This window comes from Anolis sagrei, chromosome 2 (genome assembly GCF_037176765.1).
Source record: "Anolis sagrei isolate rAnoSag1 chromosome 2, rAnoSag1.mat, whole genome shotgun sequence".
In the NCBI taxonomy this organism is placed as follows: Eukaryota; Metazoa; Chordata; class Lepidosauria; order Squamata; family Dactyloidae; genus Anolis; species Anolis sagrei.
In genome coordinates, this window is record NC_090022.1 from 20,253,136 (window position 1) to 20,394,508 (window position 141,373).

The window sequence follows — 141,373 nt, forward strand, 5'->3', positions numbered from 1 at the left end:
CTGCAAACCTCAGATAAAGAAGGAACATGAACTGCATCCCCTTTAACAAGAGTAGGGGTGCATCTACATTGTAGTACTAATGCAGTTTAACATCACTTTAACTGCTATGGCTTAATGTTATGGAATCATAGGGGCTGTAGTTTTTCTTCGGTCTTTTGTCTTTGTCCCAAGAGTACTGATGCCCCATTACACTGCAAATCCCAGAATTCCATAGCAGATAAAGTGGTGTCAAACTGCATGTATTTGATTTTGTAGATGTACCCAAATTCAGACACCTGGATGAGGTTTACTGTAGCTTCTTCTCACCTGGTTCCTTTCCAAGTGTTAACCCTACACCTGGAGTAAATCACCCTTTGCCCATTGAGTTACTCTATCTCCCACCAGTCCTGAACCAGGGCATTGGGCTACCTAACCTGCAAAGGTAGGTAGGTCTATAAAGTCAGCTTCCTCCCTTCTTCTGGGAAGGTAAGTTTTGACGGGGCTTCATTGGGTGTGGGTTGGAGGGAGGGGGCTCCAACAGAAAGAAGAAGAAGGGGCACCTTGGTTTTGACAGAGCTTAACTATTTTGCTATCTAAGTTTGGTACTTCTGGGGTGAGGTGGCACCCAAAGGAGCCCAGCAGTGTGCCAGTAGTTGGGGATATTTTGCCATTTCTTCTGCCCTTGTGTCAGAAGAAGACAGAAGTTCATCAGGTAGGTCATTTATTTATCATATCAGAAGCAAACCAAGGGTACAGTTGCAATGGATTTAAAAGCACAAAAATTTCAAAACTTGGCATTATATTAAAAGTCCTTTGACCAGTAGCTGGTCACTTGGAGTGCCTTGGTGTTGCTATAAGGAGGTTGTCCACTGTGCATGTGGCAGGGCTCAAAATGCATTGTAATAGATGGTCTTTGGTTTGCTCTTCTCCACACTTGCGTGTCGTGGACTCCACTTTGTGGCCCCATTTCTTACAGTTGGCTCTGTATCTCGTGGTGCCAGAGCGCAGTCTGTTCAGTGTCTTCCAAGTTGCCCAGTCTTATTTGTGTGCCCAGGGGGTAGTTTCTCATTTGGTATCAGCCATGGCTTGAGATTCTGGGTTTTTGCCTGCTACTTTTGGACTCTTGTTTGCTGAGGTGTTCCTGCACGCAAAAGTATGATAACTGAGACTCAGTGCTGGTTGCACGGTGCAGGTCAGAATTAGAGAAGCAATGACATAACATATTTGAATGTGTTTGCATACGATATCTGGATAGCCTTAAGCACTATGCTTGGCTGCTTCCCCGCCTTTTGCCCCCCCCCCTCCTTTTCTGGCAATGACTCTGCCTAACATGCGTCTCTCACACATTGTGCTGTCTCAGCCATCGGTCCCAGATATCATACTTTCGCCTTCCTGCAAGTATCTGTAGATCTTAGAAAACTATTTCTTGATTTAAGGTGTTGGCATGTAGGTAGATTCAAAAGGTTGCAAGTTCAAATCCCAGGAGCGGCATGAACTTCTGCTGTCAGCCCCAGCTTCTGCCAACCTAGCAGTTCAAAAACATGCATATGTGAGTAGATCAGGTCTGGTGGGAAGATAACGGTGCTCCATGCAGTCATGCCGGCCACATGATGCCAGCTCTTTGGCTTAGAAATGGAGATGAGCACCACACCCCAGAGTCGGACACGACTGGACTTACTTTCAGGGGAAAACCTTTACTTTTACCTAATATTAATACTAATAATATGTTTGGTTGATTTGCCTGAGCTAAAAAACAGTTAATTAAACAAAGCTAAGTAAAAGATGAAAAGGGTCAACTTCATTTTAAAAAAGGAGAGAATTGGGTTAAGACTTTTTAACTACTGAAAAAGAATTATTATTATCACTATTCTTATTCTATTTATTTATATCCTGATTTTTCTCTTTATACAGAGACTCAAAGCAGCTCACAACTAAAAGCATTTAAGTACAACTTAAAAAATATAATTATTAAAACAGTATTAAACAACATTCATATTAAAACAACCCAGGTTCAAACCAGAAAAGCATATAAAACCACATCACAAAAGCATAGCAGCCCTTGATGGTCTTAGCAGCAACCTAATTCTGGAATTGTTACAGTCCCAAGCTAGTTGTGTGCCTTAAAGCAGTTATCTTGAGAGCCAATAAGATATCATTGGAGACTAAGGTGTATCTCCACTTCAGAATGAATGCAGCTTGATACCTCTTGAAATTGCCATGGCACAATGCTAAGTAATCATTGGAGTTGTAGTTTTACAAGGTCATGAACCTCTCCAAACTGCAACTGCCAGGGTTCCACAGCACTGAGCCAGAGATGCATCTACTGAAGAATGGAGTTTGACATCACTTTCACTGTCATGGCTCAATGCTATGAATCCTGGGACTTATACTTGATGAGGCACCAATCCTCTTTGGCTTAGAAGGCTGAAGACCTGTCAGACTATGATGCTCAGGGTTCCATAGCATTGAGCCATGGCAGTGAAAGTGATGCTAAACTGTATTCTACAGTGTAGATGCACCCTACAGCTCTCTGGAAGCTTGGGAGCAATTTGTACCTTTTTCTGGAGGGAATGCCAACCCTTGTGTTGCAGAGCCAAGACCCAAGTAGCTTAGTAAGTGTTCAAAATCTTATCATTACAGGACTTGTCTTGTATTTTTCTTTTGCTTGTGACTTTGGGAGCATCATGCCCAAGAAAAAGAGTGCCACCTCACTGAGGAGGATGTGCTTGGAGAAAATGGCTCGAAACATGAGGTACATCTGGGCTGGAGATTACAGGATCAACCGCTTGGGTAAGTACTGCTGTTGTTGCTGGTCTTTGGTGTAGAAGCTGACAGCTGCAGAATGAATGAACAATTTCTCTTATCTGTCTCCTTAAGTGTAGATGGGAGAATTTATAATGACTTTGGGTTTTACTGATGGGTCTATGGACCATAATAAAATTATTGTTGTTGTTATTGTCACTGTAAAATTAATGCAGTTTGATATCATTTTACCTGTTATGAGTGCCGGTGCCCCACCAAACTATATTATTATTATTTCAGTTACTTTTACCCCGCCCTTCTCACCCCCAAGGGGGGACTCAGGGCGGCTTACAAAGGAAGGCACAATTCGATGCCTATATCAAATATACATACATACATAACAGCACTTAAACAGTTAACAAATTAAAATCATCAGTACATAACAATACACTAACACAATAGTAAACTAATCCTATGCTCAGCACTCAGAGTTCCGTAAATCCATTCCGTTTCGTCAATTCCTGCTCATCATCAAGGTCTTTCTTTAGCTGCCAGAATGTCCTAATGCCCAGTCCCACATTCAGGTCTTCATTTTTTTTCTAAAAGAAAAAAGGGAATTCGCCTATCTAATCTCCTCGGGAAGTGAGTTCCACAGATGAGGGGCCACCACCGAGAAGGCCCTGCTCCTCGTCCCCGCCAACCTCACTTGTGATAGAGGCGGGGTCGAGAGCAGGGCCTCCTCAGAAGATCTTAAACTCCGAGGTGGGACGTAGAGGGGGATCCGTTCGGACAGATACACTGGGCCGGAACCGTATAGGGTCAAAACCAGCACTTTGAATTGTGCTCGTGTAGGTCAAAACCAGCACTTTGAATTGTGCTCGGAATTGGATCGGCAGCCAGTGGAGCTGATACAGCAGGGGGGTGGTATGTTCCCTGTATGCCGCTCCAGTGAGCATGGAACCATGGCAGTCAAAGTGGTGTCAAACTGCATTCATTCTGCAGTACAAACGTACCGTTTGATAGGTGGATAGTTCTTTACTTTCAGCTTGTTTCCAATATTATAGGACCCCAAGGAGAACCTAACATATATTGACTTGCCTAAAGTCACCCAGTGGGTTTCCATGCCTAAGCGATGATTCGAATCCTAGTCTCCAAAGTCGTAGTTCAATGCTCAATGATCTAATTAGTACAACAGGGTGGCTTTCTGGACAGTTTGGTACAAACTATGGATTTTCAGCCTTCACATCTGTGAACATGAGCAGAAGGCCTTCCTTAAAGGAAACGTTCTGTTTAGGTAGATCTATTAACTCCTTACCTTCTATATCAAGGTATTTCAGATAGAAACCATAAAAATCTGTCTCTGCCAAAGAATGATCTATTCTAGATCAAGAATAAGCAGTGACTTGTTTTGTCAAGATCCTTGCGGGACAGATGAGGTACGAAATTATTAGACAATATTCTGTAACAAATTGGGCTCTTTCCAATTGGCTCTGATTTCCTATTGTTATTGTTGTTGTTGTTATTATTAATATGTTTATGTAGCACCATCAAATGTATATGATGCTTTAGTGCAGAACCAAAATAACTGAGTGCTGCCAGAGGTGTGCAGTGTACAGAATATGTGTATCCACATTCACCAGAGACTGAAGGAGGAATAATTGCCAACTACATGCAATCCCCAAGTTACAAACATCTGAATTACAAATGACTCATAGTTACAATAACAGGAAGTGAGATAAATCTACTCCTTGGAAGGGATATTCACTCCTGAAAGAGTTATAATGGGGAAAAGGGGTCTCCACTGAAGCTTTATCATCAATCCTTGTTTCCACAAGTAACCAAGTTTTTAAAAATCTATGATCACAGAGATGGAAAGTAAGATGAAGTCATCTCAACAGGTGCACAGATGGCAAAACAAACACCATGGGGTGTTAACTCTTCATGATGCTATCCAAAGTTTTTGTGTTTGTGTGTATATATTTTTGGCTGGAATTACAATTTAAAATGTACCTGTTTTGACTTGCATACAGAGCCAATTTAAGAACAAACCTACATAACCTATATTGTGCATAACATAGCGACTACCTATGTATACAGTCAGTCCTTCACATGATCCCCCATAAAATTTAAAAACTGATTTATTTATTTTTTACCCGAGATAACAATTTAAGAATCTAGGTTCTTGTGGGTTTTTTCGGGCTATAGAGCCATGTTCTAGAGGCATTTCTCCTGACGTTTCGCCTGCATCTATGGCAAGCATCCTCAGAGGTAGTGAGGTCAGAGGCAAGCATCCTCAGAGGTAGTGACCTCACTACCTCTGAGGATGCTTGCCATAGATGCAGGCGAAACGTCAGGAGAAATGCCTCTAGAACATGGCTCTATAGCCCGAAAAAACCCACAAGAACCTAGTGATTCCAGCCATGAAAGCCTTCGACAATAAATTTAAGAATCTCTAGATCAGTACTCAACCTGTGAGTCCACAGGTGTTTTGGCCTACAACTCCTAGAAATCCCAGCCAGTTTACCAGCTGTTAGGATTTCTGGGAGTTGAAGGCCAAAACATCTAGGGACCCTCGGGCTGAGAACCTCTGCTCTAGATCCTCAGACATGACTCTATGATCAACTTCTTCAAGGAATCTTCTAGAGCAGGCATGGGCAAACTTTGGTCCTCCAAGTGTTTTGGACTTCAATTTCCACAATTGAAGTCCAAAACTTACCCATACTTGGTCCACAAGATTACTTCTAAAGTTGCACTTTCTCAGCAAAGAGAAATAAAGGCTTGAAGGACCGGGGAATTCAGATGTGTAGGACTTTGAAATACCGGAGCACAACATTTAAGGCCATGCCGAGTGGCCAATCTGGGTATTTTCTGTCCACCCTGAATTTTCTTGCCCAAATTAACACCTGGACATGTTCTCTCTACTAGCTGGCTCCTTTGTCAAAGAATTACTTCAGATAATGTGTGAGGAAGATCTCCTGACCTCAGCTGTGCTGCACTCCCTCTTCTTGCCCCAGCTGTCTGAACTGGACTTAAGCCTTTGCCCAGAGTTGATCACTGAGTCCAGTATCCAGATTATCACAGTGTGTTGCAAGGTAAGTTGGGTATGGGAATTGCAGAAGTTGAACTGAAGAGGGATTTCTCAAGAGTTTATTATACTACAATAAAGATGCCTGCTGTAGGTTCTCCAGTGTGATTCTGTGGTCAACTTCCATCATAAGGTTTATTTCCACCTAAAGAAACTGGCCACCTACTGACATTTAGTATAATGCCAAGTTTTTAACTTTGTGTTTTAATAAATACATTTAAACTGTACCCTCAGTTTGCTTCTGACACAATAAATAAATACCTAAAGAAACACGTTTTTTGTGCAAATTGAGAGACTGTCAGAGGTTGAACATGAAATTGTACCAAAGGATCTAGAGAGATGTGTTCTCAGATTCCCCCCCCCCCCCCCTGTTTTCATGGGGGTCCTGCACTCCTATCATGGATGAATGACTATACTTCAAATTAGCTTTTCAAAGAGTGTTAATCCTTTTGGGAAAAGTATGGAAACAAAATGGTTAGTAATTCACTTTCATTTCACGGAAGTAGTAGACAAAGTGTTCCTCGATCTCATTTTTGTTGATTTCCTGTGTTCCCTTGTGATGCCAAAAACAAACCAGGCAAGTAGTTGTAGGTTATAGACTTCCTAACTATTGAAAAAGCACAGCTGGGGCAAAGTAATGGAGCAGAAAAGAAGAGAGACTGAGAAAAGGGGATACTTTATATAACAAAAGGCCCCAAGGAAGTGACCAGGGTCACATGGCCTACCTGAAAGGTATTTATAACCATGCATTTTAAGGGATAGGAAGAGCAAATAAGTGGGTTTGTGAGATAAACAGAAAGATTTGACAATCAAGAAATCCTGTTCTATCTAGAACACCTGTTGCTCTAACACAGTGGTCCATAGACCACCAGTGGTCCCCAAGAACTAAAATATGGTTCACAGACTCACTGTTACTACACCATTGCAATGGGAGCAACTGGACTCATGAAACCCTCTTGTGGTGCTGAAGATGTCTGGATGGAAGAGGATGACTACCCATGAAAGGCATGACAACAAGCCTCCTGGCTTCTGCTTCTCCTCCTCTCTCCCCCTGAAGTGGGGGGGTGGGGGGGAGACAGACCTTGGTGTCTTTGTTTATAGGCCTGTTCCTGGGATTGTTTGGGGTGCTGATTGTTTGGGGTGCAGAAAATTGCATTAGATAGACCACATCAGCTCTAGATTATTAAATATGGCTTCCTGTGGCAAGATGGTGACTACTGGTTGGCATATGTTCTGTATCAGAAACTAGAGCTGATGTGGTCTATCCAATGCAGTTTTCTGAATCAGTGCCCCAAATATACAAACTGAATCAAGTTGACCAAAAATGATTCATAATCCTTTTGTTATTGATGTTGGAGAGTGATTCCTGGTCAAAGTGGTCCCTCATCAAGTGGTTCCCTGGTCAAATGGCCCCTGGTTTAAAAAAAAAAAGGAGGAGGAGGAGGATGGGAACCGCTGCTGTAACACCAAGAGAAGGGGAGGGGGAGGGAATGCTAGATTTTTTTTTTTAACAGAAGGTACATAGATGTTATTTTCCCAGGCTGGAGGGGTTGTGATGTTGGATGACATCTTTTTGATCATACATCATCAGCCTATAAATCCAAAAAAGGTGGCTTGCATTAATTCACTGATGCTCTTTCTGTTCCTTGTCCTAGAATTTGTCTTCGCTGAATCTCAGTGGCTGTACTGAGATCTCTGCTGTTGCTTTACTTGACCTGGTGAAAAGTTTGCCACATCTCACAAAACTAGACCTCTCAAAGACTCAGTGCAATACAGAAGTATTATCAGCTGTGGGCTCCTGCTGTTTGGGGCTTCATGAGCTTGACATCTCTCTGTGTGAGGAGGTGACCCCGGAGTCACTGCTTCATCTTGTCTGTGATCCTGTCACTGGTGCTCTCTATTGTCAAGAACTGCAGACCCTTCAGCTTTGTATCCTAAAGCCCACCACTAATGAACATGATTTGGTTTGGGTCTTGGTCTTTGTGCTGCTTGCATTGCCCAGCCTGAAGTACCTGATTCACGATTCAGTTGTAGATGCTGTGTGTCTGATCTACTACCAGCACCTGAGCAGTGCCCGCATATTCCCTGGGTTTCCTTCTCTGGCAGAGCTGGCAAGATTCAGGGTACCTGACTGTATGAATGAGGGTGGTCCTAGCCTCTCACTAACACTCAAGGAAATCTTTGCACTGGATGAGTATTCCTGGCCTATGGCTTGTGCTGTGTGCCCCCACTTGGAAGAAGTGTCATTGTTCCTAAGAGACAGTCCTGATTTGGGTCAAAGTTTCATGTCATGGGGCTCTCTTGTTCATCTCACTATCAACTGCAAGGAAAGGAGGGACTTGAAGGAGCTTTGGCCTGTGACAAGAAATCTTGGGGGGCAGCTTCGTATTCTTGCTGTTGAAGGATTCTCCTTGGATGATGAACTGTCTTTTTACACTCTACTGAAGGATTGCCAGAAACTTAAACATCTGAGAGTTACTTTTTTTCCCCCAGCGCAAGGTAGTGATATCCGGCTGAAAATTACTGATGCCATCAACTTCAGCCTCCCTCCCCTAAAATTTCCTCGGCTTTCCAGCTTTTACCTGATGCAGGCCAATGTGGAGGATCCTTTGCCTGCACAACATGACTTGATTTTGAAAACTAGCCTTACACATCTTCTTAAATATTCCCCATACCTTCAAAGTTTGGATCTAGTCTGCTTAACCATCTCTTTGGATGAGGTATTTCAAATGGTATTGACAACCCCTGATGGTTCCCTCCTACAACTCCAAGAGCTTTCCTTGATACAAGATGACATATCCATGGACACTATTGACCTCCTGCTGTCCTCCAAGAATCAGCTGAATTGTCTCAAGATAGATTCCTGCTCAAAAATCTGTGAGACAGATTTTGAGAAGATCCTCCAGAAAGTAGTCAAGGAAAACCTTGATCTGAATGTTGTGTGGGAATGAAAATCCCTCTTTCACCCTGTGGTGGCAGGTCCACCTCTGAGAATCCCCTGCTTTCCTGGCATGTCCAGGTCTTCTCTTATATTCCTATCCCAGCATTCCTAATGTCTTGAAAACTTAAGTCTGATTTTTTAAATGGTCTTCCTAGAAGAAGCTTTTCAGAAGGGTCTGGCATCTCCTGGAATTGCCCTAATGCAGTTTGAGAACCTCTTCTTTGTTTGAAACTGCAGTTGTTTCCTGTTGTCCACAAAGAACCATTTAAAATATTTCAAGTTGGACATTTACCTAGATATCTCAGAGACGGATTACATGGAGATCCTCCAAAGAGTAAGCAAGGAAGCCTTTTGTTTTTATGTCCTTTGAGCAAAAACTCTCCCCTCCAGCTGGCAGTGGCAGGTCCACTTCTGCTGTGACCAAAATAATGTTTCTTGTTTTATTTTTTAAATAAAGTTGAGTTTACATAATACATGTGTTGTCTGAAGTGTATTGAGATAAGAGTGCAGAAAGGTTGGTTTCTTAATGGGGTCCATACTGTTGTTGTTCATTTGTTCAGTCGTCTCCGACTCTTCGTGACCTCATGGACCAGCCCACGGCAGAGTTCCCTGTCGACTGTCACCACCCCCAGCTCCTTCAAGGTCAGTCCAGTCACTTCAAAGATGCCATCCATCCATCTTGCCCTTGGTTGGCCCCTCTTCCTTTTACCTTTCACTTTCCCCAGCATAATTGTCTTCTCTAGGCTTTCCTGTCTCCTCATGATGTGGCCAAAGTACTTCAACTTCGTCTCTACTATCCTTCCCTCCAATGAGCAGTCAGGCTTTATTTTCTGGAGGATGGACTGGTTGGTCCAGCTCTCACATCCGTAGGTTACTACAGGGGATACCATGGCTTTGACTATGCGGATCTTTGTTGCCAGTGTGATGTCTCTACTCTTTACTATTTTATCAAGATTGGACATTGCTCTCCTCCCAAGAAGTAAGCATCTTCTGATTTCCTGGCCACAGTCTGCATCTGCAGTAATCTTTGCACCTAGAAATACAAAGGGGTCCATATTCACTGAAGATTATTATGGTTAAGTCACACACTCTCAGCCTCAGGGTATTGTCACAAACCCAGACCTGGAAAACAACTACTGGAGCTCCTATACATCATTACTGTTGTGGATATTATTTGTCTTGTGCTATATATGCAGCTAGTTTACATTTTCCCCATCTGTTACTCTAAGGATACCAAATGTTGCCAAATACTTTCAGGATCTCTTATGTTTGTCATAAATCAGGCAAGTAAGACAAAGCATGTACCAACAAATGAGAAGGAAGGCCCCTCCTACACAGCTGTATAAAATACACATTATCTGCTGGCAGTGTAGACTTAGGATCTCTTCACACAGGATGAAAAAGCCCCATGTTGCTGCTTTTATGCATGGCTTGGACAGGACCTGCCATGCGCCATCATATGATGCATGGCAGACCCTACTCACATTCCTCCCAAAGTGGAATGCAATTGAGTAGTTGTAGGTTTTTCGGGCTATATGGCCATGTTCTAGAAGCATTCTCTCCTGATGTTTCACCTGTATCTATGGCAAGCATCCTCAGAGGTTGTGAGGTGGAATTGCTGAAAGGTGCTTCCTGCACCACTATGAGAAGGAAAGTGTTGTTTTCTCTCCCGTTTTGTTTGATGGCAGAAAGTGCGGCGGGGAGAAAAAATGGGTGTCAAACACCTCTGCCCCACCATGCAGGATGCCATGAGCCACCCCATGCTCTTTTCCTTTTGCCAGTGACTGTCAGCACAACTGCATGGCACAAAAGGGCCATACAAAAGGTAAAGGTTTGCCCTCGACATTATGTCTAGTCATGTCCAACTCTTGTCCGGGGGGGGGGGGGGGGTGTTCATTTTTAAGCCGAAGAGCCAGCATTGTGCATAGACGACTCCAAGGTCATGTGAGTAGCATGATTGCATGGAGCGCTGTTACCCTCCCGCTGGAGCAATACCTATTGATTTACTCACCTGAGACTCCAGAAGGGAGAGGAGGGTTAAACACAGCCTTAGGATAAGACTGAAAGGGGGAGGGATCATCTCCCTCCCTGGTTAGAGCATCTCTTCCCAGCTGTCTCCAAGAGTCAGGCACTCCCTATAAATAGAGGAGGTGAGGGAGGGCAGGAAGGCTGCTTCATCCCAGGTTGGAGGCTCCAGGCGATACTGTGCAGGTGTGTGAAAGGCCAGCCGGAGCCTATAAAAAGAGCTGAGAGAAGATACCCTCAAGTGAGTGCTCTGGAAAGTTTGCATGCTCTTCTCACCTTGGAGCAAGGCAGACTCCCCAAAGGGATGACAAAAAGGGACAGGCTTGGGTTGGTTTATTTGTAGGGCAGCTGCATTGGGTGCGTATGTTTGGGGTTGCACAAACATTGATTTTTGGAGTTCCCAGATTTCCTAAATGGCAGCATGGCTTCCCAGATTCACCTTCCTACCTCTCTTGAGACCTCATTGGGAGGTGTTTAAACAGAGGCCATCTGTCAGAAGGATAATAATAATAATAATAATAATAATAATAATAATCCATGAGACCAGGCCCAAACAGCAAATTACAATGGAATAAAAACCAAAACATTAGCAACAATACAGTAAAATACATAAAATGTTAGCAGTGTCTTCTGAATTGGAGAACCAAGTTGGTCTTTGAGGTCTGTTTTAACTCTCCTATGAGACTAGAAGGTAAGCAGGTAGCTGACCCTCGAGGAAGATTAGGGTTGCTAGATTAAAGAATACAGATAAATGGGGCATTTTTAGACAAGGATAGCACACATGGTCTGGAAGCCAAACCCTATGAGAAGTGGCTTGGGGAGCTTGATATTTTTAGCCTGGAGAAGGCTAAGAGATGACATGATAGCCATGTTTAAATGTTTGAAAAGAAGCCATATTAAGGAGAGGGCAAGCTTGTTTTCTGCAGCTCCAAAGACTAGGATGTCTTCAAACCACAGAGAAAGAGATCCCACCTTGATATTAGGAAAGGCTTCCTGGATGTAAAAGCTTTTTGATAGTTGAATATGCTGAGTCTGGTGGAATCACCTGCTCTGGAGGTCTGAGAAAGGAGTCTGGATGTCCATCTCTTGGGAGTGCTTTGAATGTGTATTCCTGCATGGCAATGGGAAGTTGGACTGGATGTCCCTTGGAGTTCCTTCCAACTCTTGTTCTATGAAAAGTGGAGAGAGCTCCTGTCCCTAGCTACATTGAAGAGATAATGTCAACAGGTGTGGCTTGCCTTGCAAACACCCCTGATGATATTCCCTCTTCTACACAACCTTTAAAGATACAGGATCAAGATAGTGTTTTGCCTCTTCCCTTCTCCAGATACAGGAAAGCACCTGACACATGTCTTGGGGCAAACTCTTTGTTGTCCCCTAACACAGTGGTCATGCAGATATGTCTGAATCATGGGCAGGGAGTTTGTAGGATTCTTCAGATGTTGTCCTGCAGCTTTGCCATTCGTCACTATAATAAATGAAGTTGCTAGAAGTTACCAACATCTGGCTTAGATAGAAACTTACAGAATTAGCTGGGATGGAAATATGGACTTTGCTGATAAAGGAGAAACTTTAAGAAAGTTTGTGACCTGTTCATTACCTTCCCACAACGGTGTCAGGGGCATTTGTCAATCATAAGATTCATGAGTGTTGCCAAAAGTAGAAGTGTGAATGGATGATATCACTAAATGGAATAGCAGCAAGAAATGCGTAGATCTATGTATTGTCAAAGGCTTTCATGGCTGGAATCACTGGGTTGTTGTAGGTTTTTCGGGCCATGTTCTAGAAGCATTCTCTTCTGATGTTTCACCTGCATCTATGGCAAGCATCCTCAGAGGTTGTGAGGTCTCTCTAGAACAGGGGTCCACAAACTTTTTAAACAGAGGGCCAGGTCACAGTCCCTCAAACTGTTGGAGGGCTGGATTATAATTTGAAAAAAAAAATGAATGAATTCCTCTGCACACTGCACATATCTTATTTGTAGTGCAAAAATACTTAAAAACAATACAATAATTAAAATCAAGATCAAATTTAATAAATATAATCTTAGTAATAAATATAATCTTGGGAAGTGTGGGCCTGCTTTTGGCTGATGAGATAGGATTGTTGTTGTTGTTGCTGCTGTGTGCTTTCAAGTTGTTTCAGACTTAGGTTGACCCTGAGCGAGGGCTGGGTAAATGACCTTGGAGGGCCGTATTTGGCCCCCGGGCCATAGTTTGAGGAACCCTGCTTTAGAACATGGTCATATAGCCCGAAAAACCTACAACAACCCAATATGTAGATCTGTTGTTTTTTTAAAAAGTGTACGGGTTTGTTGTTGTTGTTGTTGTTGTTGTTTTTAATAGTCATTTTCATTATAGTATTGTAGTAATGCATAGAGTACAGTATTATATATAAAAATTTGCTTGTGTGTTTATTTTGTTTTTGGAAGAAACCTATAGTATACCCAACACTTCTATGGGAGGATGAGAGCTTGTTCTGTGGAATGCAGGTTTCAAGAGGATTTGCACCAAGCAGGGAACAGCTGGGAATCAGGACCAAACTTTCCTCTAAAGCACAAATTTATGGTTCTCCAGATATTTTGGGGTGCATTTACTGGTGAACAATGCAGTATGACACTATTTTAACTGCCATGGCTCAATGCTATGGAACCTTGGGAATTGGAGTTTGGCGAAACACCATTACTCTTTGGCAGAGAAGGCTAAAAACCTTGTAATACCCAATTCTATGATGCCATAGCACTGAGCCATGGCATTTAAAGTTGTATCAAAGTACATTAATTAGGCAGTGTAGATGCACCCTTGGATTTCAACTCCTAGCAATCTTGCTGGGACATCTGGGAGTTGTGCTCCAAAACCACTGTTCTTGATTTTCCTACATTTCTTGAGAAGGCTTACAATCTCAACCTCTCCATCAGCTTGGCTTCTGTCCACTTTCCTACTTTTCTCCAAACCCTAATTCATTTGGCAGACGCTGCTAGCAAATCAGTCTGCCCTTAACCTTCTTCACTGCCATATAATCCAGATTATCAAATCAGATAATCTACATTATCTGCTTTGAATTAGATTGTATGAGTCTACACTGCCATGAATTCCGGTTCAAAGCAGATGATCTGGCAATGTAGAAGGGGCTCAAAGGGAGGGCCAAACAGATCCTTGAGGTGGGACTAAAGCTACCTGGGCCATCTTCTCAGCCCTTCTTCCTTGGCTTTCCAACTGAGAGCCAAACCATGTCTTCTTGCTTGGCCTTTGCCTGATGCTATATGGACAAACTCCTGACACATTCCCCTGGAAGAAGGCACAGGTTTCAAGGGCCTCAGTCAAACTCTTCTCTCCCGTCAGTGGCAAATGTAGGGACAAGTCCTTTGTGTTTCCAGCAACTCTCTCTAAATGTTTGGTTTGTGATTCCAGAAAATACCATGCCCCATAGGAGAATCATTCCCTTGTTGGAGGAACTATGCTTGGAGAATGTGGTTGCGAACATGGACAGCCTATGGGTTAAGGATTACGTGATGAGTACCAACCTGGCCATGAACCTTGACTATAACACCATCAGAGGACCCTTCAGCACGCTGGGTGAGAAGTCATACCATACTCATATCCTCTACTTTCCCCCCTTGCTTTACTCCCAACCACAGTTTTGTGCTTGGCTTTTCTTGGAACAACATCTTTGTACATAGGGGAAAAAAGACAGCAGAGAGGTCATAAACTGTATTTCCCTTGGGAGGGTGTTGCAAAGCCTATGAGCAGCTACTGCAAATATTCTCTCCCTTGTCTTGACCTGTCAAAAATTGCTCACCTTAACTAAATTATCATCCATTCCATAGATCCTTGGGCCCTATTTTTAGCATTCTGGTTTACCAAGCACAGAAGTTGAAGTACAACTATACTGTAAAATTAATGTAACTTGACAACACTTTAACTCCCATGGCTCAATGCTGTGGAGGCCCCACCTACACAGCCATATAAAATCCAGATTATCTGCTTTGAACCGGATTATATGACAGTATATACTTATATAAAGCAGTTCAAAGAAGATACTGTGGATTATCTGATTTGATAATATGGATTATATGACAGTGTAGAAGGGGCCAGAATCATGAGAGTCTTTATGTAAGCCATTTTGAATCTCTTTTGTAGAGAGAAAAAGCAGGTTATAAATAAACATCATAATGTTACAGAGAATTTTTGAATAAAATACACACTTCCAAATATGAGAATTCATAATGGAGAAAAAGCCCTCTGTCAATAATTATAAACATAGCAGCAACAACCACAATTGAAAAAAGTTTCTAAAGTACAGCGACGTGAACAAGAATTTATAACCTTATATATTTACATAAAAACTCTGTTGATTGACGATGATGATGATGTTGTATCCCAGAGCAAGAACTCCTCTGACCTTAGACACCACACCAGATGTGTATAATCAGCAAGCTGTTTATGGAAGAATATATGAAATCAAAGCAATAAAAATGATGCAAACAGTATAGTCCAAGACAGTATCTTCAAAAGGTAACAAGTAGTCCATGAACTTCGAGGTACAAAGATAAAAACACAAGAACCAAGATTGCAAAATCCAAAAGGACAAGACAGCATAGAGAACCAATACCCAGAACAGGAACTTGGCAATACTGGAAACATGAAACTAGAAATCCACTTGGAAAGAAGATTGTCATGAAAATTCAACGTTGACCATCCTTTCCTCAGACCTCACAACCTCTAAGGATACCTGTTACAGGTGTAGGTAAAACATCAGGAGAGAATGCTTCTAGAACATGGCCATATAGCCAGAAAAACCTACAACAACGCAGTTATTCCAGCCATGAAAGCCTTCCACAATACTGTCCTCATCTCTTATAAGCCTTCCCTGTCTAATGCAATGAAAATAATGCATTCCGCATGCCTTTACAACCAGATAAGGATTTCTTCTCCCCTTTTTTCCTTGTAGATAGACTAACCTTCGGCCAACCTGGGAACTTTCCCTTGGTTTCCAAAAGTCTTGTTTTCTATCTTCAAACTCATTAAATTCTGCACCTGACAAATCATCCTCAGAGAAAGACTGCTGTGGGCCTCTCTCAGGACCTTGAGCATCTACAGGAAAAACACTCTGTTCAAGAGAAATCTTGGGCTTCTCAGAACCAGGCCTTTCAGCCAGGACAGAAAAACCATCATTCCCATTGCCATCAAACACAGGCCCAGAAAACTAATCATCCCAATTGATATCAGACACAATCACAGGTTGAACTACAACAGATAAACAGCATTACATCGTTGATTAATCAAGAAATGGAACATAGAAGTAAGTGTGAATATTTGTATGTAATGACAACTTTTTTTCCCTTTAGCTGGTTTGTACCAAGCAGAAGTCTTATTTTCCAAACTGTTGTTGGTCAATAAGAAAGGAATGTCTTATCGGAAAATGGTTCTACACTGCCAGACTCATTTAATCCAGTCCAAAGCAGATAATTTGGATTCAGAAACTGGATCATGTGGCAGTGTAAATGGGGCCAGTGTCTTCCAGGCTTCATGGCACCAGTAACTGCCTTTGGCAGATTGAGAAAACTGCTTTTCCTTCTGTGTTTGTTTTTCAAAATGGTAACTTCACCCTCCTTTTATCAAATTGATGTATAAAATCACAGGTCTGTCAATAATTACAAAACATAACAACAACAGCCATGTATTGTCAAAGGCTTTCATGGCCAGAATCACTGGGTTGTTGTAGGTTTTTTCAGGCTATATGGCCATGTTCTAGAGGCATTCTCTCCTGATGTTTCACCTGCATCTATGGCAAGCATCCTCAGAGGTAGTGAGGTCTGTTGGAACTTGGAAAATTGGGTTGATACGTATATCTGTAGAATGCCCAAGGTGGGACAAAGAACTCTTTTCTAGATGTCCTAGTCATCCACAAACCAGACCAACAATTGGGCCACACGGTTTACAGAAAACCCCCCCACACAGATAGATATCTACATAAAAACTCCAACCATCACCCAAGTCAAAAAAGAAGCACCATTAAAGCCTTGGTAGACCGTGCAAAAAGAATCTGTGAACCCCACCTCCTCCAAGATGAACTGAACCACCTAAACTGGGCTCTACAGGCCAATGGAGACTCCACCTCAGACATCAGAAGAGCTGCAAGACCAAGAACAAGCCACGAGAGTCAAGATGAAGATCCACCCAGAGAAAAAGTGTTCTTGCCATACATCAAGGGAACCACTGACCGCACAGGGTAGCTGATGAGAAAACACAACATACAAACTATCTACAGACCCACCAAGAAAATCCAACAAATGCTACGTTCAGCAAAGGACAAGAGGGATCCTCTCACTACTGCAGGAGTTTATCATATACCATGCAGTTGTGGACAAGTCTACATAGGGACCACCAAACGCAGCACCCAAACACAAACCAAGGAACATGAAAGGCACTGCAGACTACTTCAACCAGAGAAGTTAACTAGAGCAGAGCACCTGATGAACCAACCTGGACACAGCATATTATTTGAGAACACAGAAATGCTGGACCACACCAACAACCACCATGTCAGACTACACAGAGAAGCCATTGAAATCCATAAGCATGTGGACAGTTTCAACAGAAAGGAGAAAACTATGAAAATGAACAATATCTGGCTCCCAGTATTAAAAAAAAACCTCTAAAATTCCAACAGCAAAACAACAGAAAGGAAACAATCAGGGACAACAAAAGATTCCCCCAGGCACTAACAAGCCACACCAAAAACTGCCAGACCATCAAATGCTAATCAAGGTGGTCAGTTGAAACATTCATACCTAGCTCTAGCAGACAAAAGTTCTTTGTCCCACCCTGGTCATTCCACAGATCTATAAACCCAATTTTCTTAGTTCCAACAGACCTCACTACCTCTGAGGATGCTTGCCATAGATGCAGCACAAAATGTCAGGAGAGAATGCCTCTAGAACATGGCCACATAGCCCAAAAAACCTACAACAACCCATCAACAACCACAATAGAAATGAGAGATACCCTGAAGGATCTTGAAAATCTTTAAAGAGGTATACCCTCAAGAAATTTTCAAAGTCCTGTGGGACAACTCCATTATAATGCCTGGTGGGAGGATAGCATAAAATGGAGATAGAGGACCTAGAGAATTCCTCACGATAATTAAACTGCAGGTAAAGTTCCTTTTGATATGGGAGGGTGTAGTGTAACCTCTTTGTGGCACTCCTAATCTCTGTGTTGTTTGTTGACTCCCACCTTATGGGCCACTTAACATCTGAGTGAGGTCTCTCCCTTCCTCACCCCAGCTGGTTCCCTTCTCCAGGAACTGCTTGAAATCATGCGAGAGAGAAATCTTCTGACCCCAATCATGCTTCACATTCTCCTTTTGCCACAACTACAGTCACTCAATTTGAATTCCTGCTCATTTGACATTGACATCGCTCTTGTCCGCACCATCACAGGACGCTGCAAGGTAAGTGGGATGGGATGAATTGGAGAGAGAAATCTCTTGTAGACATACTGTCTCTAGGATTGGAGTTGGGAGGTTTCTGAGAGTTCTCTAAAATAGCATCTCTGAAAATCTGGGAGAAGGATTGCCTAGTTCACCCATGGTCACCCTTCTCCTGTAACAGCCTCCTGCTTGTGGCAAGCAGGAGGATGTTACGCTACACCTGTGATTTCTTATTTCTAGGCCTTCAGGTGCTTTGGACTTTAACACCCAGTAGTCTAGGATGCATTGGCCAATGACCAGGGATTCTGTGAGCCGAAGTCCAAAATACCTGGAAGACCAGACTTTGGAAAACCCTTCAAGAGAGGAACTCTTTCCTATGGCCAAATGGAGGTGTTATTAATTCCTTATGATACCTTTTAAAAGTGGCCATTATTTAGAATGGGTCAGCAATGAACAGAGAAGATGACTACAGTTAGCATTCCACATTTGTGGGTTTGACTTTTGCAAATTTGATTGTTCATGGATTTGATTAAAATGTTCTGTGTTATAGGTCAGCCACTGTATCTCTATGAGCAACTTCCTTCAGGGCTGTCCATACAGTCATGCTAGAAGTCCTAGAGCAGTGGTTCTCAACCTGTGGGTCCCCAGATGGTTTGGCCTTCAACTCCCAGAAATCCTAACAGCTGGAAACTGGCTGGGATTTCTGGGAGTTGTAGGCCAAAGCATCTGGGAATCCACAGGTTGAGAACCACTGGCCTAGAGATTTCTAGAGAGAAGTCCTCACAGAGTTCTCCAGTATGATTCCATGGCCAATATCTGGTGGCAATTGACCAGAGTCTTGCTGAAGGACCTAGAAATTCATGTATAGGACATCTCTATAGGAATCTCTAGGTTCCCCATTAAGATTCTGTGGACAATGTCCAGCGGAAGTAGACTGTACAGTTGTGCTGGAGGGCCTAAAGATTTCTAGAGAGGTGTTCTTTCAGATAAAAAAAATGTTAGTTTTGTACTTGCATTTCACCCACTTTCTGAGGGATCTGCAAAAGTGGAGGATATGCAAATACTGTACTGTGTCTGGATTCTACTTTGTCATCTTCCCAGTCTGATATTTTAGGAAATGACATCTTGCACACAATCTTCAGATTTTACCAAAAGAGAGGAAAACATATGCCTATGACATAAGTATCTTCATGGCACCTGTGTGTTTCAGAATATAAAAACTGGGCCAAGATCCATAGATGTTCCTTCTCTTGGCCTGGGAGGTTGTGTTGGGAGAGAATACATTCAGGGATGACTAGTGTTGAAACCCAAATGATTCTGTTTTTGCTCACTTCGTGCTCTTTCTGTTTTTGGTAACAGAATCTTTCCTCGCTGACTCTTTGTCACTGCTACCAGATTCCTGCAGGTACTTTGATTGAGCTTGTGAAAGCTTTGCCGCGCCTCACCAAACTACATCTTTCATTCACTCAGTGCAACAAACAAGTACTTTCCGCCATTCGCTCTTTCTGTCCTAAAATTAATGACCTGGACATCATCGACTGTAAGAAACTGTCTCCTGATTCCCTCCTTCACTTGGTCTATGACCCTGTTGCAGGATCGTACTGTTGCCAGTCATTGCAGAGGCTCAGAACTAAAGGAATGATGCCCGCCACTGACTTGCAGAGCTTGCTTTCATTTCTGGTCTTTGTGCTTCTAGCATTGCCCAACCTGAAATATTTTTATCATAGTTTAGTTCCACAAGCTATATGTCTCATCCATGACCAGGAATTTCACAGAGTACAGATGCCTGCTGGGTTTCCATCCCTGGAGGAAGTGGCACGGCACAGGACATCTACTCACCCAAATGAGGGAAGTGGCAGATTCACGCTTGCCCTCAAGCAAATTGATTTTGTTCCACTTTCCTTGTTGCCTAAGGTTGGTGCTGTGTGCCCACACCTCTTGGAAGTCTACATGAGTCTTAGAGATAGCTGGGACTTGGATCAGCACGTCTTGCCATGGCGCAATCTTACCCATCTCATTCTTGGTACCGATGAAAAGATGGACTTGAAGGAGCTTTTACCTGTGACAGCTGACATTGGGACCCAACTTAAATATCTTTCACTTAAGGGATTTATCTTTGAAGATAAGTTGACCCTACACACCTTGCTGAGCCACTGCCCAAATCTCCTGAAATTTGTATTCCTCTTCCCATCTCCAGAGAGAAATGGGAAGCAGAGTCAGCCACAGCATGAAGCCAGAGCCTGGAACTTGTGCATGCCTACTCTCCAGTTCCCCCAGCTTGTTAGCTTTTTCCTGGTGTACACTAATTTAGGCGATCCATTCCCTCCCCTGTATAAAGTGGTATTGGGAAATATCCTGGAAACTGTGTTCAAATATTCCCCATGCCTGGAGATCTTGCATCTGTTCTGCCTGCCATTCTCTCTGGATGAGGCCTTTCAGAATGCACTAAAACCACCTAGGACTGCTCTGCAAAGGCTTCGGGAACTCGAACTAATTTCTGCTCAGATATCAATTCACACCATTGACTTGCTGATTTTCTCTGAGAATCAGCTGAGCGACCTCTCCTTGGAGAAATGTACCCACATAAGCCTGGCAGACTACAATGATCTCCTCCAAAGAGTCAGGACAGAGAACTTGGAAGTAATTATTACATGGGAATGAAAAAAACCAGCCCTCTCCACTTGCTTGGAGTGGTAGCTCCATTGCTCATAGGGCCAGGACAGTATGTATATTTTTAATAAAGCTTGTTTTATACTACTCAAACCTTTGTCTCTGAACTATGTTGTGATAAAAACACAGGGAGAATTGGGTGTTCCAGAGGGACTGGAACAACATCTGGAGGACCAAAATGGTTAGTTAGCTACTCTCACCTACATCCTTACCATCTGCTCCCCTTGGCATTGAAACAGGAAGGAAATCAGGGTGACGTTGCTTTGGGCGACCACCTTTTTCTTTTCTCGAATCCTACTACCCCCATTCCTAACAAAAAGATTTATGGTTGTATAGTTTATAGTTTTCCAAGGGCAACAAGTCAGAATAAGATACAGTGGCAGGCATGTAGCCGGGGGGGGGGGGGGGGGCGCTCGGGGGGCTTCAGCCCCCCCCCCCTGAAATTTTCATGGTGGTTCGCGAAAAGGCCTTATTGGTGCATTATTTAAACTGTTATGTTTATTCATATCATGATCTGATCACCATACTCAATATATCCCATATGCATGGGGGTATTGGGGTAATGATACAAAAGGTTTGCTAGGGTAGACCCTCTTTCACTCAGACTCAGCCCTCCCCCCCGAAACTCAGCCCCCCTGAAAGCCCCCCTGAAAAAAAATTCACCCCCCCCCCCCGAAACGAAATCCTGGCTACGGGCCTGAGTGTCACCCTCTCTATTGCATAAAGCTCCTAGGTCTCCCCATCACCCCTGCCAGACCTCTCTTCTACAAACTATATTTTATTCCACTTTTATTCCAATAAATCTATTTTTAAAGTTTTGTTTTACTTCTGGGGCCCCAAAATGTGGCTTCAGACAAAAGAGCCTTTGGGTCATTGTAACATCCTTTATCTGGCTGGTCTGGAAATAAGACATAATCATGCTTAAACAGTCAAAGCCAGAACAGAAAGTACATAGAAGTAATTTTCCCATGCTGGAGGAGAGGTGTTGGGATGACATCTTGATCATCAACCTATAAATCCAAAGACGGTGGCTTGAATTCATTCACTGATGCTCTTTATGTTCCATGTCATAGAATTTGTATTTGCTGAATCTCAGTGGTTCTACTCAGATTCCTACAGATGTCTAGTTGATCTGGTGAAAAGCTTGCCACATCTCACAAAACTAGACCTCTTGAAGTGCAATACAGAAGTATTATCAGCTGTGGGCTCCTGCTGTTTCATACTTCATGAGCTTGACATCTCTCTGTGTGAGGAGGTGACCTTAGAGTCACTGCTTAATTTTGGCGAGTGAACATATATTCCATATCTTGTTCGTTCCAACTTCCGTTCTGTCCTCAAGATGTACTTTCCCCCGTCCTTAATGAAGGTCTAACCCCCTCATTTGAGCTCCTCCCCGAGAAACACATTCTCCCACTACTATCTCACCAGGCCCGTAGCCAGGATTTTGTTTTGGGGGGTGCTGAGTTTGATTTGGGGGGGGGGAGGGTGCTGAGTTTGATTCGGGGGGTGCTGAGTTTGATTCGGGGGGGGGGGTGCTGAGTTTGATTCAGGGGGAGTGCTGAGTTTGATTCGGGGGGGAGGTGCTGAGTTTGATTCGGGGGGCTGAGTTTGATTCGGGGGGCTGAGTTTGATTTGGGGGGCTGAGTTTGATTCGGGGGGGCTGAGTTTGATTCGGGGGGGCTGAGTTTGATTCAGGGGGGGCTGAGTTTGATTCGGGGGGGCTGAGTTTGATTCAGGGGGAGAGGGGCTTTAAATAGTTTAAACAGTTTAAATAATGTACCCATAAGGCCTTCTCGCGGACCACCTTGGGAATTTCGGGGGGGGGGGTTTGAATCCCCTCAATATCCCCCCCCCCCCCCCCGCCAACATGCCTGTATCTCATTTAAGGTTTTATCAGTTTTAATTTTGTGCATTTAGCTCACCCATTGTGTTCTATTTCTTTATCCTATTATTTTGTAACTGCTAATTTTATTTTTATTTTGCTATTTTATGCATCTTATTTTGATGTTATTTTTGCTTTGTTGTATTTTATTTTGCTGTATTGTAATTCTGGGCTTGGCCTCATGTTAGCCACTCTGAGTCCTCTTTAGGGAGATGGTGGTGGAGTATAAATAAAATTGTTGTTGTTGTTGTTGTTGCTGTTGTTGTCGTCGTCGTCGTCATCATCATCATCATCATCTATGATTCTGCCACTGGTCCTCTCTGTTGTCAAGAATTGCAGACCCTTCAGTTTTTTACCCTAAAATCCATCACTAATGAACATGAGTTTGTTTGGGTCTTGGCTTTTGTACTGCTGATGTTGCCTAGATCAAAGGACCTGATTCACGATTCATCAGCTCTAGATTATTAAATACAGATTTCTGTGGGCAAGCACAGAATGTTCTGTACTATGTTCTGTAGCAGAAATTAGAGCTGATGTGGTCTAGCCAATGTATTTTTCTGAATCAGTACCTCAAATAGCCAAATTGAATCAAGTTGACCAAAAAATGATTCATAACCCTTTTATTACTGATGTTGGAGAGTGATTCCTGGTCAAAGTGGTCCCTTGTCAAGTGGTTCCCTGGTCAGTTGGTCCCTGGTCAAAAAAGGTTGGGAACCACTGCTCTAACACCAAGAGAAGGGGAGGGGTGTGGGAATGCTAGGGTTTTTTTTTCAACAGGTACATAGATGTTATTTTCCCAGGCTGGAGGGGAGGGGTTGGGATGACATCTTGTTCATGTGTCGTCAACCTATAAATCCAAATAAGGTGACCGATTCCTTCAACTTCGTCCTCCCTCTCCTCAAATTCCCTCAGCTTTCTAGTTTTTACCTGATGCAGGTGTACATGGAAGATCCTTTGCCTGCACAGCATGGCTTGATTTTGAAAACTAGCCTTGCATATCTTCTTAAATATTCCTTATACCTGCAAAGTGTAGATCTGGACTGCTTAACCATCTCCCTGGATGAGGTCTTCCAAATGGTATTGAGAACCCCTGGAGGTTCTCTCCTATAACTCCAAAAGCTTTCTGTGGTACACGATGACATATCCATGGCCTTCTGCTGTCCTCTAAGAATCAGTTGAACTACCTTAAGATGCACCCCTGGTCAAAAATCTGTGAGACAGATTCAGAGAAAATCCTCCAGAAAGTATTAAAGAAAAACCTTGATCTGAATGTTGTGTGGTAATGAAAATCCCTCTTTCAGCCTATAGTGGCAGGCCCACTTTTGAGAGTGTGAAGAATCCCCTGCCTTCCTGGCATGTCTCTTATATTCCTATCCCAGCATTTTTCAATGCCTAGAAACCCTAAGTCTGTTTTTTTTAATGGTCTTCCTAGAAGAAGCTTTTCAGAAGGGTCTGGCATCTCCTGGAACTGCCCTAATGCAGTTTTGGAACCTCTTCATTATTTGAAATTGAAGTAGTTTCCTGTTGTCCTCAAAGAAGCATTTGATATCTTTCAAGTTGGACATGTGCCTAGATACCTAAGAGATGGATTTCATGGAGATTCTCCAAAGAGTAAGCAAGGAAGCTTTTTGTTTTTATGTGCTCACAACAAAAAAACCCTCCCCTCCAGCCTACAGTGGGAGGTCCACTTCTGCTGGGACCAAAATAGTGTTTCTTGGTTGTTGTTGCTTTTTTTAAAAATAAAGACGAGTTTACATAATGCATGTGTTGTCTCTGAAGTGTATAGAGATAAGAGTGCAGAAAGGTTGGGTGCTTAATGGGGTGCATATTAACCACAAGTCAAGAAAGTGTGTCCGTGTCCAGAGATCAACAAAGCTACACTTGTAGGCTAGGCTTGCTAACTTCTTTCTTCTTCCCTTTCCCCATGGCAGCCTAAAATATTTGGATCAAACAAATATTTCATCTAGTCCAGTATCATATGTCATAGAGTGCCAAATCATCTATCGCAGTGTTTCTCAAATACTGCTCCTCTAGATGTTTTGGACGTCAGCTCCCACAATTCCTAAACTGATAATCTGGCTGGGATTTCTGGCAGCAGAAGTCCAAAACACCTGGAAGAGCTGAGTTTGAGAAACACTGAGCTAGTGGCTTGCTCTGCTGAGAGGATGTTGTCCACTTCTACTGAACTTAAGATGAATGGTACTGAGAAGATGGCATCTATTATTATGTTAGCATCATGGCTTGTAGATAACGCTATATTATTGTTTAATTAAATAGCTCTGCTCCTGTCTCCATTCAAGCCTGTTAAAGCATTGATCACAACCACATATTTATTTATTTATTTATTTATTTGATGCACTTATTAACCGCCATTCTCAGCCCATAAGGGCGACTCATGGCGGTGTACAGTACACATAAAAGACAATTACAAAAAAGCCAGTTTCAACAACATATAAACTATACAACAATTACAGACTACACTAAAAATCCGCTTCGTCTCTTAGTGGAATCATAGCCAGTCTCATATTCCTTGTTCCATTCCAGTTGTCATTACCGTATTGTTTAGCACTTAATTAAATGCCCTCTCGAACAGCCATGTCTTAAGGCTTTTTCGAAAGGACATGAGGGAAGGCGCCTGTCTGATGTGTGCAGGGAGAGTGTTCCACAGCCGGGGGGCCACCACCGAGAAGGCCCTCTCCCTCGTCCCCGCCAGCCGTGCCTGTGAGGCAGGCGGGATCGAGAGAAGGGCCTCCCCAGACGATCTCAAGGTCCTCGTGGGCTCGTAGGCCAAGATGCGGTCGGAAAGGTATTTTGGGCCGGAACCGTTTAGGGCTTTGTAGGCCAAAACCAGCACCTTGAATTGGGTCCGGTAGCAAATCGGCAGCCAGTGGAGCTGGGACAACAAGGGCGTTGTGTGCTCCCTGCCACCCGCTCCAGTTAGTAACATGGCTGCCGCGCGCTGAACCAGCTGAAGCTTCCGGGCCGTCTTCAAGGGCAGCCCCACGTAGAGAGCGTTGCAGTAGTCCAGGCAGGATGTGACAAGAGCGTGTACCACCGTGGCCAAGTCAGACTTCCCGAGATACGGGCGCAGCTGGCGCACGAGCCTGAGCTGTGCAAATGCTCCCCTGGTCACCGCTGAAACCTGGGGGTCCAGGCTCAACGATGAGTCCAGAGTCACACCCAAGCTGCGAACCTGCGCCTTCAAGGGGAGTGCGACCCCGTCCAGCACAGGCTGTAACCCTATACCCCGTTCGGCCTTGCGACTGACCAGGAGTACCTCTGTCTTGTCTGGATTTAGTTTCAGTTTGTTCGCCCTCATCCAGACCGTTACAGCGGCCAGGCACCGGTTCAGGACCTCGACAGCCTCCTTAGTAGCAGGTGGGAAGGAGTGAGTTGTATAAAATTCATTTACAGTCAGCCCTCCACATCTGCAAATTTCACTTTTTTGCGGATTTGATTAAAAAGTTCTCTCTAGGGATCTTTAGGTCATGAATTGTGACTATTGTGAACTTCTACCATAGACTTGGACTGGAGGACCTAGAGAAGTGTTCCCTCAGATGAAATAATAATGGATTTTAAATTATTAAATTATTTATTTCTGATTTATTTTTAATTGGTTTCCAGATACCCAGTTCCATACTCCAACCACTATGTCACTCTTAAGTATTCAAGAGCTATTTCCCTTCAATTTGTTGCTAACTACCATCAAGTTGACTGAGAGCAATGATGGCCTTCCAATGAGAGGACTCCAGGGCCCCTTCTACACTACTATGCAATCTAGATTATCAAATCAGTTAATCCACATTATCTGCTCTGAACTGGATTATAAGAGTCTACACTGCCATATGATCCAATTCAAACAGATAATCTGGATTTTATATGACAGTGTAGAAGACGCCTAAATCATCCTGTTCTTAACAACCCTACTCGTGTCTTGCAGACCCAGGACCATGGCTTCCTTGATGTAGCCCATCTAGCTGTAATGCACTCCAGTACTATCTTCTAATCTATCAAGCATTAATTACAATACTGCATGTTAATGAAGACTGAATGGCAGGCTTAAATCTGAGAATTAGGCGAGAATTGAGGAGTTTTCTCCATAGTATGTATTTTGCTCCATTGAGCGAATCCAGAAGTATTTTCTTCTTTGTAGTTAAGACTGTCAAAATGTGAGAGGAATATTATACTGCTTAGCTATTTTGGAAATAAATTTACATAGGACCTTCCCAAAAATATCAGTTTCCATCACCTCCCAATTTCAATTCTTGTCTTAGAGAACAAGCACGGTGTAATGATTTAACTCTGACTCTGGAGGCCAGGGTTCAAATCCCCATTTGGGTGACCTTCAGCGAGTCATACTTCCTCAACCTGAGGAAAGCAATTGCAGTTCTCTTTGAAAAAATCTTGACAGGAAACCCCATGATAGATATGAGCCAGTGGAGTTTAGAGATTTGAGTGTTGGACTGAGACACTAGAAGCTCATTCCACTGAACCATGATCTTGATTACGGCACACTCTCTGAGCCTCAGGGTTTTGTCATAAGCCCAGACTCAGAAAGGTAGACCTACTGGAGCTCCTACACATCATTACAGTTTCAGATGTTATTTGTCTTGTCCTATATATGCAGCTGATATTACATTTTCTCCATCTATTACTCCGAGGATACCAAATGTTGCCAAATACTTTCAGGACCTCTTCTATTTGGCATAAATCAGGCAAGTGAGACAAGCATGTACCACCAAATGAGAAGAAAGACCCTGCTGCATACCTGGATGTGACTCTTTTCCCCTCTTTTTCATTGTTTTGGCCTCTACACAAACATTGTCTAACAACACAACACAGAACAAAGCAAAAGTAAACCCCCTTAAAACATATCTTGCCAGGAAAATCCATAAAGATGCCAGGTACAGAATGAAGGTACAGAAGAAGGAGGAGGAAAAGGAGGTATTAATTAAAAAGCCAATACTCCAGAAGACAGGAACAGGCTGGGTAGATGCGGGGAATGCCGTGGATGTAGCGTATCTGGACTTCAGTAAGGCTTTCGACAAGGTCCCCCATAACCTTCTGGCAAACTAGTCCAATGTGGGCTAGGCAAAACTACGGTTAGGTGGATCTGTAATTAGTTAAGCGAATGAACGCAGAGGATGTTTACCAATTCCTCCTCTTCATCCTGGAAAGAAGTGACGAGTGGAGTACCGCAGGGTTTTGTCCTGGGCCCGGTCCTGTTCAGGATCTTGATTAATGACTTAGATGAAGGGTTAGAAAGCATAATCATCAAGTTTGCAGATGACACCAAATTGGGAGGGAGAGCAAATACTCCAGAAGACCAGAGAGGAATTCAAAATGATCTTCACAGATTAGACAGATGGGCCAAAACTAACAAAATAAAGTTGAACAGTGTCAAATGCAAGATACTCCACTTAGGAAGAAAAAATGAAATGTAAGGATACAGAATGGGTGACGCCTGGCTCGAGAGCAGTACGAGTGAAAAAGATCTTGGAGTCCTCGTGGACAACAAGCTAAACATGAGCCATAATGTGATGTGGCAGCAAAAAAAGCCAATGGGATTTTGGCCTGCATCAATAGGAGTCTAGTGTCTAGATCCAGGGAAGTCATGCTAACCCTCTATTCTGCCTTGGTTAGACCACATCTGGAATACTGTGTCCAGGTCTGGGGCACCTCAGTTGAAGGGAGATGTTGACAAACTGGAATGTGTCCAGAGGAGGGTGACTCAAATGATCAAGGGTCTGGAGAACAAGCCCTACGAGGAGTGGCTTAAAGACCTGGGCATGTTTAGGCTGAAGAAGAGAAGGCTGAGAGGAGACACAATAGTCATGTATACATATGTGACAGGAAGTCAAAGGGAGGAGGGAGCAAGCTTGTTTTCTGCTTCCCTGGAGACTAGGACGTGGAACAATGGCTTCAAACTACAAGAAAGGAGATTCCGTCTGAACATTAGGAAAACTTCCTGACTGTGAGAGCTGTTCAGCAGTGGAACTCTCTGCCCCTGAGTATGGTGGAGACTGCTTCTTTGGAGGCTTTTAAACAGAGGCCGAATGGCCATCTGTTGGGGGTGCTTTGAATGCAATTTTCCTGTTTCTTGGCAGGGGGTTGGACTGGATGGCCCACGAGGTCTCTTCCAACTCTATGAGTCTATGATTATATGATTCTCATTAAAAAAAAGAACACCTGCTTGCACCTGAGACCCCAGAAGAAGTTCCCTCCCAGCAACTTCCTCCCTGGCTAGAGCATCTCTTCCCAGCTGTCTCCAAGAGTCAGGCACTCCCTATAAATAGAGGAGGTGAGGGAGGACAGGAAAGCTGCTTCATCCCAGGTTGGAGGCTCCAGGCAATACTCTGCAGGTGTGTGAAAGGCCAGCTGGAGCCCTCATCCTATAGAAAGAGGTGAGAGAAGATATCCTCAAGTGGGTGCCCTGGAGAGTCTGCCTGCTCTTCTCACCTTGGAGCAGTGTTTCTCAACTTTCTTAATGCCACGACCCCTTAATACAATTCCTCATGTTGTGGTGACCCCCAGCCATCAAATTATTTTCATTGCTACTTCTTAACTGTAATTTTGCGACTGTTGTGAATCATAATGTACATATCTGGTATGCAGGATGCATTTTCATTCACTGGACCAAATTTGGCACAAGTACCAGATTCTCCCAAATTGGAAGAATGGTGGGGTTGTGGGCGGTGGGGGAGGGGAGATTGATTATGTCATTTGGGAGTTGCAGTTGCTGAGATTTATAGTTCACCTACCATCAAAGAGCATTCTGAACTCCACCAACAATGGAATTGTACCAATCCCGGCACACAGAACTCCCATGGCCAACAGCAAATACTGGAAGGGTCTGGTGGGCATTGACCTTGAGTTTGGGAGTTGTAGTTCACCTACATCCAGAGAGCACTGTGGACTCATACAGTGATGGATTTTGGACCAAACTTGGCATGAATACTCAATATGAACAAATGTGAACACTGGTGGAGTTTGGGGAAAATAGATCTCGATATTTGGGAGTTGTAGTTGCTGGGATTTATAGTTCACCTACAATCTAACAGCATTCTGAACCCTACCAATAAGAGAATTGGGCCAAATTTCCTACACAGAACCCCCATGACCAAAATCAAATACTGTGTTTTTGATGGTCTTTTCTGACCATTCTGACACCCCCAGGTTGAGAAGCACTGCCTTGGAGCAACACAGACTCCCACAGAGGAATGACAAAAGGGGACAGGCTTGGGTTGGTTTATGTCTAAGGCAGCTGTATTGTGTGGTTATGTTTTGGGCTGCACAAACATTGATTATTGAAGTTCCCAGATTTCTTAAATGGCAGCATTGATTCTCAAATTCACATTCCTACCTCTCCTGAGACCTCCTTGGAAGGTGTTTAAACAGAGGTCATCTGTCAGGAAGACGTTGGTTGTGTCTTCTGAATGGCAGAACCAAGTTGGCTTTTGAGGTCTGTTTTAACTCTACTACAAGACCAGAAGGTAAGCAGGTAGCTGTCACTTGGGGAAGATTAGGGGTGCTAGATTAAAGAATATGGATAAACGGGGCTTGTTTAAACAAGGGCAACCCACATGGTCTGGAAGCCAAACCTTAAGAGGAATGGTTTGGGGAGCTGGATATTTTTATCCCAAAGAAGATAACCTTGTTTAAATGTTTGAAAGGCTGCCATATTGAGGAGGGAGCAAGCTTATTTTCTGCAGCTCCAAATGATGGCTTGAAACTACAAGGAAAGATATTCCAGCTTGACATTAGGAAAAACCTGCTGAATGTAAGAGCTTTTTAATAGTGGAATATGCTAAACATGGTGGAATCACCTGCTCTGGAGGTTTGAGAAAAGAGTTGGATGTCCATCTGTTCAGAGTGTTTTGAATTTGTATTCCTGCTTGGCGGTGGGCGGTGGGGGGTGGGTTGGTCTGGATGTACCTTGGAGTCTCTTCCAACCCTGAGTGTATGGAAAGTGGAGAGAGCTCTAGTCCCTTTAATGGTTACATTGAAGAGGAAATGTCAACAGATGTGGCCTGCCTTGCAAACACCCTTGCTGATATTCCCTCTTCTATACAACCTTTAAAGACATAGGATGCCTTTCTGGTTTTCACTCTGATAGGCCTATGACAGATAATAAAATTATGTTAAAGAGGAATCTTGGCAGCCACCATGAATGAGATGATTCAATATGCTGTATGAGCAAACTCCTGATAAGTTCCCCTGGAAGAAGGTACATATTCAGGTTTCAAGGGCCTCTGTCAAACTTTGTCTCCTATCAGTGGCAAATGCAAGGAAAATCTCTAAGTTTCCAGCAACTCTATCTGAATTCTTGTTTGTGATTCCAGAAAACCCATGCCCAAAAGGAAAATCATTCCCTTGTTGGAGAAACTATGCCTGGAGAATGTGGTTATGAATATGAAAAGGCTATGGGTGAAGGTTTACATGAAGCGTACCACCCTGGCCAGGAACCGTGACCATGACACCACCACAGGACCTTTCAGCATGCTGGGTGAGAAGTCACACCATAATCGTACCCTCTGTTTTCCCCCCTTGCTTTACCCCCACCCACAGTTTTGTGCTTGGCTTTTCTTGGAGCAACATCTTTGTACGTAGGAAAAAAAGACAACAGAGAGGTCATAGATTGTGTTTCCCTTGGGAGAGTGTAGCAAAGCCTATGAGCAGCAACTGCAAAGGTTCTCTCCCTTGTCTTGACCCGTCAAAATGATAGTCTTAACCAAAATATCATCCATTCCATAGATCCTTGGGCCCTAATTTTAGCATCCTGGTGTACATCTACACTGTAAATTAATGCAGTTTGATACTACTTTCAAGGCTCAATCTATGGTGGCGCCTTCTACACTGCCATATGAAATCCAGATTATATACTTTGAACTGGATTATATAGCAATGTAGACTCCTATAATCAAGTTCAAAGCAGATAATGTGAACAATCCAGTTCAAAGCAGATAAATGGATTTTAACTTAATGGTTTTATTTAATGTGTAATGTTTTGATATATTGTGTATGTATTCTGTATGTGTTGGCATTTAATTGTTGCCATTGTAAGCCGCCCTGATTCCCCCTTCAGGAATTGAGAAGGATGGGGTACAAATGTTGGAAATAATAATAATAATAATAATAATAATAATAATAATGTGGATTATCTGCTTTGATAATCTGGATTATATGGCAGTGTAGAAGGGGCCAGAATAATGAGAGTTTACAAGATCTTTAGTTTTCCCTGTTGCTTTTTGACTCCCACCCTCTGGGCCACTTAACATCTGAGTAAGGTCTCTCCCTTCCTCACCCCAGCCGGCTCCCTTCTCCAGGAACTGATTGAGATCATGCGAGAGAGAAGACTTTTGACCCCATCCATTCTTCACATTCTCCTTTTGCCACAACTAAAGTCACTCAATTTGAATTCCTGCCCATCTTATGTTGACAACACTCTTGCTCACACCATCACAGTACGCTGCAAGGTAAGATGAATGGGATGAACTGGAGAGAGAAATCTCTTGTAGACATACTGTCTCCAGGAATAGGGTTGGAAGGGTTCTGAGAGTTGTAGTTCTTTAAAGTTACAACTTTGAAAATCTGGGAGAAAAATGGTCTAGTTCATCCTAGGCCACTCTTCTTCCATAACAGCCTCCAACTTGTGGTAAGCAGGAGGATGTTATGCCAGACTTGTGATTTCCTATCTCTAGTCCTTCGGGTGCTTTGGACTTTACACCTTGTAGTCTGGGATGCATTGGCCAATGGCCAGGGATTCTGTGAGCTGAAGTCCAAAACACATGGAAGACCAGACTTTGGAAAACCTTGCAAAAAAGGGACTCTTCCCTATGGCCAAATGGAGGCATTATTAGTTCCTTAAGATACAATTTTACACTACCATATTTATTTGAATCTAGTGCACCATCGAATCTAATGCACACCTCAATTTTCAAGACCCTGAAACAAATAAAAAAAGGATTTGCTGGTAAATGTGCAACGGAAAGAGAATGGAAGGAAGGTACAAAGAAGAAAAATGAGAAAGAAAAGGCAGAGAGTGGGAAAGAGAATGGGAAGAAGGTACAAGGAAAGGAAGAAAGAAAAGGCAAACAGAGGGAAATAGAAGGGGAGGAAGGTAAAAAAAAACAACACTTTTTTTTATATCCCGCCACCATCTCCCCAAAGGGGACTCGGGGCAGCTAACATGAGGCCAAGCCTGAAAATAACAATACAAAAAAACAAAATTCAAAGAAACAAAATAGCATCAAAATAAACACAAGAAATGAAAAAATAAAATAAACAGGAAGGTATAAGAAAGAAAGAAAGAAAGAAAGAAAGAAAGAAAGAAAGAAAAGGCAGGGAGAGGGAAGGGGAATGGAAGGTACAAGAAGGAAAAGGAGAAAGAAAAGGCAGAGAAAGGGAAAGAGAATGGGAGGAAGGTACAAGGAAAGGAAGATAGAAAAGGCAGGCAGTGGGAAATAGAATGGGAGGAAGGTACAAGAAGGAAAGAAAAGGCAGAGAGAGGGAAAGAGAATGGAAGCAAGGTACAAGGAAAGGGAGAAAGAAAAGGCATACCGGGAAAGGGAATGGAGGGAAGGTACAAGAAGGAAACGGAGAAAGAAAAGACAGAGGGAAAGGGAATGGAAGGAAGGTACAAGAAGGAAAGAGAGAAAGGAAAGGCAGAGAAAGGGAAAGAGAATAACAGGAAATGCAAGAAAAAAAGGCAGGAAGAAGGAAGGGTGGAAGGGAGAGGGAGAGAGAAAAAAAAGGAAATGATGTTCCTTCTCTTGGCCTGAGATGCTGTGTTGGGGAGAGCATACCTTCAGGGACGACCAACACTGAAACCGAAATGAATCTGTTTTTCCTCACATCATGTTCTTTTTCTTTCTGGAAACAGAATCTTTCCTCGCTGACTCTTTGTCACTGCGACCAGATCCCTGCGGATGCTTTGGTAGAGCTTGTGAAAGCTTTGCCGTGCCTCACCAAACTACACCTCTCATCCACCCAGTGCAACACACAAGTACTTTCCACCATTCGCTCTTTCTGTCCTAAAATTAATGAACTGGACATCATCTGCTGTAAGAAACTATCCCCAGATTCCCTCCTTCACTTGGTCTATGACCCTGTTGCAGGATCATACTGTTGCCAGTCATTGCAAAGGCTCAGAAGTGAAGGACTGATGCCCGCCACAGACTTGCAGAGCTTGCTTTCAGTTCTGGTCTTTGTGCTTCTAGCATTGCCCAACCTGAAATATTTTTATCATAATTTTATTCCACAAGCTGTGTGTCTGATCTATGACCAGGAATTTTACAATGCCCAGATGCCTGCTGGGTTTCCATCCCTGGAGGAAGTGGCACGGTACAGGACATCTACTCACCCAAATGAGAGAAGTGGCAGATTCACACTTGCCCTCAAGAAAATTGATTGGATGCTGCTTTCCTTGTTGCCTAAGGCTGGTGCTGTGTGCCCACACCTCTTGGAAATCTCTATAATTCTCACAGATGTCTGGGACTTGGATCAGCACATCTTGCCATGGCGCAATCTTACCCATCTCACTTTTTGTACCGATGAAAAGATGGACTTGAAGGAGCTTTTACCTGTGACAGCTGACATTGGGCCTCAACTCAAATATCTTACACTTGATGGATTTATTTTTAAAGATGGGTTGACCCTCCACACCTTGCTGAGCCACTGCTCAAATCTCCTGAAATTTATGTTGTTCCTTCCCTCTCCAGAGAGAAATGGTCATCAGAGTCAGCCACAGAATGAAGCCAGAGCCCGGAACTTGTGCTTGCCTCCTCTCCAGTTCCCTCAACTTCTTAGCTTTTGCCTGGTGTACACTGATTTAGGGATACCCCTGCCTCCCCTGTATAAAATAGTATTGGGAAATATCCTGGAATCTGTGTTCAAATATTCCCCATGCCTGGAGATCTTGCATCTGTTCTGCCTGCCATTCTCTCTGGATGAGGCATTTCAGGAAGCACTAAAACCACCTAGTATCGCCCTGCAAAGTCTTCGGGAGCTCGAACTGGTTCGGGCTCGGATATCAATTCGTACCATTGACATGCTGATTTTCTCTGAGAATCAGCTGAGTGTCCTCTCCTTGGAGAAATGTTTCCACATAAGCCGGTTTGACTACTATGAGCTCCTCCAAAGAGTCAGGAAAGAGAACCTGGAAGTAATTATTACACGGGAATGAAAAACATATCCCAACCTTCTTCATTTGCTTGGAATGGCAGCTCCATTGCTCATAGAGAGAGGACAGAATCTTTATTTTTAATAAAGCTGGTTTTATACTACTAATTTTTTTGTCTCTGAATTATGTTGTGATAAAAACGCAGGAAGAATTGGGTGTTTCAGAGGGACTGGAACAACATTTGGAGGGCCTAAGTGGGTCTGGTTACTACTCTCACCTACATCCTTACCATCTTCTCCCTCAGGCATTAAAAGAAGGAATGAAATCAGGGCAATGTTGCTTTGCTCTACTACCTTATTTCATGAAGTGCTAAATTAGTTCAGCTCGTGCTGTGAGCTTCCCATAGATAATTCCCCTGTTCACAACTTGCACTCAAGTGACTGATATTCAAGAATGGTGCAGCTTGAGTATCCTTTATCCAAAATGCTTGGAACTAGAAGAGGTTTTTTATTATTATTATTAAACTTTATTTGTACCCTGCTAGCATCTCCCAAGGGACTCGATGCGGCTTACAAAGGCCAAGGCCTCAACACAGCAACAGCAAAACAATAACAATACAATTCAAAGCAAATAAAAACATAAGCAATGACAAAACATTACACCATTACGCAATAAAACCAGGGCCGGGCCAGTGATGGTTACAGGTTAAAAAAGTGCTGGGTGTGACAGGTGGTATGTTGGGTTTCTGGAATACAGGCAGTCCCCAAGTTACAGACACCCAACTTACATATGATTTATAGTTAGGAACTGGGGTGAGACAACAGGAGGGGAGAGTAAATTTACCTGTTGGAAGGGAAATTTACTTCTGACAGAGTTATCATGGGGAAAATGTGTCTCCACTGAAACTTTCTCATCAATTCCACAACAACCCAAAATTTTCAAAATCCTAATTGTCATAGAGATAGAAAGTGAGTTGAAATCTTCTGAACAGGAGCATAGACATCAAAAGAACATGACAGGGGTATAAACCCTCCCTGTGCTATCTAAAAGTTTAAAAAACTGACAGGAGTTGCACTTGAATATGTACCTACCTCTGGAGAACACTGTTTCTAAGACCATCATAAATATTGGTTTTCTGATAGTCTTTGGCGACCCCTTTGACACCCCCCGGGATCCCCATGTTCGGAAACGCTGCTCTAGAGTTAATATAATATGAAACGACTTTATCTGTCATGCTATGGAATCCCAATAGCTGTAATTTTACAAGGTTGTAACCTTCTCTGCTGGTTGTACTGGTCCATTTAGTTTTCTTGGCAAGGATACTGGGGTGGTTTGCCATTGCCTTCCCCAGGGATCACCTTTGGTCTGACCTCTCTGCCACGACCGTCCCGTCTTGGGTGGCCCTTCATGGTTTCGCTCATGACATCATTGAGGTCTTAACCTTCTCTGCAGACAAAGTTGAAGTACTTTGGCCACATCATGAGGAGACAGCAAAGCTTAGAGAAGACAATTATGCTGGGGAAAGTGGAAGGCAAAAGGAAGAGGGGCCGACCAAGGGCAAGATGGATGGATGGCATCCTTGAAGTGACTGGACTGACCTTGAAGGAGCTGGGGGTGGTGACGGCCGACAGGGAACTCTGGCGTGGGCTGGTCCATGAGGTCACGAAGAGTCGGAGACGACTGAACGAATGAACAACAACAACAAACCTTCTCTGCCAAAGAGTGCTGAGGCCCCAACAAACTACGAATCCCAGGATTCCATGACAGTGAGCCATGCCAGTTAAAAGTGCCATCAAGGTGCATTGATTCTACAACGTGGATGCACTCAAAGAAAACAAAACAAGATGTGGCTCCAGGATATTTACAAACCCAATATAGGGAAGAGAGACAAATATTCTGTGAAAAGGCAATATACAGCTAGGAGGGGCTGAGCTGGAAAAAAAATATTTTTAAAAGAAATGTCTTCCCTTTTCCCAAGAAAATTAAACTATGTTTCTGATTCATTCTTCCATGAGTATTCTGTTCACAATAACTGGCATTCAAAAGCATATTGGCCATTTTCTACCTTAAAGACTTGGGGCTAAATACTTTCTTTCTCTCCACTGAGAGCAAGAACTGCTTTTTGTAAACTGTGATGAGATTGTAATTACAAAAGATGGGTGTAGTGATTAAATGTAAATGCTCTCAAGAACAATGCAGGGGTGGAGGCAGCTGTGTTGATCCTTATCAGACAAACCATTCAAGCAGGGTTCATTCTTCGCAGGAGCAGATCTTTTTGTACAGCTAAAGGATCTTACATGACCATTTGAGATCAGACCAGTATACTCTGCATGAGAACTGGAAGATTTGCAACAATATGTCCCTGTGGTTGTTGTGGTATATCCCGCAAGCTTAAGGAAAATACTAGGTAAGATCCCATTCAGCAATACTCGGGGTGCATTTACACTTCAGAAGTAATGCAGTTTGACATTACTTTTAACTGCCATGACGCAATGCTATGAAATTTTGGGAGTTGTAATTTCACAAGGTCCTCTCTGCCAAAAGAGTGCTGAAACGCAACAAACTACCCAGGATTTCATACCATTGATCTGTGGCAGTTTGGTGCCAAATTGCAATCATTCAAAAGTGTAGATGCACCTGAAGTTTCAAACTTTGCATCTTGGCTGGATCTATACTGCCATATGTATTGTCAAAGGCTTTCATGGCCAGAATCACTGGGTTGTTGTAGGTTTTTTCGGGCCATATGACCATGTTCTAGAGGCATTCTCTAGATAATGCCTCTAGAACATGGCCATATAGCCCGAAAAAACCCACAACAACCTATACTGCCATATTTCCCAGTTCTGATCCCAGATTATTTGCTTTGAACTGGATTATATGAATCTACACTGCCAGATAACCCGAGATCAGATCCTGGGATATACAGCAGTTTAGATCCAGCTCTTTAATTTTTGTTGCTTTTCACAATTTCCACACCATCAAACCTTCCTTCCATTTAACTCCACGGGGCTAGTCTTATTTTATGGGTCCTGACCAGGAGGGCATTGATCTCAAGGGATTTCCAAAAGCAGGTGCTGCTGGCAATAAAGTCAAGTAGATCCAGCAAAGGAAAAACCTAGAAGACCTTGCACAGGGTAGATTATTTCAGGTGTGAAGACCAGGGAAAACTAGAGTTCAGATCAAATAGAAGGGAAGCAAGCAAGACCCACAAAAGGGGAACAACCAGGAGCGCATAACCAAAACTGGGAAGAATTTCTCACCTTCTCAAAGGGCAAGGCAACACTTTCCTTTTCTCTCTTGACAGGTGAGTTTTCTTAGCAATAGGCTTTTTTTTCTTGTGTGCCTTCAAGTAATTTCCGACCTATGATGACTGTATCATGGGGTTTTCTTGGCAGAGTTTGTTCAGAAGAGCTTTACCATTGTATTGTCGAAGGCTTTCATGGCCGGAATCACTGGGTTGTTGTAGGTTTTTCCGGGCTATATGGCCATGTTCTAGAGGCATTTTTCTCCTGACGTTTCGCCTGCATCTATGGCAAGCATCCTCAGAGGTAGTGAGCTTTACCAATGCATTGCCCTAAGGCTGAGAGAGTGTGATTTGCCCAAGGTCATCCAATAGGCTTTCATAGCCAAGCAGGGATTTGGACCTTGGTCTCTAGGGTCATAGTACAAGGTTCAAACCACTATATCATTCTATATCCCCACATACTATTGAGGGGTGATTTTTTTTGTCAAGAAGGATCCCCAAAAGTCTTGCAAGTTAGGAGGCATCTCATTTCTATCTCCATCACAGTTGATGATGAAAGACAGGTGTCCTCTTTAATTGCTGTGATGCCATTTTTAACTGCCAAGGCTTCCTATAGAAACTTGGGACTGGTCATTTGGAAAGGTACTAGAACAGTGGTTCCCAAATGCTGGTCCTCCAGGTGTTTTCAGACTTCCACTCCCTGAAGCCCCAGCCAGCTTGGCCAACAGTCAGGAGCTCTGGGAGCTGGAGTCCAAAGCATCTGAAGGATCAAAGATTAGAAACCAATACACTAGAGGTCTTTGGCAGCTAATTCTAAATGCCTATCCTTAAACTGTAGATCCCAGAATTGCATAGGATGTTGTCATAGTAGTTAAAGTGGAATCATTACAATATAATAGTGCGGTGTGAAACTGACCTCAGTTTGGTGGTTTCTTGTTGCATTTTTCAACCCAGATGAATATTGCTTGCAGTTTTGTGTCCCCCCTAACCTCCTGACATGGCGTCCACCTTGACATTTAGTGGATAGCTGAAGAAATACAAGGGAGTGAAACCACTTTACTGAGCTGTACATCTACACCACTTATGCACTACTTAAATACCACTTTAACAGCTAAGATATCATGAGTTTTATAGTTTTACAAAGTCTTTAGCCTTCTCTGCCAAAGTAGGAAGAAGTTCATTATAGAGTTACACCGACACTTGAGATTATTAGAGATCATATTTTAATGTATTCTGTGAATAATAAAATTCGCAAAAGTCATACCCATAGATGTGGATGGTGAAATTGGACCAGAATCTAACTTCTTTATGATAATTTTGTAAAATTTCTTGCATTGTCCCCATTTTATCATATACACATGGTGAATGTTTCTTTTGTGGCTTGCTCAGATGTAGGCATTTTGCAACACTGATTTATGATCCAGAATATATCTTGCATTTGTGTGGTTAATGACTATCCAATATTGGAAAGTGGCAGTTCTAAAATATGGGCCTCCAACATATTTGATACATTTTGATGTTCTGGGCATTGGCGCGTTCTATTCCTCTATAGTGTTGTCCTGTTTTGTTATATTTTTGACATGCATCTAGATCCAAGACCTTCATGCCTAAGAAAAAGACTGTGGCTTCATTACAAAGTTTGTGCTTGGAGTATGTAGCTGATAACATGGAGGACATCTGGGCCAAGGTTTATAGCACAGACGACAATCTGGATGGCAACCATTTTGATGACACTGTGGGACCCTTCAGCATATTGGGTGAGAGGCAACTGAAGTAGAAGAAGGAAAGAGTCAAGAGGGATTTCTAGTACTGCAACTGAATTGGTGGTGGTGGGCATTAAAGCCTGGAGTGGACACTATATTTTTGTGTATATTTTGCAAACAGTAAGGCCCTAAAGTCTGTACATCTGATGAATGAATGGCAAGAAATATATGTTGTGGATACATTGCATGCACAGCAGAATTACTGCAATTAAGTTCCACTTTAACTGGCTTGATTATATGGAATCCCGGGAGTTGTAGTTTTACAGCATCTTCAGCCTTCTTGGCCAAAGAGTCCTTCACTAAACTACAAATCCCAGGATTCTATAGGATGCAGTCTGGCCAAGATCTGAAGACATCAAGTAGACAGTTGGCTATATGACCATTGACAGTCTGCATCCTTGCATCTCTTATCAGTCAGTAGAGGCTACAGGCATGGACAAACTTCAACCCTCCAGGTGTTTTGGACTTCAACTCCAACAATTCCCAACTGCCTGTAGACTGTTAGAAATTGTGGGAGCTGAAGTCCAAAACACCTGGAGGGATGAAGTTTGCCCATGACTGAGTTACACCCTGAGGACCGATGCCTGATAGGTACCTGAGACAGGTTTAAAAACAAAGTAGACAAAAATATAGTCAGCCCTCCACATTTGCAGATTTGACTTTTGTGGATTTCATTACTCATTAATTTTATAAAAACATTAACTGTGAATTTCTGAGTTCTCCAGTGTGGTTCTATGGCAAGCATCCTCTAGATATTGACCACAAAATTATGCTAGAAGATCTAGAAAGGACCTAGAGATTCTTGGAGACCTATACAAAAAAAAAATCTCTAGATCTTCTAGTCCAATTCTACTTTATTATCAATATCTGGGTGAAGTTGATAACAGCTCTATGCTGGAGTAACTAGCAGGGTTATTTCAGGGTTGGTTTTTTTAATGTTTTTAATTTGCATTTTTTTCAGATTCATGGGGATCTTGTGCCCCTAACCCCAGTGAATGTGAAGGGCTAATGTACTGTGGTGTATGTAGAAAGTATGAGAATGGTTAAGGTCATATCTGTCACCTAGAGCCAGTTGGAAGAAGGGTGCGGTCCTGATGTATTATGCAGTGGTTCTCAACCTGTGGGTCCCCAGGTTTTTTGGCCTACAACTCCCAGAAATCCCAGCCAGTTTACCAGTTGTTAGGATTTCTGGGAGTTGAAGGCCGAAACATCTGGGGACTCATAGGTTGAGAACCATTGTATTATAGGAATGAAGGGAATGGAATGGTTTGGTGACTCTCTCACTCACTGTGGTTGGGAGCTTGGCTCCCATCCTCTGAGACTACTCCTGATTCCAGAACATGCAGAACCTCTAGCTAACACTTGGGATATCTTCTTTCCATAAGTTGGCCCACTGATCCAGGAGCTCTTCCGTTTAATGAGAAGGAGGGGCCGCTTGACGGCAGCCGTGCTGCACTTGCTCTTAGTGCCACAGCTGATGGAGCTGGATGTGAGCTCCTGCCCACAGCAGGTCAGAAGGCCACTCCTCCAGTTGATCACGCTGCACTGCAAGGTAATTTGTGTGTGTGACCTCGACAGACACTTTTGGGGAGATTCTGTCTCCAAATGAAGCTCCTGTTCTGCTTCAATTGGCTTCTTGTTTTGTACTAAATGACTTCCTTTTATCAAAATGGCATAGAATATTGGGACGGGGGGATGTAAGCATTATAGAACCAGCATGGTGAAATGATTTGAGCTCTGGAACTCTGGAAACCAGGATTTGAATCCCTGCTTGGCCATGGAAACCCACTCAGGGCCACCAAGTTGGTTTCCATGGTCAAGCAAGAATGTGAGCAAGTCACCCTCTCTCCACCTCAGAAAACCCCTTTTTACCATCAGTCAGTAATGAAAGCCCACAATAACATCATAGAAGATACCTCTTTTCCTTCTCCCTCACCAGCTCTTTCTGCTTTCAAATTGTCTGTTGAGGTATGGCAACCCCTCCCTCCTGGCGTTTAGGAAACAACTTAAAACATGGCTTTTCAAGTAAGCATTCAAGGAGTGAGATGAAGTTGTCAAGATAACTTCAGGATTGGAGCAATGTTGAATGTTGTCTGTTTTGTGTTTGTTTATGTCCGATGATTTATAGTTTATTGGGTTTTAATCTATCAATATATGCTATTTTAGTTATGTGATGCATTTTTAAAATATTTTATGTGAGGCATTGAATTTTTGACATTTACTTTGCTGTGAACAGCTTTGAGTCCCCGCCCCCCCCCTTCCTGGGGTGAGAAAAGTGGTATATATAAAATAAATAAATAAATAAATAAATAAATAAACCCCGTTCATTTTATGGGAGCTTACCATTGCCTTTTTCTGAAATATAGTCTTCCAAATTTGGTATTTCTTGGCTGTTTCCAAGGTGTTTTGTTCAATGATTCTGAAGCAAACGATAGCCCCATGAAATCTTAACAACCACTGGCTTAATTGTAACATGAACACATGATATTAGATACACCCAGTGCTTTCAGTCACATTTGAAGTGACCTTCAATCCAGAAGAGTCTGTGGCTCTCCATACTTCAAGTTAACTTTGACTTATAGTGACCTTATTCTAGTATTTTCTTGGCAAGATCTTTTCAGAGAAGCTTGCCATTGCCTTCTTCTAAGGCCTTTTTTGGTGTCAGGAGTGACTTGAGAAACTGCAAGTCACTTCTGGTGTGAGAGAATTGGCTGTCTGCAAGGACATTGCCCAGGGGACGCCCAGATGTTTTGATGCTTTATCGTCCTTGTGCTGGAGCTGACAGAGGGAGCTCATCCATGTTCTTCCTGGATTCGAACCTCCAGCCTGTTGGTCTTCAGTCCTGCTAGCACAAGGGTTTAACCCACTGCACCACTGGGGCTCCTCTAAGGCTGAGAGAATGTGACCTCACTCAGTAGGTTTCCATGGCTGAGCATGAATTTGAACTTGTCTCCCAAAGTACTAGTCCAACATTCAAACAATTACACTAGAATGGCTCTGTGACACAAATGTCTGTTTAGGAAGACAATTTAAAAACTCAGTTGTCATAGAGGAATTGGACTTCCTTTGATGCATGATCACTGAAACATTTTTTCTCCCTCCCACCCTTGGTTTCTTGAAACAGAATCTGTCCTCATTAGATCTCCATGGCTGTGATCAGATCCCTGCAGATGCTCTTATCAACTTGGTGACAGCCCTGCCATGTCTCAAAAAACTATGCCTCTCCCAGACCCAGTGTGACACTCAAGTCTTGTCGGCTGTGGGCTCCTGCTGCCCAAAGCTTTGCAAGCTGGACATCAAGGAATGTGTGAAGCTGTCTGCAGATTCCCTCTTCCACCTGACCTACAATCCTCTTTCACAATCCTTCTGTAGCCAGGGCTTACAGGTCCTTGAGACTGGTCCACAGTGTCCGGGCACGAACAGGCATGATGTGATCTGGGCCCTGGTCTTTGTGCTACTGGCACTGCCCAGATTGGAAGCATTGTTTCACAATGACATTGCTGAGGCCTTGTGTCTCATATACACACAGCGGTTTAACGACGCCCAGATTCCTGCCGGATTTCCTGCTTTGGAGAATATGACATGGGACAAGATGACCAACTTCCCAAATCAAGAGAACTCCAGAGTCATGCTTGGCCTTAAGGAAGTATCCCGTATGGATGACTATTCCTGGCCCATGGCCCAAGCTGTATGCCCACTCTTGGAAAAAGTATCTGTGAACTTCACAAGCAGGGCTGTTTTGGATCTAAATCTCTGGTCATGTCGCCACCTTTCCCACTTGACTATCAGCTGCAGAGAAAGGAGAGACATGAGGGAACTTTTGCCTGTGGTGACATACCTAGGATCCCAGCTCCAATCCCTTTCTGTCAATGGCTTCTCCTTCCGAGAAAAGTTCTCTTTCCATGCCTTACTAAGCCATTGCCTGAATCTTCAGAAACTGAGAATTCATTTCCGCTCACCAGTGATGCATGGCCCAGGAATTGACCCAAAGCTTGAGGCTTTGGAGTTGGACTTCACCCTTCCTCCCCATGAATTCCTTTGGTTGCATGAGTTTTCTTTGAAGCACTTGGATACCATGATCCCTTTAGCTTCCCAGAATATTGTGCTTTTGAAGGAAAGCCTGCAATACCTCCTGAAACATTCCCCATCCCTGGTGAAATTGCAATTGGCTGGTCTGCCTTTCTCTTTGGATGAAGTCTTTGAGAAGGTGCTGGAACCACCAGGTGCTGCCTTAGCGAGTCTCCACCAGCTCACATTGGCAAAAATTAATGTCTCCCTCAGCACCATCTATAAGCTGCTATCTTTAGACAATGAGCTGTGCTTTCTCGAATTGTTTTTATGCTCGGGGATCCATTGGAAGGAGTATGCCGGGCTTCTCCATATGGTCAGCACTGAGGGCCTGAAACTGGATATTAAGTGGATATGAAAGGAGTGAGAAAGCAACTTGAGTTGTGCCGAGTGTGTGAGTTTTAATAAAGTTTTATTTAGAGAGTGCGTATTTTGTCACAGAGATAAGAGTGTAGGAAACGAAATCTTTTTAGGGGCCTTGAACACTTCCCAATGTTCCCAATATCTGTCTTTTCCATTCTGGATTACTTTTATCACATTTTCATACTATTTGAGTTGGAGAATGCAACCATTTTTACTGATATCTGAGTATACTTTTTGGAAGGTGAGCCAGGAGGGGAGAGGCAGTGTTGGGCTACTTTGCCAGTGTCGAAAAGGAGAACGAAAGGATGTGTTTGGTACTCCAAACATCCTAGAAAACAAAGCTTTTTGGTCTTGGAGGGACAAAAGGTAACAACAACACCTTTGCCCAGTCCTTACTCATATATCTAATCTGGCTGGCATCGTGGCATTTAGAGACAAGAGGATGGAAAAGCAACCAATGGAGAGAGAAGAAATTCCTCTTATTTTAATGTTTTCAGTTGATAATATGAATACTATATTAAAAGATCATTTATATTAAGTTGTCTGTTGGAATAAATAAAAACACTTCAGGCTATGGGGATGTTCCCAAATATTACTTTAATGGAAAAGTGATTGGAAAGTGATTCAAGCAGATGATTCTCAAAAGTGTTTGTAATAGAAGGAAAAAGGAAGAGGGGCCGACCAAGGGCAAGATGGGTGGATGGAAGTGACTGGCTTGTCTCTGAAGGAGCTGGGGGTGGTGATGTCTGACAGGGAGCTCTGGCATGGGATGGTCCATGAGGTTTTGTTTTGTTTTGTTTTTTGTTGTGTCAGGAGCAAGTCGCTTCTGGTGTGAGAGAATTGGCCGTCTGCAAGGACGTTGCCCAGGGACGCCTGGATGATTTGATGCTTTTATCATCCTTGTGGGAGGCTTCTCTCATGTCCCCGCATGGGGAGCTGGAGCTGATAGAGGGAGCTCATCCGCCTCTCCCCGGATTCGAACCTGCGACCTGTCGGTCTTCAGTCTTGCCGGCACAGGAGTTTAACCCATTGCGCCACCAGGGGCTCCTGGTCCATGAGGTCATGAAGAGTTGGAAGTGACTGAACGAATAAACAACAATTATGTACAATGGAAAATGTGGTTACAGAGGCTGAAACATATTACCATATATACACATGTATAAATCAGGAACAGGTTTATTTATTTATTTACCATATTTGTACCCCAACTTTCTCATCCCGAAGGGGACTCAGAGTGGTCTTACAACAGGCAACAATTTGATGTCATACATTTATGGTTTTGGGGTGAAAATAATGGATTTTGATACAACCTATAGATATGTTGACATTATTCCACAGAGAAGGCACCAATGCTGCCAAAGGGAGCCAACTAAATCTGGTTGCTGCTGCCACCATTTTCTTGTTTGGTCATTCAGAAAGACTAGAAATGGTACCATAATGGAGAAAGTGGGTTAATGATTCTTTCAGGTTCTCCCAGAATAGATAAAGCTCTTGCCTTTCAACATTATATTCAGAGAAGATAGTTCTTTTTTAAAAAGAACTATGGTACAGTATTCAAATTGACTGTGGATAAATTGATCCAGGATTTTTAGGTTGAGTTTTTGACTATTTCTAGAGTTCAGTACATATGGTAAGTAAATCACTAGGTTATATAAAATGGCACCATTTGGAGATCATACCTTTTAAAGAAAAGCATGACCTTTCAGAGAAGAGCCAAAAGCTCTTTAGAGTATAATCTTCTCTCGTGGTATACAACCAGATATAATTATGCAAGACAACGGTTTCAGTTGTTAGACTGAATAACCACTTAACTCTGATCTGTTAGGAAAATAGAGATTTTGCCAGTGTATAAAAAACAACAGTGCTTCAGAAATGTTTTTCAGTGTCCTATACACACACACATACATATAAGTAAAAATGCAATGTTCTTTTGTGGGATTAACATAACTCAAAAACCACTGGATGAATTGACACCAAATTTGGACACAATACACCTATCAGACCAACAAGTGACCATCACTCATAAAAACACTGAAAAGCACAGCAGAAGGGACTTTAAAAGCCAAAACCCCCCCAAAAAATGCATTACAACTCATGTGCAAAACCACATATATACACAAACACACATATATACACATGCACACATATATACACACACACAACACAAATACAAGACTGGGCCACAGCAACGCGTAGCAAGGAACGGCTGGTATAACATAAAGGTAAAGGTTTCCCCTTGACATTAAGTCTTGTTGTGTCTGACTCTGGGGGTGGTGCTCATCTACATTTCTAAGCTGAAGAGGCGGACATGACTGTATGGAGCACCGTTACCTTCCCACCAGAGCGGTACCTATTGATCTAATTGCATCTGCATGTTTTCGAACTGCTAGGTTGGCAGAAGCTGGGGCTAATAGCAGGAGCTCACCCTGTTCCCTGGATTCAAACCACCAACCTTTCAGTCAGCAAGTTCAGCAGCTCAGCGGTTTAAGTGGCGCATAAATAAACAAATATAAACATAATAATAAAGCACACAACATCTAAGATACTCATGTTGCTGCCTCACTAAACTACAACTGCCTTTGCATCCATTGTCTTCCAACAAATGGCTGCTATTATATGTAGATGAACAAGTCAGCCAAGCCTTTGCATTCCTCCCCCCTCCCCATCTTTGAGCCCCTAAGGCTTTTGCGCATGCGCAAATCCAAATCCGAAGAGGGCCAAGGTGAACCCTGGACCTTCCCAAACTCTCCCTCTACCTGCGTTCTGTGGGCGGGGACAATGGGACCCAAACAGCCAATCAGAAGAGCCCGGGAGATTTGCTTTTTTTTCTGAGCAGGAACCCTCTTCCATTTTCCACGTGGAAAGCAGAGAGTGAAGAGCTTTGGAGGAACCAGGTTGACTTGAACTTCTTTGTCCAAGGAGAGATTGGGCTTGTGTGTATTATTCAACGTGGGTATGTGTGACAGATTCTTCCGTGCTTCTTGTGTACTGCAGCTACACTGTAGGAATACTACAGTTTGATACCACTTTTAATTGATACCACTTTCAATGATCTACAGAATCCTTTTTTTTAGCCTTCTCTACCCAAAACTACAACTCCCAGGTTTCTATTGCATTGAGCCATGGCAATTAAAAGTAGTATCAAACTGCATTATTTCTACTGTCTAGATGCACTCTTTCCCTCTTACTCTTGAGTAAAGGCTGTGGAGGAGGAGTTATGGGGAGGCCAAAAGGCAGGCATGTTTTGGGATGCTTTAGTATTTATTTCCCATGCTTGCCCAGGCTGGAGTAAACTTGTATCTTGGAGAACCTGGAAAACCCAAGTCTACCAAAGTGTACATTCTTAACTTCTTTCTTTTAGGATGAATCTACACTGTAGAATTCATGCAGTTTGGCCTTACTTTAACTTCCATGGCTCAAGGCTATGGGAGAGAAGGGTAGAGATATTCCATTGCATTGAACCAAGTGGTTTTGCTACTTCCTCTCGAATGCATTGTTGGAAGTCTCCCATCTAAGTATTAACTCTGCTTAACATCCAAGATCAGACAATCTCCAATGACTTTAAGCCAAACATGGACAAACTCTGGCCTTCCTCCAGGTGTTTTGGACTTCAATTCCCACAATTCCTAACAACCTACCGCAGTGTTTCTCAACCGTCCTAATGCCATGACCCCTTAATACAGGTCCTCATGTTGTGGTGACCCCGAACGTTATTTTCGTTGCTACTTTATAACTGTAATTTTGCTACTGTTATGAATGGTCATGTAAATATCTGATATACAGGATGTATTTTCAGTCCCTGGGCCAAATTTGGCACAAATATCCAATACACCCAAAATTTAAATACTGGTGATTGATTTTGTCATTTGGTAATGCTGGAGTTGCTGGGATTTATAGTTCACCTTAAATCAAAGAGCCTTCTGAACTCCATCAATGATGGAATTGAATCAAACATGGCACACAGAATTCCCATAACGAAGAGAAAATAGTGGGAAGGTCTGGTGGACATTGACCTTGAATTTTTGGAGTTGTAGTTCACCTACATCCAGAGAACACTGTGGACTCAAGCAATGATGGATCTGGATCAAACCTGGCACAAATACTCGATATGTCCAAATGTGAACACTGGTAGAGTTTGGAGAAAATAGACCTTGCCATTTGAGAGTTGTAGTTGTTGGGATTTATAGTTCACCCACAATGAAATAGTATTCTCAAACCCACCGATGATAGAATTAGACCAAACTTCCCACACAGAACACCCATGACCAACAGAAAATACTATGTTTTCTGATGGTCTTTGACGACCCCTCTGACACCCCCTCGCGACCGCCACAGGGGTCCCGACCCCCAGGTTGAGAAACACTGACCTACCGGCTGTTAGGAATTGTGGGAGTTGAAGTCCGAAACACCTAGAGGGACAAAGTTTGCCCATCCTGCTTTAAGGTATTTAGGCCCATCATTTTTATACCAGGTTTTCTCAACCTGGGGGTCGGGACCCTGGGGGGGGGGGTCATGGAGGGGATGTTAGAGAGGTCACCAAAGACCCATCAGGAAACACTATTTTCTGTTGGTGATGGGGGTTCTGCATGGGACGTTTGGCACAATTCTATAGTAGGTGGAGTTCAGAATGCTCTTTGATTGTAGGTGAACTATAAGTCCCAGCAACTAAAACTCCCAAATGTCAAGATCTATTTTCCTCAAACTCCACCATTGTTCCCATTTGGGCATATTGAGTATTTGTGCCAAGTGAGGTCCTGATCCATCATTGTCTGAGTCCACAGTGCTCTCTGGATGTAAGTGAACTACAACTCCAAAACTCAAGGTCACTGCCCACCCAACCCAGTATTTTCTGTTGGTGATGGGGGTTCTGCGTGGGAAGATTGGTTCAATTCTATCATTGGTGGAGTTCAGAATGCTCTTTGATTGTAGGTGAACTATAAGTCCCAGCAATTAAAACTCCCAAATGTCAAGATCTATTTCCCCAAACTCCACCATTGTTCCCATTTGGGCATATTGAGTATTTGTGCCAAGTGAGGTCCTGATCCATCATTGTTTGAGTCCACAGTGCTCTCTGGATGTAGGTGAACTACAACTCCAAAACTCAAGGTCACTGCCCACCCAACCCTTCCAGTATTTTCTGTTGGTGATGGGGGTTCTGCATGGGAAATTTGGCACAATTCTATTGTTGGTGGAATTCAGAATGCTCTTTGATTGTAGGTGAACTATAAGTCCCAGCAACTAAAACTCCCAAATGTCCAGATCTATTTTCCCCAAACTCCACCATTGTTCCCATTTGGGCATATTGAGTATTTGTGCCAAGTGAGGTCCTGATCCATCATTGTTTGAGTCCACAGTGCTCTCTGTATGTAGGTGAACTACAACTCCAAAACTCAAGGTTAAGGCCCACCAAACCCTTCCAGTATTTTCTGTTGGTCATGGGAGTTCTATGTGCCAAGTTTGGTTCAATTCCATCATTGGTGGAGTTCAGAATGCTCTTTGATTGTAGGTGAACTATAAATCCCAGCAACTACAACTCCCAAATGACAAAAGGGTCCAAATTGCCACTCAGCCATGAAACTCACTGGGCTTAAACCAGCACACCACCTTGATTGCTAGACTTGTTGGGAAATGATTCCAGCAAGACCAGCTATAAATGAAAGGTGTTTCGTTTAGGAGCCTAAGAAGGAGCAAGCCAAAGTTTGATCTAGCACAACATTGTTTGCATATCATGGCCAGTGAGTTGTCTGTTGGAAACCCAGGAGCATGACATGAAGTTACCTACAGCAAAATGGTATTTCCAACAGTTTCCCTCTTCTATTTCTCTTCCTTGGGGTCTAGGAACTCCATGCCAAAGAGATGGAAAGTCCTCTCACTGGAGAAGCTGTGCCTGAAGGAGCTGGCTTGGAAGGCAAGCCCTTACTGGATCACAGACTACAAACAGGATGACCTGGGCAAGTACAGTAAGATCTCCATAACCACTAGGGTGCGGTTTCCAACATAATTATGGCAAAATTTAATGCCTCACATGCAGAAACCTAACATAACGATAATAACATACAAGTATCAATTAAATCATAAAAGACAACATCATTTAACATTAAAACAGGGAATTAAAATAATCTGTGGATCCAGAAGATCCATTATATAGAATGGTATAATACAGTAAAATGGTGCCTTTGACGTACAATGGCAAAATAAAAGATCGTTTTGTGGATTTATAATTTTTTTAAAGCTGTGGATGGTTGACTGCATAGACATGGAGGTTCAACTGTATGTATGTATGCATTTTCCTCAGGGCTCCAGGTAACATATAAAACTACAAATAGATTATGATAGAAAAATGACATTAATTTCTAAACTTAAGCTGTCAGTTAAATTAATAACAAGGAATCTGAAATAAAAGTGACTGAGAGCAATCCAGTGCATTGGAAAGGCATGTTTTTGATTAAGACTGGATTGCTGTCAGATTAGTCTTCAAAAACAGTGGATGCAAGTTCAGATGTGATCCAGAAGCTTGCTGGGTCTTTTTGGTTCTTGACATGCTTTGCGGGCTATCCTAATATGTTATGACTAGGCATCCCCTGCCACATGTTGCTGTGGTCTAGTCTATGTATATGTGTTTTTTGTGTATATGTGTTTTTGCATATGTGTGTGTGTGTGTGTGATTTTGTGCATGCATTGTAATGGGTGTTTTTTTGCTTTTTCAGTCTTTTCTGCTGTGTTTTTCTGTTTTTTTATGAGTGGTGATCACTCATTGGCATGATAGGTGTATTGTGTCCAAATTTGATGTAAATTCATCCAGTAGTTTTTGAGTTATGTTAATCCCACAAACTAGCATTACATTTTTATTTATATAGATCATTGTCAGGCTAAAGGGATGACATGGAGTGAGGATTTAAGAGAACCATGTGTGCCAGTTTGTTTTTTTTTTCCGAGGAAATGCAAGTTATAAAGATACTGGAAGAAAATGTCCTAATGAGTCCTCAGATCCCCAGCCACCCATACGTCCTAAATTGCCTGTTCTCAGCAAAGTGCCAACTTCTATTTACCCTCCTGCCTTCCCATTAATATATCATTGAATACCTATTTCAGGTTTCTCTATGTCATCCCTATTTTTATGTATGTTTGTGAAAGCTGAACAGTGAAACAAAACTGATAGGAAGAAAATAAACTCATTTGAAATGTTGTACTGGAGGATAGTTCTGTGGATCCCATGAACTGTTAAAATTAAATGACTTAGAGCAAATCAAACCTGAATTGGGTTGTTGTAGATTTTTTTGGGCTATATGGCCATGTTCTAGAGGCATTCTCTCCTGACGTTTTGCCTGCATCTATGGCAAGCATCCTCAGAGGTTGTGAGGTCTTCCAGTGAGAGGGACTGCCTCTAGAAAATGGCCATATAGCCCGAAAAAACCTACAACAACCCAGTGATTCCGGCCATGAAAGCCTTCAACAATATATTCAAACCTGAATTATCATTAGTAAAGCCAACATGACTAAGCTGAGACCGTTGTACCTTAGAATGTCATTAAATAATATTTCTCAGTAGAGAAAACAATGCTTGGGAAAGTGCAAGGTAGTAGGAGAAGGAAGACCACATTACAGATGCTTAAATACAACCAAGAATTCCATGGTCTTGAGCCTGCAAGACCTGAACAGGTTGATAGCAGAGTAACTTGGAGATCTCTCATTCATTGGGTTGGGTTAAATCGAAGATGACTTGAATGTGGCAAACAATAGCAAAAATGATGTTAATAAGTAGGGTATTTGTTTCCTTCCACAGCTTTCTTCCATGTCCAGGATCTGATCTGTTTACTGGGACAGAACAAGGATTTCATCCCTCCAATGCTGCATTTGCTTCTCGTGCCCCAACTGAGAGACATCAATCTGTCCACTTGCCAAAATATGGTCACAAGGAGTATTGCCTTGACAATAAGGATGCAATGCAGGGTAAGCAGAGGGGAGAAACGATCAAAGTGGACAAGGATTTCTTGGAAATAATAACATGGTGCATGGAGCGGAACAAGTGGACAAGGAGAAGCTAATACACGTTGAGTATCCCTTTCCTGGAATTCTGAAATACTCCATATTCATCCACATGGTGACTGTGAAGGTGATATCTTTCACTTGGTTCAATGCATACAAATTTTGTTTCATGCACAAAATTTGGAATACAGTGGAACCTCTACAAGCATCCCTATCTACGTACTTTTCAAGTTGTGAGCCATTGCTTGGTTGGGGTTTCATTTTAACTTACGAGCACCACTCTAAAATACAAGCAGCTGGAGAGTGCACTCACGGCTGAGGGGGGGTTCTCACAAGAACAGACAGGGCTTCAAGGGAGCAGCCTCTGAGCCTCATGTGCCTCCCTTCCTTGTGCTTGTGCACTCATGTCAGGGGGAGCACTGAGGTCCATGAGGTACCTGGTTGGGTCAAGTATGCAACTCTGGTAGCTTTGGATGGGTGGGAAAGTCTGGCAGAAAGTGAAGCGACTCTGGTGCCAAGGTAGATGCGAAAGCACACTCACTCTGATTCCAAAGTTCCCCTGATTCCTGCCTTATGGGAAGGTAGGAATCAAAGGAGGGAAGGCTGGAGTAGGCCATGGGGGCAGGGTTGAGGGAAGCACTGGGGGCAGTGAAGACAGGGCACGAGAGCCAGCCATGCCCAGCCCTCCTTGCCCAAACTTGAAAAGCATACTGCAGGGAAAGAGGGAAGGAAGGAGGGAGGTGTTCTTGCCCAGGCAGCCCAGGTAGAAGTTGCAGTTGGGAGAGGCTATGGGGGCAGGATTGAGGGTAGCGCTGGGGGCTTGGGTCTGGGGCCTGGTTCTGATGGTAGTTGAGGTGGCAGCATTGCTGTTGCTGTTATTGGTGATGGCTGACGATTACGCAGGCGAGGCAGTGAAGGCACAGAGCCAGCTACCCAAAAATTTGTCAGGTTTTGGGGGGCCCTGGAATGGATTAAAAGCATTTCAGTGGGAAAAATGATTTGAAATAAGAGCAATTTGAGTTAAGAGCTTCATCACATAATGAATTTAACTCATAAGTAGGAGTTTCACTGCATTATGTATAAAATTACCTGCAGGGTATGCATATAAGTTGTGGGTTGTTGTAGGTTTTTTCGGGCTATATGGCCATGTTCTAGAGGCATTCTCTCCTGACGTTTAGCCTGCATCTATGGCAAGCATCCTCAGAGGTAGTGAGGTCTGTTGGAACTAGGAAAATGGGTTTATATATAAGTTGTACTAGATATGAAACATTAATGAAATTTCATATTTAAATTTGGGTTCCATCTCCAAGATATCACATTATGTATTTATGCATGTATAAAGTTATTCCAAAATCTTGCGGGGGGGGGGGGGGTGATACTTCTGTTTGGAAGCATTTCAGATTAGGGATATTCAGCCTGCATTGTAATCTAACATTATCCACTGAAAGAGACTGGTGAAAGATTTAGGATGGATAAGAGGAAGACTTTTTCAAATGAAGCAAAACAAAGCAGTCTGCTTCCACAAGATGTGGTAGTGGCTGCCAATCTAGATGTTTTTGAAAGGGGAGTAGACGCAATCAAGAGGGATGAGGCTCAGTACTTGGTGAGAGATTATTTCCCATAGTAAAGCATATATTCCTCATAATACAGTTTAGATGGGAATGTAGAATAAAGGGAGAGACCTCATGATTCACTGTTGAGCATCTTTAAGCAGATCAGGGATTGAGAATGACATACAGAAAACATGGCTTCATTTGGTTGACGGGTTTGGAAGGGTGCTTCCTATAGCTAAAGGAGCATAGCCTTACTTTTCTTGCCGAAAAGTGAATAGCCCTATGCCTCCTTAAAAGATGATTACATGTGATCTGAACATCTGTCACAAGTGTTGTTTTCACCTGGATGCACTGAATGTCATAATTCTTAATTTATAAAGGCTAATCTTATACTAAGAGAGCCAGAATGGTGTTTTATTATGGAGCTGTGGAGAGAAACTTGGGGCAAGGAATGACTGCTTAAAATCCTTACCTTTCAGTAAAGGTAAAGGTTTCCCCTTGACATTAAGTCTAGTTTTGGCCGACTCTGGGGTGGTGGTGCTCATCTCCATTTCTAAGCAGAAGAGCTGGCATTGCCCATAGGCACCTCCAAGGTCATGTAGCCAGCATGACTGCATGGAGTGTCGTTACCTTCCCTCCAAAGCAGTTCCTATTGATCTACTCACATTTGCATGTTTTCGAACTGCCAGGTTGGCATAAGCTAGGGCTCACAGAGGGAGCTCACCCCGCTCCCCAGATTTGAACCACCAACCTCTCATTCAGCAAGTTCAGCTGCTTAGCGGTTTAACCTGTTGTGCCACCGGGGACTCCTTACCTTTTACTAAACTGCAAAATGTACCATTACGGGGACAAATATACCCTCAGGACAAGTACTTTGTGAAAACTATAAGGAATGTTAAGGGTCTATTTATGCCCTTTGCATGGCCACATGGGTGGAGTTAGGACTCTGGGAAATTGACATGTTTGTTTTATGTCTGATATAATAGGTTGTGTTTAAATCTAATCCCAATTTGCTAAGTTATAATTTCTTTTTATATACTGTGTAGTTTAATTTTTGTTATGAAGTATTTATTAGTTGTTGAGTTCAGGCATTGCATGCTTGCCTTTTTGTGACTGGAAACCATCCTGAGTCCCTTTGGGGGGATAGGGTGGAATATAAATAAATAATAATAATAATAATAATAATTATTATTAGGACTCACGTGTGAATGGCATACAGCTCAAAATAGATTTTACTTTTGCTCACTTGTACTCTTTCTGGTACCCGAAACAGAATCTGTTGTCACTAAATCTCCATGGCTGCAAGCAACTCCCTGCAGATGCTCTGGCTCGCCTGGTGGAAAGTTTGCCACGGCTCATCAGACTAGACCTTTCGAAGACCCTGTGTGACACACAAGTGTTGGCCGCCATAGGCTCTTCTTGCCAACAGCTCCGTGAACTGAACATCTCCCTGTGCAGGACCCTGTCTTTGACATCTCTCTTCTACTTGGCGTATAACCCCCGCCAGGGCTCTTTTGGCTGTCAGTCATTGCAGAAACTCTGCATTTTTGGGCTAAAGGCTCCCAAAGGCCACTTAGGGGCCCTGCTCTTTGTGCTGCTGGCATTGCCCAGCCTCATGTCTTTGGTGGACAATTCCATCTCAAGGGTGTTGCGTCTGATCTACAAGCAGCGGTTTGACAGTTCCCAGTTGCCTCCTGGATTTCCCTCTCTGGCAGAGCTGTTCCAACACAGGATGAAAGCCCGTGGAGAAAAGGACACCTCCAGACTTACTTTGATTCTCAGGGAAATAATTGTGGTACGGGAATCTGTCTTGTCTTTAATCAATACCATGTGCCCCTATATGCAAAAAGCAACTGTCTTTCTAGAAGATAGACCTCTCTTGGCCGACAGCTTCCTCTCATGGCGCCACCTCACTCACTTGACCATCATCTGTGACAAACACAGAGACCTGAGTGAACTTTTGCCAATGATGGCAAGCCTTGGAGCTCAGCTTCATGGCCTCACGATCCGTCACTTCTTCTTGGCCATTGAGTCCTCTTTCCATGTTCTGCTGAGCTATTGCACAAACCTTCAAGAATTTGAAGGTTCATTCCTCCCTCCCAGGACATCTGTCTGTGACCGACAGGAAGACATTGACACCTTGGACTGGGATTTCAGCCTGCCCAGCTTTGAATTTCCTCAGCTTTGTCTGTTTACCCTGGAGTACCCTGATGCAAAGATTCCCTTGCCTTTCCGTCATGCCATGGTGTTGAGACAAAGCCTTGTAAATGTGCTGAAAGAGTCTCCTAATCTGAAATTCCTGACACTGCGTCACTTGCCTTTCTCCCTGGACAGGGTGTTTGAGAGGGTGCTGAAACCTCCAAGCACGGCTTTGAGGCACATTGATGAGCTGGTGTTATCTCAAATCAAGGTTTCCGTGCAGGTGGTGAACCTGATTTTGTCCTCTGAGAATGAACTGAGCTACCTCTCTCTGCTCAGATGCCCAGGTATCAGTCAAACAGACTATGACGAGTTCATCAGGAAAGTCGACAGGGAGGGCTTTGACGTGGAGATTCTGTGGAAATCCAGTTCTCCTTCCGAATGAATGGAGTATTTGTAACAATGTTTTTTTCTGTACCTGTCTAAATAATAAACAACCTTATTTCTGTTTTGATTTGTATCTACCTCCCATCCTTAGATGGCAAAAGCCATGATACATATCCTGAAGACAGAAGATGTTTCTGAAGTTTGTGGCTTTGTAGCATTATATTCACAAGTTATGAAAGCTTTACTCTTGATTTGCTTTTCATCATGTACATGGGTTGCTGTGAGTTTTCCTTGCTGTATGGCTGTGTTCCAGAAACATTCTCTCCTGATGTTTCACTCACATCTATGGAAGGCATCCTCAGGTTGTGAGGTTTGTTGGAAATAGTAACCTTCCAAGCCTCCACAGACTAAATTTATGTATTATTTATTTACAGTATTCATATTTCACCCTTCTCACCTTGCAGGGAACTCAGGGCGCATTACAATACACACATAAATGGCAAACATTCAATATCCACACCCCAGATGCCAGCCAGAGATGGGTCATAATCCTTGGACAAAGGACCTTCTTGGATCCCAGCAGGAGACCACCTACTCAGGGCCCCACAATTTCCTTTTGGAGGTCTTAGGCTGCCTGTGGGACAAAGGTCCGGGATAAAACTGTGATTATTACCCCCATCATCTTGTACTCTCCTTTTGTCCCCTGGCATGGGGAGATGTCTAGGGCAACAACTCTTATTGTGGACAGAGGCATCTACATAATCTGGTCAGGTGGGCTTTTGGATATTCCTTCGTTTGATACATTCAAAAACCAGCAGTTTCTATTAAGATCTGAGGTTTCCTAAAGATCTGAAATCCCATATTAACTTGGTGTGAAAAAAGAGAAAAAAGAAACTGGTAATTTCTCATTTTGATTATTAGCGAGAATAGTCTATTAAAAGACTAAAACATGAAATCATTTTTAAAGAAAGAGATATTATTAATTATATATGTAACTGCCCAAAGACTGGAAATCATATTTTTCCCCTTTTCTCTTTGACGTTCACACTTTTAGTATTTTTTTTTCTTTCTGTATTTTTAATTTTTAAAAGAAAATGGGAAAAAAGATATTTCTGTTGCTGCTTGAATGTGATCTGAAAGTGCTAGCTCTTTGAAAGGTGGAAGCTGTAGCACTGGTGAGTCTCTTTTATGACTCAACACTTTAGCCAGACTCCTGGAGTCACCCAGAAAAAGGGACGGATTGTCTCCCCGCAGAATGAGGCAGCTGAGAAAGTAAAGATCCGTTCATCAGAATCTGCATCAAAAAATTCCACGCATCCCTCATCATAATTGAGAGATACCAAGATTTTTTGGGGGTTATGCCTTAGGTTCAAAAGGATGGGCTTGGGGGAAGTGAAAGCCCAGAGCTCATTAGATGAGAAGGAGCCCCCTGAAGGCTTTCCTATAGCCCAGACATCCTCACTAGGACTAGGGATGAAAGATTTTTTTCTTCTGATGGTCTCTTTGGCAACACCCAGGACCCACATTTCCCCTTCCTCCTTCACCTCAACCTCCCACCATGGATTTCCTGAAGTGAATCTGTCACTGCCCAACACACAAGGCTCCCAATCAAATCGCTCAGGGACGCTGGGCAGCTTCTGTTCTTCAACTCCACAGATCACATTCTTCAGATCCATAGACAGAATGAGGAAGGTGTTTGCTGTGTTTGGGTCCAGAGTGACATCCACTGCAGGGGAAAGAGAGAAAGTGGCTGAATTGTTGATGGTTTCAAAGGAAAGATCAATATCAGCCGCTGAATAGTGGAAAGCAGAAAAGGCTTGTAATGACCAAATGCATCTTTACTTTTTATTATAATCCATTTGGCAAAAAAGCTAGCTAATGCAAACCTCGAGCCTAAAGAAGGTTTGGCAATCCAAAGCACAGCACCTAATTGCAGAACACACAAAATGGGGAAACTCTTGTAATTCCAAAAAAAATCTTTACTTTTTAAAAGGACAGTTGTGAATTTGTTAGAATATTTATTTGTTTATTTACCATATTTACATCCTTTCTCTACCCCAAGGTGACTTAAGGCGGCTTACATGTAGCACTAACATAGTGCCTTAAAACATACAATGTTAACTTAAAATAAATTGGATAAAATTAATACATATTAAAAATAATAAAAATACATTCCAATTGTTCAGATCTGTAGCTTTTTGGCAAAGAAATTAGCTCAAAAACAAAGTTGGAAGGCTTTAATTCGAAAGCATGCATTAGGGAATGCAACAAAGTTCCAACTGACAGTTTATTTCCCTCATACCTTGCCCTGAGACAAATCTCAGCATTTGAGATGACCTGTAAGTGCTTTTAGACTTCTTAAAGATAAGAAGAGTGGCTATCCTAATGTGCTCTAGTTCAAAGCAAGACAGGTTTGCAAAACCAAGTCCTGTTTTTTGCACCTTGTGGGATAATGTCCCAAGTTTTACTTGAAACATACTTGGATTGTCTGTAAAGTACATACCATTACTTTTTAAAACAGATGTAGAAGAAGCAAAGGTATGTAGAAGCAAAGGAAGGAAATGAAAAGAAAGGAAACAACACTGCTTGATACAAGCACTAATAAACGGTTCCGGCCCAAAATACCTTGAGTACCGCATCTCGGCCTACGAGCCCACGAGGACCTTGAGATCATCCGGGGAGGCCCTTCTCTCGGTCCCGCCTGCCTCACAGGCACGCCTGGCGGGGACTAGAGAGCGGGCCTTCTCGGTGGTGGCCCCCCGGCTGTGGAACTCCCTCCCTGCTGAAATCAGACAAGCGCCTTTCCTCATGGCCTTCCGCAAGGGCCTGAAAACCTGGCTCTTCGAAAAGGCCTTCAACTAAGTGCTATGTTTTTGGAATGACCACCGGAATGGATTATGACCATGAGATTGATTATGACCCAAACAAGACGAAGCGGATTTTTAGTTTAATTAGCTGTGTGTTAGTAAGATGTGTGTTATGGCCCTGATCTATTGTAACTGTTGTCTTTATGTTCTATGTTCTGTACACCGCCACGAGTCGCCTTCGGGCTGAGAGTGGCGGTTAACAAGTGCAAATAATAAATAAATAAATAAATAATAAATAAATAATAATAATAATAACAATAATAATAATAATTCATTTGTAGACCACCTTATCTCCCCGGAAGGACTCATCATCATCTACTTACAAATATCCTATTTATATTTGAGGAAGAACTTCCTCAGTATAAATCCTATTTATATCCTATTTATAACATGAGGAAGAACTTCCTGACTGTGAGAGCCGTTCAGCAGTGGAACTCTCTGCCCCAGAGTGTGGTGGAGGCTCCTTCTTTGGAAGCTTTTAAACAGAGGCTGGATGGCCATCTGTCAGGGGTGATTTGAATGCAATATTCCTGCTTCTTGGCAGGGGGTTGGACTGGATGGCCCATGAGGTCTCTTCCAACTATTTGATTCTATGATTCTATGATTTACAGAAATAAAATAGATTTCTCAAAGGAGACTCAAAGCGGCATAACATAAAAGCACTAGGACACGGAACAATGGTTTCAGACTACAGGAAAGGAGATTCCATATGAATATTAGGAAGAACTTCCTGACTATGAGAGCTGTTCAGCAGTGGAACTCTCTGCCCCGGAGTGTGATGGAGGCTCCTTCTTTGGAGCTTTTTAAGCAGAGGCTGGATGGCCATCTGTCAGGGGTGCTTTGAATGCGATTTTCCTTCTTCTTGGCAGGGGGTTGGACTGGATGGCCTATGAAATCTCTTCCAACTCTATGATTCTATGATTCTGTAAATGCTGACCTGCCATCTCACGTTACATGCCCACCTCCCCCCCCCCCCCCCACACACACACTACAAACACACCCTTACATTATTTCTAGATAGGTAGTTACCTTTATTTGGCATTTGTTTTGGAGACCATGCTGTATGGAGAGAAGAATAACAAATTGAAAGTCAAGCTACTTTACATGCAATGTGATAGTTAATGTTTTACATTGTCTGTCCGAAAAAAATGATGACGATTTAAATTTTAAAAATGAACATACATCCAATTATAGTTTGTCCCTTTCAAAACAGGCTCCTTGTGATTGAATATAGCGATTCTAGTGCCACTGCCACTCTTTATAGCAGCGGAGGAAGTTTTCACTTGAGATGTTCAAAGCCCTTGTTGCAGCTGCCTGGATGTTTTCAACTGTTCTAACTTGCTGTCTTTTGAGGTGGGTTTTGAGCTTAGTGGAAAGAAATTGCATGAAGGAGTCAGTATTGTGTGTGTGTGTGTGTGTGTGTGTGTGTCAGGAACGACTTGAGAAACTGCAAGTTGCTTCTGGTGTGAGAGAATTGGCCGTCTGCAAGGACATTGCCCAGGAGATGCCCGGATGTTTTGATGTTTTACCATCCTTGTGGAAGGCTTCTCTCATGTCCCTGCATGGGGAGGTGGAGCTGATAGATGGAGCTCATCCACACTCTCCCAGGATTCAAATCTGTGACCTGTCAGTCTTTAGTCCTGCTGGCACAAGGGTTTAACCCACTGCACCACTGGGGCTCCAGGAGTCACAACAGCCTTCACAGAAGTTGCATTTTTCTCTGTTCTTGACTCCTCTACACTTTTGCCCATGGCAAGACACAAAAGCAACTATGAACTTTGCTAACATACTGACTACTACAAAGGTGCATGTTCAACTGAGAAGTTCAAACTGTATGATGGGGTTCCCCCTCCACCTGCCCCAACCCCCACTTTTCTTTCTTGTCCTTTCTGTGCTGTGCAGAAAACACATTCCCATTCTGCACATAATTTCCAAAGACAAAATGGCAACGGAGAGGTTTACATGGTGAGCTGAGAGGCCAGATGAAACAACCTCCTGCTATATGACAGCTAGACGGGCCATCTCCATTCTCTATGTTTGGGCTCATTATACCTACCAGGTCCCTGGAATAGAAATGCTCCAGAATGGTTCAGGAGGCGTTCAGACACTTTGCCACTAACCCGGAGCAAAGTGAAGTGCATTCTCGGTACAAAAGCAGCCATTAATCAGGCAAAATTGGAGCTGGAAATAACATTTGTCACACCGAAATGCCTCAATACAGTGCATCAGAGAGTCAAAGAAAATCCGCTTCTATGAAGCTGCCAAAAATATTCTTGGCTCCAAGTGTAACTGTCTCTTCTATAAACACTCCTCCACATCAAAATTTCACTTGGTATTCCACCTCAGAAATTTACCTTTGGTCAGTGCATACTCCAGGGAATCTGTCACAAAGAGAAAAAAGTTACAAGTTTAATCATTGTAATCTGTACAAAAGCCTCATAAAGCTGAGCATATCCGTTAATAAGGGTGAGTATCTCTTTTACAAAATGCCTGGAACCAGAAATGTTTTTTTTTATTATTTCAGGTTTTTCTTTTGGATTTTGGAATACTTGCACATACATAATGTGATCTCTTCCAAATGGGACCCGGGTTTAAACACAAACACTATGTATGTTATACACATACATAAAATCTGCACAGATATAAAGTGGCAACATCAAGGTTCTCTTTTTGGAATGAAACAAAAAATATTTCCAAGGCATGGATGGTTGAATATATAGATACAGAATCCATGGATATAGAAGGTTGGATATCCATGGATTTCCCTATTCACCATTTGCATTGTGAGATTTACTCAGGGCTGGTAGGAAGTTGTGTTTGGCCTTTTGGTGTTGCAATTTCAATAATAATAATAATAATAATAATAATAATAATAATAATAATACCATCTGCAGCTGCAAAAGGCCACCTTACTGGGACCACCGATACATCACACAGTCCTAGATGCTTGGGAAGTGTCTGATGTGTGATCCAATACAACAGCCAGCAGAGTGTTTGCTGTGGACTCATCTTGTTGTTTCAAATAATAATAATAATAATAATAATAATAATAATAATAATAATAAATTTATATTCCGCCCTTCTCACCCCAAAGGGGACTCAGGGCAGATCACAGTACACATACACGGCAAACATTCAATGCCGTTTTTTGGACAGGACAAAGACAGACAGAACAGAAAGGAGGTATTCATTGTGTTGTGTTGAACATCCAGCTTGTTGGCGCCTTGGGAAGTTGCCAGCCACAGGGAGGTACTGTCACTCCATCCTCTATGACGAAGAGCCATCAGGACTTCCTCCTTCCTTTTGGTCATCGGAATTCTTTGATCTTTTTCTTTTATGGTGTGGTAAAATACCTCCCCCACATTTGCGGTACCTAATTTCTCTAATCACAGCTGTAAGCTGTTTTCAAACTGCTTAAGTAAACATTTGTATTGTCGAAGGCTTTCATGGCTGGAATCACTGGGTTGTTGCAGGTTTTTCAGGCTATATGGCCATGTTTTAGAAGCATTCTCTCCTGACAGTTCACCTGCATCTATGGCAAGCATCCTCAGAGGTGGTGAGGTCTGTTGGAACTAGGAAATTTGGGTTTATATATCTGTGGAATGTCCCGGGTGGGAGAAAGAACTCTTGTCTGTTGGAGCTAGGTGTGAATGTTTCAGTAGGGCATCTTGATTAACATTTGATGGCCTGACAGTTTTTTGGTGTGGCTTGTTAGTGCCTGGGGGAATCTTTTGTTTAGAGGTGATTAGCTGTCTTCTCTGGAGTTTAACTGTGTTTGAGTGTTGTTTTGCTATTATGATTTTAGAGGTTTTTTTTAATACTGGTAGCCAGATTTTGTTCATTTTCATGGTTTTACCCTTTCTGTTGAAATTATCCACATGCTTATGGATTTTAAGTGGTTGATGGAAAAAAGGAAGGGGCCTGAGGCTGTTAGGAATGGTGGGAGTTGAAGTCCAAAACACCTGGAGGGCCCAAGTTTGCCCATGCCTATTGTAGAAGAATATATTGCAGAAGAATATTGTCATCTGGAGGAGGCAAGCCAGGTGGTGTACATAGTTGCCTATTTTTTTAAATTTCCAAACCTCCTAAAAGTCTTAAAAGGGCGAAGTTCACCTTTAAGAGAAAATCTGCATTCTTGCATTGTTAAGAGCTAATTGGAAAGGCGAAATGAGGGAAGCCTTGGTCCAGGTGGCTGACCTTCACTCCCCTTCTGTTATCTTAGAAAGTTATGGGGAGGTATTAGACATGTCAAAACACTGGTCAAAACATGTGTGGTTGATTAAAACATTATTCTGAGCAGCAGAAAAGATATAACAAAACCATACATCCCAGGGCTATTCTGGACAGGCCCTATACCCAAGGATCTGATCCCAGGTTTTCTGTTTATCCCAGATTATCTGGCAGTGTGGACTCATATAATCCCATTTAAGGCAGAACACCTTGGATCAGATACTGGGATATAGAGTCTGTCTGTAAGGGTCATCAGCCAATGTCAAACTTCAGTGCAGTCTGAGATACAGAGCTGCTTAACTTGCCAACACCTGAGTCATCCCCATTGCTGATTCAACGAGTTCCCAGCAACAGAAGGGGGAGAGCTTGTTTGGTTAGACTTCTTTTTTTCATGCTTTAACTATTATGCCTGCTTTTGCAAATTTTCTTGCTAGCTGGGTTGTAGTAGCATTTGGGGGGTATATGGCCATGTTCTAGAACGGATTCCTCAAACTGTTAGAGGCCCGGATTATAATTTGAAAAAAGCATGAATGAATTCCTATGCACACTACACATATCTTATTTGTAGTGCAAGAAACACCTAAAACAATACAATAATTAAAATGAAGAACAATCTTAACAAATATAAACTTATTAGTATTTCAATGGGTACAAAGCCCTGCAAACAAGTACATGATCACCAAATGGAGTACCTCCCCATCCTCACACACATACCAAAGGGCTCAGGACTCTAAAGCCAGCCAAATTATTCTTGGCACTTCAGGCAGAAAATTCCATTAGCAACCTTCCCTGTCACAAAATATTCTGCCCTTTCTTTTTCAACAAAAATCTGCTCCTAAAGGCAACTGGCTCACTCTAGCTAGTGACTGGTGACATCCATTCTCTACCTGGAGAAGTCCCCTTTAGGCCAACCTTTATATACAAATATAAATGTTGGCATAAAGAGGACTTCTCCAGGGAGATGTTGACAAGCTGGAATGTGTCCAGAAAAGGATGACTCTAATGATCAAGAGTCTGGAGAACAAGCCCTATGAGGAGCGGCTTAAACAGCTGGGCATGTTTAGCCTGAAGAAGATAAGGCTGTGAGGAGACATGATGAGGACCATGTATCAAGATGTGAGGTAAAGTCATAGGGAGGAGGAAGCAAACTTGTTTTCTGCTGCCCTGGAGACTAGGATGCAGAACAACGGCTTCAAACTACAGGAAAGGAGATTCCACGAGGAAGAACTTCCTGTCTGTGAGAGCTATTCAGCTCTCTGCCCCGGAGTATGGTGGAGACCTTTCTTTGGAGGCTTTTAAGCAGAGGCTGGATGGCCATCTGTTGGGGGAGCTTTGTGATTTTCCTGCTTCTTTGCAGGGTGTTGGACTGGATGGCCCACAAGGTATTTTCCAACTCTGTGATTCTATGATAAATACTTTGTTATCCAGCTTGGTGTAGTGGTTTTGAGAAGGACCTATGTCTCCATAAAAGCCCACTGGTTGAAGCCACACTCACATCCTTGGAGAAAGGCAAGGGCAAAACCCTCTCAAGGGAAAAACATTGCTGAGAAAACCCCATGAGTGGTTTGCCTTCAAGGATGCCATAAGTTGGAAGTACACAACAACAACAACAACAACAACAACAACAACAACAACAAAAATACCTGTATATACTCTCATAGTCATTTCTACAGCAGCTACTTTTTGTGAGAAAGTTTGGACTCTTCCTTCCAATCCAGGAAGTAGGTATGGTGTATAATCACGTTCCCTCTTCTCAAACCTGGAAGGAGAAATGGTGAAGTTCACAAAAGGTACTAAAAGACTGGGATTCTTCTCCCAAAGAAGTAAATCACGATTTAAATGGAAGCAGGCAAAGTGAGGTCTGAATGCTACACACTGTAACGGATTGGCCTGCCCTGCAGGGTTGGTGTATAAGGGTTGGTGTAAAGCAGAAGCCAGGCCCAGCTTGCTAACGCTAAGCAGAGCCGAGGGGTGGAACAATCAGTCAGTCTCTAAGAGTGAAACCTGGGCCTCCAGGTTAATGTTGAGTCCAAGAGTACACCCCAAACTGAGTGAAGTTGAACTGCTTACCTTTTCAAAGTGCTTTTGATGTCCTGAAAGAAACACAACAAGCACGTTTTAACCACTATGCAGACAGAAAACACAGATTTTTTTAAAGTGGAGATACTGTTGGCTTTTTCTTCCTTCTCTGTGGTTGCTTCCAAACTAACTTTTCTAGCTATTCTGTGTTCATTTGTTTGAAATGGCAAAACTTAGACTGTTTCATGATTTTGGGTGCATCTAGCACCACTGAAACTGTCATGGTCTGACACTATGGAATCCTTTTTCTAACCTTAAGAAATGGGGCTACAAAGTGGAGTCCATGACATGCAATTGTGGAGAAGAGCAAACCACAGACCACCTACTACAATGCAGTCCGAGCACATGTATGTGTATATGAGCACATTTGAAGACCACCTACTACAATGCAGTCTGAGCACATGGAGGACCTTCTCACAGTGACACCAGAGGCACTCCAAGTGGCCAGCTTCTGGTCTAAGGACATTTAGCATAATGCCAAAAAAAAAACCTTTGTTTTTGCTTTTAAATGCATTTTAACTGTACCTTCAACTCACTTCTGACATGATAAATAAATAAACTACGGAATCCTGGGGTTGGAGTTTTACAAGGTCTTTAGCCTTATCTACTAGTGCGCCAGGCTGTATCCACACTACAGAGTTCATTCAGGTTTATTTATTTATCTATTTATTTGTACCCCGTACTTCTCAACCCCTGAGGGGGGACTCAGGGCGGCTTACAATCAGCAGCAATTCGATGCCAACACACACACCATATCAATATGACACAGATTCAACATTAATTAAAACATTAAATTATAAAATAGTTATTTAAAACATTTAAAACACAATTAATAACAATAACAATATAATTGCATCCAAGTTCAGTTGAGAGACACAGTCCAAAGCCTGAGCATTATCAATTCAAATATAATATTGCTACTGCTGTTAAGCCTGCTGCCCAAATGCCTGGTCCCAAACACATGTTTTGAGCTTTTTCCTGAAGGAAAGGAGGGATGGGGCCAATCTGATTTCCCTGGGGAGTGTGTTCCACAGATGGGGGCCACCACTGAGAAGGCCCCATCTCTCGTCCCCGCCGGTCATGTTTGCGAAGAGGGCAGGACTGAGAGCAGGGCCTCCCCAGATGATCCTTAGAGTCCAAGGTGGATCGTAAAGGGAGATACGTTTGGACAAATAAGCTGGGCCACTTCAAATAGCATGGCTTTGTGATCAAGGGAGCTATAGTGAGGTATCTGATTCTGCATTCATTGACAGAGAAGGCCTTATAAAACCACAGCTTCAAGGATTCCATTCCACTGAGTCATGACAGTTAAAGAGTCCAGTTTTGTTTTTGCAGACGAGGAGAGCAATCTGGCAACCAGGGGAGAAACTCTCCTTCCATTTCCCACAGAGTTTTCTCTGAATCTTCTATTAGGCATCAAAAAGTCACAGTCCTACCAATAATGACTGGGATTCAGTATTGCAACTATGGATTCTTAACCCAGAACTATGGATCTATCATTAATTTTTATTTGTAAAGGCTGTGTGTTGCCAATTTTGACACTATCGTCATGCTGTGATTGACAGAAGTTCTCCTACCAGTTGAGAGATATAAGATTGATGTTTCCACCCCATCTCCTGCCACTAATCTCTGGTGCAAGGAAGAATTGCAACAGGGATCTTGTTTCTGGTTGTCACACCAAAGATCAGTAATGGGAGGCAGATGCAAACAGTCTGCTGTGATTCGGACTGATAGGAGAACAGACCTCTGTTGCTCAGAGCAGCTGATGACTGGTCAAGCAGAATGAGGTTTGGGCCATGAAAAGCTACCTAGGACATTATCACGTGGGCCTCCTAAAATGGGTTCTCCCATGGCAAACTGGTCTCGGCAGAGATGGAAGCAGGCCTGCCCAGCTCCTCTTACCACAGAATTCATTTTTGCAGGCTTTTCTGTGTGATGAAACAAGCTATTGGGGGGAAGGATGGGGGGATTGTGATGTCCATTATGAGTTGCGCTTCCCTGCCTGTCCACCAAACCAAACCAAACCCTTTATGCTTTGACTTACCTGCAGGAATTCATCTGCTGGTTGCTGAAACTTCTCATTCATCACTGCGATAAGGTTGCTGAGAGACAGCAACTCTTTTGAAAGGGTTGAGATATTTCTTTCGTACTTTTCCTTGATGCTGCTCTCAAGGTCTTGCAGCTGACCTAGCCAGAAACCCTTTTTTTCTTTAAGGAAGTTGTTCATTTGGTCAAAAGCAGAACTGATATTCTGATTCTCAAGTTCTATTTGATTCTAAGGGGAAAATCCACAGAGAAATAAAAAGTGAAATTGGAGAGTAAGCAGTATTAGATGAAGAAGAAAATCAAGGGGAATGAGCTACTAGTTTATGACCAAAATGGACTTGGCATATGTCAAGCTCTTTCCAAATACCATCAGCAGAGGCACCTCCACAAACAACAAAAACCAGAGGAGAGACTGACCCACTCCATGCATAACTGGCAGCAACTCCCAAGTTCCCTGCACCTATGAGAGCAAAGAAAGTGTGAGGGCAGTGGTGATGCATGTGGAAAGCAGATCAGTTTAGATATTGGCCCAAACGGGACATCCATGGTGGCCAGGAACTTTAATGGAGCTCTGTGGCTGATGAGATACAGGCTCCATGGTGACATGGAAGGTGAGGTGACAGTCCAGTGAGGCCAATGCAGTCTCAACCTATCTGGACCGTGTTAATACCAGCCAGCATATATTTACCCTGAGGTTGGATCTACTTTGCTATGTAATCCAGTTTCCAAATCCAGATTATCTACTTTGAATTTAATTATATGGGTCCAAACTGCCATATAATTCAGTACAAATCATATAATCTGGATTCAGAAATTGATTATATGGCAGTGTAGATCCAGCCTCAGGGTAAATTCACTCTGCCATATAATCCAGTTTCTGAATCCAGGTATCTGCTTTGAACTGGATCATATGAGTCCACACTGCCATATAACCCAGTTCAAAGCAGATAATCTGAATTCAGAAACTGGATTATTTGGCAATGTAGTCTGGGCCTAAGACTGGATCTAAGCTGCCATATAATCCAGTTTCTGAATCAAGATTATCTGCTTTGAACTGGATTATATGAGTCTACACTGCCATATAATCCAGTTCAAAGCAGATAATCTCGATTCAGAAACTGGATTATATGGCTGTGTAGATGGGGCTTGGGTCAACTGAAATCTAGTAATGTACAAGTCATAACAACAAGAAACACCTACTAAACATTCTTTTCTCCCATGGTCCTCAATGGTCATCTGTTTCATAACACTCATTCTCCTTTTCTGCAGAGATTTCATATTGGCCTCAATTTGATCCTGTAGAAACGGAAAAAGCTGTTGCTGAGGCAGGAAGTGATCCCCTGATACCAATTATTATTATCAGCATCAGAATCATCCACACCACCAATGCTATTGTTCTCCTTCCCCTCTTCCTCTCCTACTGCCCTGGGATTCAAGGCAGATCACAGAAGTTAAAACAGGACATAGTTAAAGGTTAACATCATACAAATATTACAATATATTTAAACTAAAGTGGCCTCCTTAGAACACTGTCTTGAGGAACGTCTTCCATCAACAATGTCTTGGCATCTTCTGGGACTGGCAGCTTGTAGTCCAAGAAGGAGGTAGACTGTGTTGTCAAATAAAATACAAGACCGTGTTTCTGCACTAAGAATTGTATAAAAGAAATAACGTTAGCTAGTGTTGTTTGTTTGTTCCCAAGGTGACCCATTTAAGGTGGAATCAGGTGTCAAACAGGGATGTGTTACTGCCCAAACTTTATTTTCCATCTTCATCACTATGACACTTCATCTTGCCGATGGAAAGCTTCCCATCAAAGTGGAAATAATCTTTTGGACAGATGGCAAGCTATTTCACCTCAGCAGACTGAAAGCCAAAACTAAGGTCACAACAACATCTGTTATAGAAATCCAACATGCTGATGACAATGTCGTCTGTGCGCATTCAGAAAAAGACCCACAAGCCACTCTAAACACCTTTGGAGAAGCAATGAGAAGCTCAGCCTCTCATTGAACATCGAGAAAACCAAAGTGCTCTTCCAGCAGTCACCAGCCAATCCCTCTGCAATGCCAGAAATACAGCTTAATGGTGTAACTTTAGAAAATGTTGACCATTTCTGCTACCTTGGCAATCACTTCTCCACAAAAGTCAACATTAACACTGTAGTACAACACCACCTGAGCTCTGCAAGTGCAGCATTTTTCCAAAAAAAGCACAGAGTGTTTGAGGACCAGAACATCCGTAGGGAGACCAAAGTGTTTATTTATAAAGCTACTGTCCTCCCAACCCTGCTATATGCCTGCAAAATGTGGATTATCTAAAGATGTCACACTCAACTCCTGGAACAATTCCATCAGCATTGCCTCCGAAAATTCCTGCAAATCTCTTGGGAAGACAGGGGGTCAAATGTCAGTGTGATGAAAGAAGCAAAGACCGCCAGCACTGAAGCCATGCTCCTATGCCATGAACTCCACTGGACTGGCCAAGTTGTCCGAATGCCCGATCACCACCTACCAAAGCAGTTACTATACTCCGGACTCAAGAACAGAAAACAGAATGTTGGTGGACAGGAAAAGAGATTTAAAGCTGAGCTTAAAGACAACCTTAAAAATTGTGGCATAGACACTGAGAACTGCGAAGCCCTGGCCCTTGAGTGCTGTAACTGGAGGTCAGCTGTGACCAACAGTGCTGCAGAATTTGAAGAGGCACAAATGGAGGGCGAAAGGGAGAAACATGCCAAGAGGAACGTGTGTCATGCCAACTCTGACTGGGACCACCTTTCACCTGGAAACCAATGTCATCACAGCGGGAGAACATGTGGATCAAGAATAGGGCTCCACAGCCACCTACGGACCCACCATCAAGACACTACACTTTGAGGATCATCTTTGAGCTATGAGAGATCACCTAAGTAAGTAAGTTATGCATATTAGCACTTGCTAAAATCCCCTCTTCTATAAAGCCATTTAGCAGGAAAGGCTACAACTCCCAGAATTCCATAGCCAGGGTAGTTATAGTGCATTCATTCCGCAGTGTAAATGCATCCTTGGGCTATATCCTTAGATCTCTCTGCTCCAGAAGTCCAAGTACTCCAGGGAACAACAAATCTTAGATAGGCCTGTGACAGTTTCCAAGCAATGTGGATGTACCCTTTTGAGAGTAAATGCTGCCCTGCATCCCTGTAGTGCAGAGTGTTCTCCTACCTTGTACTCTGGGACAACATCTTCCCAGGAGACCACAACATGATCCAGATGCTCCTTGGACCGTTCACATACAGAGCAAAGGATTGTCTCATCCTCCTTGCAGAAGCGGTCCAGGGGTAGCCAGTGCTTGGCACATGTGCCCATCTTCTTCCACTGGGTCCTTTTCTCCTCTTCCAGTTTCTGGACTCTTTCTATCATGTTGACCAGCAGCCGATTGGGCTGGAAGTTCCTCTGTGGCACCATCTGCCGGCATTGTGGGCAAGAACCACACCTGTTGGATGCCCCCCAGTATTGGCTGAGGCAGGCCTGGCAGAAGTTGTGCCCACAATCGATGGTCACAGGATTTTTGAAGGTTTCCAGGCAGATGGGACAGGTCCATTCGTAGCTGAGCTCCATGGCAGCAAAAACTCAAAGCTGCTTTTCTTTCCTTCTTGTGAACACAAGCCTTTATTTTCACTTTTGATTTCAAAGGAACATTACAGGCAAGAGTGTGTTTTGACCTGCAAATGATTCAGCTTGGGGAGAGTCCTGTATTGCCTTTCTGTTAAAATCCTTTCTCCCAGTCCATTTTTTTTAACCCTCTCGATCTTGAGTTCCTCTGAAACTGAAAAGTTTTTATACTTTCTACATTTCCCCCCTTTCCATTATGAAAAACAAAGAACAGGATGCATATTTTTTTAAAAAAAAATTGGTCAGGAGAAGCAGGAAGAAGGAACAGAAGCCACTGTTTATGGCAGTACAATTCATTTTTCTCAATGTGTTTCGTGTTTGAGTAGCAAGCTTAAAAATGCTTTCATTAGATAATAATTAACCCCATAATCTCCTACAAACATACCTAGGAGAAAGTCCATGTGGATTCTGAATACACTTACGTTGTAATTTGTGAACCTCCCAGGAAAGCTATATTACACAATGTAACACAATTTTTGTTCCTGAGTTATAAATGTCATTTCCTAATTGGTTCTACAATAAAAACATGGGAAAAGTTTATTAAACTGCAAAAACTTTGTTTTTTCTGGACATCCTGCAGCACATTTTTGCTATAGTTTTTCAGTAAATAGAGTCTCTACTAATGCAACATAGTTGGTGGCAGCCACAAAAATGAAGGTTCTGGAGTATAACAACTCTTTTCAAAGTACGTACTGGGTAATTAAACAGGGATAATACTTTCAAAACTGGAACAGATTGTTTTTTCAAATTTTGTTACATAGTATTTGTTATTATTTTACTGACACAAAACAGTATGTCACTGCAAACGAGATATATATGCTGGATTTCGTATCACAAAATCACAAGTCAAACACTTCCCAAGGGAAGTGTCATTTTTGAATGATGCACACAGATCCAAGTAAGATTTTATTTATTTATTTATTTCGTACACTTTTACCCCTCCCTTCTCCCCACAAGAGGGGACTCAGGGCGGCCTCACCTAAGTACCGAACAATGCTATCATCATATAAATAATAAACAATTACATTAAAATATTAAAACAATTCATTAAAACAATAAATTAGTCACGCTACTTAAAACCAAATCCAAGCCTGGGGACTAAATCAATGTCACAGTATCCAATTCCTCTTTCCAATTGCTGCTATCCATTAATCGAACGCCTGGTCCCAAAGCCAAGTATTCAATTTTCTCCTAAAGGACAGGAGGGAGGTGGCCAGCCTGATGTCCTTGGGGAGAGAGTTCCACAGGTGGGGGGCCACTGCTGAGAAGGCCCTGTCTCTCACCCCCACCAACCGCATTTGCGGTGGTTTTGGAATCAAGAGCAGGGACTCTCCTGAAGATCTTAAACTTCGTGATAGTTCCTAACAGAAGATACGTTCGGACAGGCCTTTTGCAGTTGACAGATCATTCTATTGTTTTCAAATGCCGGCTGAGATCTTTTGGCACGGCATCTTGTGTGCTGATTACCACTGGAACCTCCTCCTCCTCCTCCTTATTTTTTACCTGTCTCCTCTTAAGGCTCAAAGTAGATATAGATAAAAACACAATACAATACAATAGTAAAAACACAAATTAAAAGACAAGCCAGTACACATTAAAATCAACTACACATAAACTAAAACGTGTCAATTTAATCCATTGTTTCAAATTGACTGGGTACATTTAGCAGAAGAGATAAACATATGATTTCTAAAATCCAAACAACCCATTTAGCTGTTGAATCTCTTCCCACGGGTCATTTCACACTCTAGGGGTGGTTGTCAACAAAAGAGTGAAAAACAAACAAACCTAGTTTTGTTTTTGTATTTATTTCTTTATTTCCATTATTCTTTAATCAATATTTTTGAAACATGTCTGAAGTTGGGTGGGATGGGAAGAGAACTCATTCTGAAACTGGGTTGCTGTGAGTTTTCTGGACTGAGTGGCCATGTTCCAGAAGCATTCCCTCCTAATGTTTCACCCACATCTATGGCAGGCATCTTCAGAGGTTGAGGGGTCAGTTGAAAACTAGGTGTAATGGATTGTCCTACCTTATAGGGTTGATGTAAAGGCCTAGCTTGGAAAAGCTAAGGAGACCGGGGGGGGGGGGGGGGGTGGGGGGGTGGGGGGGGGGTGGAGTGATCAGGGACCCTCATTGCTGGAAGTGCAGTCTGATTGGCTGATGAAATTGGATGGAGTTGCTTAGTGTCTGAAGATGGGTGGAGCCAGAGGGAAAAGTAAGAGTTGATGCAGCCAGAGGCTTGTCAGTTTGAAGTTGAAAGTTTGGTGTTTGAAAAGTTAGTTAGGAGATTTGAAGGGGAAGAGTTTTGGGAACTGTTTGTTAGGAAGATACCTCTTTGGGGGAAAATAGTTAAAACCTTAGGGTAGTGTTTCTCAACCTTCCAAATGCCACGACCCCTTAATCCAGTTCCTCCTGTTGTGGTGACCCCCAACCATAATTTTTTTTCCGTTGATACTTCAGAACTGTAATTTTGCTCCTGTTATGAATGCTCCTAATGTAAATATCGGATATGCAGGATATATTTTAATTCACTGGACCAAATTTGGCACAAATACTCGATACGCCCAAATTTGAATACTAGTGGGGTGGGGTTGGGGGGGGGGTTGATTTTGTCATTTGGAAGTTGCTGGGATTTATAGTTCACCTACAATCAAAGAACATTCTGAACTCCACCAATGATGGAACTGAACCAATCTTGGCCCACAGAACTCCCACGACAAACAGAAAATACTAGAAGGGTTTGGTGGGCACTGACCTTGAGTTTTGGAGTTATAGTTCTACTACATCTAGAGTGCACTGTGGGCTCAAACAAAGATAGATCTGGACCAAACTTGGCACAAATCCTCAATAGACCCAAATGTGAACACTGGTGGAGTTTGAGGAAAATAGACTTTACATTTGGGAGTTGTAGTTGTTGGGATTTATAGTTCACCTACAATCAAAGAACATTCTGAACCCCACCAATGATGGAACTGAACCAATCTTGGCACATAGAACTCCCACGACCAATAGAAAATACTAGAAGGGTTTGGTGGGCACTGACCTTGAGTTTTGGAGTTATAGTTCTACTACATCTAGAGTGCACTGTGGGCTCAAACAAAGATAGATCTGGACCAAACTTGGCACAAATCCTCAATAGACCCAAATGTGAACACTGGCGGAGTTTGAGGAAAATAGACTTTACATTTGGGAGTTGTAGTTGTTGGGATTTATAGTTCACCTACAATCAAAGAACATTCTGAACCCCACCAATGATGGAACTGAACCAATCTTGGCACATAGAACTCCCACGACCAATAGAAAATACTAGAAGGATTTGGTGGGCACTGACATTGAGTTTTGGATTTATAGTTCACCTACATCCAGAGAGCACTGTGGGCTCAAACAATGATATATCTGTACCAAACTTGGTACAAATACTCAACATGCCCAAATGTGAACACTGGTGGAGTTTGAGGAAAATAGACTTGACATTTGGGAGTTGTAATTGCTGGGATTTACAGTTCACCTACAATCAAAGAGCATTCTGAACCCCACCAATGATAGAATTAGGCCAAACTTCCCACACAGAACCCCCACGACCAACAGAAAAGGCTGTGTAGAACTTATATATCTAGGCAAGTAGAACTTATATATCTGTGGGAAGTCCAGGGTGGGAGAAAGAACTCTTGTCTGTTGGAGGCAAGTGTGAATGTTGCAATTGGCCACCTTGATTAGCATTGAATGACCTTGCAGCTTCAAAGCTTGGCTCCTTTCTGCCTGGGGGAATCATTTGTTGGGAGGTGTTAGCTGGCCCCGATTGTTTCCTATCTAGAATTCCCCTGTTTTCTGAGTGTTGTTCTTTATTTACTGTCCTGATTTTAGAGTTTTTAATACTGGTAGCCAGATTTTGTTCATTTTCATGGTCTCCTCCTTTCTGTTGAAATTGTTCACATGCTTGTGGATTTCAGTGGCTTCTTTGTGTAGTCTGACATGGAGGTTGTTTAGAGTGGTCCAGCATTTCTCTGTTCTCAGATAATACTGTGAGGTAAAATTCCTTGTCCCATTATTCCTGCACTAAATGAAAGACTTATAACAATTTCAGTTAAGTCCAATTAAAGTTTGGAGGCAGTTTTCCTCTGAGATCAATATGTACATAAGTGATTAAATGTATAATGCATATTAGTTGTTTTGAAAATAGGTCATGATCAGACAAATAGAGAAAGAGGTTTATAACATAAGCACCAGCTGAAGTAGACCAAGTCTATTTACAAACTTCCTTCTCTACTCTGAGGGCCCTTCCACACAGCCCTATATCCCAGAATATCAAGGCAGAAAATCCCACAATATCTGGTTTGAACTGGGCTATCTGAGTCCACACTCAGGTAATGTGGGATTTTCTGCCTTGATATTCTGGTATATAGGGCTGTGTGGAAGGGCCCTGAGATGAAGGGTTAGAAGGCATGATCATCAAGTTTTCAGACCACACCAAATTAGGAGGGATAGCTAATACCTCAGAAGACAGAAGCAGAATTCAAAACAATCTTAACAGAGTAGAGAGATGGGCCAAAACTAACAAAATGAAGTTCAACAGTGACAAATGCAAGATACTCCACTTAAGAGAAAAAATGAAATGCAAAGATACCGAATGAGGGGTGCCTGGCTCGACAGCAAGGCGTGTGAAAAAAAATCTTTAAATCCTCGTGGACAACAAGTTAAACATGAGCCAACGTCATGCAGCGGGGGAAAAAATCCAGTGGGATTTTGGCCTGCATCAATAGGAGTCTAGTGTCTAGATCCAGACAAGTCAAGCTACCCCCTATTCTATCTTGGGCTGACCACACCTGGAATCACACTGTGTCCAATTCTGGGCACCACAATTGAAGGAAATGTTCACAAGCTGCAATGTGTCCAGAGGAGGGTGACTCAAAGGATCAAGAGTCTGGAGAAGAGTCTGCTGCCCTGGAGACTGGGACGTGGAACAACAGCTTCAAACTACAGGAAAGGAGATTCCACTTGAACATGAGGAAGAAGTTTGTGACCGTGAAAGCTGTTCAGCAGTGGAACTCTCTGCCCTGGAGTGTGGTGGAGGCTCCTTCTTTGGAGCCTTTCAAGCAGAGGCTGGATGGCCATCTGTCAGGGGTGCATGGAATGCAATTTTCCGGCTTCTTAGCAGGGGATTGGACTGGATGGCTCACCAGGTCTCTTCCAACTCTATGGTTCTATGTTATAGGTTTAGCTCCACAACTTGCCAACTTTTCCAAAAATTCCAAACTTCATGTGTGCCAATTTGTTCTCTTTTTTAAAACAAGTTTTAAAATGCTTTTTTTCGGTGTAAGGGATCTCTTTTTCTGTAAAAAAAACTGCAAACCATTCTCATTTTTTCTTGCCAGTTCTTATGCAAGGAAAGCTGAGTCTGAGTCAGCACAAAGAACAGACCCGCCCAGATGTGTTTCAAAGCTGAGAAACGAAAGTGAAGTTTTCATTACAGTTCAGTCAGACACAATGGCAGCTGCAAGCCCCGTCCGGAATCTGTGTGAGGAAACAACTTGTCCAATTTGCCTGGAGTACTTCAAAGATCCAGTGAACATTGACTGTGGGCACATTTTCTGCCAAAAGTGTATCACCCAGTGTTGGAATGGGCCTGACACAGATACATCTTGCCCGCAATGCAGAGAGCCCTGCCAACAAAAGAACATCAGGCCAATTCGACAACTGGCAAGTATTGTTGAAATCATCAAGAATTCTAGTCTTCGGTCACTCAGAGTGGGTGAGATATCGGAGGAAGTGTGCGAACACCACCAAGAGCCTTTGAAACTATTCTGTGAAGATGATCAAATTCTAATCTGTGTGGTATGTGACAAATCCAAAGAACACAGGCAACACAAAGTGATTCCCAAGAAGGAGGCTTTTGAAGAATATAAGGTAAGTAGCAATGGGGAAAGGTGAGGAATAAATTGGCCTGTTGCCTTTAAGGGTTATCTGTTGTTTGATTATAGTTAATCTTCTTAAATTGTTACTTCTCTTTTACAAACCTTCCACACAGCCATAAAACCCAGAATATCGAGGCAGAATATCTGCTTTGAACTGGGCTATCTGAGTCCACACAGCCATACATTTCAGTTCAAACCAGAAAATGTGGAGTTTTATTCATCTGTGTGGAAGGGGGGGGGGGGTCTTAGTTCTGTCATGTAGTCCAGTGGTTCCCACTCTTTGGTCCTCCAGGTGTTTTGGACTTTACTCCTACAATTTCTAACAGTTAGTAAAGTGGCTGGGATTTTTGAGAGTAGAAGTCCGAAACACCTGGAGGAGCAAAGGTTGGGAAACATTGATGTAGACCAGGGGTCCTCAAACTTTTTAAACAGAGGGCCAGGTCACAGTTCCTCAAACTGTTGGAGGACCGGATTATAATTTGAAAAAAGCATGAATGAATTCCTATGCACACTGCACATATCTTATTTGTAGTGCAAAAAACACTTAAAACAATACAATAATTAAAATGAAGAACAATTTTAACAAATATAAACTTATTTGTATTTCAATGGAAAGTGTGGCCCTGCTTTTGACTGATGAGATGGGATTGTTGTTGTTGTTGTTGTTGTTGTTGTGTGTTTTCAAGTCGTTTCAGACTTAGGTCTACCCTGAGTGAAGGTCAGGTAAATGACCTTGGAGGGCCGCATCCGGCCCTCGGGCCTTAGTTTGAGGACCCCTGATGTAGACTGTCGTAAGAACATGCCTGCAAGCCAGTGTTGCCATATTGATAATAAATAATTAATACACAGAATTTTATTGCATGGAGTTGGCACCCTACCACACCCTGATAGGGCACCCATTGCTGGTTTGCCTATTCCCTGCAATGACTCTCCAGAATGAGCTTATATTCACCCTGCTGCCCTGGTGGCATGCCTTAGGGTGGGTCAGTGGTTTTATGGTTATTTGAGTTGGCTGTACTTGCTTGCTCTGGGCCCTTCCATATTCCACATATCCCAGAATATCATGGCAGAAAATCCCACAATATCTGCTTTGAACTGGAATATCTGCATCCACACAGTTCAAAGCAGATTGTGTGCGATTTTATTCAGCTGTGTGGAAGGGACTGGATATATTTGTGTTCTGCTACTGGAGATCTCTGAGATCTCTTGCGCTCTCTCTGCTTATGCTGCAGTTACGTTTGTTTTATTTTATTTATTTCATTAATTTTGCACATTTGTACGCCATCCTTCTCACTAAGGGCAACTTTAAAACAGGCAACCATTAGATGCTAAACAATACATTAAAACAGACAATTACAATTTAAAAAGCTAATAAAAACTGTTGTAATAAACATTCAATTTAAAAGAGTTCCACCACTTCACAATCATAGTCCAAGGTCAGTCCATTGCCGATCGCATAAAATCTCTTTCTTCCCAATTGCTACATCTACTGTTCAAATGCTTGATCCCATAGCCAGGTTTTAATTTTTTATGAAAGGCCAGGACGGAGGGAGCAGACCTGATTTTGTTGGGGAAGGAGTTCCACAGCTGAGGAGTCACCACTGAGAAGGCCTTGTCAGTCCGCTTGCAAAGGTGGTGGGATTGAGAGCAGGGCTTCCCTGGATGATCTTAACGTCCTTGATGGTTTGTGGAGGGAGATACGTTCGGACAGGAAAACTGGGCTTTTTATTTTATTTTATGCTTTTCTACTAATGAGCTGAATGCAGAATGCACAAATTTGGCACAAATACCCGATACGCTCAAATTTGAATACTGGTGGGGTTGGGGGGGGGGGGGGGGATTTATTTTGTTATTTGGGAATTGTAGTTGCTAGGATTTATAATTAACCCACAATCAAAGAGCAGTCTGAACTTCATCAACGATGGAATTGAACCAAACTCGGCACACAGAACTCCCATGACCGACACAAAATACTGGAAGGGTTTAGTGGGCATTGACCTTGAGTTTTGGAGTTTTAGTTCACCTATATCCAGAGAGCACTGTGGACTTAAACAGTGAGAGATCTGGATCAAACTTGTCATGAATACTCAATATGCCCAAATGTGAACACAGTTGGAGTTTGGGGAAAATAGACTTTGACATTTGGGAATTATAATTGCTGAGATTTATAGTTCACCTACAATCAAAGAGCATTCTGAACCCCACCAATGATGGAATTGGGCCAAATTTCCCACACAGAACACTCATACCTTGAAGGGATTTGCTGGTGCGAGCCTCCCTCCAGCCTCACATGCTCTCCCTCGCCTGCACATGCGCGCCACCCTGCCATGTGCCAAGCATGCCTGCTCTCCCCTCACCTCTTGGAGTCTCAGAAACAGCCCTCCCCTTGGTTGAGGGGTCAGCCAATCACAGTAGAGGAGGGCTTTTGGTGGGAGGATTCGCCATCTGTTTCCAAAAAGGAAGAGAAAGAAATACAGAGAGATCTTCAGCTTTCTCTGCCAAAAAGGTTCCTAAGAACACCAGAAATATATATTTTCTGATGGTCTTTGGTGACCCCACTGAAACCCCCTCGGGACCCCCCAGCTTGAGAAACACTGGTCTATACAGTAGAATGAATGGAGTTTGACATCACTTGAACTGCTACATGTCCCAGTGCTGCAGTGGGATTTGTTTTATTGGCCGAGAAGGCTAAAGCCTTGTAAAACAACAACTCCTATGATTTGATAGTATTTTACCATGGCAGTTACAGTGTTTCCTCACTTACTGTGGGTGTTACGTTCCAGGACCACCCACGAAAAATGAAAATCTGCGAAGTAGGAATGCTATATATGTATATAGCATTCTGAGGGTGAGGCAGAAGCAGAAGCAAGGAGAGATTTAAGGGCACCACACCCCCCCCCCCTTTTTTTTTTTTTGCTAGCTATCTCTGCTTTGCAATCTCTCTTGGTTGGCTGCCTCTCTCCTGAGGGAGAGGGTGAAACCCCTTTCCACACTCCATCATTGCCAGGAGGCAGGATTAGAATGCCGCTTTGGGCAATGGCAACCATTCCTAGAGATAACAGGTTAAGAAAACATCAAATCTGCCAAAGTAAACCTGCAAATGTGGAGGGCTAACAGTATTTCCTTAAGATTTCCCCACCCATTGGAGCAAAGCAATAACTTAAAGGGGTTACAAAAGCATCTGCACGTGAACTCATTATGATTAGAAATGGTTTAAATGGTATAGACCAGAAGGCTGCATGAAGAGTGCAAGTGCTCCCTCCTTCTTATGCCACCCCATCAAAAAGTCTTCTTGATCCCTATCTTGTTGGGACTTTCAGGAGACCCTGTCATCATTGCACATGCTCAGAATTAATTGAAATGTCTTCATTTTTTCCCTCCAGAATAAAATTTGGGCTCATTTGAACATTCTGAAGAAAGAGAGAGAAGACATTTTGACTCATAAACAGGGTGTAAAGACCGAAATGCAGAATGTGTTGGTAGGTATAAATCAATAACACATTACTTAAGCTAAACAATATATTACCTCTGCAAGGTAGAGTTGTAACCATTACTCTAGACCAGAAAAAGTGATGGAGTACAGGTACTCCATATAGATAAGGCAATCTCAAGAACATCACAGAGATAAGATATTTCACTTGTTTGCTCAGCTTTTCAAATACAAGCTGAGCATCCCTTTTCCAGAATTTTCAAATCCAAAATACTCTGAAATTGTCTACATTGGTAAAGGTTTCCCCTGACATTTAGTCTAATCATATCCGACTCTGGGAAGGTGGTGCTCATCTCTATTTCTAAGTCGAAGAGCTGTTGTCTGTACAGCCATTGTCTGTAGATGCCTACTGAGTCATGTGGGTGGCATGATTGCATGGAAAGCTGTTACTGTCCTGCTGAAGTAGTACCTATTGATCTACTCACATTTGTGGGGTTTTGAACTGCTGGGTTGGCAGAAGGTGTGGCTAACAGCAGTAGCTCACCCCACTCCCTGGATGAGAACTGCCAATCATTTGGTCTGCTTGTTCAGCAGCTCAGTGGTTTAATCCACTGTTCCATGGACAAAATAATGTTTATAAAGCTAATTTCAGGCGTGTAAGATATATAAAAGGTAAAGGTTTTCCCCTGACATTGAGTCCAGTCGTGAAACCAGACGTGACACTTCTTGTGTAAAAAGATAATGGTTTTCCCCTGACATTAAGTCCAGTCATATCCGACTCTGGGGGTTGGCGCTCATCTCCATTTCTAAGCCATAGAGCCGGTGTTGTCCGTAGACACCTCCAAGGTCACGTGAAACCTGAAATTGTCTACATGGGAAACTGAGATAATGACACCCAGGCCCGTAGCCAGGATTTCGTTTCGGGGGGGGGGGGGGCTGAATATTTTTCAGGGGGGGTTTCGGGGGGGGGCTGAGTTTCGGGTGGGGCTGAGTTTGAGTGAAAGAGGGTCTAGCCTAGCAAACCTTTTGTATCATTACCCCAATACCCCCATCCATATGGGATATATTGAGTATGGTGATCAGATCATGATATGAATAAACATAACAGTTTAAATAATGCACCAATAAGGCCTTTTCGCGAACCACCATGAAAATTTCGCGGGGGGCTTCAGCCCCCCGAGCCCCCCGAGCCCCCCCCCCCCCGGCTACATGCCTCATGACACCATTATTTTCTGATGGTTGAGTGCACATAAGCTTTGTTCCATAAAATTATCAAAACATATTTATAAAGCCAACTTCAGGCTATGTGTGTAAGATATAGATAAAACATAAATGTAATTAGACATGGTGCCCTTCTCCAAGATATCTCATGATGTATGCATAACCCAATAAAGATATTCCAAAATCTGGGGGGAGGGGGGGAATCATAATATGAAACACTTCTGCTCCCAATAATTTTGGATAAGTGACGCTTAGTATAGGCTTGTAAAAGTATTAACATTTTGTAAGTATTCAAACCCATATTTGGTTTGAAAGTTAAAAGCAGCAACCAGCTTTAGTGTTGGGATGGTGAAGTCGCACAGTTTTGTAATTTGAACTTTAAGGCATTGCACCCTATTCAGACATCCACAGCACAGTAGCACAGTCTTTGGTTTATATAGAGAATTGTGTTTTTAAGATTTATATGTGATTTTTTTTTTACAAATGTTTGCTACCTTTGATCCCATTTTTGTGAGGGAAGCAGGATAATAATATCAATTACCATGATGATGACAATATAGTCACCTCTCCTCTCTCTCCCCCATTTGTGCATTTATTTTTTCAGATTTGCTTATTCATGAATTTATGTAATTAATATGTCCTCCAATATGATTGTAGGTTATCCAGGGTTGTTTTTGTTTTGTTTTGTTGCAGTGATTATATGTTCCCCACTCTATGCTCATAAGTGTGAATATGTAGAGCAGTGGTTTTCAACCTCTGAGTCCCCAGGTATTTTGGCCTACAACTCCCAGAAATCCCAGTCAGTTTACCAGCTGTTAGGATTTCTGGAAGTTGAAGGCTAAAACATCTGGGGACCCACAGGTTGAAAACCACTGGTGTAGAGTGAAACTCCTGAGGCTGGCCTTTCTATTTTCTTTTTCACTATAGGAAAAAATGGAAATAGTGAGAACAAAAATAGTGACTGAATTTAAGCAACTGCGTGAATTCCTAGATGAAAAAGAACAGGACTTACTGACTCAATTGCAAAATCTGGATAAAGAGATTCAAAACATCAGTAATAAAGAGACTGCCACACTTTCTGAAGAAATATCCTCTCTTGAGACAGATATCAAGAAGATGGAAGAAAAACACAAACAGCCAGAAAACGAATTGTTGCAGGTAAGCCTTTAATCGAAAATAAATTAGGTTGTCCCTGGATCTTCAGGCTTGCAAATTAACCACATGTTTATCAGTCACAAAACAAAGCAATGTTAAATGCAAGAGATGTCACTGTGGAAAAGTAAGTGCTATGGTGAACAGGCGACTTTTGCTACTTGAGAAGAGCCCTTGCTTTTGCTAAGCAAATGTACTACTTTGATGCTTCTTCTTGCAATTGTGTCTTCAACTCACCTCCAACTTATGGTTTTTGGAATTCAACCCCACACTGCTCAAGTCTGCAGTCCTCAGTGAGGAATAGTTAGCTTAGAATAGGCTGAGGGTGTCCCTTCCCCCCGACTCCTAAATGACAGTTGGAATGTATCTATTTCTTTTCTCCTCTGTTTCTGCTCTCATTCTGAATGGTTGTGTATTTATTTCGAGCATTTCTACCCCACCCTTCTCAACCCCCAAAGGGACTCAGGGCGGCTTACAACAGGCACAATTCGATGCCAACAATTCACATAATAAAATATATAACAACAACAATTATAAATAGTTAAAACCATCAAATTAATACAATAACAACTAATAAAAAGCCAATCAAGTGGTCAGCGTTCGCCAAGTTCAAAAACAGTAAGTCCATTCAGCATTATCATAATCCTTTCCAAACTCTAGTCGTCATTGTCCTTTGTCTGTCTGCCAGATTACCCAAAGGCCTGGTCCCATATCCATGTTTTTAATTTCCTTCTGAAGGAGAGGAGGGATGCCAATGACCTAATTTCCTCAGGGAGTGAATTCCACAGGCGAGGGGCCACCACCGAGAAGGCCCTGTCCCTCATCCCCACCAACTTCACTTGTGGTAAAGGTGGGGCCGAGACGAGGGACAGGATACCTTTTTCTATTGCAAGCCTTTTACTTTTGACTTCTGCTTTTCCAACTTTGAATGTGCTGTGTGCTTTGTGATTTCTCTCTGCATGTGTGTCAGAGAAATGTAGTGAATAGTGTTTTTCCCTCTCTTGAAACTTTAGAAGAGATGGGTTATAGAGTAGCTCAGACCTAGTTCTTTGATGATTAAGAATGCAGTTTTTTATTTTCGTAAGTAAAGATCGTTGTGATTGTTAAGATTGGACTCTGTATGTTTGCCTCCTAAGCTCTAAATTCTTTACAGCCACATCCAACTATGAGCCAATTGCTCAACTATTTAATATCCTGTTTATGATTTATGATTGGCAAGGAATGTTTGCCACTTTGTTCTTTTGGCTGTAAACTGCCCTGAGACCCTTTGGGGAGATAGGGCAGTATATTATTATTATTATTATTATTATTATTATTATTGTTATTGTTTTTGCTATTGTTATTGTTATTGTTATTGTTATTGTTATTATGGATGCTCTGCTGTTTTCAGGTAGTTTTCCCTAACAGAAAATCCTAACAATTGTGACTTTAAGACAAACCTATTCTAGAGTTTTATTGGCAAGATTTCTTCAGAAGGAGGCTACTTTTGCCTTCATCATTGACTAAGTTATGATGAAATATACTTTCTGATTTATTCCATCAGAGAATTGTTCATCTATACAAGGATTAAAACTCTTGATTTGTAAACAAACCTTTTTTGCTTCTGTTTTATGTTACTTGTATTCCTTATCCAGTTGTGTGGACTAAATTCAATATTATTTTCCTTACTTTTAAAACTCAAAATATCCTGATACAATGAGTAAGAAAAATCAATCTAAAACTACTGTATATGCTGTTGTACAAATCAGCCCCATGTGAGTGGCCATGTTGTCTGACTGTATTCTCATCTTAAGAATGGAAAATAGAATATTGATGGACAACAAAAGAGATGTAAATATGTGCTTAAAACTAACCTTGAAAAAAGTGGTAGAGACACCCAAGAATTGGGAAACCTGGCACTCGAGTGTCAGCTGCTACTTTGAAGAATCACGAATACAGAGCAAAAGAGAGAACCGTGCCAAGTGGAAGGCACTTCAATCAAACATTCCATCTGGAAATGTATGTCCTCAATATTAAAGACCATGTAAAGTCACAATTATTTAAGGATCTACCTCCAAGACTCTGCCTCTGGAAGACAATCATTCTCTGCCCATAATGGAAAGTTGAGAACAGGTTTTGGGGCCAGAACTCTGGATTTTTTATATGACCCATGTAAAAGCTCAGTCTTTGGAGAGGGGAAGACGTCAGTGCTGTCTCAAGGGACCAGCCATCATGGCCACCACTGCAATTTTCAAAAAGGAAATAGGAATTCAAAAAGATCAGAAGTGGTTGTGAGAGGGAGTCATTGCATCTTTCCCAAGATGGTGTAAGCTCTTGCCTTTTGCTATTCTACTTAGAGACGGAGAATGTTCCTTTAATATATATATATATATATATATATATATATATATATATTGAAGTGCTATATATTGTTGTTTTATACTATGATAATTGTTTAATTATGGTTTTTATGGTTTTTATATGTCATGTGTATTCTTTGCAGGCATCGAATTGTACCTTTATGTAAGCTGCCCTGAGTCCCCCTTGAAGGGGTTGAGAAGGGTGGGGTATAAGTACCCGAAATAAATAAATAAATACATTTTGAGGTACAATACTTACATTGATTTGTAGATCAGTCAACCCAGATTGACGGTGCCTCATGCTACAGAGGTGGGGCAGTTCAATACAAGGGAGGGGTTACTAAACTAGTAAGTTTCTGCTATCATGGACATGGGATAGTGGCGTCATGTGATAAAGGCTTAAGTCAGAATTCAATTCACTCAACCCTTGCTCAGAGATTCTCCTGCTTTAATATTAACTGGCTGTACCCGCCACGCGTTGCTGTGGCCAACCTTCCCCCTATCTCCCCTTCTTTCCCTCCTTCCTTCACTCCCTGTTTCCTTCCTTCCTTCCTTCCCGTCTTTCCTTCTCTCCTTCCTTCCTTCTCTATCGCTTTCCTTCCTTGCCCCTTTTTCTTTCTCTTCTGCTGTCTCTCTTTTCTTCCTTCTCTCTTTCCTCCTTTCTTTCTCTCCCTCTTTCTCTACATCTTATCCCCTTCCTTCGCTCCCTCTTTCCTTCCTTCTTCCTTCTTCTCTTCTGCAGTCTCTCTTTTCTTCCTTCTCTCTTTCCATCTTTCCTTCCCTCCCTCTTTCTCTACATCTTCCCCCTTCCTTCCTTCCTTCTTTCCCTTTTTTCTTTCCTTCTCTTCTTCCTTCTCTAACTTTCCTTCCTCCCCCCTTTTTCTTTCCCTTCCTCTTTCTCTCCTTTCTTCCTTTTCTACCTCATTCTTTCCTTCCTTCTTTCTTTCCCTCCCTCTTTCTCTCCTTTCTTCCTTGACAGATTAGAAGGGGGCGTGGCTTGGAGGTAACGTGAGGGGTAAGAGGTAGGAGGGGAGGGTGGATGGGTTTAGAAGGGGTGCCGCGGCGGGGGGGGGTGAGGGCGTGTGCGCGCGCGTGTGTGTGCCGCGGCGGGGGTGAGGGGGGCGCGCACGTGTGTGTGCCGCGCGGGGGGGGGGGGGGTGAGGGGGCGTGTGCGTGCGCGTGTGTGTGCCGCGCCGAGGGGGTGAGGGGGCGCGCGCGCGTGCATGTGTGTGCCGGGGGGTGAGGGGGCGCGTGCGCGTGTGTGTGCCGCGCGGGGGGGGTGAGGGGGCACGCGCGCGCATATGTGTGCCGCCCGGGGGAGTGAGGGGGGCGCGCGCGTGCGGGTGTGTGTGTGTGTGCCGCGCCGGGGGAGTGAGGGGGCGCACACGTGTGCGTGTGTCTGTGTGTGTGTGCGTGCTCTGCCGGGGGGGAGGGTGAGGGGCCATATGTGCGCGCGCGTCAGGGAGTTTGCGCCAGTGCGCACGCTCAGTTGTTTTCCGTTTTTTTGTGGTTGTTGTTGTGTGGTTTTGATTTCTGAGTGGATTAGTTTGTACCTAGTGGGTTGTCCTTGGGGCATGGCAATTTTGGTAGAGTTTTGTGGAGGGGTTTTAGAGTTTTGCTTCCCCGTTGGACGCCAGTAGGAAATTTATATATATATATAAGATTGATATTTTGTATATTCACTGGGGTTGGATAGGTTTGTTCGGAAAAGCCTGAAAGTCGAGGGGGGGGGGGAACTTATGAATTTGAACATCCAACTCAGTTTTGAACCATCCGGGGGGGGGGGGATCCGAATTTGAACCACGTGCCTTTTTTGGGGGGAAATATTGTATAATGTTCTCCCATGGTTATTTTAATTTTCACAACCATTAAGCAACTTTGCTAAAACCTAAAAACCTTTACAATCTCATGCTTTCCACCAGTGATGCAAGGAGGGATGAGGTGGCTGTGGCTAATCACAGCCATCTTTAATTGTAGTAGGTGAAGGCCAGGCCCCCAGTCGTAGAGATTTCAAAAGGCCCTGCTGTTAAACTACATTTGCCAAACTGTTTGGCTGCTCAATAACCAAAATAGCTGAAGGACCCAAAATTGCTGTGTGTAGCAATCTTTGTCTAAATATAAAATAAACTGATTGAATCTACAAAGGTGTCTAAAGAAGGCAGCCAAGCAATAAGCAACTTTTGCAAAGCCAAGAGAACATAAACTGCTTAAAAACCAATTATTTCACTTTGGCCTGATTGCCATGAACAAGGCACTGGAGTAGCCAGCCACAGCCAGCCAGCCCTTTACGACAGTAAGTAATGATAAAATAAAATGATTGATTGCATCTGCAAATAGGAATAAACCGATGGATGTGTCTTGAGAGTCCCCTCCAACTCAGTGGAGGAAGCAAATGGATGTCAGGAGAGTTTGGATGGTGCCTTTCTGCCCAGAAGAAGGGAGATCAGTCTAGATGTCCCTTGATGGGGTCTGTACTATGATTTCTGTTCTCCACCAATTTAACACAGTTTGTGCCACACAAACAAAGTTTCTGGAGTAGAACAACTACTTTCAAAGTAAAGACCACCCAATGAAACAGGGAATAACACTTTCAAACCAGAAACAGATTTTCTTTATTATTAAATAAAGTTTTTTATAAAAACTTTGAAAATTTGCCAAAAATCCAAGTAAAAGATTATGACATTTGGTGAATTAACCGTGGTCCATGTGTTCTACCACTGTAGCAAGTTTCATCAGGATTGGTCTAAAAATGAGGGAGGGAGAATCCCCTGAAGTTTCCCCAGTGCCAGTGCTGTTTTTTTCCCCCCCTACTGTGCATGTGTGTCCGCATTAACAAATCAATTTGGAAGTTTCAGAAAGTTCTGATATTTTTTTAAATTGCAAGTGACTTTAGAATTGAAACACCAGTGCCCCCTACACCCAAAACAAGCTTTGAAGCTTTTTTTTTTTTTTTTTGGTTCAACCAAGCCTAGTATTCACTTGTGATCAGAAGGGGATTTGGAAATGCAAGAAGAAGCACATGAATTTTGGATTCACTACTGGTCAAAATTATAGTGACTCTTTAATGGTGAGGCATAGCCACTTTACAAGTGCTTGAGTTCTTGTTTACAGGGAAATATTAATAATATGGGAAATATTACAATATTTTCCTTTAGTAGTCTTTGGGTCATCTGGTGCATGTTATTGAAGTTCTCTTTCTTTATTTTCTAGGACATCAAAGGATCCTTGGAAAGGTATGTAGGGTTTTTTTTAATGCTGGAGATTGGGAATATCCTGCTTCTCCTTGGTTGAACATAGAATCTTTAGGCACATTTCAAAGGTATGATTTTGTGATCTCATCAAAAATCTGAATTATAGCTATTCAGTGTGAAGCATAATACTTGTAGTTTATTTTGAGAAGAACAATTCTTTGCACTGTTCTGTACTACTGGCCACTTCCAAACTAGTGGAAAATGGCAAGAATTTCCACAACTGGGCTCCTTGTTTACTGCAGCTTGGTGCTCTATCTACATCCACTTGCAGCTTTACCAGTTTTTAAAATCTCTGTTAAAACATTTTGCGTGTTTGTGAAGGAAGCTCTAAGACACGCTAAGCAACTTGGCTGATCAATACACAGACCTCTTTCCTCACAACTGACTCTAGCTCTGTATGGCTTTGCCCCCCCCCCCTTTTCAAAAAAAGACAATAATTGAACATCCAGTCATGTAAACTGCAATGAAAAAACCCAAGGAGCAGTAATGGCTCAAGTAGTGAGTCCCACTGGGTGTTTTTCATTCTGATATGTCTCAAAATTAGAGGACATATCATTCACAAGCAGAATAAAATCGTGCTGCTGGTGTTAAAATTTACAACAGAAAGTTTTGCAATTTCAAAGCAATTTTCTGTTACTTTGAAGGTCTCAAGAACTACAGATAGAAATACTGTTGCCATCAGAAACATTTACTCTGTTTGAAAGATTCTACTGTTTCTTCTTTCTCTTTTACACAAAGAATCATTAATTATTTTCTGATTGGCTATACTCCCTAAACATTCATTTAGTTACTGGATACAAATTCATGGCAGCTGTTTTGTAGTGGTGTATCAGAAATCCAGATATGCCCATGGGATTGTTGAGTGATTTCAGCTGTACAAGAACCGTGGATTCAGAAGCCAGGTGTGTCAAGCTCCCCAAAGGACTGAACAAGGCACAGATGATGATGATGACGATTTAATCTCTTACCTGCATATTTTTATTATTATTTAATTCCTTACCCGCATCTCCTTGTGGCTGGAGATGGGTTGCAACATAGCTAAAAACACATAATCATCTTAAACATTTTATAAAATACATGTTAAAATACACAGGACAAAAATTAAAATACAAAGCACAAGCTTAATTTCTGATTAAAACAGACTGGGCAGGCCTGCCAAAAGTGACAAGTCTTCAGATGTGATTTAAATTCTGACTGCTCATTTTGATGGGATGAAGGCAAAGAACAGGGCATTTATTCCCCTTGGCCTAAGTGGATATAGAGTCTGTCCTCCAAAAACTGATATAGCTCAGTGCAAACTTACCAAAATATTTATAGCACTTTGAAAGCAATTTGAAATAAAGGACTTTGCTGCCCTTGTTTCTGATTTGTAGATTGTGACCAGCTAGGATCCACTCCCTGATAGGTGTAGGAATGCTGTCTATCTTCGCTGTTGATTGGCTTCAGGCATGTTGGGAAAGTTAATAAATTGCTCAGTTTGAAGTTTTGTAGCCATTGCTTGTTCTGTCTCTCATTGATGAAAGAAGGGAAAGAATTATGCTAATCATGGTAGTTTTTTGGTGTCAGAAGCGACTTGAGAAACTGGTGTGAGAGGATTGGCCATCTGCAAGGACATTGCCCAGGGGATGCCCAAATGATTGATGTTTTACCACCTTGTGGGAAGCTTCTCTCATGTCCCCACATGAAAAACCTAGAGCTCGACAGACAAGAGCTTACTCCGCTCCCCAGATTCAAACCGCCAACCTGTCAGTCGACTAGTCCTGCCAACACAAGGGTTTATGCTGGCAAAACAATGGGTGTTTGCCGGCCTGAATGGGTTCCCAGGAGAAGGTCATAGTTGGGCAACTTCTGTGACCTTTGGTTTGGCTCCACTGCTAGATATGTAGAGATATTGTTAGGGGATTGTGCCTGCTGCCTAAAGGGCAATGGGGTTTTCCAATACCCCTCCCCCCTTTGTTTGTGAAAGGATAAAAATAATATTTTGGGGGTTGGCTCAAATTAGGTTTCTGGTCCAAGGGTCGCCTTGAACTTGGCTAACAATACGTTTCTATGGCCATGTGTTTTGAGGTCTCTTTTGGTGTCCTGGGGTTAACAGGGATCCTTCAATAACAGCATTAAAAGTTTGAAATGCCTTTTTCACATTGTTTCAAATTGAAACAAGGGGGCTGATCTCAGTTCATTTCATGTTTGACCTTTGTCTTGCTATATTTTCTATTGGTTATATGTCCTTTTCTGTAGGAAGTTTGATCTTTCAAAACATATACTTTTCCTTTTTGGCATTTTGAAAATATTCTCAGCAATTATTCTTTGAGTTGGCATGGATTCTTGATGAAAAGTTTTCTATGATGTTTTCTTGGCAATAAACTTTCCATCTTGTGGAAGAAAAAATTGGCATGAAAACCAGCAATTGTGATTATTTTATATTAATTTCTGTCCGCATTATCTCAGTCTCAGAGGAAAGCTAAGAAATCCAATCCCTTTCAACAAATATTGTGAAGGACACCCAGGTATAAGGGCTAGGGTTCCCATAAGTCAGAAATGACTTGCGGGCACACCGCAGCAGTCTGTGTATTAAAAATATGTAGTGTACGTGTCCCGTCCCCCCCCCCCGCCCCGTTTTATGAAACGGTGAATTTGCAAATTATTGCTGCTATTTGTAACAGCCAGTTTGGACAATTAATGGATTAACTAATTGTCTTCTCTGCTATGTCTGGCTCTAATATTCCTACTTTTCCCTGAAACTTTCTTGCTGAAACAACTATCTGGAAAAAGATAATGTCTAGTTGCTTCCCCACAGGTGTAAGAAGGAAAAATCTGAGGTGCCCCAAGCTTTATTTCTTCATCAAAGGAACCATATTGAGCATTTTGGTAAAATCCATGATAGTTTGCAAACTGCCATCAATACATTCAAAGGTAAAGAATAATGAATTCTGAACGTCTAAACATGATTTAACACATAACAGTCTGAAACATCAGATATTGCTTCTTGAATCTGTATCCATCAGTACTGATTGTTCCTCTTCATCCTTATCTTCTCCAGCCACTGTGTTTTTACTGAATCCAGAAATTCCAAAAGCACAGCAAGACATACCAATTCGTAGTCATCAATTCCTATTCACCAGGGTTCCACGAAAAAATCAGAAGATTTGTAAGTTGGAAGCCATATTTAAAGCATTTGTGTGGCCCACACCAAATATTTTAGAATCAAAACATGCTTTTTCATTTTAGTTTTGTAAGTCTCAGAAAGCTCCTTCCAAAAGTCAGTGTCTTTCTGCCCCGGAAGAGAGGTTCAGTCTAGATGACCCTTGATGGTGTCTGTAGTTTTATTTTTCTTCCTGGGTTATAAATGGCAGTTCCTAATTTGTTCTGTCATAAAAACATGGTGAAAGTTTATTAAACTGCAAAAACTTTGTCTTTGCGCAAGGGACATTGCTCTATAGCACATTTTGCTTTGTTGAGTCTCCACCAATTTAACAAAGTTTCTGACACAAAAACTAAGTTACTGGAGTAGAACAACTGCTTTCAAAGTAAAGACTACATAATGAAACAGGAAATAACATTTTAAATGTAGAAACAGATTTTCTTTATTATTAAAAATGTTGTTTATAAAACATTGAAAATTCGCTAAAAATCTGTGGATAAGTGAAATTTTCTGAAATTTGGTGGGCTAACAGTGGCAAATGTATTCTACCATTGTAGCAAGTTTCACCCCAATAGCTTTAAAAATGAGGGCGATAGGAGCCCCTGAAGTTTCCCCAATTATAATAATTTAATTATGTGCAAGTACTGTAATAAAATAGTAACAAAGATTTGTTGCTCTTGTTATACAGGATGAGGCTCCTTTTCTAGTTTCAAGAATTGGCAACTAGAAGTTATTCCCACAAAAGAACATTGACAACTCAAAATAATGGATTGAATATAATGAACATGGATGAACCGACTCAACTCTTAGCAAGACATCAATGAATACAAAATAAAAGGCAGACTGGCAGTTGTTAAAAACATACATGAAAAAGGAAAAGAAAACTACAGTCATTTAAACAAGAAAATAACAATTGAACACACATTTAAGGAGACAACTATGAATGGAGAAAGTAGAAACTGAACTTTTCTTTTATTTAGTGACTTCAGAATAGAAGAATATAACAAGCAAAGAAGAAGATCGGAAGTACAGAAGAACTTTTTTCACCTCCCACCCCCCTTTGCTCTCTTTTTTCCCTTCTTCCTTTTCTTTTCTTTTCTTTTCTTTTCTTTTTTTTTTTTTTTTGGCACTGGGGTTTTGTATTAGCCCTTTCTCTCTTTTTCTTTTCTCTTTATCTATTTCCTATGTGATTTTATTTTACTTTTTAAAATCTTCAATAAAATTATTTAAATTAGGCTTGGTTGATCAAGAAAAAAATTGGTTCTAAACCCGTTTCGTATCTAGGGGATTCTGAGAGGATTTACGAAATTTTCAACTTTAAAATTTCGATATTTACGAAATTTCGTAAATATGCGAATTGATTCGTTAATGGCGGACGCGATTGCGCAATATGTGAAAAAAACCTCCAAACGGGACAGGGGGAACTTCTGAAGCTTCCTTCTCCCTCTGTTGTTGACTGTTGGTGATAAAACTAACAACTAACCAAAACCAAACTATATTATATTATATTATTATAATATTATTATATTGTATATTATAATATTATTATATTGTATTATTGTATATTATATTATATTATTATATGTCATATATTACATAATTATAATATTATTGTATATTATATATATATTATATATTATATTATTATTATTATATTATATTATATTATATTTATTATATTATTATATTATTGTCGTGGACCAGATGCCTTAAAGGAGCCACAAAAACACAAAAATAAAGGTCCAAACAAAGTTTAATAACACAACAAAAATAGCTAGAAACACTTAATTCAGCATATCTAACTAGAACTTAAAGTCTGTAGCAAATTGCTGTGCAAAAAGTAACTTTGCAAATAATCCAGATTATACTGGTATATAATCTGGGATTACAGAAACTTCAAGCAAATGGCTTCGAAATCACAGAGGTGAGAAAACACAAGGAAACCAGGTGTAAGCAAACAAGTGTTGTCAAATAACAGTCCCAAGTTGTGTAGTACGTCCAAAAGCAGAAGATTAACCCCAGAATGCGATGTCCTCTAAAAACAATCCGAAGTAAGCACTTACAGGAATCTAGTCGTTAGGAGCACAAAAACTCTTGTTTACAAGGGTTTGAAATGGCTTCTCTGTAATAACCCAGCTAAACTTGGGAGGTTAAAATTATTATTATTATATTACTATATTATATTATATATTATATTATTGTATATATAGATATTATATATATATGATATTATTATATTATGATATTATATATTATAATTCTATATTATTATATATTATATTATATATTATATAATATTATATTATATTATTGTATATTATATTACAATATATTATATTATATATATTATAATATATATAATATATAACCCAGCTAAACGTCTTCCTGGCCCAGCAGCTTAAAACTATTATTATTATATATTATATTATATTATTATTATTATTAAGAATGGATGGCCATCTGTCAGGGGTGCTTTAATATACAATTATATTAATATAATATAATAATATACAATTATAACATATAATATAATATAATGATAATATAATAATATACAATAATAATATAATAATAATAATATAGTAATATAATATATAATAGGAAGGAAGAGGAAGGGAAGGGAAGAGACAGTACATATAGCTCTCTCTTCTCTCAGGTTTCCTCTAGCATCTCCTCTCTAATCCGATTTAAATCCTGGCCAAGAAGGATGCCAGGAGAAAGAGGAGGGAGGGGGGAATGTGGGATTTGCCAGCTGGAAGCTCTCTCTCTCTCTCTCCTTTCTCCTTCTCCGAGGTTAAAACTATTATTATATTATTACATTTTATATCATATTATATCATATTATATATATTATATATAATATGATATATTATTGTATATTATATTATATTATTATATTATATTATTATAATTGTATATTATTATATTATATTATTTATATTATATTATATCTTTCCTCTTTGCATTGGCGGCTTTGCGAGGTGGGCATGGTGGGAAGGTGGTTGCAAGGTGGGAAGAAAAGCTGAGAGAACAGCTGTTCCTGAAGGCCACGCCACCAGCATTTACGATTCACTGGGGGAGTCGTATGGAAGATGGCGGACGCGGCTTTGATATGGCAAAAACACTTCCGGGTTGCTAAAACGCATCAAAATCGCTTCTAAAGGTGTAAAAATAACGAATAAATAACAAAGAAATTACCGAACTGGATCAACTAAGTCTAATATATACTGTAAATAATAAATAAAACCTACAAAGCACTGACTTATGGTCAGGCCTGTAGCCGGGGGGGGGGGGGGGGGGGATGTTAGGGGTTAAACCCCCCCTCCCAATCTTTCAGGTTAAAAAAAAACCTGGTTAACCAAATCCCCGTGCTATGAGACACAAAGAAGTCACTCCAGAACTGCAAGCACTATCTCAAGCAAATATTGGCAATTTATTCACACTGTCATTACTTGCAGCGATAGCCGATGTAGTGAAGCAACCAAGTTGTGGGGGGGGAGGTTGAATGATCTCATTAAGGAGGCCAGACTTGGTGGAGGGGGTTGACAGGAGCGGAGCTGCAGGCTATTGAAGGCTGGTCTGCCCTCTGATGTGCTCTTGTCTTCAGCGTGAGCTAGGAGGCAGGTTTCAACCCCCCCCCCCCCCGTGTGAAATTTTCAACACCCTCCCCCTCCAAATTTTCAACCCCTCCCAAAAAAAATTTCTGGCTACGGCCCTGCTTATGGTGCAGAGGTCAAAGCAATGCCTTATGATGCAGAGATACAAATGGTTGGAGGGCCATAGTTTGAGGATGTCTGGTATAGATCCATATAATGTAGTTTAATACACCAGGCATGGGCAAACTTTGGCCCTCCAGGTGTTTTGGACTACAACTCCCTCAGACTCCCTTGACTCGTTTCCAATATACCTCACTATCTCTGAGGATGCCTGCCATTGATGTGGGCAAAACATCAGGAGAGAATGCTTCTGGAACATGGCCATACACCCTGGAAAACTCACAACAATTCAAACCTGGTTTACTTTGTATTTATTTCTTTATATCTTATTTTATTTCAAACATGTCTGAAGTAGGGTTGGGTGGGAAGGGAAATGGTGGGATGAGATTCCTTGTCCAGTCACTCTGGCACAAAATGGTACACTGGCAGTAAGAAGCTTAAAACACTTTCAGTTTAGCCCAGTTAAAGTTTGGAGGCAATTTTTCTCTGAGATCACTATGTACATAGGTGATTAAATGCACAATGTGTATCAGTTGTTTTGAAAATAGGTCATGACCACCAGACAAATAGATAAAGAGGTTTGTAAAATAAGCACCAGGTGAAGTAGATCTCAGTCCTGCAGGTGCTAGATTATTTCCTATAGATAAAGCATGTGTTTAGCTTTAATGCAAGATAAACATATCATATGTTATATATTTAGCTATACTACTTGCCAACACTGCCAAACTTTGTTATCTTTTTAAAAGAAGTGTTTAAAAATAATAGCAAACCATTTTAGTTTGTGATTCTTTTTGCCAGTTCTCATGCAAAGAAAGCTGAGTCTGAGTCAGCACAAAGAACAGCTCCGCCCAGATGTGTTTCAAAGCTTAGAAACGAAAGTGAAGTTTTCATTAGAGTTCAGACAGACACAATGGCAGCTGCAAGCCCCGTCCGGAATCTGTGTGAGGAAACAACTTGTCCAATTTGCCTGGAGTACTTCAAAGATCCAGTGATCATAGACTGTGGGCATATTTTCTGCCAAAAGTGTATCACCCAGTGTTGGAATGGGCCTGACACTGATACATCTTGCCCGCAATGCAGAGAGCCCTGCCAACAAAAGAACATCAGGCCAATACGACAACTGGCAAGTATTGTTGAAATCGCCAAGAAATTCAGTCTTCAGATACTCAGAGGGGGAGAGATATCGGAGAAAGTGTGTGAACGCCACCAGGAGCCTTTGAAACTATTCTGTGAAGATGATCAAATTCTAATCTGTGTGGTATGTGACAAATCCAAAGAACACAGGCAACACAAAGTGATTCCAAAGGAGGAGGCTTTTGAAGAATATAAGGTAAGTAGCAATGGGTGAGGAATAAATTGACCTGTTGCTTTTAAGGGTTTTCTGTTGTTTGATTATGGTTAATCTTCTTGATTATGGCTTCAAACTACAAGAAAGGAGATTCCATCTGAACATGAGGAAGAACTTCCTGACTGTGAGAGCCGTTCAGCAGTGGAACTCTCTGCCCCGGAGTGTGGTGGAGGCTCCTTCTTTGGAGGCTTTTAAACAGAGGCTGGATGGCCATCTGTCAGGGGTGATTTGAATGCAATATTCCTGCTTCTTGGCAGGGGGTTGGACTGGATGGACCATGAGGTCTCTTCCAACTCTTTGAGTCTATGATTCTTAAATTGTTACTTCTTTTTTGCAGCCCTTCCACACAGCCATATAACCCAGAATATCGAGGCAGAATATCTGCTTTGAACCGGGCTATCTGAGTCCACACTGCCATACATTTCAGTTCAAAGCAGAAAATGTGGGATTTTATTCAGTTGTGTGGAAGGGGCCTGAGATATTTGAGTTCTTCTATTGGAGGTCTCTGAGATCTCTTGCTCTTTCTGTGCTTATGCTGGAGCTCTGTATGTTTCATTTTCTGCTTTTCTACTAATGAGCTGAGTGCAGAATGCCTGGATTTCTGTCTTCTCTTTCCTGTATGTTCTCAATGATACTTGGAAATACTGTATATACCCATATGTAAGTCAACCTAATGAGAGCAACTTTGGGAGCCAAAAAGTATGGATTCTGCTTTGACCTGTGGATAAAACGTAGAAGCTTGTTACAAACAAATCTTTTAAAAATGCATAAACGCAACATATTTAGGAATAGCTAAAGGACATAGAGGAACTTTATATAAGGCAGTGTTTTCCAACCTGGGGGTTGGGTCCACCGGGGGGGGGGTAATGAGAGAGTCCCCGGGGGGTCACCGAAGACCATCAGAAAATAATAATAATAATAATAATAATAATAATAATCTTTATACCCCGCCACCATCTCCCCGATGGAACTTGGGGCGGCTTACATGAGGCCAAGCCCAACAAAATACATCAGTAAAAACAACACAGTAAACAAGCAAATAAAACACAGTGCAATTACTAAAAATAACATATAAGGTATAACAGAATTTAAAAACATAGTGGGCAGGGCCACACCTATTGATTAATTTTTTTTAAAAACACTGGGTGTGAACAGAGGTAGGGTATATCTAAGTAGGGGTGGGGGTTGAAGGGTAATGTAGGGGGATCACTCCAATGAGTAGATAAAGTACTTCAGAGGACATTTTGCAGGGAATTACTCAGAACAGGGCATTTGTTTAGAATTTTAGATTTTAGAATCATAGAGTTGGAAGAGACCTCATGGGCCATCCAGTCCAACCCCCTGCCAAGAAGCAGGAAAATTGCATTCAAAGCACCCCTGAAAGATGGCCATCCAGCCTCTGTTTAAAAGCCTCCAAAGAAGGAGCCTCCACCACACTCTGGGGCAGAGAGTTCCACTTCTGAACACCTCTCACAGTCAGGAAGTTCTTCCTAATGTTTAGGTGGAATCTCAATTTCCTTTATTCAGGGAAGGGACACTGGAACAGCCACGTTTTCAAGCTCCTCCTAAAGACTGCCAAGGTGGGGGCTTGTCTGATATCCTTTGGGAGTGAGTTCCAGAGTCAAGGGGCCACCATAGAGAAGGCCCTCTCCCTCGTCTCCACCAATCGTACCTGTGAAGGGGGCGGGTGCGAGAGCAGGGCCTCTCCAAATGATCAAAGAGATCGCGTGGGTTCGTAAACAGAAATGCGGTCATGCAGGAAGGTGGGTCCCAAACCATTCAGGGCTTTGTAGGTCAGAACCTGCGCCTTGAATTGGGACCAGAAAATGAACGGCAGCCAATGATCGCTCCCTGTAAGTCGCTCCAGTTAGTAATCTGGCTGCTGCCCATTGGACCAATTGCAATTTCTGGGCTGTCTTCAAGGGCAGCCCCATGTATATATTTCTGATGGTCTTAGCAACCCCTTTGGCAGAGAACGCTGAAGATCTCTCTGCTTGCCCTTCTCTTCCTTTTTGGAAACAGATGGTGAATCCTCCCCCGCTGTGATTGGTCAGCTCTCAGCCAAAGGAAGGGCTGTTTCTGAGACTCCAGGCGGGGAGGGGAGAGCAGGCATGCTCGGCACATGACAATGTGGTTTGAGGGATAGCGGGTGAGGCTGGAGGAAGGCTTGCGCCAGTGAGTCCCTTCAAGGCATGAAGGTTCTGTGTGGGAAGTTTGGCCCAATTCTATTGTTGGTGCGGTTTGAATTGTAGATGAACTATAAATCCCAGCAACTACAACTCCCAAATGTCAAGGTCTATTTTCCCCAAACTCCACCACTGATCACATTTGAGCATATTGAGTATTTTTTCCAGGTTTGGTCCAGATCTATCATTGTTTGAGTCCACAATGTTCTCTGGATGTAGGCCACCACAACATGACAAACTGTGTTAAGGGGTTGCAGCATTAGTTAGGAAGGTTGAGGAACACTGATGTAAGGGGTTACATTGTAGAGGGGGGGATAAATTACATTGCTGATATTATAATATCTACATCTTTACAAGTAGAGATAGAGAAAAGAATATAAATGGGGGAAAGAATAACAATGTGCTCTGGAAAAAAAAAACAAGGGCAGAGGAGGGAGAAGATCAAGGAAAGCAACCAGTTTCTATGAGGAAGGAAGAGACAAGAGGAAGAGGCAAGAAATGTCCCACAACCATTATCCTTTCCTTGCCAAAACTAGAAAAGTAAAAGTAGTCTTCTCAATTTATTTTTCAGATTAAATGGCTGTAAGATTAAATGGTGCATAGAAGTTCACTATAAATCTTACTAAACATTTTTAAATATTAGCTGGTTTTTCATCCAACATATATAAGTGAAGAAGCCTATTAGCTTTAGTCAACCACTTCAAATGACATATATACTGTACACACATTTCCCAGTATCTAGTAAGGTGCCTTTATATATTTTTATTGCAAGACAAGCTCTATACAGTAGAATTAATGCAATTTGACACCACTTGAACTGTCACATGGCTCAGTGCTGCAGAATTATGGGATTTGTAGTGTTGCGATGCATTAGTGTTTTTTTTTGGCGAAGAAGGCTAAAGCCTTGTAAATCAGACTGCATTAATTCTTTCTTCTCTAGCTTACACTTTTTATTTCATGGATGGCCATTGTGGTCTCTTCTAATGCTATGATTCTATTATCCAAATGCTAGGGTTTGGGGCACAGAACTTTTGCAAAAATGGGAAAACTGGACATTAAAAACACATTTTTAAAATCTGAAAAAGCATTTCTCTAGGAATCTCTGGGTCCTTTACTAGAAGGTGTGTTCTTTAGGAATTTCAAGGTCTTCTAGCATGAGCCTGTGCAGAGAGAACAGGTTAGGCAAACATGCAAATAATCAAGTCTGCAGAAGTTAAAGCTGAAGATGCAGAGGGCTAACAGTATTTTCTTTAAGGTTTCCCCACCCATTGGAGCAAAGCAATAACTGAAAGGGGTTACAAAAGCATCTGCACATGAACTCATTATGATTAGAAAAGGTTTAAATAAATGCAGAAGCCTGCAGGAAGAGTGCAAGTACTACTTCCTCTTTTTGCCACCATAGAAAAATCTCAGAACTAACTGAAATAGCTTCATTTTTTTCTCTAGAACAAAATTTGGGATCATCTGAAAATTCTGGAGAAAGAGAGAGATGACATTTTGACTCATAAACAGAGTTTGGAGACTGAAATGCAGAAACTATTGGTGAGTATAAATCAATAACAACATTACTTAAGCTAATTGACATTGCCACTGGAAGATAGAGTTGAAACTTTCAGCATGGAGCCATACCTCTAGACCGGAAAGAATGATAAGAGTACAGGTACTCCATGCAGAGGAGGCAATCTCGAGAAGACCATAGAGATAAGGTACTTCACCTTGTGCTGTCGCACGCTGGGCCTGTACATAAGACTGTAGACAGGACATAAATTCTGTGTGCCCAACGGGATGCCGGGGCTGCCTCAGATCAAAGGCCTTTGGATTTCCTTAAAACAGAGTCTTTAGATTGCTTAAAGGTTCAACAAAGTTCTTTATTATTTAAAACAAACAGGTACTTTAAGGCTTTCTTAATAGTCTATTGGCTCTCTCTCAATCTTGTCCACAGGGGACAGGCACTATCTTCGTAAACTGTATATTAACTAATGGGGAAATCCTTAACTTCTAATCTGGGCAGTCTGTCTTTGCCTCTGTTGGTGTGGAGCCCCTGCACCCGGTACCAACTGCTTCTGGTTTCCGCGAGTGATCCTTACCAAGCAGAGCTTTGTAGACTTCCAGAGGAAAAAGGAGTTCAGGTTTCTGTGATGGCTGGCTGAAGTGCTGTGGGACTGGATTCCCTCAGCAAAGGAGCTGTAAGACTGTAAAATCCTCGGCCAAGCTATGGGGCCTTTTCTCCCCGGCCAAGCTGTAATGCTGTATATCTCCTGGCCAAGCCGCGGGGCTGTATATCCCCAGCAAAGCTGTAGAAGACGAAGCTTTCTACAGGAGCTCTTAGTTTTATGTCCTGCATGAAAGGCTTCTCTGTGTGGACTAACCCAAAATGGCTCCTATTCCCTCCAAAACCCAAAAAGGGGACAGGAACCTAATGATAACTGACAGGTGGCTTGCCCTATTATTGCAGCCAAAAGAAGCCACCTATCTGCAGAGTCCCTGAAACTTGGGACTACAATAAACATTCAATGCAAAGCAAACACAATTGGAGCTCCTGGTACAGCTGTACCTGCACACACCTGTTTGCTCAGCTTTGCAAATACAAGCTGATCATCCCTTATCTAGAATTCTGAAATCCAAAATACTCTAAAATCTGAAATTGTCAACATGGAAACTGAGATGATGACACCATTGCTTCCTGATGGTTGAGTGCACATAAACTTTGTTCCATGTACAAAATTATCAAAACAGATTTATAAAGCTAACTTCAGATTATGTGTGTAAGGTATGCATGAAGCATACATGTATTATGAGTTTAGACATGGGTCCCTTCTCCAAGATATCTCATGATGTATGTGTATATGCCAATACAGATATTCCAAAATCTGGGGGGGGGGGGGGGGGGGGATCCAAAATATAAGGCACTTCTGGTCCCAAGCATTTTGGCTAAGTGATGCTTAGTCTAGACTTGTAAAAGTATCGCATTTTGTAAGTATTCAACCCCATATTGTTTTGAGAGTTAACAGCAGCAACCTGCTTTAGTGTTTGGATGGTGAAGACCCTCAACTTTAGAATTTGAACTTTAAGGCACTGAACTCTATCCAGACATCTAAGGGTGTTCACTATTGAAGCAGAGTCATTAGTTTATATAGAGAATTATGTTTTTAATATTTGTATGTGATGTTTTTACAAATGTTTTTAAATGAGTAATGTTTATACATTCTTTAATGGTTTGAATCATTTTTGAAAACAATAACTCATACTTTTATCAATGGCTTTGTGTTGCTTTTCAAGATGTTGTTAGCTGCCTTAGGTCCCATTATTGTGAGGGAAGCAGGATGATAATAACAATAACCATGATGATGACAATACAGTCACCTTTTCTCCCCACCCCATTTGTGAATTTACTTTTTCAGATTTGATTATTCATGAATTTAATAAATATGCCCTCCAATTTGGTTCTAGGTTATTCAGGGTTTTGTTTTGTTTTGTTGCAGTGATTGTATATTTCCCGCTCTATGGCTCAGAAGTGTGAGTGTGTAGAGTGAAACTCCTGAGGCTGGTCTGTTTTCTTTTTCACTACAGGAAAACATTGAAACAGAGAGAACAAAAATAGTCACTGAATTTAAGCAACTGCGTGAATTCCTAGACAAAAAAGAACAGGACTTGCTGACTCAATTGCAAGATCTGGATAAAGAGATTCAAAACATCAGTAGTGAAGAGACTGCCAGACTATCTGAGGAAATTTCCTCTGTTGAGACAGATATCAAGAAGATGGAAGAAAAACATAACCAGCCAGAAAATGAATTGTTGCAGGTAAGCTTTGGTAGGAAAAAAAAAATAGGTTGTCCCTGGATGTTCAGAGACATATGCTCCACCAGCCAGGGGCGGCTCAACCCATTACACAAAGTAAGCATTTGCAGTATAGTTGATTTTGCCCAGGGGCGCTCTTGAGGCGCTCTTGGGGGGAAATAGACCTTGACATATGTGAGTTGTAGTTACTGGGATGTATAGTTCACCTACAATCAAAGAGCATTCTGAACTCCACCAATGATGGAATTGAACCAAATATGGCACACAGAACTCCCATGACGAACAGAAAATCTATATCAATGATTGGTTGGGGGGGGGGGGGGGCGCACCCAAAATACTGTTTGCTTACCGTTGAAAATTAGCTAGGGCCGCCTCTGTCCACCAGTCATGCTTGTAAATTATCAGTCACAAAATAAAGCAATGATAAGTGCAAGGGATGCCACTGAGAAAAAGTATGTGCTATGATGAACAGGTGGGGTTTTCTTGGCAAGATTTTTTCAGAAGGGGGCTATGTGTATTAATTGTGAATTAGATTAGGTTATTAACTGTTTTATATTGGTGTTGGAATTCTGCTGTGTTCTGTGTCTTGTGAACTGCTGATATTTGTGCCTGATCGTTGGCTAAGTTTTGATGAAATATAACATCATGACTTTCTGATTTATTCTATCAGAGAATTGTTCATCTGCACAAGAACAAAACCTCTTGATTTGTAAAGAAACCATTTTGCTTCTGTTTTGTGTTATTTGTATTCCTTATCCATTTGTGTGGACAAAATTCAATATTATTCTCCTTACTTTTAAAACTCAAAACATCCTGATGCACTGAGTAAAAAAAATCAGTCTAAAACTACTGCATATGCTGTTGTACAAATCACCTCAAGAAACATATCAAGTTCTCGAATAGTGTGAATTATTAGAGTCCTGCAAAGTCAGTGGAGGTATGTCAAAATGTGGGAAATATCACAGGATATGTCCCTTTAGTAGTCTTTGGGTCATCTGGTGCATGTGATTGAAGTTCTCTTTCTTTATTTTCTAGGACATCAAAGGATCCTTGGAAAGGTATGTAGGTTTTTCTTTAATCCTGGAGGAGATTAGCAATATCCTGCCTCTCTTTGGTTAAACGTAGAACCTTTAGGCACACTTCAAAGGTATGATTTTGTGATCTTATCAAAAATCTGAATTATAGCCATTCAGTGTGAAGCATAACACTTAAATTTTAAAGCATATTTCTATAAAATACATTTAAATACACAGAACAAAAAGATTAAAACACAGAATTCAAGTTTAAAATTAATGATTAAAACTGATCTGATAGGCTCTGCCTGAAGTGATAGGTCTTCAGATGTGTTTTAAATTATGACAGGTCATTTAAATGGATAAAGGCAAAGAACAGGGGCATTTTATTCAACTTGGCCAAAGTGGATGTAGCAGAGTCTGAGCTCCAAAACCTGAAATAACCCAGTGCAGCTTTAGAGAAAGATTTATAACACTCTGAAAGCACTTTTTAAAAAGAGCTTTGCTTCTCTGGTTAATGATTGGTCTAGATTGTGGCCAGCTATAATCCATTCCCTGATAGGTGCAGAAGCACTGTCCATCATTGCTGTTGATTGGCTCCAGGCATGGTGGGAATTTAATAAATTATGTAGTTTAAAGTTTTCTGGTCACTGCTTGTTCTCATGGGTATTTATTAGGCCTGTTTGATCAAGAAAAAATTTGTTTCTAAAATCGATTTGTAATTGGGGTGTTTTTTTGTTTCGATATTTAAAATATTTACAAAACTTTCCAAAAAAAAGTTTCGGTATTTACGAAATTTCGTAAATATTTACAAAACATTTTGTAAAGATGGCGGACCCCCGAAACTTTTTCCGAAACATTTCCGAAACTTCGTTATTCGAGTGGGGGAGGAAGGGGTCGATTCGTTATGAATATAACAAAATCGATTCGTTAAAATGGCGGACGCGATCGCGCATGCGCAAAAGCGGCTTCCGGGACTTCGTTATTAATTACGATTCGATTCGATATTCAGATTAATAACGAATCGATTCGTTAAAGCGAATATTTTGTATTTTTTTAAGAATAAAAGACAGGTATTTTTAGAAAGTATTCAAAAATGGAAAATTAACCCAAAAATGGCCCTGATGAACAGCTAACACAGCCAAAAGACAGGGCAGTCGAGAGCAAACACCAACAGAAGAGTCTTTTCTTTTTTAGAATATTTTTTGTATTTTTTTTAAGAATAAAAGGCAGGTATTTTTAGAAAATATTCAGAAATGGAAAATTAACCAAAACTGGACCTGATGTGGACCAAACACAGCCACGAGACAGGGCAAATGAGAGCATACACCAACAGAAGGGTCTTCTCTTTTTTAGGTTATTTTTTGATTTTTTGAAGAATAAAAGAGAAATATTTTTCAGTAATATTTAAAAATGGAAAATTAACAAAAACCTTGCCCTCTTGTGGAGCGAACACAGCCACAGGACAGGGAGAAACGCACACCCAGGCACACAAGGGTCTTTTCTTTTTTTAGGTTTTTTTTTAATTGTTTGAAGAATAAAAGAGAAATATTTTTCAGTAATATTCAAAAATGGAAAATTAACAAAAACCTTGCCCTCTTGTGGAGCGAACGAACACAGCCACAGGACAGGGAGAAACGCACACCCAGGCACACAAGGGTCTTTGCAACTATTCAAATGAACAAATGAAACGAAAGTCGGAGGTTTTTGTTTTTTTGTGGATTTGGTTTTTTTTTTTGAGGTTATGCATATTTTCATTACTCAAGAACGAAAGTCGGAGATTCTAAGACGATCAGAGAAATAATCAATAAAAGAGGGGAAAAACTTCTTTTTCCTTTCATTCTGCCATGAGAGTGAGTCCCTGCAACATGGACTTCATTCTTAAAGGACCCTGTTTTAAGTTACCTCTTGGCACAAATTCTGAGTTTTTTACAATAATGTAGACTACATATTAATGTTAATAAAGACATATAGATTGGTAGATAATATGATAGAAAATCTTTAGAGTAATTCCAAGACTGGTAATCAATCACAAACCTGAAATATACAGTATTTTGGTAACCATCCTGAAGCTGTTGTGATGAGTTGGGGGGGGGGGAGGAAGGGCACAGGAGTGCCAAAGGCTGCATGACAGGGAGTTGGGGGGAGAGGAAGTGCCAAAGGCTGCATGACAGGGAGTTGGGGGGGGGAGGGCACAGGAGTAGAGTGCCTCTATTCAAAAATGGAAAATTAACCAAAAAGTGGACCTGATGTTGACCAAACACAGCCACGAGACAGGGCAAGTGAGAGCAAACACCAACAGAAGAGTATTTCGGCCCGGCCGCTTTGGTTACTCTAGATAACCTGGGTCCGATCGCATCAGGGCAATGTTCCCGCGTTTAGTACGCATCAGGGCACCCTCCCAAAATGTAATTCCATCCTTGTATAACTGTGGTAATGCTAGAGTTTAATTTTAATTTTAATTTAAAAAACATTAATCATTAATCATGTGCGTCCCTCCCGAAGCTGCGCGCTCGGTGGCAGAGGACAACGTCCAAGGTAAAGAAGGAGTGTACCGAGGTCTCCAGTATTAAAGTCGCCTTTAAAATCATCAATAAAAAGTGTCCTGGGGTTCCTGTGATGCCCTTAGATGTCCGGGGCTACACGCGCACTACAGTGTGTGTCTACCCTACGCCGACAGGTGCCGGTAACCCGTTGAACCCCATTCGTGATGGGGTGACGGGGAAAAAAAGAGGGTGACCGTATATAAACTTGACTAAAAGTCGCCATTAAAATCAATCATTAATCATTAATCATTAATCAAGAATAAAAGAAATATTTAGCTAATGATAGCTTGTAGTTTGCTTCCCCTTTGCTTTTCTGAACTTTCCCATTTTGTAGTAATCCCTATTTTTTATAACAAAATAAAGTCGCATTCGTTTTTCCAAAGGCTGCATGACAGGGAGTTGGGGGGGGGAGGGCACAGGAGTGCCAAAGGCTGCATGACAGGGAGTTGGGGGGGGTGGAGGGCACAGGAGTGCCAAAGGCTGCATGACGGGGAGTTGGGGGGGAAGGCACAGGAGTGCCAAGAGGAAGGGCACAGAAACTTGCCATAAAGTCGCCATTAAAATCATCAATAAAAAGAAGTGCTTCTATGAAAATGTGGAGGACCGAAGCATTTACTTTGAAAAAATTAGTGTGGTCAAAGCTGGCCACTTGCATCAATCAAGAACGAAAGTCGGAGGTTTGAAGACGGTCAGATACCGGAGGAACGGCTGTATGACAGGGAGTTTGGGGGGGAAGGGCACAGGAGTGCCAAAGGCTGCATGACAGGGAGTTGGGGGGGGGGAGGGCACAGGAGTAGAGTGCCTCTATTCAAAAATGGAAACTTAACCAAAAAGTGGACCTGATGTTGACCAAACACAGCCACGAGACAGGGCAAGTGAGAGCAAACACCAACAGAAGAGTCTTCTCTTTTTTTAGAATTTTTTTTGTATTTTTTTAAAGAATAAAAGACACTACAGATATTTTTTAAAAATACTCAGAAATGGAAAATAAACCAGAAACTGGCCCTGATGAACAGCTAACACAGCCTCGAGACAGGGCAAGTGAGAGCAAATACCAACAGAAGAGTCTTCTCTTTTTTTAGAATTTTTTTTTGTATTTTTTTAAAGAATAAAAGACACTACAGGTATTTTTTAAAAATACTCAGAAATGGAAAATAAACCAGAAACTGGCCCTGATGTGGACCAAACACAGCCACAAACAGGGACCAACTAGAGCACACAGCCACAGAAGAGTCTTAAATTTTTTTAGAATATTTTTGAGTTTTTTTTTAAAGAATAAAAGACACTACAGGTATTTTTTAAAAATACTCAGAAATGGAAAATGAACCAAAAACTGGCCCTGATGTGGACCAAACACAGCCACAAACAGGGACCAACTAGAGCACACAGCCACAGAAGAGTCTTAAATTTTTTTAGAATATTTTTGAGTTTTTTTTAAAGAATAAAAGACACTACAGGTATTTTTTAAAAATACTCAGAAATGGAAAATGAACCAAAAACTGGCCCTGATGTGGACCAAACACAGCCACAAACAGGGACCAACTAGAGCACACAGCCACAGAAGAGTCTTAAATTTTTTTAGAATATTTTTGAGTTTTTTTTAAGAATAAAAGAAAGGTATTTAGAAAATATTCAAAAATGGAAAATACTAAACTCAGCTGGCCCTGATGTAGAGCTAACACAGGCAGGAGTCAGGGCAAACGATCTAAATATCTCTAACACAACCAAAAGACCCAAAAGCACACACCAACAGAAGAGTCTACCAACTAGTCTTTTTGCTCCAAGCCAAGCCACGCCAACCCAAGCAAGCACCAAGCACAGCCCTCCCACACCTCTCCTCCCTCGCCTCCGCGCTAGAAATGAGCTCCGCGGCCACGCGGAGCTCCTTTTAAAAGCCTTCCCGGCCAATCAAAAGCAGCCACGGTGCACTGCTGGGGTGCTTGGGAGCGCCGGATTGGCTCCCAGGCACCAGCAGCACTCAGCAGCCTCCATCCCATTAACGACACGAGCTGAAGCTCGTAAAATATATGGGGCTGCTGTTTCGATATTTTTAAACCCTTCCGGGTTTAAAAATGTGTTTTAAAATCGCGTCGGATGTGGTAAAAATAACGAATTAATAACGAAATAACGAATTAACGAACGAAACCGCACAGGCCTAGTATTTATTTGTCGTGTCAGGGCAACCAGCCACTTATATTACATTTCTAACAGAAGAAAGCAAACAAACATACAAAATACAAATTTTGTGAGTTTGGTAGTTGATTAAATGTCCTTTGACCAGTATCTGGCCACTTGGAATGCTTCTGGTGTTGCTGCAAGAAGGTCCTCCATTGTGCATGTGGCTGGGCTCAGGTTGCATTGCAGCAGGTGGTCAGTGGTTTGCTCCTCTCCACATTCGCATGTCAAGGATTCCACTTTGTAGCCCCATTTCTGAAGGTTGGCTCTGCATCTTGTGGTGCCAGAGCGCAGTCTGTTCAGCGCCTTCCAAGTCGCCCAGTCCTCTGTGTGCCCAGGGGGGAGTCTTTCATTTGGTATCAGCCATTGGTTGAGGTTCTGGGTTTGAGCCTGCCACTTTTGGACTCTCGCTTGCTGAGGTGTTCCAGCGAGTGTCTCTGTAGATCTCAGAAAACTATTTCTAGATTTAAGTCATTGACGTGCTGGCTAATACCCAAACAGGGGATGAGCTGGAGATGTCTCTGCCTTGGTCCTTTCACTATTGGCTGCTACTTCCCGACGGATGTCAGGTGGTGCAATACCGGCTAAGCAGTGTAATTTCTCCAGCTGTGTAGGGCACAGACACCCTGTGATAATGTGGCATGTCTCATTAAGAGCCACATCCACTGTTTTAGTGTGGTGAGATGTGTTCCACACTGGGCATGCGTACTCAGCAGCAGAGTAGCATAGCGCAAGGGCAGATGTCTTCACTGTATCTGGTTGTGATCCCCAGGTTGTGCCAGTCAGCTTTCGTATGATATTGTTTCTAGCACCCACTTTTTGTTTGATGTTCAGTCAGTGCTTCTTGTAGGTCAGAGAACGGTCTAAAGTGACTCCCAGGTATTTGGGTGTGGTGCAATGCTCCAGTGGGATTCCTTCCCAGGTAATCCTCAGAGCTCGGGATGCTTGTCTGTTCTTGAGGTGGAAGGCACATGTCTGTGTTTTAGATGGATTAGGGATCAGTTGGTTTTCCCTGTAAGGGAAAATGTCTTCACTGTATTTGGTTGTGATCCCCAGGTTGTGGGTGTGGGAAGGGAAAGAATATGGATAGGTTTGAGGTAATTTCCCCAGCCAGAATGAGTTCAATTATTCATGCTGGTGAAACAAGGGGTAGTAAAGGCTTTTTGCCAGCCTGAATGGGTTCCCAGGAGAAGGACATAGATAAAACCTTCAGCAACTTCTGTGACCTTTAGTCCGGCTTCATTGATAGGTGCATGGAGGCATTGTTAGGGGGTTATGCCTGCTACCTGAAGGGGTGATGGGGCTTTCCTATGTTTCCCCCTGTTGAGTGCTTGTGACACTTGTATTTCCGGGTAAAAGACATTTGTGGGGGTGCACAAATTAGATTTCTGGGTAAAAGGTTGCCTTGAACTTGGCAATCGAGACCATGGCCATGAGTTTTGGGGCCCAGGGGTTATCAGGGATTTTTCATAAGAGCATTTAAAAATTGGAAACACTTTCCTTACATTGTTTCAGATTGAATCAAAGAGGCCGATCTAAGACTACCTCTTGTTTGATCTCTGCCTTAATTGTTATATATATATTTTATTGGTGATATGTCCTTTCTTTACAAACACATCTCAGATACTCTTCCTTTTTGACATTTTGAAAATATTCCTTGAGTTGACATGGATTCTTGATAAAAGATTTTCTGTGATATTTTCTGTGCATCTCGTGGAACAAAAATCCTGCATGAAAAGCAGCAGTTACGATTGGTTTGTTTTAATTTCTGTCCACACTATCTCAGCCTCAGAGGAAAGCTAAGACACCCACTCCCTCTGAACAAATCTGGCAAAGAACACCCTGTGGTAGGGTCAACTTAGCGTTGGCACAAGTTGGAAGCAACTTGGAGGCACATCACAACAACAATCTGTGCATTCAAATATGTAGTGTACATATTTCCTATTTTTCTTCTGTTTCATGAAATGGTAACATTTTCAGATGATCGTTGCTCTTTGTAACAGCCAGTTTAGACAACAAATAGATTAACTGATTACCTTCTCTGCCATGTCTTGCCGCAATGTGCCTACTTTTTCTTGCAACTTTCTTGTTGAAACAATTATCTGAAAAAATAATGTCCAGTTGCTTCCCCACAGGTGTAAGAAGGAAAAATCTGAGGTGCCCCAGACTTTATTTCTTCATCAAAGGGAGCGTATTGAACATTTTGGTAAAATTCATGATAGGATGCAAACGGACATCAATACATTTAAAGGTAAAGAATAATGAATTCTGAACTTAAAAACAAGGTTTAACACATAGCTGATCTGATTTAGTTTAAATAATTATTTTAAAATGTATATCCCATTCTTGACATTGAAATTCATTTTCTAAAATACAATTATTCATAACATAAAGATTGATTTGATGGAACCTAGAAAGTATAAACATAAATACTTTAAACATAAAGTTTCCAATAATGAAGTTACTGGAATCAGAATGGGAAGGGACCACAAGACCCGTGTAGATCTTGAGAAAGTCAACTACCATCTCAGAAAATCTATTCCCTTGTTAATCTGCAATTAAGGTCAAGAAGTTCTTCCCAATGCTTTAAGTAGAATATTTTTTCTTGTAATTTAAACCCATTAGTACATGTAGAAAATAAGCTTGCTTTATCTTCTATATGATATGCCTTCAAATATTTAAAGATCGTCATGTTTTGGTGATTGAAAAAAATCTTTATCTACCTAGACTCTGGTGCTATGGAAACACAGGATATATGATAGGTTTGGAAGTGAATCTGCATTTTAGATGATACTTAACAATGTACTTTGTAGTGTATTTCTTGCATGGGCATCTTGATCTAAATGGCATTGGGCATGCGGGATAGAATGGTGGGTGGCTTTTGTTACCATTGCTAAAAATGTGTAGAGCCACTTACTCTTGATTTCATGCCTGGGCAGCTCATTCTCACTGCAGCACAGGTGACTTTACAAGCAGGACTCTGCTGGGGAGGTGCTTGGGAGCACTATTTTGGTGCTCCCAAGAAGAAACACACCATTTATTATTTTGCATTCTTACTGATAAGGGTGTTGATCAATCCAATCATCACTGATCTCATTCATGGCTGGACTGAGCTGGGAAGCAAGTGATGGTTCTGAGAAAAAAAGAAAAACTAGCCATCCCACTCTGAATTTGGGCATTGGAAATTGTGGCCATCAATACAACATCAACATGGTGTACAAGAAGGGATGGTGCTAAAGGTTGTATAGATGGAATCTGAAGCAGAATACTCCGAATTGCAGCTGGAGTATTTTGCTGGTATAGAAAATCTCACAGGCTTTCCTCCACCAAGCAATATACTTTGGATCCCAAAATTGTTCTTAAGGCTATGATTCAATGGTTCTGGAAACAGCAGATCTCATTTAAAAAACCCTTTACGTGTTCTGTTGTAAGTCGGTCCGGGGGCATGGCAAGTGTGCAAGCGTCACATTCGGGATGTCTATGCACAGCTGGACCTAGAGAGCATAGGTAGGTCTTTAGCCACAAGGTTTTTAGCTTCCCACAAAAGGAATATTAATTTAGAGCACTACCTAACTATTCAATTTCCACTACCCTTAAGAAGAATATATACTAGGGCTAGGTTTGAACAACTCGGTATTACGTTGGAAACTGGGCACTACTGTAACATCCCAAGAAGTGAGAGATTCTGCATATGGGGAGAACAAACAGTGGAAGATATTGAACATTTCTTAATTGACTGTCCAGCATATACTGAACTGCGAGACAGATATTTACATCCAATATTATCCAACTGCAGGTCCCCCAACAGAAATGATATTCTGACATCCCTCTTGCAAGGTCAGGAAAGATCCAACCTAATCAGAGTAAGCCTTTTTATTCTGAAAGCTATTAAGAAAATAGCAGGTTTCCTGAAAGAAGAACCAGGAAAATAAGATTCTGACTATAAATAGAAGGTCAGCTGTTGTCCTCACCTTTTTGCCTTGTTTTTTTTTTACTCGTGTTCTATTTTGAAATGGTCATATGACTGGTCAAATAAATAAATATTATTATTATTAAAAGTGTGCTGGTACGGCTGTACCAGGAGCTCCAACTTTATTTTCTTTCTATTGAGTGTTTGCATGCATTCCAAGGTTCCATGCATTTTGCAATAAGGCGGCTTCCCTTGGTTTGCAATTATAGGGCCAATGACCCATCAATCATTGTTAAGTTTTGGTTCCACCCCTTTCCCCAGGGCTCTAGGAGGAGAGGGAGCCATTTTAGGTCAGTCTTGCATTGGAAAGCTTAGCTACAGGACGTGGATTAGCTCCACCTGTAAAGAAGCTTCATTTCTCACAACATCCGGAGGAAACATCCGGGGGAAACAGCCCTAAAGCTTCTAAGGAAAACAGTTTTACAGCACAGCCCTTGTTGGGGTTAAAGATACAGATCCACACCTTTCGTGGAGAAAATCCAAAAGGACTCCAGCTGGAGAATCTACAAAGCCTTGGCTGGTAGGTCTACTCGGGACCCAAGAAGCAGTTTGTAGCCGGGAGTAGGGCCCACACCAGCAAAGTTTAGAAAGTAGATTGCCCAAGCAGGGGTTAAAAAGGATTTTCCTCTTAAAGAAAAGAAACAGTTCACGAAGCCAGTTGCCTGTCCCTTGTGGACAAGATTAAGAAAGCCACTAGTTGATTCAAAGCCTTGAAACATTTGTTTAATTTGCTGAAGATCTAAGAAGTATTTGATTGTTTGTTGAAGACTTAAGCAATAATAAAGGACTTTGTTCAACCTTTCAAGCTTCTAAAGACTCTGTATAGGAAAATCCTTAGGGCCTCTCACTTGAGGCACCCCAGCTTCCCGCTGGGCACAAAGAGCACGTCCTGTTCAAAAGCCAACTGCTATAGGCCCAGCGCATGACAGCACACAAATTAAAGTTCCTTACCTACCCATACAAACAACGGAGGAGGTACCAACTGAGCCTCCTATGGAAGAACTTTCATAGCTTGGGAGCAACCTGAGAGAAAACTCTCTAACATAATTTCAGGAAATGTGCTTGTGATAGTAGATGGACAAACAGCCTATCTGTGCAGTCTGAAATATCAGATATTGCTTCTTGAATCTGTATGCATCAATATTGATAGTTCTTCTTTGTCCTTGTCTTCTAGCTACTATATTGCCGCCATCTCCAGAAATTCCAAATGCAAAGCAAGACAGGTTTGACATTTTTCTTTTCTTTCAGACAAAGCTTTTTGTAACTCTTTAAAGCAAAATAAAAGTAAGGTAGAATATGAGTTTGGTATCAACACATTGTATTTTACAAGCTAATTAATGGTGAGCAACCGACAGTCGCTTTTGCGGACTGTTTCTATACCAACTACTGCACAAAGTAGGGGTGGAGGAATCCCTATGCCTCACTTTCCACTAACCCTATTTCAGCTGTTATTAATTGGCATTTCTGGGCTGGACAGACCCAAGTTTACCAACCAATGTATACTTGCCCCCAGTTTGCTTCATTTGGACACATGCAGTAGAGCCTCTATAGACAGACATTTATATCAGTTGGTCAGCCCACAAAAACTACACAATTCTTTTGCTTCTTTCTCTCCTCCTCCCATGTTTATTCCATCTTAGTTTGATCAAATTCTCTTGAGGAATGTGTCTTCCTGCGGATTTCTGGGGTTTGTAGTTTAGGGAGGAAACTTTAACAGTCTCACTAAACTACAAACCCCAGAATTCTGCAGGAAGCAGAAACCGAATTTTACGTGGATTTTTTCTCTAGTGTGATGAAGTGGTAAGGGCATGTCTGTGGATTTTGGTTTTATATAATCAGTGTCGTAATCTTTATTTCTTCCCCCATAGTTGTAAAAACTATTTCCCAGATGAGTTTTAAAATCTTTTAAATTAAGTCATTTATCAGAAAATCAGTGATGCATGATTTTCTGATGAATGACACTCTGTTTTCTGGATTTCCACTCAAGGAAAACTATATTTTTAATACCTCGACGTTCTCATTCAGAACAATGTAACACAAGGAGGTGGACTGTAGTTGACCCTGCCACTTTCTAAACCCACTCTACACTGGTTTTCTCAACTTTTCCTTCTTCTTACAGCAATATCTGCAAGGACATGAAAATCCCCTCACTGATCGTGGAGCATTTTCCAGGAAACCATGTACAAAACCCAGTATATGGTAAATCAGGATTTGTATTCTCTCCCTGGCTCTTTCAGGCTCCTTCTGCAGATTTCAAGTTGTCTTGCTTCTCTTATACTATGGGATTTGAAAAAATAACCTCAGGGTGTCATTCCTGGGAGGTAGAAATGGAGAATGCAACATTCTGGGCTGTGGGGGTGGCCAAAGAGTCCTTAAGGAATAGCCATGATCAAAGTGTGCAAGAAGGGAACTGGTTTCAAGCTGTGCAAGGGAATCTGTGTGATCCCCTTGTGAAAGAAGGGAACTGGGCTATATGCCTCTATTCTGAAAACGGTACGTATAATTGGACTGCATTCACCTCTCCTAAACTATCTCGAGGACCATATCCCTTTAAAAATACAAAACCACTACCTGTCCCTTACAGAAATGCTGATTTGAACAAGGATAGAAAAAAGAATATCTCTGTGATTCTGGATTATGAAAAAGGTTCAGTGCTCTTTAAAGATGAGTTAAATATCATTTATGGTTTCTACAACGCTTCATTTTCTGGGGAGCCAATCTCCTCCTGGGTCAGTGTGGGAAAATGAGATGATATTGGTGAAAAATCAGCAAACCCCAATCTGGATTACGCCAAGCTCCTATGAATGGGGTAGGGCAGTGATGCTTAACTCTGTTTCTGCTCATTGTTCCCATAATAACTTCCCCCCATCTGTTTTCTCCTCTATTCCAATCCACAAATCTCTCTAAGAGAACATGGGACAAGTATGGTCTTGGGGTTAGTTGGCAACTTTTTCATAGTCACATCAAGCTGCCGCTTTCCTGACTTAACATCTTTCCCCAAGAAGCCATAGTTCCTTTGGAAAGAGGACTGATGTATGACCCACTTCAAATGTCATTGTTTGGAGTCTGCTAAGTTAGTTGACACTGTTACAAACTGCACTAGTACAAACTGGTGCAACAAAACACATGACCCATTTGGGCGAATGCAATAATATATGACAACTGCTGCAAGAATTATTTCTACTTAGAGATTGAAGGAACCATTTATCCCAATACAAGAAGAATTGCTAATGAACATCTATCTGCAAAATAACTGAGATAGAGAAATCACCTTTGCTGATTAAGGAGAAATCTTTAACTAACTGAGAAAGACTGGGCCCTATTCACCACTTTTTCACGGCAGTGATGGAGTCCTTGATCTGTTGTGAAATTTATGAATTAGTAGAGTTCTGCTTTAAGGGGAAGTGTGGTTACGTTATTGTCTAAAGCCAGAGGGTGAGAAGTTTGTAGAGATTTTCAATAGTTGTGGACGAAATGTAGTTGTGTAGTTTTGGTAGCTTTAGATATCTAAAATGCTTGTTCCTGTGTTTATTAAAGAAAGTATTGATTAACCATGTTCACCATTGCATAGTTATCACCCCAAAACTAAACATGTTTGTTTGCAAATATTGGATGCCACATAGCTGCCGTCCCTAAGATGGGACAATGGGCCAGATCTCAAAGCTAAGTCCAACTTCATCCAGGCTGGCAGCCATCAATAGGCATACCAGTGGTCTATGAAATGTACCACCAAACTCAATGCTACCTAATGCATCTGATGAACTTGCAGGTTCATGCCTATATACAGCAGCTCTTACCAGAGAGAAACCTTCTCAACAAATCCTGGCATACCTTTAGGTCATCCTTAGTTTCTTTAATGATATGAATATGGTGATGAAGTGTTGATTCTGAGTGGTGCAATGTGAGGAGAGGAGACTACTCTCTGAAGTTGAGATGTCCCAACAATACCTGTAGCTCAGGTGGAAGTCATTGTGCATCACATGCTAATGTATCCCCTGTGTAGTGATCCCAGATAAAGATTTCTGAAACCCTTGCTGACACATAGGAGTAGGATCTCTCTTGTAGAATGGCTTCATTTTTTTCTGGTGATTTCAATGATTATGTAACACATAGTATTTTGTTTTGGGTGAAAAACAGAACATAAAAAGAGATCTGGATAAAACTGCCACAGATTGCCATGGAGGCCCAAAGTATCAATGTCATTTTATGTTGGCAACTTAGAAATTTATCTATAATTTGAAATGTTCTTATACTTTATCTGAGCATGGTAATGATTTGGCCTACTATCTTTTGTACTTTTTCTCTTGAATGTTCTGTAAATGTTAAATCCCTTTGACATGGACATTAGCTAACACAATAAACATATTGAATGCTACCTGTTTCTTGGTTTTTTGATAGTATTTGTTGAGAAAGTATCCTTGAAAAAGCAGTGCAGCTCTTTGACCGGACAAAAAGAGATTACATGATTTGGCAATAATAATAATAATAATAATAATAATAATAATAATACTTTGTTTGTATACCACCCTATCTCCCCAAGGGGATTCAGGGCAATTTCCGACATTTAAGGCAAAACATTGAATTGCCAGAAAGACAAACCATACAGACAAATTAAACATCTTAAAACATGAAATCCTGCTAAAACATACACAAAAAATTAAAAACCAATTTCATTATAGCTCCATCAGATGGGTTCAAACCACTAATGTCTAGCATTAGAAAATTGACGTGGCCAATTATAAAACTGCTGGGCAAGGGGTAGTGCAACAGTGTATCATAGGGCTGGGGAAGTGAGTAAAGCTCACAACAGAATACTATCTAATGGCCCAGGGAAGGGCTTAGGGACTAATCGTTCGTGAAAATTATTATTTATTTATTTATTTATTTATTTATTTATTTATTTCATTTACTTATACCCCGCCCTTCTCACCCCGGGGGGGACTCAGGGCGGCTTACAGAGGAGGCATAATTAAATGCCTAAAACAATTGACAGTAATACAAAATACAAAAAAGCAGTTCAACAATTAGAATTAAAACATCAGCGCATAATAAAATATTAAGACAATCTCATGCTCGGGTTCAGAGTCCATATATCCATTCCATTCCGTTTGTCCTTGTCTGTCGTCAGATCCTTTATAGCATTTTTACCCCACTCTACTCAACCCCGGGGGGGGGGGGGACGGGACACACACTCAGAGCGGCTAACAAAAGGCAACAATTCGATGCCACAATCAATAACACAGTATAAAACCATAAATACATAAAGAGTTAAAACAATAGCAATTAATTAATCAAATTATGATAACAGTCATTAAAACCGTTATTAAAACAATATGCAGTCCACAAGCCCACTGATAGAACAATAAAACTGTATCCTCATATATATCATCTTGCCAGTCTATTTCCAGTCAAGTGCTGCTTTATGTTTATTGTCCGAAAGCCTGGTCCCAAAACCAAGATTTTAATTTCTTCCTGAATGCCAGGAGGGATGGAGTCGATCATATTTCATTTGGAAGTGAATTCCACAGGTGGAGGGCTACAGCTGAGAAGGCCCTGTCTCTCCTCCCCGCCAGCTGCGTTTGCGACAGGCCCGTAGCCAGGACTTCGATTCGGAGGGGGGGGGGGGGGGCTGACTTTGTTTCGGGGGGGGGGGCTGAGTCTGAGTGAAAAAGGGTCTACCCTAGCAAACCTTTTGTATTGTTACCCCAATACCCCCATGCATATGGGATATATTGAGTATGGTGATCAGATCATGATATGAATAAACATAACAGTTTAAATAATGCACCAGTAAGGCCTTTTCACGAACCACCATGAGAATTTCGGGGGGGGGGGGGGCGCTGAAGCCCCCCAAGCCCCCCCCCCCCCCGGCTACATGCCTGGTTTGCAATGTTGGTGGGAGCAAGAGCAGGGCCTCCCCGGATGATCTTAAGTTACGAGGTGGGACGTAGAGGCAGATGTGTTCGGACAAGTAAGCTGGGCCAGATTTTCAGGTCCTTATGGAAGGAGGAAAGTGTGGGGGCCTGCCTAATCTTTCTGGGGAGGGAGTTCCAAAGATGGGGGCCACCACCAAGAAGGACCTCTCCCTCATCCCCATCAACCATGCTTGTGACAGTGGCAGAAGCAAGAGGAGGGCCTACCTGGCAGATCTTAGAGCCCATGTCCATTCATAGGGGGAGATGCGATCACGAAGATAGGCATGGCCTGAAATGTTTAGGGCTTTGTAGGTCATAACCTGCACCTTGAATTGGGACAAGCAATTTATCAGCAACTAGTGAAGCTGTTTTAATAGGAGTGTCATGCGCTCCCTATAGTTAGCTCTGGGTAGAAGCCTGGCTGCTGACCTTTTTACCAATTGCAGTTCCGGGGCTGTCTTCAAAGGCAGCCCCACATAGAGTGCATTGCAATAATCCAATCTGGATGTAACCAAGGCATGGACCACCATGGCCATGTCTGATTTCTCAAGGTATGGTTGCAGCTGGTGCATAAGCTTTAACTGGCCCCTGCCGACATCTGAGCATCAAGCATCAGCGCTGAGTCCAGGAGAACCCCCAAGCTGTAGACCTATGTCCTCAGGGGGAATGTAACCCCATCAAGCACAGGTTGTCACCCTATGCCCCAATCTTACTGAGTTTTTTTCTTTCAAATGATATATTTAGCCACTTGTCTTACGTTACAGAATTTTCACAAAGGGTAAAAAAAAAAAAGAACCAAATCCAAGGGCACAAACAGTAATAATTTGGCAAAATAGAGACCTTGGTGGCACAGTGGGTTAAACTGCTGAGCTGCTGATCAAAAGGTTGCAGGTTCAAATCCAGGGACCAGGGTGAGCTCCTGCTGTTAGCCCCAGCTTCTGCCAACTTAGCAGTGACAAAGCATGCAAATGTGAGAAGATCAATAGGTACTGCTCCAGCGGGAAGGTAATGGCACTCCATGCAGTCATGCCGGCCAAATGAAGGTGTCTTTGGCTTAGAAATGGAGATGAGCACTAACCTCCAGAGTCGAACATGACTGGACTTAATGTCATGGGAAAACCTTGACAACACCAAGAAGATGAAGAAAAGTGCTGGCTTCTCCATTATTGGACACTAGAAGGTGCTGGTGATCAGTCTAATTAAACTTCCTTTCTTTCACAATAAATGAGCCCCTTATTTTTTTCTCTTTTCAATCTTTAACATGTTCCACATTCAAGTGCATGTACTGGTCTAAGGAGGGGTATTCTGCCAGTTCTTTTCATCCTCAGCTATGTATAGCCATGTGAAAAGATATCATAAGGAAGAGGAAGCAGACTTGTTTTCTGCTGTTCTTGAAACTAGGACTAAGAGCAATCAGTTCAAATTACAGGAAAGGAGATTTCACCTGAACATTAGGAAGAATTTCCTGATCATACGAGCTGTTCAGTGGTGGAACTCTCTGCTTTGGAAAGTTGTTGAAGCTCCTTCCTTGGATACAGAGACTGGATGGTCATCTATCAGAGATACTATGATTGTGTTTCTCCTGCATGGACTAGATGGCCCATTTGGTCTCTTCCAATGCTATAATTCTATGATTCAGCTTTTGCTTAATATTATCTGTTTCATTTACTGGATTGATGTCATGCCACTAAAAGAGCACAAAATCTCCCTTAAACTCACGGGTGAAAGCTGGTCATGTACAAATGCTGGAATACATTTTATTCCCCAAACCACCATTTTGTACTTGGCTGTATATACATGGTGAATCTCAAGGTTCTACTTAATCATCGCCAACATCACATTTGCCCAAGAAAAACCCTTTAATGTTCAGGGGGTTATAACAAATTGGTGTGCAACTTGAATGAACATATTATACACAGAGTGTTCAGGATAGATATTTCTGTGCATGGAATCGTGAAGTACCCTTCAAGCAGAAAAAATGTTTTGGGTGATGGGTTGGCCCTCAGGAGAAAACTGATATCTTTTTCTTCTAGAAAGAGGCTGTTATTTGGTTTAAATCCTCCTCGCAATGCTCTCCTAGTAAGGGAACTGCACACAGACCCAAACAAAAGGCATCCCTTTCTCTTTTTGTCTTAAAAAAGTCCTGTTGGCTGAGGAACTTTCATTCTATTTGCATTGTATACAAACCACAGCCATGTGACACTTCATTTAGATGTTCCAATGTCTTTTAGTTGAGCTGGAAATCAGAAGTCGCTTCGGAGAAACATAAAGAGACACACAAAAACACAGCCCAACCAAAAAAAAAAAAGTCTTGGTGTCTTGGTGTTTAGGCCTGTTTCGGGGGTTATTTGGGGTGCTGATTCAGAAAAGTACATTGGATATACTGCATCAGTACTAGTTTTTTAGATATGGTCATCATGATTTTCCATGGGCAAGCAGATGGAGTCTGATCCAGAAACTGCTGTAATGTTAGAGGCACCAAATGTATGTCAGCCAGTGTTATTATTATTCTCATTCTTATCCCCAAATCATGGGTGCATCTTCACTGGAGATTGAATGCTGTTTAACACAGTAGAGACTTAAGGCAGATAACACTCAACACTAGACAAGGCGGAAACAGAAGAGCGGCCTGCCTCAGGGGAGCGTGCTTGCTCCATCCATGTTCAACATCTACACAAATGACCAGCCACTGCCAGAAAGGACAGAGAGTTTCATCTATGCTGATGATCGTGCCATTACCACTCAAGCAGGGAGCTTTGAGATGGTTGAAAAGAAGCTCTCCGAAGCTCTAGGTGCTCTTACTGCCTATTACAGGGAAAACCAACTGATCCTTAATCCATCTAAAACACATCTAAAACACATCTAAAACACAGACATGCACCTTTCACCTTAAGAACAGACAAGCATCCCGACCTCTGAGGATTACCTGGGAAGGGATCCCACTGGAGCATTGCAACACACCCAAATACCTGGGAGTCACTTTGGACCGAGCTCTGACCTACAAGAAGCACTGCCTGAACATCAAGCAAAAAGTGGGCGCTAGAAACAACATCATACAAAAGCTGACTGGCACAACCTGGGGATCACAACCAGACACAGTGAAGACATCTGCCCTTGCGCTATGCTACTCTGCTGCTGAGTATGCATGCCCAGTGTGGAACACATTTCACCACACTAAAACAGTAGATGTGGCTCTTAATGAGACATGCCGCATTATCACAGGGTGTCTGTGCCCCACACCACTGGAGAAATTACACTGCTTAGCCGGTATTGCACCACCTGTCATCCGCCGGGAAGTAGCAGCCAATAGTGAAAGGACCAAGGCAGAGACATCTCCAGTTTAACCCACTGCGCCACCGGGGGTAAAAACAGAATTAAAATACAGTAAACACACTAAAATGGCTTTACACAGTCCAATGAAAGTATCGGTGTCTTAGTGTTTAGGTCTGTTTCGGGGTTATTTTAAGTGCTGATTCAGAAAAGTGCATTGGATAGACTACATCAACACCAGTTTCGATATAGTTATCATAAAGCACTGAGCAGCCGAAGTCCATTCATAAAAGAGAAGGTTCATTCATAAACAAGGGAATACAATTCATAAAAATGATCATATCGGCCTGATGCTGGCCTGGTATGTTGGGCTGACACACGAAGAATTTTCTGGGGTCTTCAGGCACCATTCAAGGTGACACACACACAAGAAAAGAAAGGAAGCACAGATACCGTTGACATGCAGGACCATGGAAAAGGTCCTAGGTTCCCACATGGGAGGTTTGGACAGGAGAAGTGGGTCTGAGGGGTGTACGGGTCTATTTAGCAGAAAGCGAGATAGCAGTTAGTCTTATAATTCATTAAGGAAAAAGATGACACTGATTTGGACCAGATCTGTTAAGTTGCAGATACCGAGACCTGGTGGGGCCCCGTATCCGCGGTTTAAAGGAATGCAGTTTCATGCTCCCCAGGACGCTGTCAGGGCATCCTGGTTTAGCCAGCAGGGCTCTGCAGAATGGGAGGGGTAATGTTCATGGTAGGAGCAGAGCCAGAGTCTGTAAAGGACACAATGTATCACTCAAGAGAGCAGAAAGTTAGTGAAATGATACTTTTTTATTGGGGGATTGCTACAAAGAGGCGAGGGGGAACTGATAGGGTGAGGAAAGAAGCATTTCTTGTTTTAGTTGTTGCTGGTGCTGCTGTCCTGCAGATATTTGGAAAACTCATATTCCCAGGAACTGTGGAACTCTCTGCTGCAGTCAGATCATTTTGAAGGCAGGGGTTCCCGTGTTTGGTGATAGTTTTATGAGGTTTTTAGCCTTTCCTGTCAAAGTGTAGGTAGTGCCTCACCACTCCCAAGCCCCCATAACATTGAGTCATTGGGGTTAAAAGGATGTCAAATTACACTCCTTCTACCATGTAGAACTGTAGATGAATCCAAGACACAAGTTGGAAGGCAGCAGAAAATAAAAAGTGCCATGGCTTAAAGCAATTGGCACATATAATAATAATAATAATAATAATAATAATAATAATAATAATTTATTTATTTATATCCCACTCTTCTCCCCTAGGGGACTCAGAGCATATTACAGAATTTACAACAGACATAGGCAAATGCTTTACAGTCACATACAGTGACTTGAAGAAGAGAAGGCTGAGAGGAGATATGATAGCCATGTATAAATATGTGAGAGGAAGCCACAGGGAGGAGGGAGCAAGCTTGTTTTCTGCTTCCCTGGAGACTAGGACATGGAATAATGGCTTCAAATTACAAGAAAGGAGATTCCATCTCAACATGAGGAAGAACTTCCTGACTGTGAGAGCAGTTCAGCAGTGGAACTCTCTACAGTGTGGTGGAGGCTCCTTTTTTGGAAGCTTTTATACAGGGGCTGGATGGCCATCTGTCAGGGGTGATTTAAATGCAATATTCCTGCTTCTTGGCAGGGGGTTGGACTGGATGGGGTCTCTTCAGGCATGTAGCTTGAGGGGCTTCAGCCCCCCCCCCCCTGAAATTCTCATGCTGGTTCACGAAAAGACTTTACTGGTGCATTATTTAAACTGTTATGTTTATTCATATCATGATCTGATCACCATTCTCAATATATTCCATATGCATGGGGGTATTGGGGTAATGATACAAAAGGTTTGCTAGGGTAGACCCTCTTTCACTCAGACTCACCCCCCCCCCCCAAAAAAAAAACTCACCCCCCCAACCCCCCCTGAAAAAATTTCAGCCCCCCCCCCCCCAAAACGAAATCCTGGCTACGGGCCTGGGTCTCTTCCAACTCTTTGATTCTATGATTCTATGACAGACAAACACAGATAAGGCAAAGGCTTCTCTTTTTTCGTTTCTGGCTCCTGGAGGCAGTGCTCAGCTCTGGTTCTGGAGAAAGGTGTTCCTCTCCCTCCTGACCTTCCAACAAAAAGAAGAAGAAGTAAAAACCTGGCTCTTTGAACAGGCCTTTGGAAATGCAGTGCAATAGACAAACATGGAATTATGTAAGTTTGAAACATGGAACGGCTTAGACGATCATACTGGAAAATGAGATTAACAGGAAAACATTGGTTATTATATGGTTTCAATGGTTTTTAGATTGGGTTGTTGTAGGTTTTTCCGGGCTACATGGCCATGTTCTGGAGGCAATTTTTCTCCTGACGTTTTGCCTGCATCTATGGCAAGCATCCTCAGAGGTAGTGAGGTCTGTTGGATTGTTTTATAATGTTGTTTTTAAATATTTTAACTGTATATCATGGACTGCTATGGAATCAAATGTCTGCCAATCTGTAAAATGCCTTAAGTCACCTTTGGGCTTGAGAAAGGCAGGATCAAAATATCGTAAATAAATAATAAATACATAATTCTCCATTTTCAAGCTGAGGAATCTGTGTTGTTACCTCCTGGTCATGTGACCAGCATGATTACTTGGAGAATCTTTTGCCTTTTCCCGCCAAATCTGAGTAGACTTATTTGTCTACTCAGATTTGAATGTTTTTGAACTGCTAGATTGACAGGAGCTAGGGCTAACAGTGGGAGATCACCCTCATCCCATGGATTATAACTGCTGACATTCAGGTGCAGAATGCTGACTTTCTGCTCCCTATGACTCCCGCTTCTTGAGGACCCGCGAAACAGCAAATCCATAATAAGCGAACCGCGAGGGAGCACTGTATCTTGCATTTGTCTCTATTGAACTTCATTTTGTTAGTTTTGGCCCATCTCTCTAATCTGTTCAGATAATTTTGAGTTATTGTTGAATTACTGTTGACCTCTGGAAACAGAGAGAATGCCATTGAGGTGACTTGTTTTGCAGGGAAGTATGTTACCACTGCAATTAACAAATTACTGAGCATGGGAGAGAGTCTCCAAACCAAGTTTTCAGCAACTAATTTTCAATATGGTACTTCCAACATCAGTAGCCCTTCCTACTCTACCAGTATTACTATAATCACTAACAGCAGGATTCATCAACAAACTCTTGTGGTTCATGAGCACTATTTATCTAAATTGCCGTATAATACCTAATATCCTTAATTCTACTTGATTATGAATCTACTACCATTTTCTTAGTGTTGCGAACCTTACCTGGCTTTCACATGTATTTTCTGGTTTTGTTAATTTGACCTGAGCTGGTAATACATTTTGATCCTTTTAATCATTATCTTTCTGTTGATCCTGGCGTTGAAACTGCCTTTCATCTTTAGGTCCTGATCTCTAGAAACTGACCTTTACTTGTCAATCAGTTTTATCTGGAGTTTCAGAAGAATGTAATGGGAAACCTGGTTGTTTCTGGGCAAAAAAACAACACAGAAGAAATAACAAAATGTTCTTTTAGAAGCATTGAGGCAGCTGTCTCTGAATGATCATGTAGATTTCATGACTCCTGTATGAGAACATAGATATGTCATATCTTTTAAACAGAGGAACTTAAAATGCCAAGTTTGTCCCACAAGCCAGATCTCAGAAACCTTGCTGTTCTTGACTATGGCCTCCAGAATCCTCTAGTTAGTATGGCTAGTTCTTATGTTAGCATGAGCAGAAAAGCCTAAAAACCTTTTAAAACTACAACTCCCAGAATTCCATAGCATTGAGCCGGAACAGTTTAAGTGGTGTCAAGCTGCATTCATTCTGTGGTGTAAATGCACCCTTTAACTATACCATTAGATCATTTTGCTACAGAAGTCCAGATATTCCAGGGAACGAGAAATCTTAGATAGGCACATGACAGTCTCCAAGCAATGTGAATATACACTTTTGAGAGACCAAAAAGCTGCCATGTAGTGCAGGGTGCTCTCCTACTTGTACTCTGGAGCACAACTTCCCAGAAGACCACAACATGATCCAATTGCTCCTTGGACCATTCACATACAGAGCAAAGGGTTGTCTTGTCTTCTTTGCAGAAGTGGTCCAGGGGCAGCCAGTGCTTGGCACATGTTCCCATCTTCTTCCACTGGATCCTTTTCTCCTCTTCCAGTTTCTGGACTCTTTCTATCATGTTGACCAGCAGCCAATTGGGTTGAAAGTTCCTCACAGGATTTTTGAAGGGTTCCAGGCACATGGGACAGCTCCATTCGTAGCTGAGCTCTGTGGCAGCAAAAACTCTGGCTGCTTGCTTTCCTTCTTGTGAACGCAAGCCTTTGTTTTCACTTTTGATTTCAAGGGAAAATTACAGGCAAAGATGTGCTGACTTGCAAATGGTTTGGCTGAGGGAGAGTCTTATATTTTGTTACATCTTGAATAGACTGCTGCAATGTGCTCCATGTGGGGTTGCCTTTGAAGGCTGTTTGGAAGCTCCAAATGGGTGGCAGCCAGGTTGATTACAGGGGCAGCGTACAAGGAGCATACAACTTTCCTATTATGTCAGCTACACTGGCTTTAGCTTATAAAACTCTCAACGGTTCCAGCCCAGCTTACCTATCCAAACGTTTATCCCTCTATGAACCATAATGGAGATTAAGATCTTCTGGGGATACCCTGCTCTTGGTCCCACCTTCTTTGCAGGCATGGTTGGTGGGGACGATAGATAGGGCCTTCTCAGTTGTAGCCCCTTTATTTATTTACAGTATTTATATTCTGCCCTTCTCACCCCGCAGAGGACTCCGGGCAGATTACAATGTAGACATATATGGCAAACATTCAATGCCAAAGACACACAACACATATAGATAGTCAGAGGCTATTTAACTTTTCTGGCCGCCAGGGGAGATGTCGCTTTCATCGTCCATCTGCAACACTGATGAAGTACTTCCACATTCCCCGCATGCTTTGCTGGAGTGCTTTGCTGGAGTCTTTTTTATGGCCTTGTAAATTAGTTAAATTAGCCTCCTACTTGACAGATGCAGCTGTCTTTCGGGTTGCAAAGGTCAACAACAAGCTACACAATTGGTTGGAAGCTCACTCTGACCCGGGCTGGCTTCGAACTCATGACCTTTTGGTCAGAAGTGATCTTAATGCAGCTGACAAACTCAGCCAGCTGTGCCACAGTCCCCTTGGCTATGGAACCCCCTCACCAGTGATAATCTATCAACTCCTTCCCTTTTAGCCTTCAGGAAGAAAGTTAAAACATGACTATGAGATGAAGCTTTTGGAGATTAACTGCAGTGCAATAAATGAACAATGAATCTGCGCAATGACATTTTGGAATGGCCCTAGAGTATGACATTGGATAATGTGATTTTAAAAATTGATGTAATATATTATGCATTTTAATTCTCTGTTTTTAATGTATGTACCAATTGTATGTTTTTAAAGTATTGAATCATTCCCGATACCTATATGAAGCCTCTCTGAGTCCCCCTTGGAGTTGAGAAGGGCAAGGTAAAAAATTGGCAAATAAATAAATAGCCTTTCTCCCAGACTATTTTTTTTATCCTTTTGATCTTGAGTCCTTCTGAGACTGAAAAGTTTCTACACTTTTTACATTTCCCCCTCTCCATTATGAAAAATAAAGAGCAGGATGCATATTTTTTGGTCAGGAGAAGCAGGAAGAAGGAGCAGAGACCACTGTTTATGGTAGTACAATTATTTCTTTATTTATTTACTTAATTTACAGTATTTATATTCCGCCCTTCTCATCCCGCAGGAGACTCAGGACAGATCACAATGCACACATCATGACAAACATTCAATGCCATAGACACACAACATATAGACAGAAACACAGAGGCTATTTAACTTTCCAGCTTCATGAGGGTATGCTCCCACCGGAGGAGCTGTCACTTCACCATCACTTGTGACAGTGGGTTAAACCCCTGTGCTGGCAGGACTGAAGACCGACAGGTCACAGGTTCGAATCCGGGGAGAGGTGGATGAGCTCCTCTATCGGCTCCAGCTCCTCATGCGGGGACATGAGAGAAGCCTCCCACAAGGATGATAAAAACATCAAATCATCCAGGCGTTCCCTGGGCAACGTCCTTGCAGACGGCCAATTCCCTCACACCAGGAGCGACTTGCAGTTTCTTTTTTTTTTTAATAATCTTTATTGAGTTCTTCACAAGAGATTAAAAACAAAAAGGGATTTGGGAGGGGTGGTCAGGGAATGATAGGAGAGGGAGCGGTGGGAAAGGTGGTGAGGGGACAAAAAAAGGGGGGGGGGAATTTGGGGTAGTGATGGGGGGGGATTAAGAAAAAGATTAAAAGCTTGTGACTTCCTGGTATCATCTTAAGGGTCTCTTCTTTTCCTCTTCCTCCTTTCCTCTTTCATCTTCTTCAGTTTCTTATCTATTCCTTTCTCCCTCTCTTTTCCTTAGATTTCATTCTCAGTGGTTTTTGTCTTGTTAGTTTGTTAGAATCTTCTTGTTTCTTTCTTTAAAGTATTCTGACACCTTCTCCCAGTTTGTTTCTTTTCTGTTGATGCCTTTGTTCCTTAATATAAGAGAGGTAAGTCGATCCATGTTTTTAATTTCTAGTATCTTCGTTAAGCGTTCGTCCTCATCCGGGATTTCATCCTGTTTCCATTTTCGCGCATAGCAGATTCTGGCTGCTGTCATCATCAGAAACATCAGTTTGTCCGAGTTTTGGTCGATTTCTAAGTCCTGCATTCCTAGTAGGAATATCTCTGGTCTCCAGGGTATATTGATCTTCAGTATCTTTTGTACTTCTTTTTGTACTTCCTTCCAGTATCTTTTCGCTTTTGGGCACGACCACCACATGTGGTAGAACGACCCTTCTGTTTCCCCACATTTCCAGCACTTTGTGGTCATGTTTTTGTAGGTCTTCCCCAGTTTCTTTGGTGTCATGTACCATCTGTACGCGATCTTTGCCCAATTCTCTTTTAAGTCTGTCGCATAACAGTATTTTAGTCTTCTCCTCCAAGCCTCCTCCCATTCTTCCTTTCTGATTGTTCTTCCTAGGTTTTCATTCCATCTCCTCATATATGTTTCGCCTTTTTTTGACTCTAATTCCCATTCAAGTAATTTTCCCATTCAAGTAATTGCAGTTTCTGAAGTCACTCCTGACACGACAAAAAAAAAACAAAACCCTGTGACACTGATGGAGTACTTCCTCATTCTTTTGCATGCTGCTGAAGAGTTTTTTTATGGCATTGTAAATTAATTAAATTAGTCTCCCTGCATAGGCGGTGGGCTGCAAAGGTCGATAGGTGTTTGAGTAGCAAGGTTAAAAATACTTTCATTAGATAATAATTAACCCCATAATCTTCTACAAACATGCCTAGGAGAAAGTCCATGTGGATTCTGAATACACTTATGCTGTAATTTGTGAAACTCCCAGGAAGGCTATATTACACTATGTGACACAATTTTTGTTCCTGGTTTATAAATGTCATTTCCTAATGAGTTCTACCATAAAAACATGGAAAAGGTTTATTAAACTGCAAAAACTTTGTTTTTGCAGGACATCCTGCAGCACATTTTGCTATAATTTGTTGCTTATTCATTCAGTCGCTTCTGACTTTTTGGGACCTTATGGACCAGCCCATCCATTTTACCCTTGGTTGGTCCCTCTTCCTTTTTCCTTCTATTTTCCCCAGTATCATTATTTAATCCATTCTTTAAAATTGACTGGGTAGATCTGCCAGAAGAGATAAGCATATCACTGTTTCTAAAATCCAAACAGCCCATTTAGTTGTTGAATCTCTTCCCGCAGGTCATTTCACACTCTAGGGGTGGTTGTCAACAAAAAAGTGAAACAAACAAACCTAGTTTAGTTTGTATTTATTTCTTTATATTTTATTTCCAATATTTTTAAATTAATATTTTTGAAACATGTCTGAAGTAAGGTGGGGTGGGAAGGGAAATGATGGGGTGAAATTCCTTGCACAAAACAATATGCCGGCAGTGAGAAACATAGAACAATTTTAGTTGAGCCCAATTTAAGTTTGGAGGCAGTTTTCCTCTGAGATCAATATGTACATAGGTGATTAAATGTACAATGTATATTAGTTGTTTTGAAAATAGGTCATGACCAGACAAATAGAGAAAACATCAGGTGAAGTAGACCAAGTCTTTTTACAAACTTCTTTCTCTCAGTCCTGCAAGTACTATAAGATTATTTCCTGTAGATAAAGAATATGTTTAGTTTCAGTGGTAGATAAACATGTGTTATATGTGTTTTCGAAGGCTTTCATGGACAGAATGACTGGGTTGTTGTGAGTTTTTCAGGCTGTATGGCCATGTTCCAGAAGCATTCTCTCCTGACATTTTGCCCACATTTATGGCAGGCAGCCTCAGAGGTTGAGAGATCTGTTGGAAATTAGGCAAGTGGGGTTTATGTATCTGGAATGTCCAGGGTGGGAGAAAGAACTTTTTTCTGTTGGAGGCGAGTGTGAATGTTGCAATTGGCCACATTGATTAGCATTGAATGGCCTTGTAAATTCAAAGCCTGGCTGCTTCCTGCCTGGGGGGAATCCTTTCTTGGGAGGTGTTAGCTGGCCCTGATTGTTTCCTGTCTGGAATTCCCCTGTTTTCTGAGTGTTGTTATTTATTCACGGTCCTGATTTTATTTTATTATTATTTTTATAATTTTTAATGATTTATCACATTTATTACATACTATTGCATTTTGTACATCAGCCTCTTTAACATGTTGTTTTATTATTTTGCTTTGACATTCCCCCCCCCCTTTTCTCTTTTTTTTCCTTTTTTATCACCACAGTGCTCCCCTCCACCCTTCTCAAGCCACAATTCTTACATTTCATCTGTCCAAAATTTCATTTCTTCTTGTGATGGTAATTTTCCTTCCTTATTTTTTAATCCATTTACCACAAATCTTCCTCATACAGCATCAAAATCACTTTGTTTCCATATACTTTTTTTAACCTTTAGTATACATGTCAATTTATCATTTATTGCTATTTTCCACGCTTCCTTATACCACTCCTCTATTTGTATATTCATTTCTTTTTTTCCAATTCCTTGCTATGAGCAGTCTTGCTATAGTTAGTAAGTTTGTTATCGCTTCTTTATCCTCCTTTTTCAATTGCTTATTGTTATATAATGATAGTAAGGCTATACTAGGACTTTTGTCTATTTTCATATTCATTATAGCTTCTATTTCGTTAAATACTTCCTCCCAAAATTTTTTACGTATTTACATTGCCACCACATGTGTATATATGTTCCTGATTCTTGACACCCTCTCCAACAATTTATTGAGTTATTTTTATTCATATATGCTATTCTTACCGGTGTCAGGTACCACTTCCATATTAACTTATAATAATTTTCTTTAACTCGTATCGATAGATTTTTTAAATGTCTTTGTCCCCATAACTGTTGCCACTCTGTTTCACTTATTTTCATGTAAATTCAAAGCCTGGCTGTTTCCTGCCTGGGGGGAATCCTTTGTTGGGAGGTGTTAGCTGGCCCTGATTGTTTCCTGTCTGGAATTCCCCTGTTTTCTGAGTGTTGTTAATTATTCACGGTCCTAATTTTAGAGTTTTTTTAATACTGGTAGCCAGATTTTGTTCATTTTCATTGTTTCCTCTTTTCTGTTGAAATTGTCTGCATGCTTGTGGATTTCAATGGCTTCTTTGTGTAGTCTGACATGGTGGTTGTTGGAGTGGTCCAGCATTTCTCTGTTCTCAAATAATACGGTGGGGTAAGATTCCTTGTCCAACTATTCCTGCACAAAATGATCCGCTTATAGCAATTTCAGTTTAGTTTCAGTTTGATCTCAGAGGAAAACTGGAGGCAGGGAATCCTCCAATCCTCATCCGTTTCATCGTCTTGGCCGTTCCTGGGTCATTCTCCATCTCAAGCTTGACTATTCCGGGGTTCCGAATGCCTGCTCAAAGAGCCAGGTTTTCACTCTCTTACGAAAGGTCAGGAGGGAGGGGACTTATCTAATATCCCTAGGCAGGGAGTTCCACAGCCGGGGGTCCACCACAGAGAAGGCCCTGTCTCTTGTCCCCGCCAAGCGTGCTTGCGAAGCAGACGGGATCGAGAGCAGGGGCTCCTCAGACGATCTTAACTTCCTGGAGGGTTCATAGGAAGAGATGCGTTCGGATAGGTCGGCTGGGCCAGAACCGTTTAGGGCTTTATAGGCTAAAGCCAGCACTTTGAATTGGGCCCGTGTGTGTCAATTTGTTCTCTTTTAAAAACATTTTTGGGGTGGGGAAATCTTTTTTTAAAAAAACCAAACCATTCTAGTTTGTGATACTTTTTTACTGACAGAAAAAAAGCTGAGTCTGAGTCAGCACAAAGAACAGCTCCGCCCAGATGTGTTTCAAAGCTGAGAAACAAAAGTAAGGTTTTCATTACAGTTCAGTCAGGCACAATGGCAGCTGCAAACCCAGTCTCGAATCTGTGTGAGGAAACAACTTGTCTAATTTGCCTGGAGTACTTCAAAGATCCAGTGATCATAGACTGTGGACACATTTTCTGCCAAAAGTGTATCACCCAGTGTTGGAATGGGCCTGGCACAGATACATCTTGCCCTCAATGCAGAGAGCCCTGCCAACAAAGGAACATCAGGCAAATCCGACAACTGGCAAGTATTGTTGAAATCGCCAAGAAATTCAGTCTTCAGACTGTCAGAGGGGCTGAAGTATTGGAGGAAGTGTGCCAACAACACCAGGAGCCTTTGAAACTATTCTGTGAAGATGATCAAATTCTAATCTGTGTGGTATGTGACAAATCCAAAGAACACAGGCAACACAAAGTGATTCCCAAGAAGGAGGCTTTTGAAGAATATAAGGTATGTAAGTACCAACGGTCGAAGGTGAGGAATAAATGTACCTGTTGCTTTGTAGAGTTTTCTGTTATTTGATTACTTTAAAAGGAAAGTAAAAAAAATCAGGAAAAGAGATTGAAATTGTTTTCCTCCTTCAACCAACCCTCCACCCCCCAAAAATGGACTATCCTCTCTCTCTTGTAGCCCCTAGTGGCCTCCACCCGAATAAGCTTTAATGTATTTTAATCATTGGGTTGTTGTAGGTTTTTCGGGCTATATGGCCATGTTCTAGAACAGCGTTTCTCAACCTGGGGGTCGGGACCCCTGGGTGGGTTGCGAGGGGGCATCAGAGGGGTCGCCAAAGACCACCAGGAAAACACAATATTTTCTCAGTTCTTGTGGGTTTTTTCGGGCTATATGGCCATGTTCTAGAGGCATTTCTCCTGACGTTTCGCCTGCATCTATGGCAAGCATCCTCAGAGGTGAGGTCTGTGTGCCAAGTTTGGTCCAAGTTTGGACCTCACCTCTGAGGATGCTTGCCATAGATGCAGGCGAAACGTCAGGAGAAATGCCTCTAGAACATGGCCATATAGCCCGAAAAAACCCACAAGAACTGAGTGATTCCAGCCATGAAAGCCTTCGACAATACAATATTTTCTGTTGGTCATGGGGGTTCTCTGTGGGAAGTTTGGCCCAATTCTGTCATTGGTGGAGTTCAGAATGCTGTTTGATTGTAGGTGAACTATAAATCCCAGCAACGACAACTCCCAAATGTCAAGGTCTATTTCCCCCAAACTCCACCAGGGTTCACATTTGGGCATATTGAGTATTTGTGCCAAGTTTGGTCCAGATCCATCATTGTTTGAGTCTACAGTGCTCTCTGGGTGTAGGTGAACTACAACTCCAAAACTCAAGCTCAACGCCCATCAAACCCTTCCAGTATTTTCTGTTGGTCATGGGAGTTCTGTGTGCCAAGTTTGGTTCAATGCCATCGTTGGTGGAATTCAGAATGCTCCTTGATTCTAGATAAACTATAAATCCCAGCAACTACAACTCCCAAATGACAAAATCAAGCCCCCACCCCACCAGTATTCAAATTGCGGTGTTTTGGGTATTTGTGCCAAATTTGCTCTAGTGAATAAAATACATCCTGCATATGTGATATTTACATTACGATTCATAACAGTAGCAAAATCACAGTTATGAAGTAGCAACAAAAATAATTTTATGGTTGGGGGTCACCACAACATGAGGAACTGTATTAAGGGGTCGAGGCATTGGGAAGGTTGAGAACCACTGTTCTAGAAGCATTCTCTCCTGATGTTTCGCCTGCATCTATGGCAAGCATCCTCAGAGGTTATGAGGTCTGTTGGAAACTAGGAACATTGGGTTTATACATCTGTGGAATATCCAGGGTGGGAGAAAGAACTCTTGTCCGTTGGATCTGGGTGTGAATGTTTCAATTGGCCATCTTGATTAGCATTAGCAGAGCCATAGCAAAGCACCTGATGAACCAACCTGGACACAGCATATTATTTGAGAACACAGAAATGCTGGACCACCCTAACAACCACCATGTCAGACTACACAGAGAAGCCATTGAAATCAATAAGCATGTGGATAATTTCAACAGAAAGGAAGAAAGTATGAAAATGAACAAAATCTGGCTACCAGTATTTAAAAACTCTAAAATTATAACAGTAAAACAACACTCAAACACAGGGGAACTCCAGAGGGGAAACAATCTGGGACAACTAATCACCTCTCAACAAAAGATTCCCCCAGGCCCTAACAAGCTACACCTAAAAACTATCAGGCCATCAAATGCTAATCAAGGTGGCCAATTGAAACATTCATACCTAGCTCCAACAGACAAGAGTTCTTTCTCCCACAGACATATAAACCCAATTTTCCTAGTTTCTAACAGACCTCACAACCTCTGAGGATGCTTGCCACAGATGTAGATGAAACATCAGGAAAGAATGCTTCTAGAAGATGGCCATAGAGCACAAAAAAACTACAACAACCCAGTGATTCCGGCCATGAAAGCCTTCAACAATATTTTAATCATGTTTATTATGTTAATCATTTAAATCTAAATCATTTTAAGTATTTTTACTGAAATATTTGAAATATTTTTTATTATTTCAATAAAAAATCTAAATCATTTAAAGTTAATATTGTTTTTTTAAAGTAATTTTTATTGAATACTTGAATATTTTTTATTATTTCAATAAAAAATCTAAATCATTTAAAGTGAATATTGTGCCATTTGTAAGCTGCCTTGAGTCCCCCTTGGGGCAGATAAAGGCTTGATATAAATTAAGGTAAATAAATAAAATAAATAAATAATGGAGCAGGACCATAAATAAATAATACACAGGATTTATCACATGGAGGTCACTCCCTATCATACACTGTGGTAGAATACTCATTGCTAGTTTGCCAATTCCCTGTAAGAACTTTCCAAAATAATCTAATAATCACACTTCTGCCCTACTGGCATTCATTGGGATGGGTCAGTGGACATGCTATGGTTATTTGAGTTCTTCTTCTGGAGATCTCTGAGAGGAAAGCTTGGTTTGTCTGTGCTTATGCTGGAGTTTTGCCTGTTTTATTTTACACACCTTTTATATTAATGAGTTGAGTGCAGTATGCCTGGATTTTTGCCTTCTCTTTCCTGTATATGTTAGGCGAGTGGGCTTAATAATACCAAAAGACCCTCCTCAAAAATGTACAGCAGAGCAACTCAGCAGCAGCAGCGTGATCCAGCGCCAGTCGCCCAAAGTGATAAAAGAACAAAAAGACACAGACCGATGTGATCTCTTCCATTGGAGGCTTTTCCTCATAGTAAAACAACATAGTTGCATTATCTATATAAATAAAAATGTAATGTTTTTAATGTAATGTAATGGAGAAAAAATGCCTCTAGAACATGGCCATATAGCCCGAAAAAGCACACAAGAACCTAGTGATTCCAGCCATGAAAGCCTTTGACAATACAAAGTAATGTTCGTTTGTGGGATTAACATAACTCAAAAACCACTAGACAAATTGACACCAAATTTGGACACATGACACCTACTCACCCAAGGAGTGACCAGCACTAAAAGAAAATGATTTAGTTATTTGCGAGTTGTAGTTACTGGGATTTATAGTTCACCTAGGAGCCCCCGGTGGCGCAGTGGGTTAAACCCCTTTGCCGGCAGGACTGAAGACCGACAGGTCGCAGGTTCGAATCCGGAGAGAGGTGGATGAGCTCTCTCTATCAACTCCAGCTCCTCATGCGGGGACATGAGAGAAGCCTCCCTGCATAATGCTGGTGAACTCCACTCCAGCTTAAAAAGAAAGTGAGGAGGAAGAGAGAGCTGATTTTCTTCCTCGAGTTTGGGCAAAGAGGGTTAGGGGGCTGGAAGTGCTCCTTGCCTCTGTTTCTTAGCCTCTGTCTTCAAGCTCCATTCCTATTCCAGAACTGACCCATGTATAAGTTTACCCATTTCTTGGGAGGATGGGTTTTTGTCATTTACAGGCAATACCTGAGTTGCAAACATCTGACTTACAAATGACTCATGGTTAAGAACGAGAGTGAGCACCGGGATTGTGGTGCAGCTGGCTGAGTGTCAGCTGCATTAAGATCACTCTGACCAAAAGGTCATGAGTTCGAAGCCAGCCCGGGTTGGAGTGGGTTTCCAAACATTGTGTAGCCTGTTGTCGACCCTTGCAACCCGAAAGACAGTTGCATCTGTCAAGTAGGAAAATAAGGTACCACCTTAAAAGTGTGGGGAGGCTAAATTAACTAATTTATAAGGCCATAAAGAAGCACTCCAGCGGGGAAGCATGCGAGGAATGCGGATGTACTTCATCAGCGTCGCAGATGGACGATAAAAGTGACAGCTCCCCTGGCAGCCAGAAAAAAAAAAGTTAAATAGCCTCTGTATATGTCTGTATATGTTTGTATGTCAAAATTGGCATTGAATGTTTGCCATATATGTGTACACTGTAATCCGCCCTGAGTCCCCTGCGGGGTGAGAAGGGCGGAATATAAATACTGTAAATAAATATAAATAAAATGAGTTGCAGCATGCCACCCATCGGACAAGTCACATCTGGTGGTAGCTCTGCACAAAGAATGTGAGGGATATTGATATCTTCTATCAGAATTACCAAGACTTCTAGATAATAACGGACTGTATGCAGCTTCATAAGAACTCTTTATCTTACAATATTTTGTGATGGAACTTTGTAATTAAACAGTTTATAACTACAATTCCTTGTAGCCTTATTTTATTTATTTATTTATTTATTTATTTACTGCATTTGTATACTGCCCTTCTCAGCCCACAGGCGACTTAGGGCGGTTTACAGCGGCAACAATTCGATGCCCAAAAACACTGTAAAACATTTAAAAACATTAACACCTAATAAAAACCAGAACAAGAATATTAAAAACGTAAATAGTCTACGTCTCCTAAAAAAAAATATCCAGTCTCATCATCCAGTCGTTCCAAACCAAAGCCCCGCTTATCCCACTCAACCAGGGATGAGGCGAGGGGAGCTTGAATAGGCCCCTGCTTCCATCGGGCCGACTGAGGACAGGCCGAGGAGAGCTGGCAGACCGCGCCGTGTAGCGCCGCCATTGTTTCCCATCCCCGCCAGGGCTCCGATTGGCTGCTTTTGCTTCGGCTTCTGCCTCAACATCGCAGCGGGGGGGGGGGGGGGTTAAACACCCTCCAGCCCCCATCGGGAGGTTTCCATCTACAGGCTGGCCCCTCTATCGATCCTCACGCCATCAGGGAGAACTGTTAAGCACTTTAATCTAGCACTTTAAGTCGTTTGGTCCTATCAATATTGAGTCGTAGTTAACACCTAGTATTGCACTTTGAGCCCCACACTTTAGTTACTGGTTCTGTCAGGAATTAATTGCCTGGTCCCAAGTCCTTGAACCCTGCACTTTAAACCCTGCGCTTTAGCTACTGGTTCTATCAGGAATTAACTGCCTGGTCCCAAGCCACCATCACTGCTGCTAGACTGTTTGCACAATAGCACTTTAGATAAACGTGTGATTTATCTGGCCTAAGGCCTATGCTGGGATTTATCATCAAATATCGAGTATTGATGTTCGCATTTGTATTATCTCTGTTGTTATGGTTACTTCAACAGCCTTCTGTCCTCCTCGATAACGCACAAGTGCACTTTATGATCTGTGACACACTGGAAGGATTAAAGGGGATTGAAGGGCAGAACCCACAGGTCCTAGATGCCTACAGTTATAATCACAACAATGTCTGTCGTTATATGCTAACAGCTGAGATAGCAAATGAGGACCGGGGAGGGAATGCTCCCGGGGTAGGGGGGTTCGCAGGTGGGGGGGCTGCTATAGAGGTGGTGACAGGTAGAGGAAGATACGGGAAAAGGAGATTAAACCATTCATTTCGGCCCAAAATTCACAACAACAATTCGATAAATCTAAAACATAGGAAGGATCTGAGACAAAAGCAAATCTGGCCCAAAATCGACAATAGAACATTGGCAATTCCAAAAATTATCGATTCTACAACTCAAAAAACAATTTGGCCTAAAAATAATAAGAATGCATTGGCTACCCCAAAAAACTCTCCCGACAAGATACAGCTGAGATGCCAGGAAGGTGGTCCCTCTGGGTTAAGGATGGTGCTGTTCAATGCCAGGTCGGTCAACGGAAAGACCTCCACTACTCGAGATCTAATTCAGGAAGAACAAGCGGATCTAGCATGTATAACAGAGACCTGGCTAGATGAGGGGGGAGGGGTGAATCTCACCCAACTATGCCCACCTGGCTATTCTGTGCAGCACCAGCCAAGACCCGGAGGGCGGGGAGGAGGAGTTGCAGTGGTCTATAAGGATTTTATCCCCTTGATCAGGCGCCCCATCCCACAATCATCATCATTTTAATGTGCCGGCTTCAGGTTAGGTGACCGGGACAGGATAGGGATTCTGTTAGTGTACCGACCACCCCGCTGCACGACAGTCTCCCTACCTGAGCTAGCAAATGTGGTCTCGGATATGGCGTTGGACTCCCAGCGACTTTTAGTCCTGGGGGATTTCAACGTCCATGCTGAGACCACCCTTTCAGGTGCAGCTCAGGACTTTATGGCCGCCATGGCAACCATGGGCCTGTCCCAATTAATATCTGGTCCCACCCATACGGCCGGCCACACATTGGATTTGGTTTTTACTCAGGGATGGGGTGATAGTGCTGGGGTGGAGGAGCTAACCATCGCTCCGTTGCCATGGACCGACCACTACCTGATCAGGTTTAGACTTACTGTACCTCCCAACCTCCGCAGGGGTGGTGGACCCATTAAAATGGTCCGTCCCAGGAGACTTATGGATCCAAATGGATTCCTGACGGCTCTTGGGGATTTTCCCACCTTCCTGACTGGTGATTCTATCGACGCCTTGGTCTCTCACTGGAATTCTGAGATGACCAGGGCAATCGATGTAATCGCTCCGGAATGCCCCCTCTCGAGTAGCCGGGCTAACCATGCCCCTTGGTTCACTGAGGAGCTGGCAGCAATGAAGCGAAAGAAGAGGTGGTTAGAGCGCGTGTGGCGCCAGAATCCCACTAAATCAGCCCAAACACATCTGAATGCCTTCTCAAGATCCTATGGTGTGGCAATAGTGGCAGCACAAAAAACATCCTATGCGGCCAGTATTGCATCGGCGAAGAATCGTCCAGCTGAGCTTTTTCGAGTTGTCAGGAGTCTATTAAATCCGCCGGAAAGCGAGATCCCTGACAGCTCGGGAGCTCGCTATGAAGCATTTGCTCGATTCTTCGCCGATAAAATTGCGCTGATTCGGTCGGGATTCGACGCCACTTTAAATGCAGTCTCTGAGGATGTGACGAGAGCACCTGCTTGTCCGGTTTTATTGGATTCATTTCAATTGGTTCAGCTTGAGGATGTGGACAGGATCCTTGGGGAGGTGCGACCCACCACATGCATCCTAGACCCCTGTCCATCCTGGCTGATTAAGGAAGCCAGAGGGGGTTTGGCAGAGTGGGTGAAAGTGGTGGTTAATGCCTCCCTTCGGGAGGGCATAATTCCAGCGAGCCTAAAACAGGCTGTTATAAAACCGCTGTTGAAAAAACCATCACTGGACCCCACTCAATTAGACAACTAATTTCCTCTCATTGAGAAAGCAGGTACAGCCAACTCTCCAATTAAGGGGGTGGGACTAGATGTTCTTTGTGGTCTCTTCCAATTCTGTGAGTCTATGCTAGGGTTTGAGGCACAGGATTTCTGCAAAAATGGGGAAACTGTACAATAAAAACACATTTTTTAACTGAAAAAGGACCACTCGAAATTTCTGGGTCCCCTGCATGACTCAGTGGAGTCATGCTGGAGGATCTAGATCAGTGTTTCTCAACCTTCTTAATGCTGGTCGCTTCTTACTGCCTACTATAGGGAAAACCAGCTGATCCCTAACCCATTTAAAACACAGACATGTGCCTTCCATCTCAAGAACAGAGAAGCATCCCGAGCTCTGAAGATCACCTAGGAAGGAATCCCACTGGAGCATTGCAGCGCACACAAATAGCTGGGAGTCACTCTGGACCGTGCTCTGACCTACAAGAAGCACTGCTTGAACATCAAGCAAAAAGTGGGTGCTAGAAACAATATCATACGAAAGCTGACTGGCACAACCTGGGGATCACAACCAGACACAGTGAAGACATCTGCCCTTGCGCTGTGCTACTCTGCTGCTGAGTATGCATGCCCAGTGTGGAACACATCTCACCACACTAAAACAGTGGATGTGGCTCTTAATGAGACATGCCGCATTATCACAGGGTGTCTGCGCCCCACACCACTGGAGAAATTACACTGCTTAGCCGGTATTGCACCACCTGACATCCGCTGGGAAGTAGCAGCCAATAGTGAAAGGACCAAGGCAGAGACATCTCCAGCTCATCCCCTGTTTGGGTATCAGCCAGCATGTCAATGACTTAAATCTAGAAATAGTTTTCTAAGATCTACAGAGACACTCGCTGGAACACCTCAGCAAGCGAGAGTCCAAAAGTGGCAGGCTCAAACTCAGAACCTCAACCAATGGCTGATACCAAATGAGAAACTCCCCCCTGGGCACACAGAGGACTGGGCGACTTGGAAGGCGCTGAACAGACTGCGCTCTGGCACCACGAGATGCAGAGCCAACCTTCAGAAATGGGGCCACAAAGTGGAATCCTTGACATGCGAATGTGGAGAAGAGCAAACCACTGACCACCTGCTGCAATGCAACCTGAGCCCTGCTACATGCACAATGGAGGACCTTCTTGCAGCAACACCGGAAGCATTCCAAGTGGCCAGATACTGGTCAAAGGACATTTAACCAACTACCAAACTCACAAGTTTTGTATTTTTCTGTTTGTTTGCTTTGTTCTGTTAGAAATGTAATATAATGGACTGGTTGCTCTGACACAACAAATAAATAAATAAACCTTCCTAATGCCGCGACCCCTTAATACATTTCCTCATGTTGTGGTGACCCCCAACCATACAATTATTTTGCTACTTCATAACTGTAATTTTGCTCCTGTTATTAATTGTAATGTATTATCTGATAAGCAGGATGTATTTCCATTGACTGGACCAAATTTGGCACAAATTTGGCACCCGATATACCCAAATTTGAATAGTGGTAGGGTTGGGAGATTGATTGATTGATTGATTTTGTCATTTGGGAGTTGTAGTTGCTGGAATGTATAGTTCACCTACAATCAAAGAGCATTCTGAACTCCAGCAATTGAACCAATGGAATTGAACCAAACTTGGCACACAAAACTACCATGGCCAACAGAAAACACTGGAAGTGTTTGGTGGGCATTGACCTTGAGA

At 42.0% G+C, this 141,373-nt stretch overlaps 4 protein-coding genes across 7 annotated transcripts in view; 3 read left to right on the forward strand and 1 right to left on the reverse strand.

Annotated features, from left to right (window-relative positions):
- Window positions 1-56,790: 56,790 nt before the first annotated feature.
- On the reverse strand, window positions 56,791-71,545 carry LOC132765212 (zinc finger protein RFP-like). The gene is made up of 8 exons (XM_060759440.2): window positions 70,808-71,545; window positions 68,805-68,900; window positions 67,603-67,833; window positions 65,550-65,572; window positions 65,123-65,238; window positions 61,604-61,630; window positions 60,279-60,308; window positions 56,791-58,108 (listed from the first exon to the last, which is right to left on the reverse strand). The coding sequence occupies exons 1-8, from the start codon at window positions 71,201-71,203 to the stop codon at window positions 57,576-57,578; spliced, it is 1,452 nt and encodes a 483-aa protein (XP_060615423.2). The 5' UTR covers window positions 71,204-71,545; the 3' UTR covers window positions 56,791-57,575.
- A 5,155-nt stretch (window positions 71,546-76,700) lies between these two features.
- On the forward strand, window positions 76,701-92,941 carry LOC137096005 (zinc finger protein RFP-like). Of its 2 annotated transcripts, none has more exons than XM_067463322.1 (7): window positions 76,701-77,162; window positions 80,554-80,649; window positions 82,749-82,979; window positions 88,523-88,545; window positions 91,361-91,476; window positions 91,604-91,642; window positions 92,514-92,941. In XM_067463322.1, exons 1-7 carry the CDS (start codon window positions 76,743-76,745, stop codon window positions 92,666-92,668), a joined length of 1,080 nt encoding a protein of 359 aa, XP_067319423.1. In that variant the 5' UTR covers window positions 76,701-76,742; the 3' UTR covers window positions 92,669-92,941. The 2 variants fall into 2 exon arrangements, with proteins under 2 accessions (XP_067319423.1, XP_067319424.1); XM_067463323.1 differs by having other exon boundaries at window positions 91,604-91,711; window positions 92,394-92,723.
- A 3,384-nt stretch (window positions 92,942-96,325) lies between these two features.
- On the forward strand, window positions 96,326-116,832 carry LOC137096006 (E3 ubiquitin-protein ligase TRIM39-like). Its single transcript, XM_067463327.1, has 7 exons — window positions 96,326-96,751; window positions 100,402-100,497; window positions 102,526-102,756; window positions 103,789-103,811; window positions 110,623-110,738; window positions 113,632-113,680; window positions 114,577-116,832. The coding sequence occupies exons 1-7, from the start codon at window positions 96,332-96,334 to the stop codon at window positions 115,202-115,204; spliced, it is 1,563 nt and encodes a 520-aa protein (XP_067319428.1). The 5' UTR covers window positions 96,326-96,331; the 3' UTR covers window positions 115,205-116,832.
- Window positions 116,833-132,001: 15,169 nt separating this feature from the next.
- LOC132765201 (zinc finger protein RFP-like) overlaps window positions 132,002-141,373 on the forward strand; it is a 63,511-nt gene continuing 54,139 nt past the window's right edge. The window contains exon 1 of one of the 3 annotated variants that reach the window (XM_067463325.1): window positions 132,002-132,521. In XM_067463325.1, the coding sequence (XP_067319426.1) occupies window positions 132,102-132,521 (420 nt within the window). In that variant the 5' untranslated portion in view covers window positions 132,002-132,101. The remainder of the gene's footprint in view (window positions 132,522-141,373) is intronic. The other 2 variants (XM_067463326.1, XM_067463324.1) reach the window with 2 other exon arrangements.

What these genes read in the sequence shown, in the direction of transcription:
- LOC132765212 (XM_060759440.2), bottom strand. Translation starts at nt 71,203, where the DNA reads ATGGAGCTCAGCTACGAATGGACCTGTCCCATCTGCCTGGAAACCTTC. An exon ending in ATGGGAGAAAAGAATGTTTA is followed by an intron (nt 67,834 to 68,804) that starts GTAGGTGTTTCT and finishes TTTTCCCCTTAG; the next exon opens with AATCAAATAGAACTTGAGAA. An exon ending in CAGCAGATGAATTCCTGCAG is followed by an intron (nt 65,573 to 67,602) that starts GTAAGTCAAAGC and finishes TGTTTCTTTCAG; the next exon opens with GACATCAAAAGCACTTTGAA.
- LOC137096005 (XM_067463322.1), top strand. Translation starts at nt 76,743, where the DNA reads ATGGCAGCTGCAAGCCCCGTCCGGAATCTGTGTGAGGAAACAACTTGT. An exon ending in CAGAAAACGAATTGTTGCAG is followed by an intron (nt 82,980 to 88,522) that starts GTAAGCCTTTAA and finishes TTTATTTTCTAG; the next exon opens with GACATCAAAGGATCCTTGGA. An exon ending in TCCAGAAATTCCAAAAGCAC is followed by an intron (nt 91,643 to 92,513) that starts AGCAAGACATAC and finishes GACTCAACTCTT; the next exon opens with AGCAAGACATCAATGAATAC.
- LOC137096006 (XM_067463327.1), top strand. Translation starts at nt 96,332, where the DNA reads ATGGCAGCTGCAAGCCCCGTCCGGAATCTGTGTGAGGAAACAACTTGT. An exon ending in CTGAAATGCAGAAACTATTG is followed by an intron (nt 100,498 to 102,525) that starts GTGAGTATAAAT and finishes TTTTCACTACAG; the next exon opens with GAAAACATTGAAACAGAGAG. An exon ending in CCAAATGCAAAGCAAGACAG is followed by an intron (nt 113,681 to 114,576) that starts GTTTGACATTTT and finishes TTCTTCTTACAG; the next exon opens with CAATATCTGCAAGGACATGA.